This window comes from Chlorocebus sabaeus, chromosome 17 (assembly GCF_047675955.1).
Source record: "Chlorocebus sabaeus isolate Y175 chromosome 17, mChlSab1.0.hap1, whole genome shotgun sequence".
In the NCBI taxonomy this organism is placed as follows: domain Eukaryota; kingdom Metazoa; phylum Chordata; class Mammalia; order Primates; family Cercopithecidae; genus Chlorocebus; species Chlorocebus sabaeus.
Window position 1 is genome coordinate 6,426,397 of NC_132920.1, and position 144,179 is coordinate 6,570,575.

Here is a 144,179-nt window from a genome sequence, read left to right on the forward strand (position 1 = left end):
CTGGATTATAATAATTATTAGAGCTTTATACTAAACCTTGATTTCTGATAAGACAGTCTCCCCATTTGCACCTTTTACTTCTGCAGGAATTTCTCAGTTAGTGTTGGATATTTGCTTTTTTGCATACATTTTAGAATTAGCAGTGCTTATAAATCTGCATTTATTCCAATTGTAGCTTGCATTGAATTTACAAATTACATTGGTAGTAATGGTAATTATGAATAGATGTTGAACATTATCAAGTGCTCTGTGTACATCAGTTGACATCATCTTAATGCTTTTCTCCTCTAATGTGGTGATTGACAAACTGCAATAAAATACTTTTCTATTGTTAAACTAATTTTTATCCCAATATAACCCAATGTGACCATGTTTTTCATACACTGATGGATTTAATTTACCAATATTTGATTTCAGATATTGTGACAATGTTCGTAAGTAAGTTCATATTATTCTTGTCTTGTTTTGGAATCAAGATGATAGTAACCTTAGAAAATAAACTCTCTCTTTTTCTAACTCTCAGGAAGATCTTCCGTAGCATTATAATTATCTCTTCCTTGAAGGATTGGCAAAACTCACCTATCAAGGATCTGGGCCTGGGTTTCTTTTCTTTTGACAGGGTCTCACTTCGTCACCCAGGCTGGAGTGCAGTGGTGTGATTATAATTGAATGAGCAACCTCAATCACCTGGGCTCAAATGATCCCTCCAGCCTCAGCCTCCCAGGTATAGAACCACAGGCATGTGCCCCCATACCCAACTGATGTTCATGTTTTTGTAGAGACAGGCTTTTGCCATGTTGCCCAGACCTGGGTTTCTTTATGAGAACATTTTAAACTATTAATTTTACCTTTAATTAATCATTATAGGGTTGTTTATGCTGTTTTTTCCTTGAACTAGTTTTGGCTAGTTAGATGTTTCTAGAAATTTGCCCTTTTATCTAAATATTCTAATTACTGGCATGTAATTTTTTTACGGAATTTTCTTTCATCATGTCTTCTGTACTCATGAGTATATCCCTTTTTTTATTCCTAATTGTTTACTTGTGCCATCTCTCATTTCCATGGAGTAAAGTCATTGGAGTTTTATCTGTATTGGTAGTGTTTTTCAAAACACAACTTCTGACATTGTCAGATCTCTCTGGTGTATTTTAGTTTGCTATTTCATTCATTTCTCCAACTTTCTTTGTTTTTATTTTTTCATTTCTGTTGCTTTCTTGAATTTATTCTGTTTTCTTTTTTCCCCTAACTTAAGTTGGCTCTGCAGTTCACTAATTCTTAATCCTTCTTCTTTTCTCATATATTCACTTTGATTTTCCTCAAATTACCTCTTTAACTTTATCCCCTGTTTTGGTAATTAGTATTCCCATTATAATTCTATGTTATGTCTCTCTGATAGTAATTCTTTGAAGTTTTTCCAGACTTGCTTTAAGGACTACTGCATGTCAATTTTTGCAAATGCTGCATGTACTCTTGAGAAAGATGATGTGTTCCTTAGTTATTAGAGTTCTTGCTTTCTTGGGTGCTGGTAACTTTTGAATTCATCTGAGATTGAATTTAAACCATGGGAATTCAGAGGGGCTTGCAGAGAAATGCTTTCCTCCAGGGATGATTTATGCTTGTTTCTGCAAGGTGCCTGGAGGCCCTTAGCTGAACACTTGTCATGACATTTCAGCTCACTCTCAGGTTCTACTGTTGCTTTCAGTTGCTAACACAGTCTCGGTTCAGAACTGAGGTGCAGGACTCAGTATGTACCCATTAAGTCAAGTTGTTAACCATGTGTTCAGGTCTTCTCTATCCTGCTTTATGTCTTCTTAACCAGTCAAATACTAGCGAGGTAATTTAATGGAGGCTTTATCTATTTTTTCCTTGAACTTTTCTGAATTTTTGCTTTCTATATTTTGTATCCATTTTATTAGGTGCATAAAAATTTAGAATTGCTAAGTATTACCAGTGAATTGAATCTTTTACATTTCGTAGTTACCCTTTATATTTTAAATAATTTGCTTTTGTCTTTTTTGATATCAATATAGGTACCCTATATTTCTTTGGGGTTTTTATTTGTTTGGTTGATTCTGTTTGTTTGGTTTATCCTTTTACTTTTAACTTTTCCATGCCCTTAATTTGTAGGTTTGTTGTTTCTTAAGAACAAATAGCGAATTTTGATTTTTATCCAATCTGATTAAGCTCTGCCTTTTAATTGACAAGGTTAGTTCTTTTCTGTTTACTATGATTATTGAAATACATGAACTTTTTCCAACCATTTCAGCTATATACCTGGGCCTTCTTGTTATCCCACATTCTCCATGCTTCTTTTTTATTCTTCCTTTCATGTTTTTGGATTGAGGGGTTTTTTATTCAATTTTCCCCTGTGCTAATTTGAAAACTGTAAACTCTGTTTTTATTCCTTCAGCTATCACCCTTGAAATCTTACCATGCAAACTTAATAATGTCAAGTGTTCACTAAATCTTACCTCCTTGTGAGAAATGTAAAAACTTTAACTTCAATCACTTCCCTGCCAACTTACATGCTATTGTTGTTCATTTTCTTTCTTTTGTACCTTTTTCTTTTCTTTCTGGATTCTTTTAAGATCTTCTCTTTGTCTCTTATACGACAATGTATCAATGAAATACTATAACAGAATATATTTTACTTACCTTGTTTGTTATTCCTACACTAGTGGAAGAATAACTTTCATCATTCTGAAAAATTTTTAGACACAGTCTCTTTGAATATTCCCTCCCTGTCTCATCCTCTGTATTCTCTCATCTTAACTCTAAACACGTTATATATTTTCATTTTATCCTCTATGACTATATACCTCTCTTCTAGATTTTTCTTTCTTTGCTCTTTGTGGGTGATATCTTCAGAAACTTTCCTCTCGCTTATGAATTTTCTTCTAATTTGTATTAACATGTTTTTAAAACAAAAATTCAGCTTTAATTTCAACCATTACATGTATTTTTATTTCTAGAAGTTTATTGCTAATTTTCAAGTCTCCTTAGTTATTGTTGAGAGTCTCATTTTTAACTCATTTTGATGATTTTATTTTATATTTTTTAATATTTATATTTTATATCCTGTATCTGCAAAGTCTACAGTTTAAAGTCATGAATGGTCTAAATCTGCTTACTCCTGCTAACTCTCACTAGCTATGACTTGCTTTCTTGGGTACTGGTAACTTTTGAGTTCATATGAGGTTCAATTTAAACCATGGGAATTCAGAGGGGCTTGCAGAGAAATGCTTTCCTCCAGGGATGATTTATGCTTGTTTCTGCAAGGTGCCTGGAGGCCCTTAGCTGAACACTTGTCATGACATTTCAGCTCACTCTCAGGTTCTACTGTCACTTTAAGTTGCTAACATAGTCGCAGTTCAGAAACTAATATATCCAGTCCCTGGCAGTAGCCAAAGCCCTTTGATTGAATATTAAATCTCCTCTCCTCCAGCCACCTGCAAAGAGAACTATGGGTACTACCCCTCTTTCCTCTGTCCCGTCTCCCCAGCATTCCCTTCCCACCATAGCTTGCCAGCTGTAGTCTTTGAGTCCTCCAGAATCAGGACCAGGGGAGAGCGGATTAGGGAAAAAGAACCACACCCTAGCAGGGCCAACTTTGTGACAAGTATGGCTGGCTGCCTCTTTCTCTCATAGACACCTCATGGGTATTTCAGAGATTCTTCTACTGGATTTTTCGAATTGCAAAAAATGCATGAGACATGGGTGATGCCTTCTTTTGTTTTTAATCAGAATTTTTTTTTTTTTTTTTAGTGTAGTTTCAGGTTTGCAGCAAAATTGAGAAGAAGGTACAGGCATAACTCTTAATTCAGGTAGCCAAGGAGGTGGCCACCACACGCACAGCCCTACACATTTACAGCCCCCCATATCAACATCCCCTCCAGGGTGGTACATTCGTTACAATTGATGAGCCTACATTGACACATCATCACTCAAAGCCCACAGTTTACATTCGACCTCACTCTTGCCATTATATATTCTATACATTTTGATGAATGTATAATGAGATGTGTCCATCATTGTAGTATCATACCGAGAGATTTCAGTGCCCTCAAGTCCTGTGTGCTCCACCCATTTATCCCTCCCTCTCCTCTAATCCCTGGCAGCACTGATCTTTTTACTGTCTTCCTTGTTTTGCATTTTCCAGAATGTCATACAATTGGGATCATACAGTGTGCATGAAGAAGCCTTTTCAGATTTGCCTCTTTCACTGGGTAATATGCATTTAAGCTTCCTCCATATGTTTTCATTGCTTGATAGCTCATTTCTTCTTCAGAGCTGAGTAATATTCCATTGTATGGGTGTACCACAGCTTTTTCATCCATTCACTCCCTGCAGGACATCTTGATTGCTTCCAAGCTTTGGCAATTATGAGTAAAGCTGCTGTACACATCTGTGTGCCATTTTCTCTGTGGACGTGAGTTTTCACCCTCTTTGGGTAAATGCCAAGGAGTGTGAATGATGGAGCCTATAGTAAGAGTATGTTTGGTTTTGTAAGAACTGCCCATTGTCTTCCAAAGTGGGTGATGGCCTTTCTCCCAGTGGAACCAGCTGCTTCCCCTCAGCCCACCTGCGTTTCTTCTTGCAGACTCTTAGTTGGAGTCCATTACCTCCTCCATGGTGGCCTCTGAACAAGGTCTTAAAGCGGCTTCAGGCCGACTTTCCCTCCAACATGGACCACATCTGGTCCACAGAGGAGCATCCCATAAAGGCCTCAGGGAGGACAGCTACTTCCCGGATGCAGCAGCAACTCCCCTGCACTGCATCTTGCTAGCTGGTGCCTCCTCCCCTGTTCCTACCTGGTAACTATGGATTGAGTACAAAACATGGTGTGGCAAGGAATATGTTCCCTTCCTCCAGAAAGGCTTTCTTTGCTTGTGGCAGAAGACAGAGTGCACGCAGACCATCTGCACACACCCAGCAGAAACCGAGCCCATCAGAGCCTGTGTTGCTCTTGTCTGAAGGCTGCTCACCTGCTGGCCCTTACTCCTGCCGCTTGGTCTCTTGGGTCTCAGCTGACAACCCGAGGTGCTTACAGGGCACCTGTTCCTTTGTGCCTGAACTGACAGTTACGTCCACCCAGCACCACGAGCGTGCCAGCATCTTGGCTTAGCTCTCCAGCCTCTTAGCAGCTGCTTCTGTTTGGTTTCTGGGCATCGCATTGTTCACAAGCACAGCTTAGACATCAGGAAACGGTTTGAAGAGAAATCGCATGAAGACACAATTTTCCCTGGTTCCCTTTTCTCTGTGTTCATGGCCCATCAAGTCCTGACAACTTTGTATCCTGAATTCCAATTTTTTTGACTGTGGCAAGCTATGAGCTGCCACTTTCTGTTTGGGTTTCACACCCCATGACAGGACCTGAATCAGCAAATGCTCCCAAGGGACAAAAACAGCTGCAAAGAAAGAACTCACTTCAGTGCACTTCTCTCCTTTCTAACATCTTGGCCCTTGGATTCCAGCAACCTTGGTTGCTCTTTGATGCTCTCAGACTACTATATTACATTTTATTTGGTTTGGCTTTCACAGTTCTTCAGCAGGAGGATTATTCTGATACAAAATACTCCTTCACAGCCAGAAATGGAAATCCCCTGTAAGTTTTTGGATTTCTTTTTTTTTTTTTTTGTAAAAAAAAAAAAAAAAGTACTAGGTGGCATATTTTCTTATATAATGAATGTGTTTTCTCTTCACTTGAAATGTGAAAGATAATTTGACATAGACCAAAAATGTTTGGTTCACAAACACTTTATCCTCAAAATTCTGTAGATGTGGTTCCGTAGTCTTTTTTTTTCTTTTTTCCCCAAGACAGAGTTTTGCTCTTGTTGCCCAGGCTGGAGTGCAATGGCGCCATCTCGGCTCACCGCAACCTGTGCATTTCAGGTTCAAGCGATTCTCCTGCCTCAGCCTCCCAAGCGGCTGGGATTACAGTATGCACCACCACACCCGGCTAATTTTGTATTTTTGGTAGAGACGGGGTTTCACCATGTTGGCCAGGCTGGTCTCGATCTCCTGACCTGAGGTGATCCTCCCAAAGCGCCGGGATTACGGGCGTAAGCCTCCAAGCCGGGCCCCATTCCTTTTGCACTCGATGATCCAGAGGATAACTCCGATGTGGGCCCTACTTTGTTCCTTTGTAAAAATTAAATTAATTGGACTTTAATTAAATTAATGTTTCAAACAATATACTAAAAAGACTGAGATCATATACAAAGCAATATCTGCACGGATGTTCTGCAGAGGCGGCTGAGAAGGGACCTCACAGCTCCCAAGCCCTTGCCACAACCAGAGGGCAGGGGCCAGTGGGCAGCTGGGTGCAGGGATTATTTGTGAGGAGGGATTTGGGAGGTGGTTTTAGAGTGGTTCGTCCAAGCCCTCCCTGGCTCTTCCACCACAAGTGTTGGGGTGAAGTGGTGCAGAGGGGGACGTTGTGTCACTGGAGCCCTGGGAAGCATTAAGAAACCTCTCTCTTGGGAGGCTGAGGTGGGCGGATCACGAGGTCAGGAGTTCGAGACCAGCCTGACCAACATGGTGAAACCCCGTCCCTACTAAAAATACAAAAATTAGCCAGGGGTGGTGGTGGGCACCTGTAATTCCAGCTACTCAGGAGGCTGAGGCAGAAGAATTGCTTGAACCTGGGAGGTAGAGGTTGCAGTGAGCCCAGATGGTGCCACTGCACTGCAGCCTGGGTGACAGTGAGACTGTCTCAAAAAAAAAAAAAAAAAAAAAAAAAAAAGAAGCCGCTCTCATTTAGCCTTCTATCTAATGATGTTTCCGTACTGACCATGTTTAGAAATTAGCAAATAGCATATGGTCTTAACTAAACACCCACAGGAAAAAAATAGTTTAAGGAAACATACCAAAAGGATTATTATGTATTTAGAATCTGGGTAATATTTAAGTTTTGTTTTCATATAGTTCCTTATTTTCCAAAAATTGAGAAAAACATCGACTACTTTTATAATGAAAAATCATATTTTCTAAATGCCTAAACACACGATGTTTAACACAACACTACATATGCTGTGTATGTATGTTTCACATACAATTAGGTAAAAATTATCCACATGGAAAACACCTGGATAGAACTCCCCGCCCTCCACCAAAAAAAAAAAAACAAAAAAAAACAAAAAAACCCAGTGTTTTCCTCTGCGTAGCGATTTCTCTATATACATCTGTAAATTTTCAAATTTTTCTGTAATGGGGGAAGGAGGGGGAAACTTTGAGAAAATACCAGTCCCAGATATATGGGCCACCTGTGTGTGGGGTGGTCTAAAGAGCACGCCTGGAACATTGACACCAGGTTCCCCTGGGAGCCCAGTGTCCTCCCCACTCCAAAACCACGCCCGGCTGCTTCCTGTATTTTAGTAGAGATGAGGTCTCACCATGTTGGCCAGGTCGGTCTCGAGCTCCTGAGCTCAAATGATCCACCCACCTCAGCCTTCCAAAGTGCTGGGATTACAGGCGTGAGCCACCGCGCCCGGCGGTTTGTTTCATTTTCCTTCAATACCTTTTCTCGCTCACTCCACCGGCTCGTCCTTGGAGCCGAGACCCCTCTACACTGGGTCCCACTACACTGGCCCTTGGTACATACATTCCCAAACTGTCAATCAACTCTTTTACCCCCACTCTGCGAGTCCCATCTCCCCGGGAGCCCGCGAGCTCCTGGGATAAGGGTGTGACCATCCCCAAGCTCCTTCTCCAGGCTGAGCTCCGGCGGGCTTTCCCCAAATGCGATTAAACTGAACAGGCGCCCTTCCTCCCTCAGCCTTTCCTGGCCCTCATCCTTGGAATTCCCAGCCCCCAGCTTTGCTTGGGAAATCAAAGGAGGCCAAAAGGCACAAAACAGCTCACTGGGGAGAGAAATCCGAGTCTCCCTCCCAGGTCAGTAATTAGTGCGGCCGGAGAAAGGGCAGCCCCTGGCACAGTCGAGTCCTTAATAGCTCCTGCCCCAGAAGCTGCCTTCGGATGGACAGCCGAGTGAATCGCCATGAAAAATTAATCAGCCTCTGCCTGTCCGCAGCCCAGATGCGCGCACAGCGGATGACCTGGCAGGAACCAGCCGCAGTGAAGCCGCCGCAGCCGCAGCCGCAGCCGCAGAAGGGAGGCCGTGCACCTGCCAGCCGGGAGAGCCGCGCGCCTGAACCGGGCGCACGTGGGAAGTGGGCCTCGAGACTGGAGGCCACCGAGATGGAGGCCCCGGCACTCTGGCTCAGGCCTTTTAGCACTTACTCTTGGAATCCAGCAGGCCCTGCTCCGGCCAGCGCCTCCAATCCTGAAGCGCGCACCTGGGAACTCACGCACCGCCCAGCTGCGAGGGGCTTGGCCTGGCTGAAAGCCGTGTTATTCTCGAAAACACCCGTGGGAAGCACACGCTGAGCTCCCGGGACCCCTAGAGTATGCAAAGAGGTCGGCCCTGGGAGACTAAATAAGGCTCTCCCCCTAGGACCTAGTCCCTTGCCACCAGCTCCCGCGGCCACCGCGCAGCCAGAGCGCACCGTCCCTAGGGCTTCGGCGGTGGCCAGGGCCAGAAAGTGCTGCAGCCTGGAGCTGGGGGGGTGAGGGGGAATGGCAGGGCCAGGGTTGGTGAAATGCAACCGATCTGCAGGTTTCTGGAGGCCTCTACAGCCCCTGCCATCTGGACACTGCACAGACAGACGCTGCGTGAGACCCGGAGCTCGCCACCTCCATGCGGCGCTGCCAGCCACTCCGCTGCGGGTGCAGGAGAGTTCCACGCCGGGGACTGAGGGACCAGCGCCGGCTCCCCAGTTCTCTGCAATGTGAAGTCATTTTCTTAAACTCGCACTTTAAATAACCACCGATGTCTTGCCTACGGGCCACGCAGATGCTATGCTCTGACCTCGCTGGGATGTGCAGCATTTTTCTACTGTTTTGCTTTTGAAGCAAATTCGGGAGTTTAGAGAAGTTTTAGATTCAGGTCAGGCTTTCCCAGGACCTCCAGGCTGGGGACTGTGCTCCATCTTAGGCCAACAGCGCCATCTGGTGGTTATGATCCGCATGTACACGCCAATGCCGGCCGACAGGAGAGAGTGATGTAATGGTCCACAATTGTTCCTGAAGCCAGCTCTGCAGCAAGCCAGATGTTACCGGTGTTTTATACCCCCGTTTTTCCTGTAAGTCACTGAGCGAGGGGATTTCTTCATAGGACGAATGCTATATGCTGTAACAGAAATTCCCCTTTTTGCAGTCTATTCTAGAGAGAGTGGATTTGAAGCTAGGGAGACGTGGGACATAAAAAAATCCAGTCTCTTTGATTTCCAGCCTGACTACCTGACCTTACCAGGTCCCATGAAGCCAGGATGTGAATGCATGCCTCTTGATTCCAACTGTGGAACTGTTTTACATGTTTTACATTCCTAGGCTGCCGTGGCCTCCACCAGCTCATGCAGTCCTTCAGGACTGAAAGCAGACTCCACACTGCCTGAAAATCTCCCGGGACACTGATCCTCGCCAGAGTTGCCCTCGGTCCCTCAGACTTCCTTTTATTCCCTTACTACCCAAGCCTGCAGCTGGCCTCCCGCCAGGGCGCTCCAGCACCTCGGACCCTTCAGCTGTCTCTCTACTCTTTGCCTCTTACCTTGACCTGCCCAGCATCCTACGGTTGCTTTTTTGTCTTGTGTCCCATCTGGCCAAGACTAACTAGAGAATGTCACCAAACTATGCCAATTGGACCAGCTGCAAATTTAGGCTGTGAGACTTCAGATGAGTCCTCACTGCAACTCACAGTTTTCAGCATTTGTTGATTCCTGCATTGCAGATACTCCAAATGTTTCCTTCTAATTTTTAGCTCTTGCCCTTACAGTATCTCACAATTTGAGAAACAACTTACACTTTCCAGAGATGAAGTTGGTCTCATGTGAGTTGCCTCAATGTTGCCTCTTTTGCCCTTAAAATGTTTGTATCACCTCTTGCTTTTTCATTCTACTTCAACAGGGAAAGATCCTTTGTCTTTCCAAACCAAATGCATCTGCTTTTATCTCTAACATAAAATATGAAGCCCAAACAAAGCAGGAAAGAAAAAAAACAAACTCAAAATAGAAGCAAAAGGAAACTTTAAGAAACTATCATTAACATTCTCAGAAGAATGAATAAAAAATATTGCACACATGAAAAAAAGGATGCCACAAGAAAAGGAATATTCAGAAGGTGGAAAAATCCTCTTAGAAATTGAAAAATATGATAGCAACAGTGAAAGTTTCAAAAGAAGAGTTAGAATAGAAATTTAGTGAAGCCTTCCAGAAACTAGAATAAAAAGGCAAAAGGGCAATTTTTAGAAAGAAGGAAAACTACATCAGCCCAAGAGGCCAAGTCGGCTGCGTAATTTGAGAGGCTCAGTGAAAAATGATGATGTGGAGTTCTCTGTTTGAGAATTTTGGCCAGGCCTGGTGGCTCACACCTGTAATCCCAGCACTTTGGGAGGCCAAGGTGGGTGGATCACAAGGTCAAGAGATTGAGACCATCCTGGCCAACATGGTGAAACACTGTCTCTACTAAAAATACAAAAAATTAGCTGGGTGTGGTGGCAAGCGCCTGTAGTCGCAGCCACTCCAGAAGCTGAGGCAGGAGAATCACTTGAACCCAGGAGGCGGAGGTTGCAGTGAGCTGAGATCATGCCACTGAACTCCAACCTGGCGACAGAGGGAGACTCGGTCAAAAAAAAAAAAAAAAAAAAAAAAAAATCTTGAAGAAGCCGGGGTCAGTGTAATGCACCTGTAATTCCAGCCACTTGAGAGACTGACTTGAGGCGGATAGATAGCTTAAGTCCAGGAGTTCAAGACCAGCCTGGGCAACATAGTGAGACCCTATCTCTATAAAAAAAAAAAATTAGCTGGGCATGGTGGCTCATGTCTGTAGTCTCAGCTACTGGGAAGGATTGTTTGAGCCCAGGAGTTAAAGGCTGCAATGAACCTTTTCTAGTTCTTTTTTTATTATTAATTTTTTGATAAGAAACAGGGTCTCACTCTGTTCAATTCTAGCTCATTGCAGCCTTAAACTCCTGGACTTCTACGATCCTACCACCTCAGCCTCCTAAATAACTAGAACTACAGGGCTGTGCCATCTTGCCCAGATAATTTTTTTAATTTTTATTTTGTAGAGCTGTCTCACTATGTTGCCCAACCTTGTCTCAAACTCCTGGGCTCAAGCAGTCTTCTTGCCTCAGCCTCCCAAAGTGCTGGCCTGAGCCACTTGCCCAGCCCCTTCTGTAGTTCTAACTAGTGACCTTCTCTAGTGAGTCTCAGCCAGATGAAGTATAAGACATCATTCCACTGCATTTCAGCCTGAATGACAGAGCAAGACCCTGTAAAAAGTTCTTAAAAATTTCAAGGTGGTGACAGGAGAGCATTAAACCCAGCAGGTGTTTGCTGCAGTGGGCACAACCCTATGGTCCCTGCTTTATACCTTGTGATTCAGGGTTCTCAGCAACCCATGCCATGATGAATCCTCCTCATCAGAGTTAAAACCATAGGTCACTCACTGCCTTGCAGGCTGTTTTAAAGTGGGTGGAAAGTGAGGATGCCATGTCAGCCCTGAGGATTTAAAGCTGTGTTCTACAGAAGCCTTACCACATGTGACTGTTGAGACCTAGATCTGGCTCGTTTTATGCAGTTGTGCTGCAAGTATAAAATACTCATCAGATTCCACATAACAAACAATGTCAAGTAGGTCATTAATCATTGCATTATGTTGATTACATGTAGTGATAATGTTTTGATTTATTTGGTTAAATAATATGTTTTATTAAAATTAAGTTCACCTGTGTCTTTTAACTTTTTAAAAATGTGGCTACTAGAACATTTTTAAAATGTGGCTCTTGTTGTATTGTGATCCAAGAATGCTGGTCTGAAGAGATTTATGACAGAACCAGTCACCAACCTAGTGATTTGTAGGTTTTGTTTCTTGCTCTTCCATTACAAGGTGTCAGGGCAGCAGGCCTGGCCATGGCTGGATTCATCCATTTCCAAGGAAGAAAGCAGACACCACTGTAGGTATTTCAAAGTGGAGGAGATTTCATATAGGGAATTTGGTTACCAAATTCTTATTAAAACTGGAAAAGCAAGAAGGAAAAGGTGGTGTTTCCAGAAGTCCTGAACTGCAGAAAGCTGCTAACACTTTTGCAGGATCCAGTGCTCAGGTGAGCCCATACAACCCAGCCCCTGCACTGTTGCTCAGCAGCTCCAAGACTTTGTAGTCATGTGCTAGCAACCCCAGGCAGGAGCCTATAGCTGCTGTTGTTAGTAAAGACACGTTAGCACAGTCGCAGCAGCCAAAAATCACCTTCTATGTAGAGCTAACAGAAAAATAATGTCTTCTATCTTCCATACTTCCTAATTGCTGGGAACTCCTCTAATTGGCAGACCTAACCAGAACTCAGCTGGGAAGAGGGCCTGTAAAATGCGGTTTGCAGTCTTCCAGCCCTGAAGGTAAAAAGGAGAGGACAGTAGGGCAAGGCACAAAAGCCTTCTATAGAATCTCTCCTAAAAGATGAAATGGGTAAATGGAGCTGAATGTACTGAGAGGAAAGCATCTGGGACGATGGGAATGAATTATTGATAATGATACAAACTAAGAGAGCAATAAAAATGTGAAAAGAAGTCAATTATAAACTCCAGGAAAAACAAAAGTCTTACAATAAGGAAACAATCACAGTACACTACTTGATTGTGTTGTGAACAATGTTTCTGTGGTCATAATAATATTAATTCTGAATATTAGTTTACCAGATATTATATATAATTTTATTGGGGTGATGGGTCAAGTAGGAGAGGGTATGTGGGGGAGGCAGGGGAAGTTGAGATCTAAGAAGTCAACACATTAGTTCACACCTAGCTGGGAGAGAATCAAGAAATCGCAGCTTAGATGTTTTTTTGCTTTTAATGTTTGAAGGTGTATCCTAAAGAAAACAGCTGACCAGTTGGAACAGGGAGTGAGAATCTGGAAGGAGGCAGGAGACAGGGCTCTACAGTTTGAGGTTTTAAACCCTAGGGAGTTATATAATTTGTTTTAATGATGTACGTGTATTCCTGTGCCTCACATTCAATAAATGTAAATTTACATACAATACAAATGTTTCTACAAATTATTGTATATAAAATTCAATAAGAAATTTTTTACTTCATAAATGAGAGAAACTCCCACTCCCTAAAATCTTCCACTTCTCATAAACCATTGATTATATACCCAAATTTATGGTAATGAATTACTGTCAGGGTAAAGCAAAGCTTGACAGCACTGAGCAGTATGATTTATTTATGGAAGGAAGAGTTGACTGAGCAAGAAACTAACTGTGTTTATCTTTAGCCATTTCCTTTACCATAAATTCATATAAGTACACTTATTCTTTGGGTGAGCAGTTGTGGTTACCAGCACTGTTTTGAAAGGATACGTGGATGGTGTCATTTCAATCTGTCAGCCGTGCCAAGATTGGTAATTAGGTAACTTTGAAATCTGTGTTAACTCTTTGAAGCTAAATGGTATCTGGACAGAGAACTTACTGCTCACCAAATGCCTCACCTCCTACAGTTGAGAAGGGCCATGTGACTTATCCTAGGCAACATACAGTGAGCGGAAGTGATTTGTGTCCATTCTGAGCCAAAGCATTTTAGAGCCAGTGCCCAACTTTTCAGCTCTGTCCCCGCAGCCACGGTGATTGTTGAGATGAGAGTCTCCTATGTTGAGGAGAATCACAAGGCAGTGGCAGCACCTTGAATTGTTGAGTTACCACATGGGGGAAGGTTACCCTAGGAGTCACCCATCATTCACTGAACTTTGGGTGGTTGAGAAATAAACTGTTATTGCTTTAAAGCCTTGAGATTTGGGCATGTGTGTTACTAAAATATAAGGCATCCTTTCCTGACACAACATTTCCCTCCGTTGTTTTGCTTATAGTGTGTCATTTTAGTGTGTGCTATTTATGGAACTCCCTTTACTAATTCACCAGCATAAACCCATCACCAAGCACATGTAGGCCATGATTCTAATAACAGCAATGGGTTTTGCTGAGTTCTACCCACTCTGTTACCCTGGGCTGTTAAGAACATTTACTTTAAGACGATCATGACGAGGGTGTCTTAGTTCAGGCTAGTATAACGAAGAACCCTGAAGTAGTTGCCAGGAACAACAGGAAGTTATTTCTCACAGTTCTGGGGTATGGAAGTCTGAGGTCGGGGTGCCAGCATGACTGGGCTCTGGGGAGGGCTCTCTTGTGGGTTGCAGATGGCCAACTTCTCCTAGTTCCCTCACATAGCCAAAAGAGGGCAAGAGGTTTCCGGGGTTCCTTTTATAGGGACACTAATCCCATTCACGAAAATTCCACCCTATTTACCTCCCAAAGGCCTCTCCTCCTACGGCCATCATACTGGGGGTGAGGATTTCAACATATGGATTTCAAGCTGGGGGGATGAAAACACTCAATCCATAACAGAGAGGGAGGTATCCTGGGTGGTCACGTAACAAATCTTTTCTCCGTGTGAGGTTAATTCTTTAAGGGAATTGAACCCACAACGAAATAGCCATTATGTTTTCACTAACGGAAATAACTCACAGAGGAAACAGAATGAAAGGGATTAGGCTGTTTAGACTGCGTCAGACCTTTCAGTCAATCAATCAATAATATTAATCTGAAGGCTGCTGAGTTTGATGTGCTGTGCCAAGTTCAGCATGAGACAGAAAATGAATGGGAAATACATTTAATTTCTCCTATGCAGGAAAGAAGAGCCATGGGCAAGCAAAGCTAAACGTATCTGCAAAAGTCACAGCTTATGGCGTGAACCCAGGAGGTGGAGCTTGTAGTGAGCCAAGATCACACCACTACACTCCAGCCTGGCAGAGCCAGACTCCGTCTCAAAAAAAAAAAAAAGTCACAGTTTAACACATACACAATAATTTTCTTCAAATGTCATTCTTGTGCTGAGGTCAATGAAGAAGGGGGACTGGAGAAGTTACTAGGCAGGATAAGTCATGGGAATGGTGTTCCAAGCTGGGCTTAGTAGGAGTCAAAGGACAAGTTTTAGTAGAAAGGGAAGAGAATGGACAGCACATGAAAATACGGACAAACAGGAAAGCAAAGGGAAGGGCCAGAAATATGCCAAAGGCAAGAATGGGCATGGATGGAGCGAGAGTTTCTACAAAGGAATTTAAAAAATGAAACCCAGGCATGGTGGCTCATGCCTGTAATCCCAACACTTTGGGAGGCCAAGGTGGTAGGATCACCTGAGGTCAAGAGTTTGAGACCAGCCTGGTCAACATGGTAAAACTCTGTCTCTACTAAAAATACAAAAATTAGCTGGGCATGGTGGTGCACACCTGTAATCCTAGCTACTCGGGAGGCTGAGGCAGGAGAATTGCTTGAACCCAGGAGGTGGAGGTTGCAGTGAGCTGAGATCATACCACTGCATTCCAACCTGGGTGACAGAGGAAGACTCTGTTTCAAAAAAATTTTTTTTACATAAAAAAATAAAGGCTGGGCATGGTGGCTCATGCCTGTAATCCCAGCACTTTGGGAGGCCAAGGTAGGTGGATCACTTGAGGCCAGGAGTTCGAGACCAGCCTGACCAACAAGGAGAAACCCCATCTCTACTAAAAATACAAAAAAAAAAAAAAAAAAAAAAAATTAGCCAGGCATGGTGTTGGGTGCCTGTAGTTTCAGTTACTCAGGAGGCTGAGGCAGGAGAAGCGCTTGCACCCAGGAGGTGGAGGTTGCAGTGGGCTGAGACTGTGCCACTGCACTACAGCCTGGGTGACAGAGCGAGACTCCATCTCAAAAATAAATAAATAAACACATAAATAAACTGGGGTAGGGAGAAATTAGGGAGGGGCCTTGAAGTCCAGATGAGAACCATTTAAGAGAATTGTGTAGAGCTTTATATAAAATGATCTGGGAAAGAGAAAGGTTATAGAGGTGGAGAAAGAAGGCCAGCCAGGATTTAATGCAACAGTTCAACAATGAAATTAAGAATTGGGGTAGTGACTTGGGGTTTGGAAGGGCAGGAGAAAGTCCAAAGGAAAACTCAAAAGGATATGAAGATGGATGAGAGGGGAGGTTTCGAGAAAAGAGTGGAGACATGACTGACCCCACATTTTCAAGCATGGAGAAGTTGAAAGGTGTCTACTTTGTGGTAACTAAGAAACTTCCAAATTCAACAATGTATTTCCCTGTAGTCGCAGAGACAAGAACAAATTAGACGCAAAGAAGAGATAGAAAAGAACAAGTAGAGAGGACAATGAACCTAATCTCTTAGCTTTTTGAGGCCAATGATCATGTTTACTTATGTTAGCATCCTCTTTGTGCAACTAATACGAGGACGAGTACCTAGAACCAACTCAAAATAGTCACTGAGTGAGAGAATAGGTTAACTCGAAATGATTTAGCTTTCCTATACAACAGAGATGCTAGCGCGATCCAAAAACCTTCCACTATACACTGCAGAGGTTGAGGTCTACATTCCAGAATCACTGAAGGATTTCTCAGAAGAAAGCTAAATGGGGAAGGAACCAGGTTCACTGATATTGAGCTCATAATAATAACCTTGGGCATCAGAGAGAAATTAGGATTCATGGTAAAATCGTCTCCAATATAATTAACTGGACACAGGTCTGAGTCCTGGACACAGGACTGTAAATAAGACTGAAAGAGAGCTGCATCATCACCAGCACTGTGGAGCAGAAGTGTAGACAGTGACGCCCATGCAACTCTGGTGGCTCAAGTCTTGAGTAGGCCACCATGGAGGCAGGAGGCGCTACTGCACCCCACAGAGCAAGGCGGGGTTGCAATGTGCTGGCTGCTCAAAAGCGCAGCGTGGAGGCTGCAGCCCATCGTGACAGTGTAGATTATTGAAATATTTTTATTCATAAGCACATTTGAAAATGCTCCCACCACCTTCCTGAAGTACTTGGAGCGGTGGAAAATATTGCAGTGAGCTGAGGTCTGAGCATCAGTAAACCAGGGCCTGTCAGGCTCAGCTGAGATACAGTCAAAGCCTTCGCCCAAAGTTCAAGAGACTGTGAAGGACAGCACCCAAGCTGGTGCAAATTGCAAATATTTGAGGGTGCATTCCAGCCAAGAGAGGCCATAGCTGGTTGGGGAAAGTGGAAAGGGTACAGCTGTAGCCATCCAAAGCTTCTGATGGATAAAATGTACCCCATATGTTATGTACCAGTTTTTTGCTGTAATAAAGAGAAATCTGCAAGAGAATGGTAAACAATTAACTGTACCACACGGAAACTGTTGTAGAGACATCCGCCCCCTGCCCAAACCTGCCTTGCCCTTTCCTGCCTGTGCCTGCTCGCCGCCCAATCTCTGCATCCTCTATAGTAGCAGAACCTCTATTTTGTTCCGGTGGTAATGTGCACATCTACTCCTTTCAGCTCATGTGGGTGGGGAAGACCACGTAGCACATTTCTGGGAGGATGCAGAAGTGGCCGGTTGATACTTCTCTCTACAGAGGTTTTCTAAAAGGGGGCAGGCTCCACTGGTCTGTGCCTTGACCCTTTGTTCCCTGCTTCTTCTAGCATGGAATGCAGGCTCCCATGCTAGGCTGGGATAACCGGCCCTCTTGTGAACATGAGGCTATACACCTTTAGGACAAAAGTCTCATACCTAGGAGGGATGAGCAGAAAGGTAAAAGGGGACTAGTGCCCCGATGGCATCATGGAGCCACTATACCAATCCGTGTTTCCTACCTCAAGATGCTGGCTTATGAGAGAAAAATAATCCTCCAATCAGGGTAAGCCACCATGCTGGGCTTGTCACTTGTAGCCAATGCTGTTACTACCTTTGCGCCTTTGCTCAAGATATTACCCATCTGAATGGCTCTTTTCTCTCTTCTCAGCTTAACAATTTCTTTGTCTCCCACTGCAAAACATGCCTCTCTACCCCCCTAAATCTAGAGTTCACTCTTTTTTTGTACATGACACCTCTGCAACTACATTGTAAGATTCTGGTGACAGAGACCAAGGCTCACACTCTTTTTTTTTAAGCTTCCACACAATCCTTGATCTTGGTGGAACATGGTTCCCACTGAGTGCTTCCCTTAAAAATGTAATTCCAGAACACTTTTAAAGTTCATGAACTATTTGGTCTCAGCTTCAAACTTATAGTGCACTAATTATGATTCATTCAGCAGAATAACTCCAGACTCCAGCCCACACATGGACACAGCCGGCTACTCCCATGCTGTTAGAAAACACCAGTTCTGGGGGTTCCTCTCCGTGAGCACTCCTAACTGTTCCTGAGGAAACTTTCAGTGACTCATCGTCTCCCTTCTAACATTACCACCTCTCCGTAATCTGCCAGGTCCATCTGGTTTTCTATGGCCAAAATAGCATCCTGGGATGACTGTCCCAGAATGTACCAAAATAGGTAAAGGGAGAATTGTGCCTTCAGAGGCATTTGGATGATTGTCTGAAACAGAAAATAATCAGAGTTATTTTCTGGGCCAGATCCTTTATTTGCCCTTTGTACTAAAGCGGGTTTACCCCCTTCACCCCATCTGCCCCTTGCTAGGTCATTTCCAATGCATTGTTTCCAACAACAGTAAGCTCTGCCATATGGCCAATACATATATTGCTGAAGGACGTCAGTGTGTTTCATCAGATGCTCTTCTCCAAAGTTAGAAGGACTGCCACCGTGAACTGGGTGAAGTAGATAGCTCTAATCTGCAACAGCACTGTTTCATTGATTCTGATTCCTACCTTGTTGCTTAACTGTGGAAAATTATCCCAGTACCCCAGGGTCTGTGTGTGCCCACTCAGACCAGTGCTGCAGCAGTTCACACAGATCCCAGGTGCTGTGGACGAACTAAGCCAAAGGAACCTGCCCTTTGACTCACCCTGGTTGCCCCAGCCTAGTACATCTACATGTGGGCTCAAGTGGGAGCCGCCATGAAAACGTCTCTCGGTCTTTCCTTATCGGGCTCTCCCACAGGTGGCTCTAATTCCAGGAGCCTTGTGGGAAGCTGCAGACCAGCCAGGGAGCCACTAGGGGGCCCCCTACTAACAGCTGCCAGAGCCAGAGGGCTCAGACCCTCGTGTTTTCTGATACATTCCACACAGCTTATCAAACTGCTTATTTTCTTCTTCCATAAAGATTTGGAATACCATAACAATATCGCAGATGTCAAGCCAGGAGAAACTGTTCTTCGTTCATTAACTTTTGGAAAGAAAAGAAATTTAACTTTGGCCAAGAGTGCCCAACTGGGGTCAGCTACACGGCCACAGGGGCACCCTGTGGCTAAATCCCTCATGGTAGCCACTGGAAAGATCCTCTACCCCAAAACGCAGGGCTCAGGGCATCGTCTGTCCTTGCAGAAGCAGGAATCTTGTTAGAGTTACCCAAATACAGCATTTCAGTAAGAAAGGCTGGGTGTTCTTGCTTTTTAATTAAAAATTTTATTGAGATAATTGTAGATTCACATACATTTATAACAAAGAAATCAATAGAGTTTGTTACTACTCAATACTTACTTGCTTTACGGATTATTAGTCAATAACCATAAGAAAGAAATCGATAAAGATTGTTACTAATCAATACTTCTTGCTTTACAGGTTATTAGTCAATAACCAAGAGTCTCATATGCACTTTACCCAGCTTCCTCCAAAGTAACATTTTTCAAAACTATAATATAAGAACCAAGATACAATCTAGTAATCAGATTTAGGTTTCCCTAGTTTTACTGTTACTCGTGTGTGTGTGCACGCCCATGTTTAGTTCTGTACAATTTTATCATCTGTGGATTCACGCATCTGGCCCCACAGTCAGGATACTGAACACTTCCACCTCCACAAGGATCCCCGAAGCTGCCCTTTCATAACCACAACCCCTCCCTCCCACGTCTTCACCCAACCCAAGCTTCTGGCAAACACTAATCTCTCCTCCACTTCTAAAATTTCATCATTTCAAAACTATTATATAAATGGCATAATATAGGCTGTTACTTTTCAGGATTACCTTTTTACTTCTCATAGCTCCCTGCAGAGTCATCCGAGTTCATACAAGTTGATTCATGCATCAATAGTTCATTCCTTTGTGTTTGCGCGCACTTCAGCACATTTAACCATTCACCTGTCAAAGTATATCTGGGCTGATTCAAGATTTGATGGTTAAGCAAAACTGCTACTGAACATTTGGGTGATGTTTTTAGCACTGATAGTGAATGACGTTGAACATGTCCGTATCCTTACTTTCTAAGTGTATTTTCTCTGTGAAATATCTCTTCCTGTCTTGTGCACATTTTCTAGCTAAATTGATGTTTGACTGTTGAGTTTTGTGAGTTCTTTATAATGTTTGGATACTAATACTTTGTTAGATATGTGGTTTGCAAATGTTTTCTCTCTGTCTACAGCTTGTCTTTTCATCCTCTTCACATGGACTTTCACAGAGCCAAAGTTTTCCGTTTTGATGAGGTCCAGTGTGTCAATTTTTCCATCCACGGATTGTGCTTGTGGAAGAAAGCTCAAGTCCTGAAAATTTTATCTAATTTTTTTTCCTGAAAATTTTGTAGTTTTACCTATACTTCTAAGTCCATGATCCATTGTGAGTTAATGTTTACATAAGATGTGAGCTTTATGTCAAAGTTTATTTATTTTTGTCTATTGATGTCCAATTGCTCCAGCACCATTTATTGAAAAGCTATCCTTTCTTCAGTAAATTGCTCTTGTACCTTCGTCAAAAACCACTTGGGCACTATTACCAGATTTTCTGTGCTGCTTCTTTAAGCAATATGTGTGTTCCTCCACTAATACCAGAGTCTTAATTATCATAGTTATACAGTAAGACTTACTATCAGATAGACTGAGTCTTCCGCTTTATTGTTCTTTGTCAAGATTATTTTACCTGTTGTAGAGCCTGTGTTTTTCCATGTGCATTTTAGAATAAGCTTGTTTGTTTCTATTAAAAAATTATCTTGCTGAGTTTGACAGGGATTCTATTAAAACTACAGATCAATTTAGATAGAATTAACATCCTTACCATGCCTAACCTTTCAGTCCATGAACTTCTTTTCTTTCTTTCTTCAGTGTTTTCTATTTTTCAGCCTATAGATCCTATACATATTTTGTTACACTTATACCTAGAATTTCATTTTCTTCAGAACGATTGTAAATGGTATTGCTTTTAAGTTCAGTTTACAAGTGTTCATTGCTAGTATATAGAAAATTGATTGATTTTTGTGTGATCTTCCATCCTATGGCCTGAACTCACTTATTCATCTTAGGAGTTTGGTTCTTGTAGATTCCTTGAGATTTTCTACGTAGACAATTATGCCAGCTGCAAGTAGAGACAGTTTCATCTTTTCCATTTTTACTCCTTATCCTCCATTTTCTTATCTCATTCCAGTGGCTAGAACTCTCACTATTATGTTGAATAAGATAAATAAAAGCAGACACTCAATTTTTTTCTGATCTTAGAGGGAAAGCATTCAGTCTTTACTATTAAGTATGATGCTAGCCATAGGTTTTTCGTAGATTCTCTTTATCAAGTTGAAATAATTCAGCTCTATTCCTAACTTGCTAAGAGTTTTTTTAATCAACTCTTGCTAAGAGCTGGGATTTGTCAAATGCTTTTTCTATATGAATTGATATGATTGTATGATTTTTTATTATAATATAATAGATTATATTGACTCTCAAATACTGAACCAGCTTCACACACCTGAAATAAACCCCACTTGGTCATGGCATATAATTCCTTTTATACATCACTGGATTCAGTTTGCTAATACTTTGTTGAGGATTTTCACATCTAAGTTTATGAGAAATATTGTTTTGTAGTTTCCTTTTTTTGTATTGACTGTCTGGTTTGGGTATCAGTTAATACTGGCCTCAAAAAATGAGTTGGGAAGTATTCCCTTCTCTTCTGCTTTCTGGAAGAGATTATGTAAAATAGGTGTTAATTCTTTAGCTGTTTTGTAAAGTTCTTCAGTGTAGAGACAACAGCATAGCAGACCTGGAACTGCTGTCCTTACAAAGGCTCTCTTGCAAGGTTAGCCCTTGGCTGGCAGGATAATGTGGCTGGAAAAGTAGTTCCCTATGGTGATATAACACTTACCCTAAATGGTAAGAGCAACTCATTGTACCTAAACTGCTAGCACAATGTGGTTATGCTGAACTACTGCTCTCCTTCGGAGCGTCTGGAGTGTCAGTGACAGCAGTCAGTCACGCAGGCACTGTGGTCCTACATACCCAATCCTTATGAAACACACTCGACTCCAGGGCTCAGGCGAGCTTCCCTGGCAGGCAATACTTCACACATACTGTTGCAGCTTGTTGCTGGAGGAACTCAGAACGTCCTGTTTGACTGCACTGGGAGGTGCCTCAAACACCTGCACCTTGTGTCTCCCAGACTTCGTCCGGCATGCCTTTCCCTTTGCTGACCCCACCCTGTATCTTTGCACCATAATAAATCTCAGGCATGCATGAGACAACATACTGGACACTGGGCGCCCTCCTAGTGAATCACTGAACCTGGTGATCACCTTGGGGACCCCCCACAGATGCAGTGAAACTATCTGGGCCCAGACATTTCTTTTTCGGGATGATTTAATTACAAATTCAATTAGAAGTTGTTAATGGTTGTCCAGGCGCGGTGGCTCACGCCTGTAATCTCAGCAGTTTGGGAGGCCAAGGCGGGCCGATCAAGAGTTCAGGAGATCGAGACCATCCTGGCTAACACAGTGAAATCCCATCTCTGCTAAAAATCACAAAAACTTAGCTGGGTGTGGTGGCAGGTGCCTGTACTCCCAGCTACTTGGGAGGCTGAGGCAGGAGAATGGTGCGAACCCAGGAGGCGGAGCTTGCAGTGAGCCAAGATCGTGCCACTGCACTCTAGCCTGGACAACAGAGCGAGAAAAAAAAAAGAAGAAGAAGTTGTTAATGGTTATAGGGATATTCAGATTATTTACAGTATCTCCTCTTTATCTGCAGGGGATACGTTACAAGTCCCCCAGTGGATGCCTGAAACCTAGGATAGTAATGAACCCTATCTATACTATGCACGAATTTCTTTTTCATTCTTCACCATTTCAAGGATAGAAGATTCATTTTTACTTTAGCAGCCTCAGTATATTATTTTTCCCTTTATTAAGTTGAGAACTTTCATTTTTTAATTTCATTTTTAAAGGAAGTACTTTGTGACTTCTCTTTGCCATATTCAAATCACCAGCATCACTACTGTTGCACTCTAGGGCAATTATTAAGTAAAATAAGGGTAACTGGAACACAAGTACTATAATAACACAACAGTCAATCTGAGAAAACAGCTACTAAATGACCAACAGGTGGTGGTGCAACTCATTGAGACACTGGACAAAGGGAGGATTCACATCCTGGGTGCAGGGAGCAGGATGGTAAGAGATTTCATCATGCTACCCAGAATGACACACAAGCTAAATCTGATAAATTGTTTATTTCTGCAGTTTTCCATTTAATATTTTTGAGCCACAGTTGATTGAAACAGCAGAAAGCAAAACCACAGCTAAGGAGTGACAACTGTATTTTACCTTGGTTGAGTTTTGGTAGTTTGTCATTTCAAGGAAATGATCCATTTCTTCCAAGTTCTCAAATTGATGGGCATATAATTATTAATCGTATTCCCTTGTTATCTTTTCAATGTCTGCAGGATCTGTTGGGATATCCTTTGTTTCATTCCAAATTCGGTGATTGGTGCCTTCATTCTTTTTATTTTTGTCAACTTTCATAGAGTTTTTTGTTTGTTTTTGTTTTTTTGTTTTTTGAGACAAAGTCTCACTCTGTTGCTCAGGCTGGAGTGCAGTGGCACAATCTTGGCTCACTGCAACCTCCACCTCCTGAGTTCAAGCAATTGTCCTTCCTCAGCCTCCCTAGTAGCTGGGACAACAGGTGCACACCACTACGTGTGGCTAATTTTTTGTAATTTTAGTGGAGATGGGTTTCACCGTGTTAGCCAGGATGGTCTCGATCATAGATATTTTTCAATGTCATTGATTTTTTTCAAAGAACCAGCTCTTTATTTTATAATTTCCCTACTGTTTTCCTATTTTCCACTTCATTGATTTCTGCTCTTATCTTTATTTCCTTTGTTATGCTTGCTTTGGGTATATTTTGCTATTCTTTTTCTAATTTCTTGAAGTAGGAATGTAGGCTATTCATTTGAGACCTTTCCTCATTTATAATGTAAACATTTAGGGCTATAATTTCTCAATTAGCCCTGCTTTTCGCTTCATCTCAGGTGTTCTTGATATCTGTGTTTTCATTTTTCTTCAGTTCTGTAAGTTTTTGTTAGTTTCTTTTGAGACATTCTCTTTGACCTTACGATTATTTATAAGTATGTTGTTTAATTTCCATCTATTTAGAAATCTTCCTATTATCATTCTGTTATTGATCTCTACCTCAATTCCATTATGGTCAGAGAATATGCTCTGCATAATTTCAACTCGTTTAAATGTTATGTTTATTTAGGTTTATTTTATAGCCTAGGATATGCTCTATATTGGTCCATTGTCACACTGCTATAAATAACTACCTAAGACTGGGTAGTTTATGAAGAGGAGAGGTTTAATTGACCCACAGTTACACAGGCTTAACAGAAAGCATGGCTGGAAGGCCTCAGGAAACTTAAAATTATGGCAGAAGGTGAAGAGGAAGCAAGGACCTTCTTCACATGGTGGCAGGATGGAGACAGAGCAAAGGGGGACACGCCACACACTTTCAAACAACCAGATCTTGCAAGAACTCACTCACTATCAAGAGAACAGCAAGGGGGAAATCCACCCCCATGATTCAATCACTTCCCACCAGGCCCCTCCCCCAACGTGTGGGGATTACACTTTGAGATGAGATTTGGGTGGGGACATAGAGCCAACCATATCGTTCCACCCTTGACCCCTCCAAAATCTCATGTCCTTCTCATGTTTCAAAACCAATCATGCCTTCCCAACAGTCCCCCAAAGTCTTAACTCATCCCAGCATTAACTCAAAAGTCCACAGTCCAAAGTCTCATCTGAGACAAGGTAAATCCCTTCCACATGAGCCTGTAAAATCAAAAACAAGTTAGTTATTCCCAAGATACAATGGAGGTACAGGCATTGGGTAAATGCTCCAATTGCAAAGGGAGAAATGAGCCAGAAGAAAGGGGCTACAGGCCCCATGCAAGACCCAAACCCAGCAGGGCAGTCATTAAATCTTAAAGCTCCAAAAGAATCATCTTTGACTCCGTGTCTCACCTCCAGAACACGCTGATGTAAGGTGTAGGTTCCCAAGGCCATGGGCAGCTCCACCTCTGTGGCTCTGCAGGGTACAGCCGCCATGGCTGCTTTCACAGGCTAGGATTGAGTGCCTACATCTTTTCTAGGCACACGGTGAAAGTTGTCAGTGGATCTACCATTCTTAGGTCTGGAGGACAGTGGCCCCCTTCTCACAGCTCCACTAAGCAGTGCCTCAGTGGAGATTGTTTGCGGGGGTTCCAACCCCACACTTCCCCTCTGCACTGCCCTAGTAGAGGTTCTCCATGAGGGTTCTGCCCCTGCAACAAACTAATACCTGGACATCCAGTGTTTCCATACATCCTCTGAAATCTAGGTAGAGGTTCCCAAACCTTAACCTTTGCCTTCTGAGCACCCACAAGTCTGACACTACATGGAAGCCACCAAGGCTTGGGGCTTGCCCTCGCTGAAGCAACAGCCCAAACTGCACCTTGGCACCTTTTAGCCATGGCTGGAGCTGGAGTGGCTGGGACACAGGGCGCCATGTCTCAAGGCTGCACAGAGCAGAGGGGCCCTGAGCCTGGCCCAGGAAACCATTTTTTCCCCCTAGATCTCCAAGCCTGTGATGGGAGAAGCTGATGCTAAGGTCCCTGACATGCCCTGGAGACATTTTCCCCATTGTCTCGGCTATTAACATTTGGCTCCTCTTTACTTATGCAAATCTCTGCAGCTGGCTTGAATTCTCCCCAGAAATATGTTTTTTTTTTTTTCTTTTCTACCACATGGTCAGGCTGCAAAGTTTCCAAACTTTTATATTCTGCTTTCCTTTTTAATATAAGTTCCAATTTCAGAACATCTCTTTGTGAACACATATGACTGTACACTGTTAGAAGCAGCCAGATTACATCTTGAACACTTTACTGCCAAGAAATTTCTTCCCACAGACCCCTAGAGCAGGGGCACAATGCCACCAATCTCTTTGCTAAAGCATAGCAAATTGGACCTTTGCTCCAATTCCCAATAAGCTCCTCATCTCCATCGGAGACCACCTCAACCTGGACTTCACTATTCATCACTATCAGTATTTTGGTGAAAACCAATGAGCAAGTCTCTAGGAAGTTCCAAACTTTCCCTCCTCTTCCTATCTTCTTCTGAGCCTTCCAAATTGTTCTAACCTCTGCCCATTACACAATTCCAAAGTTGCTTCTACATTTTCAGGAATCTTTACAGAAATGCCCCACTTCTCTGGTACCAATTTTCTGTATTAGTCCATTTTCACACTGCTATAAAGAACTACCTGAAACTGGGTAATTTATGAACAAAAGAGGTTTGATTGACTCACAGTTTCACAGGCTTAACAGGAAGCATGGCTGGGAGACCTCAGGAAACTTACAATCATGGCAGAAGGTGAAGGGGAAGCAAGCACCTTCTTCACACAGTGGCAGGAGAGAAAGAGAAAAAAGGGGGACATGCCACACACTTTCAAACAACCAGATCTCATGACAAGTCACTCAGTATCACAACAACAGCAAGGGGGAAATCCAACCCCATGATTCAATCATGTCCCACCTGGTCCCCCCCGATATGTGGAGATTACAATTCGAGATGAGATTTGGGTTTGACAGAGTCAAACCATATTATGCTCTATCCTAGTAAACATTCTATGGGAGTTTTCAAAGGCATGTGCTCTGCAGTTGTTGGGCAGGCATTCTATATATGTCAATCAATGCAGTTGGTTGATAGTGCCATTCAGATGTTCTATATCCTTGTTGATCTTGTGCCTAGTAGTCCTGTCAGTTGCTGAGAAGGGGATGCTCAAAGTTATGAACTTCAATAACTATTATTATACTACCTCACCATTTACAAATGGGGAGACTGAGGGTTAGGTAGTTCAGTTAAAGCCTTTAACAGGCAAGGCTGGGCTTTGAAACCAGGTCTTCTTGCCCTAAAATCCACACCTCTTCTACTGCAGTTCCCATCACCTACGAATGGGTCCAGATTCCTGTCTTTGAAATCAGGGGACATACTTTCTGGAAATGCAGCTAAATTGGCTCCTTGTTCAGATTTGAGCAGCAGTGAAGCCCCTGGGCTAAAACCAGGGTAGGTGTGTTGACCGAGGGCCCCAGCATGAGCAAACCCTAAACTTTCCTGCCAAGACCGGGGTGAGGAGACCTACCTGAGTAGTACTGATCAGGGGTCCTCTTCTGCCTCATCTCTTTGGAGTCCCATACTGGGCCCAGCCTGGGTATAGCCTGGGATTCTCCTTCCTGCCCCCCGCCAGCTTTCTCCACCTGTTGTCCTTACCTGTATTCCCACACTTTTGGTGCAAGCAAAATACAGGTAAATAAATGTGGCTGGAATTGGAAGACAACCGAATGGAATGAGATTGTCAAGGAGATATGGCTTGATTAGTGTAAATAAAGCCTAGTGGGGTGGGGGGAAAACAGAAGCCTGACACTGTTCCTTATCATTAGATGCTGGGAAAGGCTGGAATATACTAGACAAATCCCCCTGCGATCTCATCACCACTAAGTCCAACCTGAGACATTTATTAAAATCAAATTTTAAAATTCTTTTACATCGCTTTCTTCCTGGAGGAAAAATAATCATGCATAGCCAGTACACTCTATAATCACGGCTATGATGAATAAGTGAAACACTCTTGTACACTGGAGCCATGGCTGCCCCTTGGCTTTTTCACCTTGGGCTTCAGGCCAAAGACTGCAGGCAAGAGAGGAACTGACACATCATAAAACCCAAGGCCACCTGTTGTCAGCTCCTCTGCTGTGTCCTTATCTACTATATCCTGTGGGTGTCCACTTTTGTGGGAACTGTTAGATTTTTAAAATCAACTCTACCAAGTTTGGCTACAAATCTTTTATGGAAATTTAAAGATGAAAAACATATTTCTTCTTCGTTGGTCTCATTTGTCTAATAAATGCTTTAGGGACTCACCGCTCAATCAATGTTTCCAATCTCCTGAAATTAAATTATCTTCCTATTGTGAGCTAAATAAAAATGATTTAAGTAGGTAGAATAATTTGGTTCTTATCTTGGTGTTATTGAGTGAATGGCACTATCATCAGTGTTTTTTCCTCTGTTATTTCAAGAACAACCTGGGGCTTCTGCAAGACAGAGAGATTATTTTGCCAGAGAATATGTTTCCCAAATAGCCATAGTGGGTAATATTCTCTACCCTTTGGAGCAAAAGGTACAAACTCGAGACCAGAGGGCTTCATCAAATGTAAGTGGACTTAGTCTCCCCCAAACCAGAGCATTGATAAAAAGGGCATTACCTAACACAAGATAAACATATGAATTAGAATTACAGAAGAAAGGAAAACTTCTGCATCATTTGATAACATATCTTGATATATTTCATTTAGGTATTTACGGCATAAGCATACACTTAACAAACATTATGTATTAGACTCAAGGCCAGGCTTTGCAGGTTTTAAGATGAACAACCCAGGGTCCTGGAACTCACACAGTTTATAGCCGGAGAGGTTCACATATAAATAGATAATGTTGATAAAGTGGGATCATGCCATAGTTGATGATATAGTTGAATATATGCTATATAATGCTAGCCATATAACTGGCCATAGTGGGAAGGAGTTTGAGGTGGAAGCACAGCTGGGTGGCATGTATTCTAAATAGTCCTGTCCAACAGAACCTTCTGTGATGATAGAAATATGCTCTATGTCTAAGTGTACACTATGACAGCCACTGGCCACATGGGGCTGTTGAGGACTAGAAATTGTTTATTTCCTTTTAATCAACTTTAACAGCCATATATGGCGAGTGGCTATCATATTGGATAATATAATTCTAAAGTAATGATCCTTACATCTTTAGTATGCAACAGAACCACCTGAAGATCTCAGTTCTGATCCAGTAGGTCTAGGATAGGGCCCAAGAATCTGCATTCTTACAAGCTCCAGGTGACTCTGACACTGCTGGTCCATGACTCTCACTCTGGGGAGCACCATTCTGAAGGACTCCAGTCCCTCCAGTCCATGGCAATAAGCCCAGAGCTGACTTCTGTCCTTTGCCACAGGCAGACTTACTGTGAAGTGGATGAAGTCGACTGCCAAGCCCTCACTCCCATGGCCCCTTCCAGCACCTACCTGGTGGTGTGCAGTGGCTGAAGGTGTTTTGGGGATGATGCTAAAGGGAGATTGGTATTGGGCATCCATTCGATTGGTCAAGAGGCGTCTATTTTTGTGATTCCCAGTCACTTTTGTGTGCTGGGGGTTCTGGTGCAGGAGTTGCTTCTGGGATGGTCCTACCACCCATTCTGCTGATGCACCAACACTGACCAGATGGCTCATGCCTTACAGTCTGTCCATAGCACCAACCCTCGGAAACCAGTGGGTGGGGTGGGGAGAAACAAGGTTTGGAATGGAATCTGTGGGAATGTTTCCAGTCAGCAGGCTTGTATCATTGCAAGTGGAGGTTTCAGTCCTTACAGGCACCTCGGCAAAATGGAAGTTCTCTCCTATTGGAAATATTGTTGGTGATTCAACTAAAACAATGATAAACAAACCATTGTCTTTTTTTCCCTATGTGTAAAGAGAATGAATTATTTTAAAAATAATTTCAACTTTGACTTCAGATTCAGGGGCTGCACGTGCAGGTTTGTGACATGGGTATATTGTGTGATGCTGAGGTTTGGGGTACAAATGGCCCCACCACCCAGGGAGTGAGCATAGCACCCGTGAGGTAGGTTTTCAGCCCTGTCCCTCTCCCCTCTCCCCACTCTTCAAGTCCCCACTGTCTATTGCTTTAACCTGTATGTCCACGGCACCCCGTGTTTAGCTCCCACTTACAAGTAAGAACATGTAGTATTTGGTTTTCGGATCCAACTTGAAGATTTTTTAGAGATTAACTAGTGTAGGAGAAAAGTTGGAAAGCCCTTGAATCTTATAATTACTGTATAAGGGAAACTCAGTAGACATTTGCCCAAATTTGACATTATTCCTGAAAATTTACCCATAACTAATTGGGAAACTAAAAATTCATTTGTTGTAAACGATCAATAACAATAATAACAAATTCAATCAACAATGCTAGAGGGAAGACTTAATTATCTTCCTAGCTTCTTTCTAGGAAAATATTACAAAACTTTCATCTGAAGAGAGGGAAGCCAAAAATATCTAAGAGAAACAAGTACTTAGAGAGGAAAACTACATAGATAACTAGCTAAAATGCTTTTTCATGTATTTTTCAATGTTTGTGGTATTGGTCAGTGTTTTAAATTTAATAAATTTAGCAATATTTAATAATATGTTATGTATTTTATCATTTTAAACATTGAATGGAAATATTCATTTGTATTTGAAATTTTGCATTTTTTTTCAAGGGGGCCCATAAATTATAAATGTGCTAGGCTCTACAAAACCTAGATTCAGCCCTACCCTTCTCCAAGTAATTTTGAAATGAAGCTTCTAAAAGTGAAAAGGAACTTAGGAAATGCTTTCTTCACTATTGCATTGCCAGTGCCTACCACAGTGCCTAACACACAGTAGGTGTTTAATAAAAATGTGTTAAAGAATAAATGAACAGTAAAGCCCATATTCAAATAGCAGTGAACAATTATCCAATACAGGGCTACAAGCATCAGGGAAGTCCCTGGGTGGGTCAGGGGAATACCTATCCCATTCTGTTCCTCCTCGTTGACCTGGATTTATGGCCCCTCTGAAGCAATGCTAGGTTCTGCAAGTCTCAAGCTGCATATGCCAATACCTCAAGGAGCTCTAATCCAGACAAGGGCCCAGAACTTATACAAAACAGAGTGTGACCTCTGATAAATTCCAAGCCATTCTGCTGATGCAATGGAAGTAAGAGAAGAGTGACCTTCCAGGGCATCGTTGGGAAAAGTCCATGGAAAGTAGTTGTGAAGCAGAGGAAAGGCGAGGAAGTCAAGGAAGAGCTGCACGGACAAAGGTGGAGTTGGGAGCCCCATGACTTGCTTATAAAGGGAAGAGAAGGCAAACCTTTATCCTCCCTGTAAACGAGGAGGCCCAAGGAGCAAGGTGTGAAGACCAGCTTTGGGAAAATTAACTCTGGAAGCCAATTCCAGACCAAGGACTTTGGCTGCCAACCTAAAAGTAGAAAAGAACATGCACAGGGTTCTGTGCATAGAAAGACCAGTGTCAGGTGTGGGTCAGAGTACCTTGTCCCTGTGACCCAGAGCAGGGCTTGGAAAGAGGCTCCAGGCAGGAACAGACCAAAGGTTATTCCATAGCTCAAGCTCAAGGTTGCACTGGCCAGGGCTAGAGAGGCAGTGAGAACACAAAGGAGGGATGGAGCTGAGAAATGATGCAATAAGGGAAGTGTTGGTTTGTGTGTGCATTTGTTTTTTACATGTACTGAATGTCTACTTTGCAACAGATGCGTTTTCATAGACTGCTTCACCGAATCCTCAAACAACCCTGGGAAAACAGAAGTCATCATCCTCGTGCACTTATAAGGATCGGGGACTGCGTGCACAGACTCACCTCCAGGCACGAGATTCAAGCCAGAATTTCACAAAAATTTTTTTTTCTGGTTCCTCCTCTTTCCACATGCCACACTGAGGATGTGAGGAATGAGAGGTAGAGTCGAGAACAGCTTCTAAGTTTGCAGCATGGAAGCTAACGCTGAGTGGAACTGGAAGAGGTCTGCCAGAAAGCTGGCTGGGGAGCAAGAAGAGGAATGGCCTGTTTTAAAGGGAATCTTTGGGAGGCAACAATTTCTATTTGAACAGCTGGAGCACTGCCTCTTTCTCCTTGTTCTCTTAGCCTGACAAGTATTTTGAGCCCTGGGACTTTGAAAGAATCACTCCCCAGCTGTCCCTGACATTTTAAAATCTGTTCCCAGTTTGAATTAAGTGGAGTCTTTAGTCTTAGATATGAAGGCTGTTGCAAAAAGTTTGTAGAAAGCAGTTTATTTCCTCTCTTTTTCCTTGCTGCAGCTGACCTTCTGGAAAAAAATATATATTCAATACAAACAGGATTTCCTTGTCTCTAGGGAGAGAAAGTCTAGCAGATATGATTCAGAGCCATCAGAAATGTGATGACCTCATATCTGAACTCCCAGAAAAGGTTTGGCTCTGCCATTCACCCCAAAGGGCTAAGCCACCGGCACACCTGAGGTTAAGCAAATAAAACGCAGTAATTCCTTCATGTATGTGCCCTTCATTTTTGCCAACTGTCTCCAGCTTTGTCCTTGGAAAAAATTCAAACATTTAGGTATGGTCAGGGGAGATGTGCTTTTCCTGTTCAATAAAGGAAGAAATATTTATGTATATCCACATTTACATTTTAACAGACATGTTGATTTGTTTAAATATTCCTTGACATATCAGTTTTAACATGTTATATTAATCTGTCAAAGACAACTCACCACAGCAGGAAAACAGCTCCCTTTTGCAAAAATCAAAAAAGCTGATCGCTCTCAAATCTCCTCTTTTCATGGACATAAAAATTAAGGAAAAACAATAATTGTGATGCTACACCAGGAAGCTGACTTTGAAGATCCTGCAGATTTTTTTTTAAGGTTTGAGAAAATGACATTAAACATGAAAGAAACTTTTGGGAGGCTGAGGCAGATGGGTCACAAGGTCAAGAGATCCAGACCATCCCGGACAACATGTTGAAACCCCATCTCTACTAAAAATACAAAAATTAGCTGGCCTTGGTGGTGCACACCTGTAGTCCCAGCTACTCGGGAGGCTGAGGCCAGAGAATCGCTTGAATCCAGAGGTGGAGGTTGCAGTGAGCTGAGATTCCGCCACTCTACTCCAGTCTGACGACAGAGCAAGACTCCATCTCAAAAAGCAAGTAGGCAAGCAAAAGAAAAAAGAAAGAAAAGAAAAGAAAAGAAAAGAAAAGAAAAGAAAAGAAAAGAATCTCTACCTGCTCCAACTAATTCAACACTGTTTTTAAATTTTCTTCATAAATTGCACAATTGCTACATGGTTATTATTTTAAAAGACACAAATGTGATAGAAGTATGCAACTAGAGCACCCCTTCCCTACATATCTTGGAATATTGGGCTGTTATGAATATTACATGTAAAATTTTCAGCATAAAATATATAGTATATATACCCCAAATATCATATAAAGAATTTAGACTGTGTTGTATGGAATCTCTCTGGGCTCTCTGCCACTATAAAATGTTCCTGGTATCCTGAGCTCAGCAAGTAGTTCTGAAATGCTTTGCCCACAGACACATGAAACATTTTTACCAGACTCAGACAAAACAAACAAAAAATAATCATATAAATGTCAGTGTGAGGTTACCAACTGCCTTGATTGTGAAGAACACTCCTTTAGTTTAAGATTATATATTTCATCCTTTTTTTGGTGTTAAACTATCCTTTCTTTTAAAGCAATTATAGCAATAGTAGATGGAATTTCTTTTCTAATGACATGTGTTGCAAAATAAAAAGTTAGCAATCCTAGTTTAGCCTAATTTTTAGAAACCATTTTAACCATTTTTAAGTGTACAATTTTGTGGCATTAAGTGCCTTCACAGTGTTGGGCAACCATCTCCATCATTTCCAGAATTTTATTATCACCCCAAACAGAAACTCTGTAACCATTAAACAACAATTTCCCATTTTCCCCTCCCCCAGTTTCCTGGTAACCACCATCCTGTCTCTATGAATTTGTTTATTCTAAGAGCCTCATATAAGTAGAATCATATGACGTTTGTCCTTTTATGTCTAGCTTGTTTCACTGAACATAATGTTTTCAAGGTTCATCCATGTTGTAGTGTATCATAATTTCACTACTGCTTAAGGCTGTATAATTTTCAATTGTACATATATGCCACATTTTGTTTATCCATTCATCTATTGATGGATATTTGACTTCCTTCTCACCTTTTGGCTACTGTGAATAATGTTATAAGCATTGGTGCACAAGTATCAGTTTAAGTCCTTGCTTTCAATTCATTTGAGTATATACCTAGCAGTGACATGGCTGAATCATATGGTAATTCTATGTTTAACTTGTTGGGGGACTACCAAACAGTTCTCCACAGTGGCTGCACCTTTTGCCTCTCTACCAGCATTTGAGAGAGTTCACATCCACATCCTTGTCAACACTTGTCATTTTCCAGTTTTTTTAAAATTAGCCATCCAAATGGATGTAAAGTAGTAGCTCATCATAGTTTCAATCCACATCTCCCTAATGACTAATGATGCAGAGCATGTTTTCATGTGTTATAGATCTTCTTTCTACTTATTCACACCTTTTGCCTGTGTTTGAGTTGGATTGCTTGTTTTTTTTTTTTTTTGAGTTGTAAGGGTTTTTTAAATATTCTGGATACAAATCCCCTATGAGACACATGACTTGTAAATATTTTATCCCATTCTGTGAGTTGTCTCTTCATGTTGTTGACAGGGTCAACAAAAGTTTTTAATTTTTATGAACTCCAATGTGTCTGTTTTTTTCTTTTCTTGCCTATGCTTTTGGTATCATTTCCAAGAAATCATTGCAAATGCAATGTCATGAAGGTTTCTCCCTATGTTTTCTTCTAAGAGTTTTTATTTTTAGATCTTAAATTTGGGTCTTCCATCCACTTTGAGTTAATTTTTGTATATGCATAAGGTAAGGGTCCAGCTTCATTCTTTTGCATATGAATATCCAGTTTTCCCAGCATCATTTGCCAAAAACAAAAAACAAAAAACAAAAAACAAAAAACTAAAACAACTGTCTTTCCCCATTGAATGGTCTTAGCAGCACTGAAATTCATGGTTGAAATTCACCATGTACTCGAGTGTTTATTTCTGGGTTCTCTATTCTGTTTAATTGGTCTGTATGTTATCTTTATGCCAATAACACATATTTTGATTATTGTAGCTTTGTTGTAATTTTTCAAATCAGGCAGTGTGAGTCATTCAACTTTGTTCTTTCTTTTCAAGATTGTTTTGGATTTTTGGGGTCTCTTGAGATTCCATACAAGTTTTAGGATGAGTTCTCTATTTTTGCAAAATATGTCATTAGGATTTTGATAGGGATTGCACTGAATTTGTAGATTGCTTTTAGTGGTATTAACATCTTAACAATATTAAGTTCTTCAATCCAAGAACACAGATGTCTTTCCACTTATTTATGTCTTCTTTAATTTTCTTCCAAAAATATTATGTACTTTTCAGTGTATAAGGCTTTTGTCTCCTTGGTTAAAGTTACTTGTAAGTATTATATTATTTTTGATGGTGTTGTAAATGAAATTGATTTCTTGATTTCCTTTTTAGATTGTATGTTGCTAATGAATAGAAATACAGCTGGTATTTGTGTGCTTATTTGTATTCTGTAACTTTACTGAATTCATTAAGAGTGTGTGCATGTGTGTATGGTGTGTACATGTGTGTGCATCTGTGTAATATTTACAGTTTTCTACATATAAGAATGTCATCTGCTGAGTGGGATAATTTTATTTCTTCCTTTCCAATTTGAATGCCTTTTACTATTTACATTGCCTAATTTCTCTGGCTAGAACTTCCAGTACTATGTTGAATAGAAATGGTAAAAGTGGAAATCCATGTCTTCTTCCTGGTGTTAGGGGGAAAGCTTTCAGTCTTTCACAGTTGAGTGTGATGTTACCTGTGAGTTTTTCACATATTGACCAAAAGTTGCTTATTTCATTTAGTTGTGAAATCTGCCAGTTGCTGGTATAGGGGCAAGATCAGCTTGGGACCCAGGCAGACTTAGGTTCAAATGAAATAATCTTCTAAGGTTTCTAGGGGCTTTTTGTCATGAGGAAGTAATAAGCATCAAACTTACCCACCACCCTAAGCAACTGTAAAACTGGATAAAATATACGAAGCAATTATTTTCAAGAATTAGACAACAGGCAGCATGGGGCTTTAATACTTGAAATAAGAGAAACACAAAGTTATATCCTCATTATTCTGACTTTCAGCCTGGCACAGGGAAGTAGCACCCCAAACATAGCAGCAGTCAAACTGGAGAGAGAAAACAAAGATTGGAGTTTGGGGATACTTAGATAACTGGATTTTCATGAGCCCTCCTGACTCCTTGGCTAAATACTATTGTACACTATGCAGGGCAAAATTCTGCAAAGCCTCACAAAGAACAACTAAAGAAAGATTGGGAACTGACAGAGATCCTGGAGGTTACTCATTATTGAGAGACATTTGAATTTGACCAGCCAGAGTAAAGAGACTGTAGGAATTCAACTGAAACCCAAGAAAAGACACATCTCAGAGACAGAGTCCCTCTTAGCCCTATAGTGAGGATTATGCTAGGCCTACACTAACAGAGCCTAAATCAAATTTCAACATAATCAACCTGAGCTGTCGTGGGTTCACTACCCAAGATTTTTGCTAACAAGACTATGTTAACAACATTCAATATTCTTTGAGGCAGGTCAACATAATTCAACCTCTTGACATAATTCAAACTCTCACAATGCCCAGCATAGAATGAAAAAATCACTAGACACTGTAAAGAAGCAGGAAAATGGAACCCATAATATATCAGTTAATAGAAACACAAAGAGGTGTCTCATATATTAAGTTTAACTGACAAAGACCTTTAAGATACCTATTATAACTATAATTAAATACTTTAAGAAAAAGATAAACATAATGAGTGGACAGATGAGTGGTCTCAGCAGAGAAATAGACATTATCAAAAGAAGCCACATGGAAATTTTGGAACTGAAAAAATATTATTTAAAATAAAAAATATTATATTTTGAATTTCAAATAGAAATTATTCAAACTGAAACACAGAGATAAATAAGAAGAAAAAAAACAGAGTCTAAGAATTTGTGTGATGATATCAAACAGTCTAATATACAAGTAATCAGAGTCCCAGAAAGAGAGGAGATAAATAATATAGCAAAAAAATACTTAAGGAAATAATAGCCTTAAATATTCCAAACTGTAAGTAATTCAACTCATAGCTCCAGGAGATTCAAAGAACTCCAAGTAGAATAAACCCAGATAAAGTCACAGCAAGGTACATCACAGTCAAATTTCTGAAAACCAAAAATAAACAGGCAATTTTAAGAACAATGAAAGAAAAAAGAAACATTAGATACAGAGGAACAAAAGTAAAAATAATCCTTAACTTCTTATGAGATTTAATGTAAACCAGAATATAGTAAAACAAAATATTTAAAGTTCTGGAAGAATAACTGTTATCAAAATTCTATATACAGTTAAAGAATTATTCAAAAATAAAAAGTGAAAGAAAGACATTTTCAGCTGAATAAAAGCTGAGAGAATTCATTACCAGCAGATCTACACTTCAGAAAACATTAAAAGAAGTTCTTCAGTTTGAAGGGAAATAACAATATATGGAAACTAGGATTCTCACAAAAGAATGAAGAGCACCAAAAATGGTAAACATATGGGTAAAGATGAAATCATTTTTTTCTCATTTGTTCATTTTTTTAAGGCCATTGATTGTGTTGAAAGAGGCAGTCTGCCATGCACCATGAGCATCTATGCTAGTTCTTGCAGCATGTGCCACACTTCAAAGTTTATCTGCCTCCTGATAAGCAGTAATTTCTGTAGCTAATCACAAAGGTGACTAAGTAGCAAGGAAATGACAGTGTAAATACTAGGAAACTACTCCCTTTCTAATGATAGGAAGACAGGCCTGTTAGCTGCTGCAATGTTTATTGCTTGCTCAAAACATGCTAGGCACTCGACCCTGAGTTCCTTAGTTTCATCACAAACCCTCTGCTTGTGTAGTCTCTGTCTGAGCCCATCACATCACCCATGTGGAACTTAGGGGAAAGAGGAATCAAGGCAAATATACTGATGATCATGCTGCTCATTGTTCTTTGAGTAATAAAGTCCTTTGTCTCTGACTCAGGAGTCTCATGTCTCCTGTGAACATCCATCAAACAGCAACAGGGCATCTATTAGCTTGCAAGTGGGATGAAGTCTCTGAAACTTCACAATTCTTAATAACTCGTTAAGCAAAAAATAGTGACAATGTATTGTGAGATTTACAACATATGTGGAAGTTAAATACATGCAATAGAATAAGAAATAGGAGTGGTTAAGTGGAAATGTATTATTGCAAGTTTCTTATATTATTGTATTATATTCTAATTATTCTAATATATCTTCTTATTATTAACCTATTATGTTATTATATAATTATTATATAATTAATGTATTAATTATGTAATTATTACACTATATATTGTATAATTATTGATAATTATATAATTATTACTTGTATTATTATGTTATTCTAATACATCTTATATTATATTATTAATATAATATCTTGAGAGCACTACTGTCCAATAGAAATATAATATAAACCACAAATACAAGCCACGAATGTATCTTTAAATTTTCTAGAAGCCACATTAAAAGCATAAAAGAAATAGAGGAAATTAATTGTAGTACTATATTTAACCTAGGATCTTCAAAATATTATAACTTCAATATGTAATCAACATAAAAAATTACTAGTGAGCTATTTATTTTACACTTTTTACATTAGCCCTTCAAAAGCTAGTGTGTATGTTAAACCATTCATACATCTCAATTCATTTCAGCCGTATTTCCCATGCTAACGTAGCAAATGGCTAGCCTACTGGACCACACACTAGAGCAACCACTAACAACATAAAACAAGAAGGTATAGCTGAAAACTGCTAGGGGAGATAAAATGGAATACCAAAGGAATACTATATTAATCCAGAAGGAGGTGGGAATGAAAAAAAGCAAAGAGTAGATAGGACAAATAACACTTCTAGGCATGACAGATTAATCTCTTATCTTCTCCAGCTGGAATAGGGTACAGCCAAGGAAGCCGAGGCAGATGGAGTAATGCAAACAAAGACATTTAGTTACAACCCACGAATGGTAAGCTTTGTGAACATGGACAAAAAACCTAATCTTTCTTATCCTGCATTTATTCCTTTACCATAGAGTTTGTTTCCCTGCTAATGTATTCACTTGGAGCAATAGAGTGTTATAGTTAAGAAAATGGATTTGGATATTAGCTCTGGATTTGAATCTTGGCTCTGTGATTTTGAGACCTTAAACAAATTACTTAATTGCCCTAAACTTCAGTTTCCTCATTTGTGTAATGGGTATTATACAATACCTGCTTCAAATCCCTGTAAAACACAGTGCCTAGCATCTTAGAAGCTCTCAAAAAGGTAAGTTAGTTGTTTCTTTTTATTATTGTTCAGTTAACTAACTCTTAATACCGTGAACTATAGTCCAGACACCATTCAAGACACAAAGGATTCAAGGATGTATGACAAAGACCTTTTCCTTAACAGAGAAGCCATACCTGTAATATCTGACTGCCTATGTAAATGACTGTTATGAGGCAGAAATAAGAAAGCAGACAGAAGCACTAGGGTAAAAATATAAATGTTGCTATATAAGTGTCTGTATTATGATGTGTAATCTTTTTCCTTGGCAAAACACAGCAACCAAGCAGCCTGGAAAATTATGGATGTAGTTCTGATCCAGCCATTCTCTCCAAAAATTAGTAGGTTTTAGTCTACCAATGAGTGGGAAGTAAATCATTCTCATTTAACTTTAAAGAGTAGTTTTCTACTTGTTCACCAAGAAGCTCCAATCTTCTGAATCATATTCGACACTGTTAGAAACTACTCTTTTGTTGATATTTTCTTCACTAGCATTTTTTAAACTATTGTGTTCATTCACATATTGTGCCAATCCCTAATTCTAATTTAGACTGAGAATTACTTTCTAACGAAGGCTACCAGGTGTGTACGTATGTATAAGTCGTGTGTGTTTATTCTTAGGTCAGGAATTATTTTTATTTTTATTTATGTGTTGTAAGCATTGTATACTTTATTAATAGTTGGTATCATCCTCAGAGTAAACTTAAGTCTCTCCCCCCGGGTATTTGTGTGTGTGTGTGTGTGTGTGTGTGTGTGTGTACATAAAACACTTTGATACATGTTCAATCTTTATCTTGTTTTGTTTTCAAATCTGAAATACGGATTTAATAAGCTTCATTTTGCCGGTGAGAGTCTGTGACTTGCCAAAGTCATATAGTGGTCATTAGTGAGACCAGAATGCAGACACAGGTCTGCCGGTCCAACTCCACGCACCTCATGCAGACTCCCTTATATAGTGTCCTCTGCTGGTGAGTGCTCGGGAGAGAGCAATCATTGAGTAATAATATTTTGTATTTGTTCAAAATATAAGAAATTGACGGCCGAGCATGGTGTTTCATGCCTGTGACCGCAACATTTTGGGAGGCAGAAGTGGGAGGGTCACTTGGGCTCAAGAGTTGAGCTATAATCACACCACTACACTCCAGCCTGGGCACCAGAGCGACACCTGTGTTTAAAAATAAAAAATTTTAAAAAACATATAAGGAATTGGTCACACAACTTCAATTGCCTTTACCAAACATTTAGAAGCTTCTCCAGAAGACCGTGTACTCCAAGTTGCAGCTGAAACGGCAGCAGCAGTCTACAGTCGTGTGTTTGCCTTGAACATTCGCAACTAAAACACCTGAATTCACCTTTTCCCACATGACTTCCAAGTTAATCATCTACAAATATAGACAAATCACCCAAGAAAATGCAATACCTTAGGTCAAGAATTCTTTTTCTTTTATTTATATATTATACGCACTGTATATTTTATTAATAGCGGGCATTATCCACAGGGTAAACTTAAGTCTCAAACAAATCTCGTTGCAAGATTTTCTTTAACTGCACTAGATCGTAACAATGTTTGTCCAAGAATAAAAAGCACTGTGCAAAAAGGAGGTAACAATAAATGCTGGTTAAACTGAATTTTCATGAAGGTTTAAATTCAGCAATCTCTTACCTTTTGTTTCTTTCCTTTAAATTTGATTTTATAACAGAAAATAGGCAATAGCCTTGCACAGAAATTTAGTAAGGAAGAAACACAAATGTCCATTAATAATAATGTGAAAAAAAATTCAACTCCATTAGTGCTGGAAAAAACCCCAAGTGAATATAAGGAGAACCAATGTTTACCTAACATTTATCTGACAATGTTTAACAAAAAATACAGTAAAATTATAATGTCTAGTGGCTGATGGGATGGTTAAATTTTTCAATGTATCTAGAAAACAACATAACAGCATGTATCAAACTCCTGAAAAATCTGGTAATTCTTTCACCAAGCATTTCACTTTCAGGTATTTATCACATGGAAAAATAAGCATGGCAGAACAAAAATAGAGCAATAAAGCAACTCTGTAGCATCATCTCCTATTAATTATTTTGTTATTAAGTTCTACATGTAAATTGTTTAAATAAGTTGTGGTCAACTCATACAGCAGAATACTATGTAGTTATTAAAAGTCAAGTAATGGGAGAATTCTAAGTAACCAACAGAAGTACTATAATATGTTATAGCTTATACAGTTGGTACAGTATGGGGTGTGTGTGTGTGTGTGTGTGTGCACGCGCACGCGCGCGTGTGTGTGCACTGGAAGGATATTTCACAAGATGTAAATAACAGTGACTTCAGGGCCAGGCGCGGTGGCTCAAGCCTATAATCCCAGCACTTTGGGAGGCCGAGATGGGTGGATCACGAGGTCAGGAGATCGAGACCATCCTGGCTAACACGGTGAAACCCCATCTCTACTAAAAAATACAAAAAACTAGCCGGGCGAGGTGGCGGGCGTCTGTAGTCCCAGCTACACGGGAGGCTGAGGCAGGAGAATGGCGTAAACCCGGGAGGCGGAGCTTGCAGTGAGCCGAGATCCGGCCACTGCACCCCAGCCTGGGCGACAGAGCGAGACTCCATCTCAAAAAAAATAAAAAAACAACAACAAAAAAACACACAAAAAACAGTGACTTCTAGGTATTGAGATTATGGGTGATTTTTTTTCCTGTCTCTCCAGTTTCCCTGCCCCACAGAGGAAGGTTGGCCTGTATATCCCCCAAATCCTTCAATTAGAATATACTACTTTAAGAATGAGAAGCAAAAACAGAGGAAAAAGGAACTGTGATCTACTTTCAGGGGAAGATGACACCCACACTCTGTTAACTTCCTGGGGGCCAGACTGCCTGGGAGGGAAGCCCCTTGCCCCACCTTACTTTGCCCTGCCTGCCAAATCCAGAGGTCCAGTGGCACAGCCAGAAAGGCAAGTTTGTGGGGCTGTCCTCATCCTCTATATTTTGTCCATTTAGCCTAAAATATCTTACCGAATACCTATTATGTGGTAGGCATAGGGCACACAATAGTGAGGGTGGAAAGAGAAAGGAAGAGAAGGAAGGAAGGAAGGATGGGAATAAAGTGGGGAGGAAGAAAACTTCCCTGGCATATCATGCAGGAGTCTGACCTTCATCAGATGACTGACTCTGAGTCATGCTAGGCAGAGGCAAGGTCACAGGGCTATAGGAGCTGAGTTTAGTGGGAGTTGCCCAGCCCTGACAGAGCATCTTTCTTCAGGAAGCAAGCACTGAGTTGAACTCTCAAGGACATGGCAAAGAAGGGGTAAGGAAGGGCATTCCAGGATAGGCACTAGAGATGCCAGGGCAGGGGAGAGCAGGCAGCAAGGCTGGAGCACCCACAGCCAGGGAGGCTGGATGGGAAGAGACTAAAGCATGCGAGGCCTCAAAGTCACATGCAGGGGGCACTAAGAGGCTTTGGCAGGGCATCCCTTAGCAGACGCGCCTTCAGACAGGATAGCTCTGGGTGTAGACTGGAGAATGGATCTGGGAGGGGGCCATGGTGGGTCCCAGGAGACCATGAGGAGTCCTATCTAGGGCGGTGACACACGGGTGGAATGAAGTGGTGTATTAGTCTGTTTTCACACTGCAATAAACACATACCAGAGACTGGGTAATTTATACAGGAAAAAGGTTTAATGGATTTACAGTTACACATGGCTGGGGAGGCCTCACAATCATAGTGGAAGGCAAGGAGGAACAAGTCATGTCTTACATGGATGGCAGCAGGCAAAGAGAGAGCATGTGCACGGAAACTCCCCCTTAGAGAACCATATCTAGTGAGACTTATTCACTATCACGAGAACAATATGGGAAAGACCTGCCCCCATGATTCAATTACCTCCAAAAACACGTGAAATTTTAAGATGAGATTTGGGTGGGGACACAGTCAAACCATATCAAGTGGAAATACTATTTTTCAGTGACTTTGATGGGGAGTTTCCAATCTCACACTTCCAAACGGTAACAAAGATTGAGTGCAGTGACTCACACCTGTAGTCCCAGCTACTTGGAAGGTTGAGCCAGGGCAGGGAGAAGGATTGCTTAAAGCCAGGAGCTTGAGACCACCCTGGGCAAGACAGCAAGACCTCGTCTCTAGAAAATACATTAGCCAGGCATGGTGGTGCATGCCTTTAGTGTCATACTCAGGAGCCTGAGGTGGGAGGATCAGTTGAGCCCTGGAGTTCAAGGCTGCAATAAGCTATGATCACACCACTGCACTTTAGCCTGGGCAACAGAGCAAGACTCCATCTCTAAAACAAAGAAACAACAACAAAAACAGTAACAAAAGAAAAACTAGTTTTTTGGGCAAGAAGTGACAGCTCAGGACCAGAGACTTTATGATTCAAATTCTAGGTGAGCAGAGGCCACAGCCAATGAAGCACCATTTTCTCTGAAAAGTACAAATTGCTTCCCCTTCCACTCTCTGCTGAAAGCCTACTTTGTTCATCAATAACCTTACAATTGGAGCCCACATATCCAAGCTTCAAAGTAACATCAGAGAGCTCAATTTGTGTCTATGAAGCAGCGTGCCGTGAAATCATCTGACCCTTTGTTTTCATCCGTGTGCAGTGGAGACAGGAAAAGCACCACTTATCAGACTCCTCCAGGAGCCATCTGCCAAACCTCTCTCTTCTGAACTGAGTCCTGTTTTCCGTGGCTATTTTACATTTCTAATGAGAAGCTATTGTGTATCACATAGGTTCATCCATGTAGTCCCTCACAGTGCAGGACCTGGCCCCAGCTGAGTCTGCACACTAGATTACAAAGAAGTTTTCAGCTTTAAGGCACCTCCAGATATCTAGATTCTTCCAAAAATAAAAAGAGTAATAAAACAGTTACCATTTATTGATTATGACTGACTTTTTTGTCGGTAAATTAACCTACATTAAGGGAATGTAACTTATGTGACCTACCAATACCACAGAGTAGAGACAAGATTCAGCCCAGGCCTACAAGCCCACACAGGCCATTCACTTTGAGCCCCCTCCCCTCACCCTTTCCTCTCTCCCTCCATCTGAGAGAGACAGAAGCATGGGGCAGACCTGCTTCTTGAAGCTACATGGTCCAAGTCCCACCAGTTTCCAAACGCTTGAGGGTCATTTTTGGGATATCACTACAGTAGAAGATAAGCAAACCACTGGGCGTAGTAGGAAAGAGGCCGTTTTCTCAGAGACCAAGAACTTAAGATGGGAGTTTCACTGTCTGACCTCCAGTGGCCCTACTGTGTGTGTGATCTTGGATGCGTCACTCAGTATGCCTCAGTTTCCTCATCAGAAGAACAAGAATCATCATACAACAGGCCCAGGAATCCCTTCCCTGAAATCCTTGGGTACAGATGCATTTTATAAATCAGAATTTCTTGATTTCAGAAAGGTGACAGAGTTTACATTTTATAACACCCGTAACAGAGTCTGGTGCAGTACCCATTAACCACAAATCAATCATTGATAGTCCGCAGCGAAACAAAGTGAACTACACCCAGGTGAGATAAATTAAAACTATAAACAGTCTCATCAGTTTAGATGAAATTTTTCCACCAAAAGAACTACCTTTAAAAAAAAATTTCCTCCTCTGCAGACTTGGAAGACTTTGGAATTTATTTCAGAGTTGCAGAGCCAGGGGTTGGGTAGGGAGGTGGGGCAAGGAGTGGATGACAGAACTGTGTTTACCTTGTAAGGCCGCTGTGAGGATGAAATGGATCAAAGAATACATGGAAAGCACATAGAAGAATGACTGAGACATAACAGAAGTGCATTTCAGATATTCTTATTCATTCCAAAAAAGAAAAAACACAGGCTACTTCAAAGGTCATTATTTGTATGTCAAAATTACTGCTGGGATGTTTATCACTTCAGGGAATTAAAAGACATCTTCAGAAGAATTCTGAAATAGAAAGACCTCATCAGACCTCTTCAGAAGAATTCTGGGTGGATCTGCCAGCCGCTGCCAGGAGAGAGAACTCAAGAACATCCCCAAGGGTCTGATCCAGAGAAAAGTAAATTATTTTATTCCAAATACCACCTGCCAGTCGAGCAAAACAGGCTCTCCAATACTTTGAATTAAACATGGCAAGTGCAAATCCCATAATGGCAGCCAGAAGTTCTGGAATTAGCCAGAACTGGAGGGACACAGTGAAGCCAGAGCCTGGGATCCTACCTACAACAGCAAGTAAGTACCCCTTCTTCATAGCATGTAAAAGAACTCTTTGCATTCTTCATCCCATTTCTGGTTCCCTCCCCAGTGTTTTTCCTTCGACTTACTGAAATCACTTCAATCTTATCAAGGTGAGATCTTGAGAGCGTTCTCAATTTGAGGAACAGAGTCGTAGCTACAAGTTGCTAATTTGTCCCATGCTGCAGAAGAATTTTATACAATGGTTGTCAGTCTTTTCATGCTACCGCTCCCCTCTCTGAAGCTCAGAGCAATCTCTTTGACCTTAATCGAATGCTGCAATGTGTTGCTCTTTTCATCACTGGAAAATTGATCAGACTGATCTATAAGTGCTCACCTCTTTCCTGGCCCAGCATACGTGTTCCTCACACCAACAAAAACCTTTCTGTTTGTAGTTTGCCATAGTATATGTAGACTTATTTGAAAAGCAAGTACTTTGCATAGTATGTCCTTAGAATAATGAAATATTAATAACAAATGGGGAAACAAGGAAATAAGGAAAGGGTAGTGTCCCAGATAGGCCTGCTACAGTTTGTCCATTGGAGCAAACAGTTATTGGTAACCCTGATGAGCTACCAGTCTGGAGCAAATCAAAGAAAAAAAGCTTATTGTGTATACACAATAAACAGCCAGCTGAAAATATTTCAGAACACTTACTCCAATTTTCCTTGGGAAACCCAAGAAGCCTTTCAAAAAGCAAAGTCCCTTCTCTTTCATTAAACAATTGTACTAAAAATGTTATTGTCTGTCTTTTTCCACTAGAAGGTAATCTCCATGAGAACAAGAACTTTGTTTTGCTGTATTCCTGGTGCTGGGAACTGTAGCTGACATTTCGGAGGTGCTTAATAAATATTTGTTAGATAAATGAGTGGGAGAACCTGAAGCAAGTAGACAGACAGAAGAATTTTTCCTAGTTGTGTAGAAAGCATATAGTTGATTTCTATACATTTCTATCAAATACATACACAAAGTATGTGACATCAAGAGCCCAAGCAACTTTGGGGCATCTCACATTTTCTGTGGAGTGAATCTTCCAGAAGTCTGAGAGATCGAGAGAAAGACTCTACCGAAAAGCTCTGTAGACTGGCATCAATTCCACAAAATATTTGTGTAGCCTATATAACACAGGGTTTGAAACTAACTAAAAAGTAAAACTTCAGCAGTCAGTCAAGGGGGCTGTGAAACAGTGTTACACAGGAAGTAGCATGGTTTCCTGACTCCTACACAGGAGGGGAGCAGTTCTCAGGTTGCACTCAATCTAAAACAGCAGTCCCCGACCTTTTTGGCACCAGAGACTAGTTTTGTGGAAGACAATTTTTCCGTGGATAGGAGGGTGGGTGGCGAGTAGTTTCAGGATGGTTCAAGTGCATTACATTTATCATGCACTTTATTTCTATTATTACATTATAATATATAATGAAATAATTATACAACTCACCATAATACAGAATGAATGAGAGGCCTGAGCTTGTTCTCCTGCAACTAGATGGTCCCATCTGGGGGTGATGGGGGACAGTGACAGATCATCAGGCATTAGATTCTCATAAGGAGTGTGCAACCTAGATCTCTCGCATGCACAGTTCACAATAGGATTTGCTTTCTTATGAGAATCTAATGCCGCTGCTGATCTGACAGGAGGCAGAGCTAAGGTGGTAATGCGAGCAATGGAAAGCAGCTGTAAATAAAGATGAAGCTTCACTCACCTCCTGCCATGTCACCCAGTTCCTAAGAGACCAGTACTGGTCTGTGGTCCAGGGGGTCGGGACCCCTGATCTAGAAGACAAAGACAGAATGTCATCAAACCTGTCTCTTTCCACTGCAGTGTGGCAGAAACTCAGAGACAGGCCACAGGAAAAAAAGCAAAGTGGCAGCGCTATGCAAAGGGAAATTTTTGCCTAATATGATAAAGATCTGAGGGAAATTAGAGGAGAGCACCCACAGCTGAATACAAATGATGAGGAAGGTACATTTGCACTGGAGACAGAGTGCTACATCATCATTGTGTAGCGTCAAAGAATAGTTAGGACTGTCTGCCATCTACTGGCACATGTAATGTAGGTTACATTGGCCCAAACCCCCTTCCCTGTCCTAGGGAAGTGGGATGCTCACCCAGCTATTGAATCACTTTCCCAAGGGAGGGCGTATTGCCACGGCCGTCAGTTCTATTGCACACCACACTGACGCAAGCATGAAGCTCTGGCCTTTTGTCCCGTGTGTGTATGCGCATGCACATAGAGAGCATTCCTAGCTGTTAAGTCTCTTCTAAACTTTTGTGGGTCACAGAGAGGAGAGGGCTGTCACATTGCACACTGCACAGGAAATAATGCAGAATCTGTTCCTAAGGGACCTTTGCTTGTCCCACCTGCTGGCAGGCTGCTTCCCTCCACTCCACACCAACCATTCACCTGCTTACCCCTCCTCTCCCTCCTCTCCTCTTCTCCTCTCCTCTTTTCCCCTGGTCCTTTCTTTTTTCTCTCCTCACTCCATGGAGTATTGTATTTTCTCTTGTGACACAGCTTCACCCTTACTTGCTTACATACGTACTGGACTTCTGCCCCCAGAGTCTCACATTTGATTCTTAAAGGCTCTCCACAAACAAACATTTTCTCCTTAAGAACAGCTTTAGGGATGGTCATCTTGATAAGAATATTTTTACTCTGCAAGAAAAGAAAGGCACCATCCCCAAGAAGACCTCTATAAAAGGAAAGCAAGGGTGGGGGCAGTGGCTCACGTCTGTAATCCCAGCACTTTGGGAGGCTGAGGCGGGTGGGTCACCTGAGGTTAGGAGTTCAAGATTAGCCTGGCCAACATGACAAAACCCCGTCTCTACTAAAAATACAAAACTTAGCTGCACATGATGGTACGTGCCTATAATCCCAGCTACTCGGGAGACTGAGGCAGGAGAATCACTTGAACCCAGGAGGCAGAGGTTGCAGTGAGCTGAAATCATGCCACTGCACTGCAGCCTGGGTGACAGAGTGAGACTTCATCTCAAAAAAAATAAAATAAAATAAAATAAAAATTTTGTACACACACACACACACACACACACACACACATATGCCAGGCACGGTGGCTCATGCCTGTAATCCCCAGCATTTTGGGAGGCCGAGGCAGGCAGATCACGAGGTCAGGAGATCGAGACCATACTGGCTAACACGGTGAAACCCCGTCTCTACTAAAAATACAAAAAAATTAGCCGGGCGTGGTGGCGGGCGCCTGTAGTCCCATTTACTGAGGAGGCTGAGGCAGGAGAATGGCGTGAACCCAGGAGGCAGAGCTTGCAGTGAACCAAGATTGTGCCACTGCACTCCAGCCTGGGTGACAGAGCGAGACTCCATCTCAAAAAAAAAAAAGTGTATATATATATGTGTGTATATGTGTGTGTGTGTGTGTGTATGGAGAGCAGCCTGAGACATGGAAGAAGAGGAGGATTGTCCAAAAAGTAGAAGAGAAATCTGAATGAGACCAGAGCACCGCTTCTTCAGCTACAGCTTGCTAAGAGATTAGAAGTCAGCATCAAAGCCTGACAGTATGTTTGTGTTTGGTTACCATTACATAGACATAACCATATTTTAAATAACTATCATAAACTGATTCTAATTTTATTCTATAATTAGGGAACAGGACATTCTCAAAGAACGCTTTGGCTGTCTTTCTAAAGGTTCTAGTTAAAGAACTCTTCAAGACATCATTACGGGTTGATTTCTGAACTAGATGGGCCATGACTAATGATTTCAACCAAATCCCATTTTCAGTAGGCAGAACCAGTACGTAGAATTCCTTGGAGAATGTGGCTTACTCTTTTATCCCATTTGGGTGTGTTATATATGGGTTATATGAAATGCCATCTGTCATAAAATGAAACATTTTATTAAGAAGAGTTTTTTTAATTGTACTTTCTGCAAACAACCAAATTCTATAAGCTAAACCAGAGGTCCTCAGAATGTGACCCCAGATCAACAGCACTGGCATCACCTGGGAACATGTTAGAAACACAGATTCTCAGGCCTCACCAGACACAGAGGAACAGAAACTCTGGTGTAGGGCCCAGCAATCTGCTCATGTTAACAAGTCCCCCAGCTGATGCTGATGCCCTGAAGACCACTGTCCTAGGGTCACCATGATCACAAGGTTCCTGATTGGTCCATATGGAATATTTCTAAATCCTAGTGCAATCCCTGAATTATGATTCCTTTCATTTCCAGGTCTTTTGATTCTCAGAAATCCGTAGCCCTGTCTTCAGATGGCCTGGTTTCTTCAATAAAGCCAATGTTTGTGTCCCCGCCCAAACTCATATATTGAAATCCTAAGCCTCAAGGTGATGTTGTTAGGAGGTAGAGCCTTTGGGAAGCAATTAGGTCATAAGAATGGAGCTCTCATAAGTGGGATTAGTGCCTTTATAAAAGAGACCTAGGAGAAACCCCTCGGCCCTTCTACCATGTGAGGGCACAGCCAGAAGGCACCATGTGTGAACCAGAAGCCCCTCGGCAGACACCGAATCTTCTAGCACCTTAATCTCTGACTTTGGACCTCTACCCTCCAGAATGGTGAGAAAGAAATGCTGGTCATTTCGGCCACCCAGGCTAAGGTATTTCTGTTACGGCAGCCAGAACAGACTGCCAGAAAGACCGTTTTCCTGCCACAGCTGCTCACAGCTCTCTGCCAGGTTGTCTGCTTCCTGCCCTGCACTCCTGGGCTCCTCCTCCAGTGTCAATCATCACGCACTTTGCAGGGAAGGAAGGTGTCACCCTCAATTGCTCTCCTCACTCACATGTTCAGAGCTCTCTTTACAACTGCTGGAGCACTCAAATATCCCAAGGGAAAGCTTCTGTGTTCCATCCTGGACCTACTAGGGGCAACCACCCTTCCACCAGGGCCCCCACTCTCACCATGAGCTTCAGACTCGTCTCCCGAGATCTTGCTCACAGCATAGCTGCCTTCCGCTCATGCAGGCCAGAGGGGCTACCTTGTCTCCTCTTAGAGCAACGTCCTACCACTCCCTTGGGGCTCAACCCTCGCTTTGTGTTCTGTAAAAGTCAGCAGTTCTCAAGCTTGAGACTGCATCAGGCACACCTGGAGGGCTTGTGAAACTCCAGAATGGTGAGTCCCACCCCCAGAGTTTCTGATTTAGTAGGTCTTGTGAGTAGCCCAGAATTTGCATCTCTAACAAGCCCCCAGTGGAAGCTGAGACTGTCATCTTCTTAGGCCGCGCTTGGAGAACTGCTGTTGAAAGCCAACATCACTGAACTTACCTGCAGAGGCACCTAAAAATAACCAATCCAGAGCTGCTCCTTCTCCAAATGACTACTCTCTGATGTCTGTCAAGAAATCCAAATTATTTACCAATTACTTTATTGGTAATTAAGTTCCACCTATTTCAAGAAAAGTTCTGAGCTGACTCTCATTTTTGATTAGCCATCAGCAGAAATAGTAAATTTACCTAGTGCATTCAGAAAAATGCCGTTCCTCCCAAGGAAACGTGTTTTCTGTTGCTCCTGAAATCTGCTGACCTTGGCACTGACTCTGGTCCTCTTCCACTAAGGTGGAGCTGGGGCAGGGTTGGGGAATCAAGACTGAGAAACCTTGCTGTCCTGCAGCAGAACGGAGACACATGGAAGAAGGAAGACAGAATCTTGGCTTTGAAGAGAAAGTGAGATGTGATGTCAATGATCCCGCTAACACCAAAACCATTAAACCAGCCTCGTTAAGGGAGGCCCCACCTCCCCACCCTTCCTGCCTTTTCTACCAAGCCAAACCCACAAATAGAACACGGCTCACTTCTCAGGGCTACTGCCTCTGCCTCAACTTCAGAGACCACATCTGCAGCTCCCAAAACAAGGTCTGTTCTGCAGCTGGACAATTCACTGCTAAAATCCCAAACCGAAGAGCAGAGCCAGAGCCAGAGGAGACAAAAGTGGCAATAGGGCCAAAGCCTCATTCCAGATTCCAAATATCATTCTGCAACCCTCTTGCTATCAACTGCTGCCTGCTGGCTGCAGCCAGGTCCCTGGTCCACACACAGCCTGGATCGGAACCCTGCAGAGACACGGGGGCTGGAGATGGGAAACAGATGGTGGCCTGTGCTTTGTCCTTCCCAAGATTACAACCTCACCTGGGCTGTTCTGAGGAGCCCCGAGAGGTAAGTTCACGCATCACTACTGCCCCTCTCCCTGTGAAAGCAGAAAGTCAACACCTACCCCAGAAATAGACCAGAAATAGACCAGCATCCTACCCCAGAATAGACCAGCCTCACCTGTAGATTCAAGGTCCTGGGGGAACAGTATCAAATGCCTCTGCTCACTGCCTTTTACTTCTGACTGTGGTTCCCAGAGAGCCTAAAATTTGAGAAGTGAAACTGAACATCCCACCGCCTTGGTGAGGGGAGAGGAAGAAACTTCATGGGCTTTTTGTTGGCCGGTTATTTTTCTGTGTATCCCACACAGGCCCTCACCATGAAGGGTTTCACAGCTGCTCTCTTCCTCGGGACTCTGATTTTTCCCAGCTGCAGTGGTGGCAGCGGTGGGAGAGCCTGGCCCACACACACGGTCTGCAGTGACAGCGGCTTAGAAGTGCTCTACCAGAGTTGCGGTAAGCCCTTACAGCACACCCATGTGTGTTTATGGGGAAAGTAAGGTCCACAGATGTGAGCTGTTAGTGCTCAGCTGGGGTGGGTGAGGGGAGAGGGGACCAGCAGCCGAACACTTTCTCCACCTGCAGCAAGTCTGGGAGGGCCACTGGGAGCCTTTGGGAGAAGGAGAGGTGGGGCTGGGGCTGGGAGCGGAAGAGAGAATGGCAGAGCGACGAAGAGTACAAGACAGAGAACTTGAATATAAATATAGTCATTTACTAACACCACAGAACCCAAAAAAGAACAAAATGATCAGTGAGTCTACCAAATCATCAAATCTCACCAGTTGAAAATTAGGAAAGAAACTTCCAGTAGGCCCTTCCGCAACACTGTACACCTGGGCTACCTTCGCATCTGATGTACTTTGCAAGTGAAGTGAAAAGATCACTCCTGCCCAAAGAGAAGATTCCTGTCCCTCTCTGGACACTTGCAGAGCTTTCACTGCAGGAGCAGCTCTCATGAATTCAGCAAACACTTCGCGTGCAGCTATCAATGCCAGGGTTTCTCAGTGCTAGAGATAATAAAAGTGCGTAAGCCAGGCCTGTCACCCCAGCGGGCCAACCCAATATGCCAACAGATAAATTGCAATTCAGTGAAGAAAATGCAGTGAACTGCGGTAAGAAGTGTCAGAACCAACCAACTGGGCTGTGTCTTAGTCAGCTAGGGCTGCCATAACAAAGTACCACAGGTTGGGGGCTTAAATAACAGAGATTTATTTCCTCACAACTGTGGAAGCTGGGCTGGTTTCTCCTGAGACCTCTCTCCTTTGCTTCTAGGTGACATCTTCTCCCTGTCTCCTCATGTGCTCTTCCTTCTGTGTACATCTGTGTCCTCATCTCTTCTTCTTCTAAGGATACAATCATATCAGATTAGGGCCCACTTTCATGGCCTCACTTTAGCTTAATCAGCTCTTTAAAGACCCTACCTCCAGCAGGGCATGGTGGCTCACACCTGTAATCCCAGAACTTTGGGAGGCCGAGGAGGGTGGACCACTTGAGGTCAGGCATTCGAGACCAACCTGACCAACATGGTGAAACCCCGTTTCTACTAAAAATACAAAATTAGCAGGTCATGGTGGCACGCACCTGTAATCCCAGCTACTTGGGAAGCTGAGGCAGGGGAATCACTTGAACCCAGGAGGTGGAGGTTGCAGTGAGCCAAGATCGTGCAATTGTACTTGAGCCTGGGCAACAGGAGCAAAACTCTGTCTAAAAAAATAAATAAATAAATAAATGAAAGTAAATAAATAAATAAATAAAAGACCCTATCTCTACATACAGTCACATTTTAAGGTACCATAGTCCCCCCAGTCTGCTAGGAATATGTTCCAAGACCCCCAGTGGATGCCTGAAATCACAGATCATTTTGAACCCTACATATACTATGTTTTTTGGACCCAATAAATGAGACAGCTACTAAGTGACGGATAGGCAGGTAGTAGAGACAACATGGATATTTTAGACAATTCATGTTCCTGGTGGGATGGAGCTGGACAGCATGAGATTTCATCATGCTACTCAGAAGGATGCTCCATGAAAAACTCACGAATTATTTCTGGAATTTTCTATTTAATATTTTTGGACTGCAGTTGGCTGAGAGTAACCAAAACCTTGGAAAGTGAAATCTTGGATAAGGGGGCACTACTGTACTGGGGGTTGGGACTTCAAATATAAATTTGAGGGGATGCAATTCATCCCATACAGGGCTCCCAAGTGGGGAGCAACTCAGGAGCCCAGCCTCAGGATCACATCTGCTGTTAGAGGGACTGGCTTGTGCAAATGCATGGCATTGTGATATCTGCCACTTTGGAGGGAGATGGGGGCAAAATGCCATTTGAACTGCAGGAGGTAGGAAAGAGAAGTTGATTAAGCATCTGAATTGGTCTCACTCTAAGCTGGGGTTGTGGTGCTTGAACGAGTACCTGATCCTACAACTGCCACCCAAAGAGCTGCCCAGAGAGGTCCAGATGGTCACTCTAGTCACCAGGGCCATTTGTTCAATTTGACCTTACTCTTTTAAAAATAAGGGACATTGAAGTGCACACACACACACAAATTAAAAATAAGTAAAAGAGAATGAATGACTGGATGCTGGCAGTGCTGATGTTGTCACTCTAGGTTTTCCCATGGGGTCAGAACCACTAGTATCCCATTCATTTTTGGTGCAGGATAAGAAGCAAGATGTGAGATAAATGGACTGGTCAGGGTTGGTTTTTCCAATTCATCCTTGAATAAAAGGTTGCTACAGCTGATCTGTCTCCCAGACTCCCGCTCTGCCTGCAGCCAGGCCGGTGCATCCTTTCAAGTCACTTGCAAGAGGACTGGGCATGTCAGGGAAAGAACAAGGACACATCACCTGCCCACCGGAGGATGGCTCTTTCCTCTGTAGGTGAAGTTGCTCCATGAAGTCAGTGAATGTCTTAGCCAAGCCACTCAGAATTAGAGATGGAAGAGATGCAGTTCTCATCCAAAGGGTGGGAAGATCAGACAGTTTAGCAACAGGATAAATGCTTTGTGTGAAAGGCTGTAGTGAAAGCAGGCATTGTGCACCAGTGACATGGTAGTCAGAAGATGGTGAGGTTGGCATCTGCATCTATTGGGAAAGGAGTCACCAAGCCTAAGTTGAGGCTTGAAGACTGATTAAAATAGTAATGATAGCACCTCATGTTGGTAGAGGCCACCATGCTAAGTGCTTTTCACATATCATTCTTATGTTGCAGATGTGTAAACTGAGGGATAAAGATGTCATTAATAGTTAACTTTTCCAATGCCACACAGCTAATAATGGCAGAAACATATCCCCAGGGTCACAGAGAAGGTAAGAAATTGAGGAACTATTGATGGAATTAAAACAAATTGATCCCCAGCCTGCCTGACTCCAGAGCCCATGCTCTAAAACTCCCTGTGGTCTAGAGTTTCATCAGCAGGCAAAGTGGACTAAAGGAGGGGTGAAGGGAGAAGTTTGGCAGAGATAATGACGTGTGAAGGTAGGAAAATGGGACCAGGCACAGGGTTCAGGGAACTGCGGGAGAGCTGAAAACACAAAGGGCTGAAAGAGGAAGTGGGAGATATGAGCAGGACCCCATACAATGGTGGGCTGCCTCTCTTTGGCCAGGAAGAGGTTGCATTTTGGAAAGATCCTCAGGCAGTAAAGAGGAGTGTAGATTTTGAATTGGAAGCTATTTGAGGCTGAAAATAAGGTTTTCTCCAGGTGGAGCAATAATTCAGGAAAGAAACCACTAAGGCCTGAGTTGACATCGTTTCCGCAGTCTTGATAACCTTGAGAAGGGAAATTCACAAGCAGTTACTGGGCTCTGAATACTGACTAGGAAGTAAGCATAGTTTTCTGAAAAAGCAGAAGTCCTGACCTGGCCAACTGTCAGTGACAAAGGAAAGAAGAGAGCCACTTTCTTTACTAAAGCAAAAGGAGGAACAAACACAATCACGGCCTTGGGTCTGCTAAATCACAAGTCCCAGGGTTACAAAAGCCCAGGGACTCCACCCCATGCACACGCCACAAACAGCCACCAATGTATTTATTTATATGCTGCCTCCAGCATATACACGAAGATGTGAGGAGATGACAGAAATACTTATGATTAGAAGGGGAAATAGGCAGCAGTGGAAGAAGCAGTGTGAGGGGAAGCATAAGGGAAAGTGCTATGAATGTTTGTGTCCCCTGAAGATTCGTGTTAAACCCTAATACCAGTGTGACAGTATAAGGAGATGAGGCCTTTAGGAGGTGACTAGGTCATGAGGGTGGAGACTTCATAAATGGGATTAATACCCTTAAAAGAAGAGGACAGAGATCTCCCTCTTTTCACCTCATGAGGACACAATCAGAAGGTGGCTGTCTGTAAACCAGGAAGTGAGCCCTCACCAAGAACCTGCCCCTGCTGGCTCCCTGATCTCAGACTTCCATCCTCCAGGACTCTGAGAAATCAATGTTGGCTGTTTAAGCCCTGCAGTCTATATAATTTGTTAAACTTGCCTGAGTTAGCTAAGGGGAAATCATAAAGGCAGGAAAGGTTAGGACACATGTAACAGATGAGGCAGCATGAGAGTTAAGAGCTTAGAATCTGGAGTCAGCAAAGCTCATTCTAATCTTGGGCCACACTCTAGATCTCACATTGTTGTTTGTAAGGAGGGTGTATTAGTTTCCTGTTGCTGCTGTAACAAATTTCTACTTGGTGACTGAAAACAACACATGCATGCACGCATAGTTCTGTGGTCAGAGTCCAAAATCAATTTCACTGGGTGGGCAGGGCCTAGGCCTTGCTCCCTTAGAAGCTCTGGGGGAGAATCCCTTTCTTTTCTTTTCCAGCTTGTATAGCTACATTCCTTGACCTGAGGCTTCTTCCTCCATTTTCAAAGCTGACAGTGTAGCATCTTGCTTCCTTCCGTCATCACATGGCCTTCCTGTTCTGTTTCAAAGCTCCCTCTGCCTCCTTCCTGTAAGGACCCTTGTGATTAGGATCATCTCTCCAACTCAAGATCCTTAATCACATCTGCAAAGTCTCTTTTGCCACATAAGATAAGATTCACATGTTTCAGGGATTAAGAGGTAGACATCTTTTGGGACCATTATTTAGCCTAATATCATAGGGAGAACATATTACCTACCCAAAGGGCTGTGTGAAGATTATGTGAGAAGGACTACATGAAAGGTGCTTAGCACATACTATGCACTCCATACATCTTAGCTGCTGATGACTTTGTACGGTATTTTACAACTGATTGAAGTATAATAGACTCTGAGCTTCCTTGAAGCCAAATCAAACAAGGAAATGGCATTGTTTCTAAAATAAAATTAGTTTTTAAGATGCCCAGCTTTTCCTGATGTAGGGATGGGCGATGAGGGGAATTTCTCCCCAGAGTAGATGGCATCCTGGATGGCGTCTCTGCTGAGATGCCATGGTGACTCAAACCCGCTGTTTCTAATGATGCCCCTTGGTGCAGGTCAAGAGCCCAGAATCAAGATACATTCTGCAAAGGGCCAAGGCAGAATGCTTCATGAATACAGCAATCACAGGTCAGGCTTCTTTGAGGGAGAAGGTTAGACTGTGTACAGGAATGGATAAGCTGCACGTCCTGTGGGCAATCCTCCATAAATATTATTGTTGCCATTGTTGTTGTTACTGGATGTTCATAGGGTCAGATAGCAGAGTTCTGGATTGTATTTTTTGGCAAGAGCCCAGTGTTGTAATTTCACATGTTTTGACATCAACCAGGCAGAGGAGGACCTGTGACACATGCTCAAATGACTTATGTGCCCCTTTGGTTTCCCTGATACTCACCGGCTACCTGGACATAGGAGTGGCTCCTAGATGTCATGTAAGGCAGACACTTGCGAACTAGAGCCTGCAGGCCAAACCTCACTTGGTGCCTGTTTGTGTATGGCCTGTGAGCTAGGGATGATCTTTACATTTTTAATGTTAAAGAATTCAAAAGCAGAATATTCATGACACATGGAAATTATCTGAAATTCAAAATTCTGTGTCCATAAATAAAGTTCTATTTGACACAGCTGCACCCATTCTTTTAGGTGTTGTTTATGCTACTCTTGTGTTACAATGGCAAGGTAGGGCGACAGTGACCACACGGCAAGGCTCCACAGAGCGTTACATATTAATCATCTGGAACTTTATAGAAAAGGCTTGCCGATCCCTGGCCAAGAGTAGGAAGGAATCTCTTAAGCTCTTCACTGGATCAGAGTCTCAAGTTCCAGGCCTTCCAGATGATTCTAGCCACAGAGAAGCTGCATGGGCAAATGAACTCAGTGGCAAACCCACCATGATTGCAAGGAATGTATAAGATCCCTTTCAGAGCATCATCACTGTCAGAATAATCTCTCCCTCCTGCATGCCATTTTAAAATTTATGAAGTCCTTCCATTGACAAAGCCTCATTTAATCCTTACAAACAGAGGTAGATAGGATGTTTATCTCCATTTTCTGGATATAGAAACTGAAGCGTACACATATTAAGCATTTTAATAAAGTAATATACCTGAGCCATGATACAAACCTACGTGTCCTTACTGCATGCTCAGTGACATAGAGCTATGTCACAGAACTCTAGTAGGGAGCAAGTCATGCCCTCAGACCCCAGAAATACAGGGTGAGACCAGGCAGAAGGCACAGCTCAGAAGATAAGTCTTCAGGTAAAAAAGTGAAAACCCTAAGCAGTGTGTGGACCAGCAAAAGAAGGAGGATGGGGAGGAAGAGGAGATCAGGAAGAGAGGGAGGAGGCGAGAGAGAGGGAAGGAGAGAGGAGGACAGAAAGAGGGGAAGGAGGAGGAACAAGAGGAAAAGGAAGATGGGGAGAAAGAAGGGAAGGGAAAAAGGAGTAGGAGGAGGGAAGGGAACAAGAAGGAGGGAAGGGGGAGGAGGATGAGTAAGAAGAGGTAGGGAAGAAGACAGGAGAAGGAGGAGGGGGTAGAAGAGGAGGAGAGAAAGGAGGAGGAGGAGAGGAGAAGGAGGAGGAATTGGAAGAGGAAGAAGAGGAGAGGAAGGAGGCGGAGGAGAGGAGAAGGAGGAGGGGAGAAGAAAGAAGAGAGGGGAGAAGAGAAGGAGGAAAAGAAGATGAAAGAGGAGAAAGAAGAGAAGGGGGAGGAGGGGGAAGTGGAAAAAGAAGACAGGGAGAGGAGAGAAGGGGCGAGATTCATCTCCTGATGAAAGAATTGTTTCCCTCCTGCCCCACCCCACCCCAGCCCCATCCTCTCTACACACATCCAGAGCTGGGCCAATTTGGCTCTTCCCAAGTATCCCTCAGAGGAGGGAACATACGGCTGCCTCAGAGGAGAAGCAGCCCCACCACATGTCCATTTTTCAGCCATGTGCACCAAGTTCTTATTTGTTGCAAAGTGGTGTCTAGAAATGACATCTTCCAAATTAAAAGAAGTACATGTAGGGCCATTCTCCTATCATTAAGAACAGCATATTTTATAGTCAGAGCACTCCTGCACAGGAGGCACGCTAATTTCCTGAGGAAGCCCTATTTACCACGCCCGACCATTCCGCTATGGGATAGTCGGTGAGCAGGGAGGGGAGGAATCCCTATTCAGCAGTGTGTGGAGGGCTGTGGGCCGACCTGGCAGCCCCCTGGAAGCATCCAGGGTCAGTTTACCATGGCATCTGGTCACCAGGCTTCACACTTGCAATCAGCACCTGCTCTCCTCCCCTTAAAGACAGTCAGCCTTTAAGTCCACCTCTGCCTAAATAGGCTTCCCATGTTGCTGATATTTGCTACAGGGCAGGTGCTTTAGCTGACCTCCAAAAGGCCTCTTAATTACAAAGCCTGAGTCAAGTCACATGTGCCTGAATCATCCATCAAAGTGGTCACACAGGACAATTAATCAGACTTCAAGAATGTAGAACATCTCCGTACAGAATAGAGGGTAAGCTGCAAACAACCTCGTCATGTAGCAGAACCAACAGGATATATTGACAAAATGTTCATAGAAAACATTTTAAAAACTGCCCCAGGAGGGAGAAAATGGATGGGGAAAATGCCACTTTCCTCAGAACCTAATAATTCTGAAGGAAATGGAGCATAAAACAAGCATGCATGAAACAGCATCAAGAAAAGAAAAGAAAAGAAAAACACAGGTCATCTAGTCACTTAGGAATACTTTCAAATGTTGCACACAGACAGCAATTTCTCTTTTTGTTTATTTTCCCAGATTAACAAGGATCTAAAACTATAATTAAGGAAAAGTAGACAAATAGCTGGAGAGACAAAGATGCAATTTCGGAAGGATGACTCTGAGCGTGCAGGATTGAACAGCCTGCTTCCTTGAGTAGGGCAAGGCCTTTTGGCCCAAATTTAAAGACAGGAAGTTGATAAAGAAACTCAAGAATATTCACACTGCGGTGCAGATTTTTTTGATGCTAGATGAAAGTGAACGCTGCCAGAAGGGAAGCAAACCACGTAGGTGTGTTCCTGTGACCACGCCACCAACATCTTCTGGGTTTCCATTGGTGGGAACATTTTACAGCCCAACCTCCAAGCCAGAGATAATTCTCCAAAGCACTTTTTAAACGAGATGCTAAGTAACTTAGTGAATAGGAACCTGGAGAGGGAAAAAAGCCAAGAGTCTGCAGTTCTAAAGAGGCTTCTTCTGCAGGCGGGGAACGTTTCCCCAAATGCTGTTCACCGCTATTGCCATCCTCAGGCAAAATCTTAATGGGCAGCTCTGCTCATGTTTTGGTAGGAGAATGTTTGGAGAGGTAGCGATGGGAAGGGCTGTCCTCCAGCCCAGCAGCTATTTTTGTAGAAACTACAGCATAGACAACACATTCCTAAAGCAGCAGCGATTGTGAGGTCCTGGGCATGGTTTCAGACCCAGGCCCGCGGGAGGGGGAGTGTAAAGACCAGAGCAGTTTCTGTTTTCTCCAGAGCCCAAGGAAAGCAAAGGTGGAAGAACCCATTCCCAGCTCCAGTAGTGCAGCCAGAGCTCCAGGCCGAACCCGACAGCACCAGGTAACCCATGAGGCAGGAGCTCCACGTGGACAGAGGTTGTCGATCTTAATTAGAGCAGTTGGAAGGCACAGAACGGGAGCAGGGCTGAGGATGGAGTATAGAGAGGCAGGTGCTTCTTCCAAAACCTGAACAACAAGGCGGGGTTTTCACTGAAATAAAAGGGTGACCCATCCGCGACCTATGTACCATCTAGGTTGGTGTTCATTCCTTTTCTGGGATAACATGTAAGGCAATATCTGAGGCTGCTGATCCATTAGCTTTGACTGGGGTTCTAGAGACACCAAGTGGGCAACAAAAGAAGCATGCTGGGGTCTATCAGGAAACCAGTATTTGCACCTCCGTCTGTGGGATTCGTGTACAGTAGGTAGTGCGCATGTCAGCATCCACCAGCCCCTGCCTGGGATCCAGGAAGGCACCACTGTGTGCTGCCTGCCCTCAGAGCAGAAGTGAGTGGTAACCAACCCAGTGGCCAGGAAGAACAATAAAATCTCCAGCCCAGAAATCGCCACTCACATTTCCAAGCACAATTTATAGTTCACATAGGCTGCCTGATCAGCCAGAATGTACTCCAAGGGTTCTCTTATTTGAAACCTGACACCTTCCCTTCTGGCCAGTGGAAGCTGCACCAGCCTCAGTGAGAAATCTAGGATAGAATTATCAGGATTCCTTCTGCCTCCTAACCATTAGAATCCACCCGTATAGCTGAGATCTTTCTTATTCAAAGGGCTTCTCTGTGTGCTTTAGTGCTCAATTTAGTCTTCTTATATTGTATTTTAAAAATATCCCTTTAAACAGTTCAACACTACTTATACAACTAATAAGTCAAAACTTTGTAAATTTAACAAATTAATTTTTGCAGACATACATACGCTGGCCACAAATTTGTCTTAAACATCTAGTCGAATATAGCAGATTTTTAAAAATTTGCTTTATAAATTTCAAAAGCAGACAAAGCACACACAAATTATCACAAAATTATTCAACCCGTTATTCTTTTTCTTAACCTCATTTCAAAATACTGATACCATGAGTTTAGATTTATCTCTTTATTATCTTTGTACTGACATTGATTTTTACCTATACTCTTAAACTTTCCCAAGATTACAGTAAAATTTATCTCAGTATTTTTCTGGGTGCCTAATACATTCCTGACCAAAGATAAAGGCTACCTCTTCAGATCATCTGAGGATGCAGGTTTTGACTTACCAACCAGTTGATTCTGGGCTTGGTGGACAGTCCACAAGTTGAGCTCTCTTTACTTAAAGTTTACCTGTTACATGCTTAAGATAATTTATGCCTCTTCTTTCAAAAAGTTCCCTCTACCCTGCTGCTTTTTTTCTCAAGTGACATGCTCTTTAAGTTGTGCTAGGTCAGTGTCTTGTAACTCATTGTCCCACCCTTAATGTATATTGACCTGGCCTGCAGGCATCACTGGACACTCACGCCTGCCCTGGCCTTCTCCACATATCATTAGAGGGGTGATTTACAGGACATGATGAACTTTGTCTGCATGGTCAGGGTTAATCCTTACAACACTTAGCTAGTTCATCATCTTAGAACATGGCATTGACCTGTCTTTCCATTTGTATATTCTGTGCGATCACTGGTGCTGATTTGACTATTGCCTGATATTCTGCCTAATGTTTATATGGGACCACTTGAGCTGATCAGTCCTTCTGTTCCATTTTTCCCAAGACTATCTGGCTCATTCACAACTCTTTGTCCTGACTCCTACTTGCTTACAAAGATAGAAAAAACTGCCTAGTTGTCTCTGATCTATCCATATGGATGGCAATGCTTGGAATCTCCAAATAACTAAGAATGAGGCTCCGTGTTCATCTACTGTTTGGGACACGACCCAATTTCCTTCCCACCTTTGTTAGCACCCAGACATGCCTGCTAAGTAATTTTTAAAGACAGAATCACGAGAGATGAGGTCTTCAGGAGCTCAAAACAGTAGTCTTCCTATTTCTAGGAACTGCCTGGTATCGTTAATGCCGTTCACCCCAACCAGCAGAGAAGAGGACCCTTGAGGACTTTCCCTTAACCTACCCTCTAGCATTCCATCAGTGCAGCCGTAGAGGACTTTGGTCTTTTCAGTCAGTTCTTAGTGGCTAGGGATAAGAGGGAAGCATGCCCTAGTGTGAGGTGAGACACTGGAGTGGTTCCTGAATATCAGTTTGATGTCCTGTGAGGCTGAGTGATTGGTTTTTGACAGTCTGCCTTGCAGCTGATGGTGAAACATTGGGTTGCAGGGAGCTGTCACATGACGACCTATTTCCCCACAAGCCTGGTGCTCTGCAGGCACAGCGCGAGGGGTCAGCATTCTGCCAGTCCCTGCCCACAGGCAGACGGGGTTCCCTTATAGTATTGGAAAATGTTCAGGCAAGATAGAGCCTCAGGGCTTCACTCCAAGTGCCTCCTTGTTTAGAAAAGGAACATCTGAGCCAGAAAAGCAATGTGTCCTAACCATGGTCACAAAGCCAGCCAGCCAGCCAGCCAGCAGCAGAGCCCGACAGCACCCTCCCAGGCAAGCTCTGCTTCTTATTCAAGCATAAAAACCATCACATGAAGCAAACTCACCCAATGTCAGGCGAAAGACGCCACATAAAGCAAGACCAGACCCCCTCCTGCACACCCACATCCCCAAGGCACAAAAGGATCCTCTCTCTAGGCAGCCCTCCTCTTAGGGCAGTTTCCCCATGTCCTGCTTTGCCCAAGACCCTACAAAATAAGAGTCTTTGAATATGCAAGAGACCACTGGGGGCTCCTTTATAATATTGAGAGGATAAGGAATTCTATAAATGTACTATTATTGTAAACTTTACATAGAAATGGCATTTTCATAGGGCAGTGAAAGCAAGAGCTTATTTAGAGTAAGGGCTGTCTTCCTCTGTGATAGGAACCTTGTTAAGGACTCCAACAGCCTTTAGTAAACACATAACCATGACAGGGGATGCCTGACGAAAATACAGCAGGTCAGCTGGGCGCGGTGGCTCACGCCTATAATCCCAGCACTTTGGGAGGCCGAGGCAGGCGGATCACCTGAGGTCAGGAGTTCGAGATCAGCCTGGCCAACATGGTGAAACCCTCTCCTTACTAAAAATACAAAAAATTAGCCAGGTGTGATGGTGGACACCTGTAATCCCAGCTACTCAGGAGGCTGAGGCAGGGGAATTGCTTGAACCCGGAGCGCAGAGGTTGCAGTGAGTGGAGGTTTCACCATTGCACTCTAGCTTGCGAGCTAGAGAGAGACTCCATCTCAAAAAAAGGAAAAAAAGAAAAGAAAATATAGCAGGTCACTTGGGCCCCCAACACCCGAAAGCTTGATGCCAGGGCCTGATTCTTCTGGTCTTTTCTCCAAATGTAGAAAAGCTTGCTGCATACAACCAACTTCATACATCAGATAAACACCAAAATCCTTCCACTTCTCTCCACTGGGATCATCTGCCACGGGTCTAGATAACTGGATGGAGGATATTCCTAAAGGGAAATATGAGGAGCCTCAAGTCTCCAGAGAATAAATTCTAGACTGACCTACACTGAGGTTTTTGGAGAGAAGACAGGAACATCATTCTTCCAGGATATGCAATAGCTTTTCTGCCTCACACTGGGCTTCAGTTTTGATTAAATTAAAGGGCAATTCATGGGTAAATAAGTGTGCACATTTCCAAAAAATACCTGAGGAGAAAATTGCCAGTGGCTCTTTTTTTATTTGATGCGGTGGCTGAACAGAGTGCAGGCTTGCTAGCAAGTATCAGGTATCCTAACAAAAATGTGCCTGAGGTTTTAGAGCCAGTAACAGAAACGATGAGCAGGAGACTCTTACGTGAATACTACCTGATCTCAGGATCTCAGCATCTCAGCAGGGCTTCTTTCCTGGGGGAGTGGATCTTCAGCATGTGGAGGAAGCAGTGGTAGGAGAACAGGCAATAGAGAGAGAAGGCCACAGTTCCCTTCCTACTAAATCACAGTCATCCCCTACATGTCGCCCATGCCAGAAGATGGAAAGTGAGGGTCAAACATGAAAATATCTTCATGGAAAGGGCAGATGATGAACAAAGAGGGTAAGTTGCAATACACGATAGAAAGTAGTTGTAATATACAATAGAAATACACAATAGAAAGTAGTTGTAATATGCAATAGAAATATACAATAGAAAGCAGAAGGGACCATGGTGCTTGCCTCATCTCAAGAGGGAAACTTCTGTTTCCCTCCATCTGATTGCCATGTGGGAACGCAGGAACTGGGATGCCTGATCTCCTCATTTTTCAAAACAAGCTAAAGTTCTTCATCTAGAGGTGCAGCCTCCTAGTTTATAAATATGGCAGCTACTCTAAGTGTGTTTAAACATTGTGCAGACCAACAAAACCCATCTGGAAGCTAGGAACAGTACAGGGGCTAACCATTTGCAGCCTCTGCTATGGAGAATAAAGGGTTTAGCCAGGTCATGCCTTTTATGCCACCTGACCCTACCACCTTCCTTCCCCTTCTTGACTCAAAGCATTTCCAGGAAACATCCTTCAGTTCAGTTTCACCACCACCACCCTCTGTATCAAAGTGGGGTCACCACACAAGTCCCAAAGAATGCTAATTATATGATAATCATGTATCCACTTGTTCAATTTGGAATATTCTCATCAGCCCAAAAATCAAGTATTCAAGGATACCTAGTTCATGCCAGTCCCATCACTACTTGAACATCTGGAATTGCTAGATTTGATAACTAGCAGACCCAAATCTATTAAAAATTCTTCTTGATACTCACAAACACCACTGAAACGTGCATTTCCAAAACAAAGCCGAAAGCAAGAAAACTGGTGTAAATTACTCTGGTGATGAAATCATATCTGAATTAGTATAGTATACATAGTCCATACTCAATGTGAATTATAGGAATTTGCTTAAATATTGCTTAAGTGTAGAGTTTCCTCAGAAATTGACCCTGGCACAAAGAACTGACTGCAAGTTTGTTTGAGAAATGATCCTGGTAGGCACCAGCAGGAGAGTGAAGAACCGAGACAGGGAAGAAAAGGAAGCCAGCGCAGCCCACTGCTGTGGGTAACTGGGGTTCAGTCCTTCTGGGGACCCTGGGGAGCCCTTGTGGAACATGCCTTAGAGATGTCACATCTCCGGGGGGAAGAAACTGGGGTATTGATCTATCAACTCCCACCTGTTATTTGTTGAGAGCTGTTCCTGGAGGCATTAACTCTCAGCACTTTCGGCTTAACTGTGTACTGGACAAGCTTACTCCCACAGTCACAGATAGCCCTCAAGCAAAGAGTTATAGGAAGAAATCTTTGAGGAAAATAAATACTGGTGTCTTAGTTCATTCAGGCTGCCATAACAAAGTACTTTAGATTGAGTAACTCATAAACAACGGAAATTCATTGCTCACAGTTCTAGAGGCCAGGGAGTCGAAGATCAAGGTGACAGGAGGTTCAGTGTCTGGGGAGGGCTCACTCTCTGCTTTACAGATGGTGCCTCCTGACTCTGTCCTTACATGGCGAAAAGGGCAAATAAGCTCCCTCGGCCTCTTTTATGAAGGCACTTGTCCCATTTGTGAGGGTGCTGCCCTCATGGCCTGATCATGTCCCAAAGCCTCCACCATTTAATATGATTGCATTGGGAATTAGGTTTTAACATATAAACGTGGGAGGACACAAACATTCAGACCATAGCACCCTGCAGTGTCCTTGTGCACTTGGGTCTCTAACATCACACTAAAGCATTCATGAACAGAACCCTGGCAAAAGAGAAACCAAGACAGTGCACAAAAAAATTACCCACACATCTAAGGAAACTGTATGAAGTGGGCAGTCTTCTTGTCTACATAAAAAACTTCTTTCTATCATAAAAAACTGCCTTGCTGTAAAATATCTGAAAATAATGGATAAGATATGACACAAATCTTTTAAATATATAGCAGAGCTTGCAATAAAAAAAAAAAAAAAAAATGATGAGAGGTCTCCAGAAGTCAAAACAAAGCCAAAGTAAAAAAAAAAAACCAAAAAAATCCAAAAAAACACAGAGTGGAAAACCAACAATAAAGTTGTGTGTCTACCCACAGAAAATGTGTCAATCTCCGTTACCCAGAACTTAGGCTTTAATGGCTGTGCATGAGTTTGGTAATCAAGCCCTTCACCGTGCGAGATGGAAAGTTGATCCCTCCATGAAGCTACAACCTTCTAAGAGTTACAGTCACAGTAAAAAATAATAATAATAATAATTAATTAAAAATTTTTAATTAAAAATAATAAAAATAAAAGAAAGAAAAGGAAAAAAGCAGGTAAGGAAGAAAAACACTATTATGCAAAACAGAAGAAAAAAAAACTTATCTAACTCTGCCTAATCTCTTGGGAAAATAAGTCTTCCATGCAAATATGCCATCTAAGCATATTATCATCTAGGTTTGGGCCCCAAATGTATGTACTACCTTCCTAGTTCAAAAAAACTCAAGCCTAGAAATTAAATTTAGAGTGGTTATTCATTGGGAACATCTGAGGCATATAGGCAGAAGGAAATATTAATTATCTCTATGGGATCATATACCCTCAATTCACATTTCACTGGGTCTCTAAAGTTTTAACCATAAGCTCACAGTCCAAAATTTAAAAAGACAAGGAAATAAACCACCATGAGGAAGAGTCAGCAGAGAAAACCCAAACTGTAGAATTCTACTCCCAAAGGTATTAGATTTTAGAAATATAAGGTACAGAATATAAAAATAAAATGTATAACTTCTTTAATTAAAAAAAATCAAAGCATGAGAAAAAAATAATATTGAAATAATCAGGGAGGTGTGAAAAAGAATAAAGTAAAACCCTTTAAAATGCAACATTTAATTGTTGAAATAAAAAATATGGATATGTTAAAACATTGATTTTAAAATAGCTGAAGGGAGAACTGATGGACTGGATGAAAGGTTTAGAGCGATGACTCAAAATCTACCACAGAGAAATAAAAAGACAAAAAATATGGAGCTACAGCTAGAGAAGAAAATAGAACAAATAGGGGAAAAGGCAATTTCTGAAGAAAAAATGCTGAAAATTTTCCAGAACTGCAAAAGACATGAATCTCAGGTTCAATAAACACAATAAATCTTCAATGTTTATTAGCCAGAGATATCAGTGCCTTACCATGGGGCTCTCTCCACCAGGCTACCCACAACATGCAACGTGCTTCCCACAGAGTTTCCCACAGAGGTTCGTAAAAGGAATTTCACAATTAGACCAACTAGGATAAAACCACAAATCACCGAAGGAAAAAAAATGGTAAAAGTTGCAAGAGAAATTACCTAAAAGAAGTTATAGACTGACAGTAGGCTTCAGCAATACTATCATAGAAAAGAGAAAATAACAATCAACCTAGAACCTAGAATTCTATATACAGTATAGTTAAAAGTCATTCAATAATAAGAGTAAATTAAAGATTTTTTGGAGAAAAAAAATATAGAGTGTTTGCCACCGAAAGACTCTCACTAAAAGAATTGTAAAGGTACTTGAGAAGGCAATGATCCTAGAAGTCAGTTTTGAGATGTAAAATGGAATGAGAAGCAAAGCAGTGGCAATTTTAACAATCAATGAATGTAATGATGATAATGATGAATTTGGAGCAAGAATGTATTAGATGTCTATTTCTGCATAACAAATGCCCTAAAATTTGACAGTTTAAAACAATAAGCATTATCACCTCACATCGCAGTATTTTTCCTCTGGGGCAGGAATTTGGATGTGGCTTAGTTGGTGGTCTCTGACAAAGGGTGATGAAGGTGGACCGTAGTCATTTCTAGGCTTGGCTGGGGGAGCAGCTGCTTCCAAACTCATGTGAGTACATGGCAATGAACAGACCTCCAAAGATCTACTTCCATGCCCACTCACAGGGCTGTTGGTAGAATTCAAATCTTCAGTGGCTATTAGCCAGAGATATCAGTGCCTTACCATGGGGGTCTTCCCACAAGGCTACCCGCACCATGGCAACGTGCTTCCCAGAATGAGAGAGAGGACATGACAGACAGCTGTCAAAGTCTCATGACATTGCAGCCTAATCTCAGAAGCAACATCCCAATACTTTTGCCATGTTCCACTGCTTAGAAGCAGGTCACTGGGCTACTTCAGAGGAGGCGATTGCACAGGACACGCAATGTAGGAGGGGATACCTGGGGCCATATCAGAGGTTGCCTAGTGCAAAATGGCAGATAACAATAGCACACGGAGGAGGGGCTGGTGAGTGAACATAAAACATTCTCATGTCCTTGACCTGGTCTTTTACAGGGAGGAGAGTAAAGACAATGTTTATTTATGCAAAATGAAAAAGTTCTAGAAATCTGTGGCCCAACAATGTGAATATACGGAAGACTTCCAAACGTATGCTTGACAATGGTTAAGATGGGAAATTCAATGTCATGTGTTTTTTGCCACAATAAAAACAAACAAATAAATACATACATACTTATATACCAAGGTTTTTAAAATAGGTAGGAAAAAGACAAGTTTAGTTTCAAGATTTATTATGATATTCATGTTAAAATTTCAAAGGTAAGTACTATAAGACTAGAAATATAGTACATGATTTCCAAACTATAAACAAAACAATAAAAACAAAAGAAAAAATTAAAATATTCCAATTAATCCAAAAGAATGCTGGAAAGAAGGGAGGAAAGGCATAAAGAAAGAAAACCCAAAATAAGATAAAATAATTATTAAAATATCAGAAGCTTGGCTGGGCACAGTGGCTCATGCCTGTAATCCCAGCACTTTGGGAGGCTGAGGCAGGTAGATCACCTGAGGTCAGGAGTTCAAGATCAGCCTGGCCAACATAGCGAAACCCCGTCTCTACCAAAAATACAAAAATTAGCTGGGCGTAGTGGCGGGTGCCTGTAATCCCAGCTATTCGGGAGGTTGAGGCAGGAGAATCGCTTGAACCCAGGAGGCAAAGGTTGCAGTAAGCCGAGATAGTGCAACTGCACTCCAGCTGACAGAATGAGACTCCGTCTCAAAAAAAATAATAATAATAAATAAATAAATAAATAAATAGCCCTAATAAATATAAATGGACTATATTAACCTGATCTTACAAAACAAAAAATGACAAATTGCATTTTATAAGTTAGCTGTCTACTTTTTAAAGAAATACACCTAAAATACAGATCTACAGTGAACAATACATTTAATGGTGAAATACTGGAAACCTTCCTTTTAAAATCAAGAGTGAGACAAATACACCCATCACTACCACTTGTATTCAAAGTTGTACTGAAGGACCTCACCAGTGTAAAAGACAAGAAAAGAAAATGTTTAAGGATTTGAAAGGAAGAAACAAAAATGTTATTATGTGCATACAATATGACTGTCTACACAGAAAAAGCTAACCTACAAATTACTGGAACTAATGAAAGTTGAATTAGCAATTTATTTGGAGACTAATTTATTACACTATTTCAAGAGATAGCTAGCATGCATTGCTTTAGTTAATTCATTTTCATGGAGGTACAGTACATCATTTTATGTATCGACTACAATTGTGTCCCTCCTCCTTTTGATAAAAATTTAGGTTGTTTCTACTTTTTTGCAATTACAAACTTATGAATATCTGTTATTTATGTCCCCTGTGTCAGAAAATGTTTACCAGCCCCGTACTTTCTTTCTTTCTCCAGTTTTCAGCAGCTTAAGCCTGGGCAAAGGTATTTAGACTAATTGCTCTAGTTGTATCAGTTTTGTCTAGTAATATTTCCATGCACACTAACAGTTTTTAAATGTTATGTTCTGAAGACACATGAACAGATGGCCAAAAAAAAGGCTGAACAATATCCAAATGGTTACAGCAATGGTGTTACAGAGAACGGCACAGTGTTCAGACCGGCCTTTAAACTTTGCTGTGAAGCAGAAGAAACTCACACGTGGTGTTTAACTTGTGTGCAGGTCTGCGGGGGAAGGCTGTGATTGTTCAACGGGTGCACTCTTCTCCTTTATTCATCTGAAATCCAATTTCCTGTCTTATTTTTCGTGGCAGCTTGCTATCTTTCAATATGATTCTTTTTATATCTTTAGCAGAAGTATTTTTTATTCCTCTAATCAGGAAGGGAATGCTAGGGTGTGTTGATTCTGGAGGCAGAGAAATGAGTCCTTTCCTTGGTCAGGAATTTATTTTGCTGGCAGAGAGACCAAGCCAATGGCAGCTCTGCTTTTCCCCTCCAGCATCCACCTGTAAGAGCTTGTAATCTCACATTATTCATGGTCCCGGGATCCTATTCCCAGATGGTCTGTGTTACATGAAGATAAAGTACAAGCAAATTCAGGGTTTCCCGTAGAAGCACCTCCCTCCTTCCTATCCAGGAGAGCTCTATTGCAGACTTGCGGCATCCAGCAGACCCGTTCTGCCTTCCTCTCACTGACGTAAGAGATGCAGAAAGAAATGGTGAATTGGCTTTGGGAATGTAGAATTTGACTTCCCTGGTTCCAGTTCAAGACATCTGGGTGGGAACTCTCGCGGGGTATCCACTCTGCCTTCTTGGGGAAGCTCCATGGCATCGTTAGGAAGGAAGCCTGGGATTCCACACCCTGGAGATACGGGGTCTCTTATTCTCTATGCACTTCCTTACACGGTTTCTCTTCCTTTGAGGGCCTCTCGGTTGAGGCCCTCCTCCACCTTAAATCCAGGAGGCCACATTCAGAAGCAGTGTCACGTGAGCCCCCCGGCAGCATGCCAACATAGAAAAGGAGGGTCTTTATGAGTCCGCTCTGCCGACAGGATTGCTTCCTAGGAAAAGTGCAAATTGATTTTTTCCCTCCTGTTGGTCTGCTGGGGGATTGGAAGCAGCCACAGACAACTCATTAGCACATGTAGGGAGGCCAAGGAGAAAAATAAGCTAAGTTGCTCTCATACTAGAAAGCATTTAGGAAGCAAACCCATAAATATGGATAATTATTGTGTGTCCATTAAAAGTTAAAATTTTTTTTAAAAAAAGAATTCATGCTTGTTCTGTAGGTTTCTGTGTATGGCCAAGATTGGCTCCAGGGCCCTGAACATTGCAAGAAACGTTTGCACTGGCAAGGAAGGGTGCTGGTCTCTACTTTTGTAGAAACAGGGTCTCCCTATGTTGCTCAGGCTGGTCTTGAACTCCTGGGCTCCAGCAGTCCTTCTGCCTAGGCCTCCCAAAGTGCTGGGATTACACGCATGAGCCACCACGCCCAGCCAGGATCTATATGGTGGTGCTTACATGCAGTACAACTGCATAGAACTACATGAGCAAACACGTGTGTGTGTGTGAAAACTGCTAAAACCTGAGTACAGTCTGTAGAGTACACCAGTGTCAATGACTAGGTTTTGATACTCGGTTACGTAAGATATTACCATGAAGGGAAGTGGGTGAAAGTACACGGGACACCTCTGTACTCGTTGTGTAGCTTCCTATGTCTATCGTTATTTCAAGAAAGATTTGGTTTTTAAAAATGGCCTGAAGCTCTTGAGCCTGAGGCTGTGCATCTCCCTCTGCCTTTATGACCCACAGTGTAGGCCCCGGGCCCCCAGAGTCTGGGCTCCACTGCTCTGGCCTCTGGGGCATCTGAGAAGCCTGGTACAGGAAGGAAGCATGAAGCCTAAAATAGTACTCAGTTCCTCCTTTTACAAATGAGGAAATGGAAGCTTAGGGGGACAAGGTGAGTGCTAGCTGACACCCTGATTTACTGCCTAAGTTACACGGAAGCTTCTGGTCCCTGAGAACACACCAAGACAGGTTGCCCTAAAATGGTCAAGCTAGAAGACCAAAGTGAGGCAGGGCTGGGGTTTTGTTTTGTGGGGGGTGTGTGTGTCTGTGTGTGTGCATCGTCATGTGTGTATTTAGGGGCTGCAAAGGACATACTGGTTTTGATGTCACACAATGGGCATGGATGGTGTAGAAATTCTATTCCACATCATGAGCAATGTTCAGCAAAGCCAGTAAGAGGGTGAGCATGTCTGAGCTTACCTGCAAGATGAAGGCTTGTGATGATGGTGGAAACTCTTTCTGACCCCAACAGCCACAGAAACTTGTATTTTGCCAAGGAAGGCTTCTCCTTTGAAAATATATAGGAAGAAGACAGAAATCTACCTTTCTGATACCACTTAAAGCAATAGAGGAAAAGAAAATTATCTCGTTTGTCCACTATCCTTCCAGGGGTGATTCTAGGACCTTTAAGGTCTGTCCGTGTCTGAGCAAACACCAACCACCTCTGACCTCCAGCCTTTCAAAGAAAGAAGCTGGACTGATTGCATTTATAGGATTCAAGATGAAGCTCACAAAAGCACAACTGGCTTGATTTTATGAAGAGCTTTTGTTGACAAATGTGAAGTGACCAAAATACACAGACTTTGGGACTTGAGACTTTTTTTTATCTGTTGTTCTCTGTGCCTGAGTTGGTAGAAAAGAGTCTACATACACAGGCTCCTACTCCAGCCCCGTACAAGGTTTGCAACCTGCACACTTTCCATAAACCCTCTCTGCCTCAGTTTCCTCCATTCTAAAACACAGATGATAACAGCATCTCTCTTAAGGCTTTGGTGAGGATTTCAGCTAATACACATGTAGGGCTTAGAACAGCACCTGCTATGGAAAAAGCTATAGAAGTGACCACTGTTTTACACCCATCTGTAATTACTGGAAATAATTTGGAAATATATAGGAATATACTTAAGATGAATGGTCACAAAAGCGCTTCCACAGCTTCCAAGGCAAAGCGCTAGCACACTGGTGCCCCCCTGTTCTCTCACTGCACCTTGCGGCTAGGCTGCGTGCTGGTCATCTGTTTACTGCCTCTTTCTCCTGAAAGTCAGGGGCTATGCCTAAGACCAAGTGATCTTCGTATCCCACATCTAGCATGGTGCCTAGCAAACAGTAGAGGCTCAAAAAGCTTTACAATTGGACCAATAAACAAATAGCAGGGCTTTTGTTTCTCCTGTCGAAGTAGCATCTCTCCTTCCATTTTCTCTGCACCTACCAAAAGTAGGAAAAATCAAATCGCTGCTGTGTTCTGCTAGCTGCTCTGACTTCAAGCACGTGTCCCAAACAGTCTAATTGGAGGGATATTTACCCTTCTAACTCTGAGTACTGAACACTATGAAGATGAAAATAATCTTTATCGCCTCTTGTATTAGGAGAGGGCAAATTGAAGTTAAGATTTATTAAAAGGCCAATGTGTTAGCAAAACATTTGAGGAGATCCAAGAGCAAGCTGATTGTGTCCAAAATCAGTTCAACGACTGCTAGGGTGACACGGCCCCTTCACTTTTCCTGCCTGATGGTTTATCCGCCTTCCTTCATTCACTCCTCGAACACTTAACCAGCCCGCACGGTGCAGTGCGATGAACCAAGCAAGGTGACGCTAGAGCGGGGAATTCAGGAATAGTGAAGGGATTTTTTAGCGCATTATCAAATTCTTATGGAGATATTTTTCACAGAGTTTATTCCTTAGAACCCTCTACTTCTCTCCCCTAAAAGAATAAATTGTTCTTTATAGCCTGTATTGGTGTTCAGGAACACAGGCAGCCTGTCCAGAAGAAAATCAGTGTTTAGGAAAACAAAGAAAATGGATGAGTTGACTTTCCATCTCCAAAAGTCATGGCGGCTTATGGAGAGTCACGAAACACACACAACACAACACAGTCCGCCCAAGTCACAGTCATGGAAGAACCACACCCAAAATTCCTGAGAGTGTGAACCTTGACTGCCTTACAAACCCAGACCATAAAGGGAGGTAAAGCTTATTCGGCTGTAAAAGATGCTGCTGATCTCTTAAGTAGTTCCTTCATTGACGCCAAATGCCTTTTATTTATAATCACAACTCTTTTTTTTTTTTTTTTTTTTTTAATTTGAGTGCGTGCTTGCATTCCCATCTTCAAGTCATTCTCTCCGCCCAGCACAGAGCTCCCGCGAGCCTGCAGGCAGCCCAGGACTCCTGCGCATCCCGGGCTCTCTGGTCTTGGCTCTCCCAGCCCCACGCCGCCCACTCACATCTGCCAAGCTCTGCTGTTCTTCCACGTTCTTCTCCACATTGGGAGTTTTTTGCAGGCGTGTCCTGTCTCATGCTCCCCATCCTCCGCTAGCTCTCCTTGCTCATCTCTTCAGCTTTGTTCTCTTTGTCCCTGAACTCTCATCTCAAATCTTTTCATGCCTAAGATCGTGTTTGGCAGAGAGTCAATGCTCAGGAAATGAAACAGAAAAAATATGCTTTTAGGGGCTGTTGCAGGAATCCTACCTAAGCAGAGCCGTGCCTTTCTTGAAAGAATTCTTGAGAGGAGCTTGGGTAACTGCCAAGGTTCCAACTCCTCAGGACTGAGCCAGGGGCAAACATGGTGTCCTGTAGAGACAGGAGCCAGAGACGTGAAAAAAGACGCAGAGGCAGGGAGCATCTCACCAGGTCATAAGGGGCTAAGCGGAGGGGGCTGCCTCCTAACACTTCATAAATTCTGTACACCTTATGAAATGGTTTGTAAGGAGATTTCTTAGGACATCTGTGAAGGGGTTAAACTTTGAGCCTGAGTGATACACGGTAGACGTAGGGTCTCACGTTTAAGATCATATACCAGGAAATGAGCAAAAAAACTTGGTGTGGCTTTTAACAGTGGGTTTCAAACTAGGCAGGGCAATAGAATCACCTGGGGTAGCATTTAAAAACCAGGCAACACCAAGACTTATTAAATCAGACTGTCTGGGGTGGAACTCGGGCGTGGGTATTTTCACAGCACTCTCCTAGTGATTTCAACGTGCAGCCACATTGAGAACCATCAGCGAAGAGCATCCCAGCCATGAGATTATGTTCCACCAATCCTGTTTAATCTCAAGGGCTGGGATGCCCCAGCTGGCGTCTAGGTTTCATCTCAGAAATATCTATTTAACTTAAAGCTGGGCTGAAGGCCAGGTGTAGTGGCTCACACCTGTAATCCCAGCACTTTGGGAGGCCGAAACGGGTGGATCACTTGAGGTCAGGGGTTCAAGACCAGTCTGGCCAACATGGTGAAACCCCATCTCCACTAAAAATACAAAAATTAGCCCACTGTGGTGGCACACACCTGTAATCCCAGCTACTGGGGAGGCTGAGGCATGAGAATCCCTTGAGTCTGGGAGGTTGCAGTGAGCCAAGATTGTGCCATTGCACTCCAGCCTGGGTGACAGTGAGATTCTGTCTCAAAAAAAAAAAAAAAAAAATGCTGGGCACAGTGGATCACATCTGTAGTCCTAGCAGTTTGGGAGGCTGAGGTAGGAGGATCACTTGAATCCAGGAGTTTGATACCAGCCTGGACAGCAGAACCAGACCCTATTTCAAAAGAAAAAATAATAATACAAACAAGATGTATGAACTTAACTAAATTATTTTAAACCTAGGGTGTTCTTACATTAAAAAGAAAAATGTTAAAAAAAAATAAGTTGGTTTCATTTTCTGCAACTGTAATGAGAATAGTCAGTATTATAATATCTTCTTTCGAATAGACTCTATCCTCCTTTTGCCCAATTATTAACTGTCTATTATATGCCTAACACTGGCCAAGATGCTTTCCATGCATTATTTTTCTTAATTCCTAATAAAAAAAACTTCCAATGCATTTTCCTCTATCCCAGTTTCCTTTGGGTTGAGAAAAGCAGCACCTTCGCTGACTGACAGTGACCTGCACAATCACAGTGAAGAATTTTATCAAAATTGGGAAGCTTGTTGGGTCTTGTCCCTCTCTGTAAGCAACTTGAATCCTAGGAGGACCAGGTCCCGGCACACATGTCTGGACTCATTTCGCCTCCATCTAAAGCTCTGCTTCTGTCGTTTGTCTGCCTCGCTCACCTGCTCCAGGGTGAGACCCGCACAGGAACCAGGGTGCAGTGATCAGGGCCCTGGAGGCTGAGTCTGGAGATGAGAGGAAGTCACTTCCTTGCCTGAAATCTCAGTCTCTTCCTTAGCAAACAGGGTTGTTAACTAGCACCCCATGCCCTGGTCACTCTCAATGAGAACAATTCAAATAATGTTTGAGGACCTCCTGGTATGTTTGGTTCAAATCCAGCACCATCAATGAGCAAAGACTAGGCTGGCCTCAGCTATTACCTCCCAGACAGTTTGTCAGTTCCTGCTCACCCAACCATCATATTCCACAACATCAGATGCCAAGGACAACAAACACCTTAGCTTTTTCTTTTAAATCATATCTAGTTCATGACTTCTAGAAGCAGAAGGGAATTCCTTTTCAGCATTTGCAGCATGTCAAGAAAAGTCCCAGAGATCATCTTTGTAGCTGTACAGTCAAGTAAACCACCCTATGCAACTGGCCTTGTTTATGTCCCCTGTCAAGACTGTCAAGAGACAGACAAATTTGTAAGAACTGCAGACATTAAATACAACAGGTGTATCCTGGTTGTGTGGGTGTCACCAATGCCATGGTTCCCGCTGTCTCTAAGCCAGGCTCTCCCTTAGAAGGAGTCTGCCTGCTGGTGAAATCCACACTGGCAGTGGAGAAGCATGTGCTAAAGTCTAATCTTCCATTGTAAAAAGAGAACAGACTAGCATTTATCCACTTTTCTATCCCACATGGACTGCCTCCAAATTAGTAACAGAAAGTTAAACGATTACCAACACCAAGCCGTAGAGGCAAGTTCCCCCGATGCTTCTAGATTTGAGGGACCTCTAGTAATCTGGTCACTACTTAACCAATAGTAGGGCTTTGGGTGAACTGGCCTGGTCAAAATGCTCCCTTTCCACCTCGGTTCCACCACAGCTAGCACAGTGTCCAGCACATATTAGACAGTTAATAAACATATTGTAAGAAAGAATAGTGACACTGTTATTAAGATGGTGTTTAAAATGAAGAGAGGCCAGGCAAGATAGTATAAAGTGAATCCATGGGAAACATGCCTTGCCTACAGAAGACTATAAAATGTTGACTATAATGAGACTATAATGTGTTGTGTTGACTATAAATGAGAGATTTAGAGTATAGAGTATACATGCATCTTTTGTTGAGTTTATTATTCAGTAGTGTGCTATCATAATCAGATGATGGAAATATTATAAATATGATGATACCAGAAGCAGTTCTGATTTGTCTTTCTATCCCCAAGACCTAACCCCCTTCCTATTACAGGGTAATGAATGATGAGCCAAGTTGCTCTTCCTATTGCATCTTCCAGCCACTAAGGTGCACTGTCTCTCACCCATAAGACAGGTTCCAGTTTCCTCTCACCTTCGTGTTAGGATCTCATGCTATGTGGCACCATGGCACCCTCTTGGTAACACACAATAAAATTTTGCACTTAGTGCATTTGTTTTTTGTTTTTTGTTTTTTTGTTTGTTTTTTTGAGATGGAGTCTCACTCTGTCACTCAGGTTGGAGTGCAGTGGTGTGATCTCGGCCCACTGCAATCTCCGCATCCTGGGTTCAAGCGATTCTCCTGCCTTAGCCTTCTGAATAGCTGGGGCTACAGACACGTGCCACCACACCTGACTAATTTTTGTATTTTTAATAGGGATGGAGTTTCACCATGTTGGCCAGGCTGGTCTTGAACTCCTCACCTCAGGTGATCCACCTGCCTCGGCCTCCCAAAGTGCTGGGATTACAGGTGTGAGCCACCAGGCCCAGCCAGTACATTGTTGATCTACTCCTAAGATGCAAAGATCAGACAAAACTGCCTCAATTAGGTCATTATTTTCATCAAGACATTTGGCAAGATATTTTGGGCAGAAGACTGTCTTTATTGCCACTCATCTCTTATGGTCTGTCATATTTACATCATGATAGAAAAGCCATCTCCTCCTATGCTGATGGAAGCCAAACTTAGGTTATTCTGGGAAAGTGGAACTTAGAGGCCAGAGGGGCCATGCAAGATTCCTACTCCTTTTCTGTCAATAAAAAGGCTTATTATGAATTCAATTTTTTTTTTTTTTTGCGCAATTAAAAGCAGACAAGCTAGGGATCCAGAATTTTGAGTTTAGCAGCCCAAACATACAATCTCACTCAAAAACACATTCACCAAGGTTGCCAGGCAGCTGGCAGGATGTTGCAGTTTTTACCATCTTATATCACAAATAGTCGATATTCCATTGTGATCATGTTAATTTTATTTTTGTTGCATTTGAAAGCAAGAAACATGTTTAAGTATTTTGAACACACTGTTTACATATCTGAGATGAAGAAACAAGAAGCCAGTTGACTTGAATGTGTGAGTCAATTCCCGAGGAAATGCTGGCCAAAGAGAGTCAAATGGGAGTGGAACTACTATTATTTGAAATAATGACCCACTAGGGAGCCTTGCTGTGCTACAGTAATAAGATTTGACAGGTAGAAAAAAAGAAGAGATCAGGACACAATAGAAAAACACAGCTAGAATGCACTTACCACATTGTAAGTTATTTCTTTTTCCACAAAGGTGGGAGGGAGTACGAGGGGAGGAGGCGGAGGGAACACAGTGGCATTAAGGACAGAAAAGAAGAAAGTTAATTTTGCGTTGTGCTGCTAATGGATTTCCAGCAATGCGATTTTACTGAAGCCTTATGCATCATCCTCCTGTAAAGGTCTACAGTGACCCTTGAATGTCATCCTATGAATTCGCCAAGAAAATTAAGACACTCTAGTAAAAGTACAGCCTTGAAAGAAGACAGATTTCCAGATCTGTGCCCAGCTAGATCTGTATGATAAACAGAACACAAGCTGGCAGAACTGGCCATCAGCCAACCTAAAAAAAAAGAAATCAAAAGCAAGGTCTGTTTGTTATTTTGTTACATTTGGGAAAGAATTCTGAAAGATGCAGAGGAATATCTGCTACCATTTGACCCGGAACTAGCAGTTCAACCACACTCAGACACTCAGTCTCCAGTGCCAAGTGGTTCTGTTTTTCTAGAGAACCCTAACACACCCCCCATTATTAAACAACCATCCAGTGCTATTTTATTGAGCATTCAGAAGCAGACCAGCTTTACTCACATTCTGTTAACCCAATTTTTCCTTCCTTCCATAAACTATTTGTGAGAGGCAGTCCTGCCAGTGCAGCTAAGCTGTGTGTGACTGGTAAGGTCTCCTGGGCCCTCTATGCCCTTTCTCCCTCCCCAGGTCGTGCCTCTATCGGAAGCATGCTTGTAATACTTAACATTCTCCTGGGGCCAGCCTGTGTTCTGCCAATAGCACATGCAGGAAGCAATACCAGCTCTTAGAGTAATGTGGGCCACAGGGAATGAGCCATGAAGGTTAAGATGTGTTCGAAGAAAAGTCAGTGTTCTTAATCTCAGGATGGTAGCCAGATCGAGGTACTGATATAAGAAGAAAAAGAGAAAGAGGGAGAGAGAGAGAGAGAATGAGGGACAGGAAGAGAGAAGAGAAGAGCATAGGATAAAGGGAGGGGGAGAACGACTACCTTTACAAAGCAGGAAGGACATTGCAATCTTGGGGTTGCACTTGGCCGTGAGTATGTGGAAGGCTGGTGCAAGTGAGGCTGGAGGGGAGTCAGCTCCTTTCCACAGTGACTCTGCTGTAAGAATTCTACTCTCCCCTGAGAGGAGGAAGACCAATTTCTAACCATTTTAAACCCAAGCAATAGAACTGTAAAAAATAGGCACACACACTTGTACACACACACACAGATGATTGCTAAACTGTTGACATCTGAATAAACTTTGTGGATTGTACCAGTGTCAATGTCCCAGTTTGGGTATTGCCCTCCATGTAAGATCTTACCATGGGGGAAGATGGAGAAAGATATATGAGACCTCTCTGTATCTTTTTGCAACTTCCTGTGAAAATATAATTATTTCAAAATATAAAGCTAAAGAAAAACCTCAAGTAGAGCTAGAATATAGAAAATGGAACTAGCTGCGTAAGAGTTGGGCCCTCCTCTATGCCTGAAACTACCCAGCCAGCAACGCAGAGGCCACAGGGGGCGGAGCTCCATCCATGGACTCCAGGACTTAGAGACATACATCCAAGCTTTCCGGCTGCCTGAAGTCAAATCGAGGATTGGTCCAGCGGAGTGTACCCAGGCCCCCACCATCCTCTGCTGAGGAATTTCACTCCCAGAGTCTGTGTCATTGGATTTTGTCTTCTTCCTACTGATTCCATTTGAAAGCCTACTGCTAGCTGTTAATGGAAGCCATCCTGACAAGGTTGTCCTCCCGTCGACAGCTGCCCAGGTCTAGCCCAGCCTATGCCACTAATGGAGGGTGGAAGGCACAAAAATACCTTTGGAGCTGAGATCTGTTCAAATGCTGCTCACTCTAAACCCAGCTTGTTCATCCAACTCTATTTTACTCCATGAATGTCCAAGAAAACCTTTCTAGGAGAGATTTGATTGTTGCTGCCCTTAGTATGCAAAACAGATGCTGCTGGCTGTTCTCCTGGAGCTCTTCCTCGCCTCTGGCAGGGTTTGCATGCTGCTGGTTTGGAGAAGACTGCCTTCGAGGGCACACCTGCCCAGGGGAGAGGGGAGCAGGGGCAGTTTGCGGTTTGCTGGGTTCACCCACTATAATGCCGTCCTCCATTGGGCTGAGGCCATAGAATTCAACAGAACAGAGAGCAAGGGAGTGCCACATAGAGGCCAAGGAAGAAATATTGAAAATGAAGTCTTCTATTTCATGATGAAGCTTTGACTTCTTTCCTGAGCTCATTTGCTGAAATACAGTGAAGTATCCGGAGGAAACACTTATCTCTTTCCTCAAATTCTCGGAACACCAACTCTGATTAACTTTCCGATGTTATTGTTTCAGAAAGTCCAAAGTCAGATGATCCATCTTATATGATTAAAAGTTACTGAAGCAAGGGTCCAAGGGAAAGTCTCTCCACTCTCAGCCTGCCCATCACGGTTCATACTGTAGAAGGAGAACTGCTTTAAAATGCAACCTACCATCTTTTATTTTGGTAGGTGATTCTGAGGCATTTGCAGTATAAGTAAAGCCTGGAAATTGATAAAGTGATTATTTAAAGCAGTGATCGCCACCAGGGGTGAGTTTGTCCCTCATGGATACTTTGGTAATGTCTAGAGATATTTTTGGTTGTCACAACCAGAGGGTATGGGGGTGCTACTGGCATCTGGTGGGTAGAGACCAGGGATGCTCCTAGACATCCTGCAATGCGCAGAACAGCACCCACCACAAGGGATATCCAAAACAAAGTGTCAATAGTGACAACATTGAGGAATCCTGCTTTAAGGCTCTCAGCAAATTTACTACAAATAACCATTACTATTCATCCAGCAGAAAATCACTGGAGATCTAGTATAATCTTAAGAGATTATGTATAGCCCTGGCACTGGGGAGTCAGCTTTGCATTATCTAGTGGAGGAATGACAAAGGCATACAAGCAAATATAATGTAGTGTAGAACATGCAAAGTGCCTGAGTGGAAATGCAAATAAATACAGAGAAGGAGATGAGTTTGAGAGGGTGGGATTGGGGGAGGAGGAGGAACCAATGTCACTTTCCCCAAGAGGACCACAAACTGCATGTTTACACTCAAAGATATCAGTCTTGCATATAAATTTGAAATAGCTGCTAGGAAAGCTCACCAAACCCTTAAGCGCTTTTTAAGCAATCTGTCTTTCTACTTTTACATACATATCCTCAGAGAGATGCAGCCTACAGCTTTCTTTGTGACTTTGTTCTTTATTGAGATTATTTTCCTAACAACAATGTGTTTCTAGTATCAGGAAAATGCTTTATTTCCTTCTCCCACCCTTAGTTGATTCTTCCTATCTATACCTTTAAAATATTGATGAACATACAGTGCAATTATATAGCTGCTAATCGACAACACAATACATACTTAGCCTCTTTTATTTTGCCTGGATAGCAACTTAAATTTATCCACAATTTTGAGGATGCACCTTCCTAAGCATCTGTTCATTGGCTTCTATCTTTTTCAATACTGAGTGCCAAGGATGTAGCAGGAACTATCGTCTCCAACCCCCTGCTCCTATTTTCCAGGCTGAAAGAAACCCTGGGACAGCACAGAGATACTTAGGAAGGAGTCCAGTGAGCATAAGACAAGAGGGCTCTTTCCCACCCTTAGGAAAATTAGTGACTGGACCAAAGGGGTTTTGATCAAACAAAAGTGTACTTACGTTAGATTTGCAAGGCTGAAATTGCCTAGTGATCATTTCCATTGCAGATACCATAGACAATGATGCATCTTCCAGGTCAGCAATGTGGATGATAAAACTGTCTGGAACACTATCATTGGCAAATGTGAGCTCATAGCTAAGCTGAAATGGAAATCAGTTATGAAACAGAACTACCAGATGCCATATGCCTGCACACAAAATATTCTGGGCAATCTTACAAATCAAATAAGTAACATATGTAGTTGAGGTTCTACTTTGTGAGTTTCACTGCATAATACCAGGGAGCAATTTGTTTGTTTGTTTGTTTTTAACTCTGGCTTTGAATCTTGACTCTGACACTTTCTAGTGTGGGGATCTGGATAAGCTAATACAATATCTCCCAGTCTATATTTTCATAACAGTAAAATGAGGTAACTCATACCTATCTCTTCAGATTATTATTTATTCTGCAAGTCTGGGTCCTGTCAGGAAAACGAAGACCATATCAGTTATTTTAACAGAGAGAATTTGACATAGGAAGTTGGTTAGAGAACCAGTTGCTGGAGAACCAAAAGAGCAAAGAAAGAACCGCTGAGGGCTGGGAGAGCAAAAGGCAGAGGTTGTGGGATTAGAAACTGGATGCTTGACAGAAGGACCCTATGGAGCTGAGACAGACTGCTAAGGAAGGGGTGACAGCTTCTGATGTGCTGTTATTGCAGTAGCTTAGGGCCCCACAGAGCTGAGTGTCAGCTGATGCTGGGAAGGTGCAAAAGAGAGCCAACTGGAACCAACTTCCACTGCCAAGGTGTTGGTCCATCACCAGTGACACTCCCAGAAAGTACTCAAGAAGGAGTAAGTCCCTTCTTCAACTCCAGCATTCATCTCCCTGCTATCTTGACTGGCAGACAGCGAAGGAGAAACATGATTACCGAGAGCCCAGTTAAAAGTCAGAGGAAAGAGGGCTGGATTTGGAGCTGAGAAACAGCTCCAATATACGGCCCATCCATTCACTCAATGTGTACATTTATGGAGTGCTTACTGTGTGTCAGACTGTGAGGCTGTGAGACTCTCTGCTAGGTGCTGGGGAACCTAGAGAATTAAATGGAAAACACTCATAAAGTCCAAGGCTCGGCTATTAGTACAAGGTAAATCCTCTGTTAAAAATAGCTCTCCTGTCTCCAGCCCAGTGGGAAACATAAAGGAAAAGGAAATGGAAAACAAAACAAACAAAACAAAACAAGAAACTAGCTCTGGCCTTTAATGAATCTCATGTTTAGATTCAGTGTTGCAGGATAAGCCATGTAGCAAAGTACAGAGTGATATATGTTTGCACACTTATGGAGAGTGCCAGACATCACCATTTTAAGAATTCAAGGAAACAAGAGAATATTTGGGGTCAGGGAAGCCTTCACAAAGAAGATGGGAATGAGCAAGACTTGAGGATTTAGATAATAGCCAAAAAGACTAAGACCATTGCAAATGGGAGAAAGCACGCAAGCAAATCAAACATGGTGGGAATGTGCTGGTGTGTTGGTCTCAAGGAATGGAGGATGGATTTATGATGTGGCGGATGGAAGTTGGAGCCAGTCACTCATTTCTGGACTTTATTCTGAGGCATAGATAAACCATTGGAGCTTTGTGAATGAGCAGAAGTTATATGCAGAAAATATTATCTTTATAGCTTCATCATATCTAGCACAATACCTGTACATAGTGGAACATTTTGGGGGGGAAGTATTACATTAAATGGGATGAGATGAGATGGGATGGGATGGGATGGGATGGGATGAGATAAAATGGAATTACAAAGGCAGGTCTTAACTTTGAAAATCTTTTAAGAAAATATTTTAAGCCTAAGTATTAATGTCTACTCAAGTTCTCCTAACTTTTGTACCTCCCTCTGTTTTGATAATAATAATAGATACTTTATTAAAGGCTCTATGCAATCCATGAGCAATTTTAAAGCCAAATGTTCAGGAACTAGAAGAATTCGGGCAATGATAAAATTTTTCTATGATAAAAACGTTAACAAGTAAAGATATAACCCAACTAGCAAGACACTGTTCATTCCATGGATGGAGGCCCTGTTGTCAGAGTGAACATGACGTTGGCTTTGAAGACACTGGGGGGAGCTGATGAAAATGTCACAGGCTTCTTTAAAAAAGTGTTGGGCAATATGCTTTTGAATAAATGCAGTAATTCGTGTGAAAACAATATTGGTGCAAATTTTGAATATGTTTGCAGAATATACGATGTACTCACAAGTAATCTATTGTTTTCTTCTTCGCAGATCCATTACAAGATTTTGGCTTTTCTATTGAAAAGTGTTCCAAGCAATTAAAATCAAATATCAACATTAGATTTGGAATAATTCTGAGTAAGTAAAAAAAAATGATTAGCATGAAATAAAACATTGCACAGCCTCTTCCAACTCCACACCCCCAATGACTTACATTAACTATAATGACTGGCTAAACTACTGTTCCCTCACCACTCTCTAGAATTAACACTGTTTACATCTTCATTTTCAAATCTCTCTCTAGGTTATATCCAGGTAGGGTAGAACTCTCACTTAAAGCTGTACTTTTGTATTAAAAAGACTCTAGGCATTCATTTGGATGATATAAGCACCTGGAATCAGTATACGCAGCAAAAAAACAAAAAAAAGGGAGGGGGAATATTTTGAGATTAAGTATTAATGTCTACTCAGGATCTCCTAACTTTTTTAGTTATCTCAGCAACAAATAAATCTACTACCAGCAGTACGGTTTGTCATTTGTGTTATTTTGTATCCCAAATAGTTAATACAAATTCTTAAACCTTGACATAGGCAAGGAGGAGATGTAATATTTTCTCCCCTACCCCAATCAATAAGCTAGAGCACTTTCTGATTGTTTAATTTTCATCATATGATCATGCAATTATAGTTAGTCAATATATTTGCTATAGCTACTAGACTATCTCCTTTTCCAAAACAGTTATATCAAAATCAAAGTAGAGAGGTTTAATAAACTTAGCATGTGGAATCGTTCCAGAAAAGTGGAAGCAACATTCACAGAAATCAAGATCTCTCACGCAACTTTGTATTTCTAGAATCTTACCCAGTATCTGGACTCTAGCAGCAGCTTGAGAAATGTTATGGGGAGAGAAGAAGAGAGAAAAGAGAAATGGAAGAGTGGGTGGAACATAAGAGGGAGGAATGGAGAAAAAGGCAGAGAGAATTGGGAGCCACGACCATGGGACCCACCGAAGCTTCCTGTGTACCTGTGCTGCAATACCTCCCTGGTGACAGCAGCAGGTGTATGTAGGCGTGACCACACCCCACCGCCATCATGGGGAACAAATGATACTCTGCAGCTGAGAAATTCCAGAAGCCAGACCTGCAGACTTCACATGAAAAGGCCATAGCACCAGGGTGGGGAGCTCAGCCGATTAACTACCTTGCTCCAAGCAGGTATTTTGAGAAACAGCCACCTTTCATACCCCGGGTCTCGTCATAATCCCCTGTAGCATTGCCTAAATGCTGTTTTACTAAGGAAAGAAGAAAACTGTTCCCCACGCAGAGCAGATTAATGGAAACAAAAGGTTCTTTAGCTCATGCTGCTGTATACTGTGAATGCCTTTGATACACAGTGAAACATGCAGTAAGAGTAAAGCTGTTCTTCTCTTTCCTCCAGGAGAGGACATCAAAGAGCTATTTCTTGACCTAGCTCTCATGTCTCAAGGCTCATCTGTGTTGAATTTCTCCTATCCCATCTGTGAGGTGGCTCTGCCCAAGTTTTCTTTCTGTGGAAGAAGGAAAGGAGGTAAGCCATCTGTCTTGCTCACTGCTTGCAGGGGCCTGCAGAGAGATAAATGCAAACTTGCATCTGAGGCCAGGACACCCAGACCAGAGCTCTGTCTCTGCCCCTCACCTTTGGACGAGTTTATCCTCACTTATCAGCATGTGTTGCATAAAAATAACAATAAGGCCCATTCCATAAGGCCTACCTTACAGGGCTGTTGTGACTATCAAAAGGAAATGACGCGTATGAGATGCTTTAAAACAGTACATTGTTACTGTGAGTAGCAGCATTTTATAAACACGGCTGGCAGCAGAAAGAGCCAAGAGCTTCCAAAAATCCGTTGCGGTTCAGAGTGGTTCCAGGTTTTCCCTCCACAACTTCCTTAGTGGCAGGGTGTCCTGAACGTAGTAATGGACTTCAAAAAAGAAAAACAAATGAAGCTTATGATATGTCACCACCTTTCCCAACGTGGGTCATTGACTAACAGAGGCATCGGGTAGTTACACTAGAAGTAGAGAGGCAGAAACCCCGTTACATTAGCTACCTTTTCTCCAGTGCACCAACCCCCTACTCCCTGCCTTACAACCTTGAAGAAAGAGAAGGTAGCCTTCCGCCACCTGTCCCCACCTCTCCTTTCCTCCTTGTCTTTACCAGGGCTTCACCAAGGCCCTGAGATGCTTCCGCGGTGTAGTTAAAACCTGGCTCTATTCTCTGACTGTCCTTCCCCAGGAGTGGTTCTCTCCCAGCTGCTCTCCCCTCCCAGGGTCTCCTTCCTACTCCCACTGGCCAAGGTGGGGCATACTCCCAATACACCCCTCACCTCACATCTCAGAAATACCCCTTTATCTATTTTCCCATTCAAGAGAGCTAGAATTTTAAACAGTAAAGTTCCTTGTGAAATGAGGCAATTACTCCTTTTAAAGGAAAGATCTAGAAGAAATTGGAATATCCTTCCTACACTAAGGGATGCAAACAAAAGAAAACAAGGAACTTAAGGGAGGATTGACCAGATGGAACCGGGGGAACTTTGCTGGGATCTATAGAGGACGGACTCAGCCTGGCTCCCTCACCACCCTCACCATCCGTGCCAACTGTGTGGCACATCACTCTATCCTAGCGTTTGCCATGTTGGACTGTCCTGGTTTGCTCCCGCATACCTTCCACATTGGACTACGAGCTTCTTGAGGGTAGGGTCATATCACCTTTGTCTTTTTATTCCCAGTATTTCAAATGTGACTGATATATAGAGAGCTCTGAATACAGAGACACACAGAGCAAAATGCCTCACACGATGGAGCATTCGTACCAGGCCCTGTTATAAGAGCTTTCGATCCACTAAGTCATTTACTTCCCACACCAACCTTACAGGTTAATACTATATTAATATTCCAACTTTATAAATGTGTAACTGAAGTACAGAGGGGTTTAGGAGCTTGCATCAAGTCACAGAGCTTGAAGGATCCATGGCTTGAACCCAGGCAGGCTGACTCCAATCTTAGCTTTAACGAATGAATGAATAAAAGAACAAGACAACGAATGAATGTATCTTGCTTTTGACCAGGGGTTTATTTAAAATGATCATTTCAGGAATCTTTCTGCCCAGTGATCTGACTTTGTTTCAAATTGGGACCTTTTTTTTTTTCTTAGCTAGTCCACCTTAAAATGATAAGTCAGTTTTCCTCTCTCAGCTTACTGGAGACATTTCTGATTAATCAAGTATGTTCATGCATTTCCTCAGAATGATGAACTCGTCATTAGTCCGTCCCTGTTTAACCTTTTCGACCTGCCCTCAGCTGGGCCGACTCTGAATTCTTCACCCACAGTCAGTCCTTTCTCCCGTCTTCCCTCTCTCCTCTTCCTCCCTCCCTCCCTCTCTCTCTCCCTCCCTCTTTCTCTCCCTCCCTCTCTCTCTCCCTCCCTCTCTCCCTCCCGTTCCTCCCTTCCTCCCTTCTCTCCCTCCTTTCCTCCCTCCCTCCCTCTCTCCCTCCCGTTCCTCCCTTCCCCCCTTCTCTCCATCCTTTCCTCCCTCCCTTCCTCCCTTCTTCAGCTACATCTTGCTCCACCCCCCATACATACCTTAGGCATCAGCTTAAGGAATCCTTTGCCACCTTCTCTTCAGAGCCTGCATTTTAACACCTGCAACATTGTTTGGATGGTCCCCTTAGTATGTGTGGCCCAATCGCCATTTGCTTTTCATCCAGACCTAGCTCAAGTATCCCTTTCTCTCTCTGTCTCTCTCTCTGTCTCTGTCTCTCTCTGAAACTTCCTCCAACGCCAACAGATGAGTGCTCCCTCTGGGTGCTCTGGGAGCATCATGTTCCTATTTCTGCTGTAGTTCTTATCTCAGATGGAACTGAATTTTATGGTTAGTGTGTGTGTCCCTCCCAATTAAACTTCAAACTCCTTGAAGGAAGGCATATTTCTTGCTCCTATCCGTCACTGCTGACATGGCAAAGAGACCTGGCACAAAGTAAAGACACAATAGATACTTGTTTTGTTGTATTTGCATGTGAGCATATGATGGATTGAACACAACTTTACCAGTTCACCTTTAAAATGACTACTTAAGACTGCTTGTGCATGACATAAAGACATAACATGCATCAAACCCTAGCAGAGAGTACATTTTCCTGGTCCTCCAAGTATAAGAAAACCTTGCTATTTTTCCCTGTGTATGGTTTTAATAGGATTGATTAAAGAGAAGAGAGATGGTTCCCTAAATCAATTTGAGGTGTTCAATTCAGTTTAGCAGCTCAAAAGGCTGGCGTTTGCCTTATTTGAATGCTGGGCAGCTCTGCAGCTATTTATTTGCTTTATTGCAACGGGAGTGATGACTGCATAGGCAAACTGAGAAACTGGCATTGGGGAAATTGCCAGAAAACCTCATATAGTGTAAAATATCATATAGTATAAAATGATCAGAAAAGTAATATATAAATGCTGCATGAACAAATAATTATATAAACTACATAAGGCAGAGAAACTAAAATCTTAAAGTCAGAGGTTTTTTGGATTATTAAATTTTTTTAACCCACCCACAAACCTACTGCAGGAATGATTCTGTTCCAAAGAAGTGGTTAATACTAAGACCAGAAGGGGAAAAATGGCACCAGGAAGAACTAAAGTCAATCCAAATCCAAGCACAAGCTGCTGTTGACACATTAAGGCTTGCTGTGGGGCTTGCAGGTCCTTCTTAGCAGAGCGGTGAGAAAACCTAATGTCCACTGTGGGCGGCACATTGTGGTGTCACTCGCAGTTGAGCTGTCTGGTATCATTGTCACAGCACTACTATCTGCAAACTGCATCTCGCTGGCTTTTCTCCAAGCTGGATAAAACTACAAAATGGGTCAGACTTAGTGAGACGGAAGTGTTGCCTCCTTTCCCTCTGCCTTGTCCTCAGCTAGCTTTAAGGCACGCATCACATTGGATTCAAAGACGAGCTGATGCTCTTTCAGTATGATTACTTACGCTATGATTGACAATGTGGGGGAAATAGCGTATATGGCCAATGATAGGGCATTGACTAAGTAGGTCGTTATTCAGCCAAACAATGGTACAATGGCTGTGATTTTAAAATGATGCTGTAGATTACTAAATTACATGAAAATATACTTGTAAGAATATTATGTGACAAAGAAGCATGCTATAAAAGTGTATTCACTGTTGAATCCTATTGTATAAAATGTGTGTAAGTGTCTACACCAAAAAAATACTCTGAACGAGTACACACTTCAGTGCTAAGAGCGCTTACCTCTGCAGATCTTTATTTTTGTCTTTTTCAGAAATCTTGCTTGCTTTTATGATAAATTTGCAAGGTTATTCTTTTAAATATTAGTTTATCATTATAAGAATAGAGAGAATAAATTCTGTTCCCCTAGGAATAAACCTAAGAGTTTTCAAAGAGAATGACAGCCTATGTAATATCCAGTGATATTTGGACTTGAATAGAAAGTTCTGAATCAAAGAGTTGCGTAGAATATCAAGGGATGATCTAGCAGCCATCCTCTTGCCTGGGATTCCCACAGCCCCGTTTACTCAGGCTGTGGGCTCACTGAGAAGGAGACAAAATTGGCCATGGTTTTACTTCCTGCTCTGTTAATGCTGCACTGGTCCTTCTGTCTTCTCTGATAGCATCAAGTCATTTAGATTTATTTGCTTTAGTTGATCGCCATGCTTTCAAACACGTTCCATAGCTGCACATCCAATTTTAAGACAAAATTGAGCTTCACTGAATGTCCTTAATGACCACACCTAATTCCTAGCCCAAAGGAGGGAAGCTGCAGTCAACTCCCTCAATCCTCAAGAAGAATAATGCCGATAGAACCCCTGTGTGGTCCGGGAGCTTTGGTCTGGTCTGTGAACACCAAGCGTGCCCTTACCCCAGTGGGTCTCCATCTTGGTTGCACATTAACTACTCCTGCGCTTTCTGAAGCAATGACCACAAGCCACAGGTCACTACTGAACCCTGAAATATAGCCAGTCTGATTAGAGATGTGCTATAAGTGTAAAGTACAGACTCAGTTTCAAAGCTTTAGTCTGAGAAAAAGAATGTAAAATATCTCTGTCATTGTTCCATGGTTGTATGTTGAAATGTTAATGTTTGGAATATACTGAGTTAAGTAGAATTTATCATTAATATATTATTTTAATTATTTGTCGATAAGATATTAATATTATATTAAAATTAATTTCACCTTTCAAAATGTGGCTCCTAGAAAACATAAAATTATACGTGTGACTCTCTTTATATTTTTATTGGACAGTGCTACATTATTATCTCCCTTTATAGTTTTGAAGATCCCAACATCCAGGCCATACCCCAGACCAATGAAATCAGAATCTCTAGGAGTAAGAGCCAAGCCAGCTGGTGACCAGAAGTGCTCTGTGTTGAGAATATAGGAGGAAAAACTGTTTTTTCCTATATACACCCTCATCTTAACAGATGAGGAACTTGAGTCTAACTTACCCAAGGTCACAAAGCCAGCAGGCGGTGGAACTGGGTTTCTGTCCAGCTCCAAACCCTTCTGCTGTGTATCTTCCATAAACATAAAGAAAGCTTTGCTAGAGAAGAAGTAAATTCCTTTCAGCCCTCCACTAAGACAGTCTTTTTCGATTTAAAGGAAGGGCATAACAAAATTATAGAAACCAAAGGATCTTCTTTGGGCATAAGCAGCCATTATTATAAGGCAGTGGTTCTCAAAGTGTGGTCCTCAGACCAGCAGCATCAGCATCATCTAGGAAATTATTAGAAATGGCAAATTTTTGGTCCCTACCCAGACTTACTGAATCAGAAGCTCTGGGGTTGGGGCTTAGTGACCTGTATTTTAACAAGCCCTTTGGGCCATGTGTTGGTGAACGTTTTTCTGGAAAGGGAAGAATAGTAAACATTTTAGGTTTTACAGACCATATGGTCCCTGTGGCAATCGCTCAACTCTGCCCTTGCAGAGATAATATGAAAATGAGTGGACATGGCTGTGTGCCCAGATTACATGAAGTGAGGTATGTCTATATCTGCTGCATGTATTTTATGATTGATTTGGCTTTGTTTAACTTATTTATGGACACTGAAATTTAAATTTCATTTAATTCTTACATGTGGTGAAATATTCTTCTTCTTTTGACCAATCGATCCTGCTCTAAGTAGTTCTGCGGCATACTAAATTTTGTGAACCACTGCTAGAAGCTAAGTCAGAATCCAGGGCTCTTCGCCAGAGTTACTGAGCACAGGTTCGCTTGGGCTGTCACTCGGTGGACACTTGACCTGAGCTGCAGCATAAATTCAGATCCAGGACACGAAGGATAATGCTGCACCTGTGCTTTGACTCTGCTTTATAAGGCCTGTGCCAACAAATTAGATTTGGGGCAAAGGGGACTTAACAGAAAGACTGGACAGAGTGGCAACTGGCAGGAGGAAGGGCACCTTAGGAAAAAGCCAGAGAGTGGGCCTGGTGGTCTCCTTCCCTCCCCACAGCTGCCAGGGACAGTCTGGAGGGCCATTTCATTTCTGTGTTTCTCAATTACTGCATCTATCAAAAGAGAGTGGCCATAATTCATGATTGGGTGACAGCGGAGACTAAATAAGATATGCAACGTGTCTGATGCGTTAGGAATCACAGCACAGAGTCCCTGGGCTTCCTCCCCTACCTGAGGGACCTTGAGGCAGAAGGTAGGAGCATTTTGTGAAAACTGCAGGGCTGATTGATAAACTCTGGTAGGTCTGTCATAGAAACAGGCCAGAGGTGAGGATTCAGATTCAAACTGGCTCACTGTAGAGCCAGAGGAGCAGCCAGTCCATAACATCGCACACTGCCAACCTGCTCAGGATCCCAGAATTTCCTGACCAGTAACTGAACAAGTCTTTCACGGCTATGCTGTTCTGTTCTGTTTTGTTTTCTTCCTTTGATCTAAGGTCAGCCTCTGAAATTTTTATTTTCTGCCACTGGCTTGACTTCCACCCAGAATACATAATCTTAGGAATGTCTACTCCCTTCAAGGGAACCTGACATCCATCAAAGTGTGATCTGTCACCCTAGCCCACAATTTTCTGACATAAGGACTTTTCCCAAAGTCTGGGCTTGTCAGCACTCACCAGCACCACACATGAGACAGCCACAGCCCTGTCTAACTTGGAATCGAGTCAAGTTCCCTCCAGTCTCTTTCAGTCTCTGATTTATCAAGCGTTCAACACATCTTGATGTCCACTCTCAATGAGGTTCATTTCGTTCAAGCAGTTTCCTAGAATATCCCACATCAGGAAGATGAGAATAAAATGATACATTAAATAGAGCCAAAATTTTATTGTAAGAGGTACTGTGGCACCTGAAACTCAGGTATCACCCTGGGAAGTAGAAGCAACATTTCATGCTTGCTCCACAAGCTCCACCCAAATAAAAAGTGGGGAGAAATGACCTAAAGGTGGCTCATGTTTGGACCGTCAAGAATATATTGTGTAGGGCTACGGAGATGTGAGGTTCTCAACTGGAAGTGAACCTGGAGATTTGGGTAAAGACTCGGATTAAAACCATAAGGTAAATAGAATGAACACATGATTTTCTTTCTTTTTAAAAGTTGTTTTATATTATTTCCAACTTCTATTTTAAGTTCAGGGGTACATGTGCAGGATGTGCAGGTTTGGTACATAGTTAAACATGTGCCGTAGTGAATAACTGCACAGATCATCCCATGATAACGCCTGGGTATTAAGCCCAACATCTATTAGCTGTTTTTCCTGATGCTTTCCCTCCTCCCATCCCCCACCCTCCAACACACCCCAGTGTGTGTTGTTCGCCCCAATGTGTCCAGGGAACACATGATTTTCACACTTGATAATAAGAGACATGTCAACTGTCAAACCTGGTTCTGGCCAAACCTCTGTGAGCTCTGACCAGGGTAAGTCAACCCAGGCAAAGTGGCCTTGGTTCCATAGCACCAAGTGAGTAATACTCTTTCAAAATACTTTCAAAAATAATTTGTGTATTGATTCACAGATTGACTTGCAGATATCAATTGTACACAACCTACTGCCAAAATCAGCTGAAATTAAAATAAAGGCTTAGGTGAGTTAGATAAACAAATTGTGTGTGTGTGTGTGCATGTGTGTATACACTGGGTGTGTATGATTATAAACGAGAGTATCTGTAGGTCAAGGAATCTTCTTTGAGACCTTGAAAGCTGTGACTGATGTAGTCTAACCAATGAAAAGCTGAGAGGACTTAATGATGCCTTATTCATGTTAGGATCCCAGAGAGGTACAGAAGACAACGGTGACCACAAAAACTGCTGATTCATAGTGCATCCATGCCTGCACAGGCCACTTCTCAGTATGAGCAAAATCCATTATGAAACACATTCAACAGATAAACGTACCTCCCTGTGTGCAATATGCAAGCTAGAGAAAATAATCAGGTTTAAACTTGATTTTAAATGCATTAATATTTAAAGCTTGCAATTAAAGGAAATATTATGATGACATCTTTTGCAATCTGAAGAATCCTCTAGTTGAGAAAATAACTGGTTCTTGGTTTATCTTTTGTGTAAATCTGAGCTTTCCTACTGTTTGACCAAAGTGAGAAACACATTATAATTAGATGAATTTCAATATAAAACAGAGTAGATCCCCTGAGAACTGTATTTAAAGTCTGGCATAATATTGCCCATAAGGCAGATATTTTTCTGACAGAGCTAAGAGATTCTATTATAATACTCACTGATTTTACATATACAACTAAGTCAAAGGTGTAACCAGAGTGAGTGCTCGTGGCTGCCCATCCTCCCTTCCTTTTCATTACCTTCCCTAATTAAATGTTTCTCTTCTGGTCCTGGTTCCTGCTGAACACTTGGACCCGGTGATCCTCCCAGCATCATTCATTGCAGAGCCTTCTCAATCTCACTGTCTGTATCAATTCAAAATTCTGTCTTAACAATAATATCTAGATCAGCAGTCAGTTTCCATCAGTTAGATTTCTATGACCTCCTCTATTTCTGTTTCAATGTGCTCCTTTCCACAGATCTAGGAAATGAAGGGAATTTGGGGGGAGTGCTGGGAATGCAATCTGTTTACTGCCTAGATTTGGAAAAAATCCACAAATGCTTTCTGCAAAATGCCTTACCCCCTGCACGGCTGGAGTAGAAGACAGGGCTGAACCACCTTCCCAGCAGGTGCTACCATGAAGAAATTAATCTATGCCGATGAGCTGACAACCTCTGTAAAGCATGCCCCCAGCCATGGCCCCACTACCATGGGCTTCATGATTCAGCTGTTTCATGTTCACTGCACATACATTAACAAATGCAAGCCCCAGGAATTCAGGCATTGATTTAGGCTATAACAGAAGGGGAATAAGCAGCTTAACAGAAGTCTAAATTTTAAAATACAGTAGTCCCCTCTTACCTAATAGGGACATGTTCCAAGACCCCCAGTGCATGAGTAAGTGCAAGACCTCCAAGCCATGAATAATACCAAATCCTATATTTACTATTTTCCCCATACATACATATACCTATGATAAAATTCAATTTATAAATGAGCCATAGTTAGAAATTGACAATAACAACTAATAAAACAATTATAATAATTTACTGTAATAAATATGTGAGTATGGTGCCTCTTTCTCTCTTTCTCTCTCTCTCTCAAAATGCCTTAATATTTTTAGGCCACAATTGACCACAGGCAACTGAAACTGCAGAAAGTTAAACTGCAGATAAGGGGGACTACTGTCTATCATACATGTTTTCTAGGGTATCGCCTATGTTATACTTGTTTGCTTACCTTTGATTTCTGGGCCATTTTAGACTTCCTGCTCCTTCAGAAGCTGCAGGCTTTCCATCCCCACACTTCCTTCCCAACCTCCCCCAGCCCTAGCTTCTGGTGCTGTCCTTCAACCGCTGCCAGTATCCCCAGTGACAAAGTGGCTGAGATGGGAACTCATGTGTCTTGGCTCCTCTTCTCGTGGATGGATCTATAGACCCGTGGAAGGAGTGCTGACTTTCTGTGACCTGAAAAATTGCACTATTTCTCCTGCCATTATTATCCCCACTGTCATTTTGCAGCTGCAGGCAGCATGTTATCAAAACCAATATTATTCTGGAAGCATTTCCTGTCCCCTGACTCATCAGACTGCAGCACTGCTGCCAGAGAGCAGGGACCTTAGCCCAGTTCAGTGGTTCTCAACCTTGAGCAGGCATCGGCATCACCTGGAGCCCAACTTCAACCACGGTTGCTAGACCCAGCCCCAGGGTTTCCAGTTCCACACATCAGGCGAGGAGTCTGAGAATCTGCATTTCTTACATGTCCCCAGGTGAGGCTGATGATGCTGGCCCAGGGACCACACTTTGAGAACCACTAGCCTGGTGGTTACACACAAGATTTGAAGGCAGACCTACACAGAGCTAAATCTTCACTGCCACCTACCATTTATGTGACCTCAGACAAATAACTTAATCTCCCTGAGCCTCAGTTTCCTCATCTGCACAATAGAGAAAATACAAGTGACCTCATGGGACAGTCATAAGGATAACATGGGATAATACACAGAAAGCCCATAGAATGGTGTTCTGCACACAGCAAGCATTCAATAAGTGATCCATGGCAGCAACTTAGTGCAGCTGATGACAGATTTCTCCAGCAAGGGCTCTGAGCCCCTCAAGTCATCATCCATCTCAGATTGGAAGTCTGCATTTTAACAAGGCGCATGAAGAGGCAGTGGAGTCATTGAGGCTTAGAAGTTTAAGACCTTTTTCCTTACAGGTAGCAAGAAGATGCCTTTGGTCCAAGCCTGCATATTTTCTGATGGCTGAACAAGGGGAAGTTTCCCTGGCCCTCTTGTCCCTGTAGGGAGACAGCGTCATTTGCATCTCTCATGGAATTGGAAATTTGAAGCACCATCATCTCCCCTTCTTCCTTTCTTCTTTTCATGTATTATTCCTTGTCTCCAGACTTCAATGGTAGATTTCCTGCTTGTGATTACCAGGCAGCTGCTGCTGCAGCAAATTCATGCAGAATCACCAAAAACAATGGTTTACTTATTGTATTAGCAGAACTCCTACCCTCAAACTGCAAAAACAAACAAACAAACAAACAAAAAAACAGAACTAAAAGCAGTAGCCACTCTACAGAGGGCACCAGTAATGACTAAGCAAAAGAGCACTTTTTCCTGCTAACTGAAATGAAAGGAAGCATATTGGTTTTTAGGGAATTCTAGAGCCCTGGGTGCTTTCTCCCCATCCTCAAACTCAAGCACGTTTGTAAAGGAGCCAACCGTACTGCAACTGTACTTTGACATCAGTCAATTCTTTCTGTTCCTTGAGCCCAGCGTACTATGACTAAGGATGACCTAGGACCAGAAACACTTTTAATTTTCTAAGACAAGCTTCTTTACAAATCCTTGACCGTTATGGAATTTCATAAATCCAGCTCAGTGACATACTTTGATGTAATAACCGTTTAGGAAGCTAATTAAGAAGGCCAACTCATGGCTCCCCCATATCACACAATCAGATCCCAGAGCCGCTGGTATTTGCATTTTAAGAAACTAGACATCCTGAGAGCCCTGATGTGCATGAGCCGGGACGCCCACCCCAGTGTGAGAAACGCAGCCCTCTGTGATGTCTGTTTGCTTAGCTTTCCAGTCGCATTACTCATTCCCAGGGTTGCCCAGGTTTCGGAGGATCAAGTCAATTTCTTCTCTTTGCTTCCATCATCATCTACTTCATTTCCATTTCAGGAATCTAATCAGCCCACCAATTTATAAGTTGTATTTTGAATGTTGTATAAAGTGTTTATCCACAAAATTTAGGAATTGGTTGGTAGGTGGGACAAAAATACTTAAATTCTTTTTGCTTTGCTGCTGGAAGTTATGTATCTCTCAGAGGGGGAACCTGGACAGCAGAAAAACAGGCTTTGCAGAAGGAATGCTGCTGAAAGCAAGTCATTTTCCTGGCTAGGCCCCGCTTCCTCATCGATGACTAAATAGTCGGCACCGTCCAGACAGTGGCTACTGGCCCCTGCAGCCATTAAGTACTAGGAGCATGGCCAGTCCAAAGTGAAATGTACAGAATACACACCGGATTTTGAAGACTTGATACAAAGTATGAAAAAAATAATGTAAATATCTCATTAAGACTCTTTATATTGGTTCCATGCTGAAATGGTAATATTTTTAATAAGTGGGTTAAACAAAATATATTACTAAATTAATTTCACTTATTTCTTTTTCCTTTTTTGTGTGTAGTTACTAGAAAATTGTATGTTGCATATATGGTTCACATTATATTTCTCTTAGCCAGTGCTGATCTGGAATTGCAGTGTCCAATATGACAGCCACAAGTCATACGTGGCTATTGAAAGAATTTACATTTAAGTTAAATTAAAAATTCAGTGCACCAGTCCTACCAGACATATTTCAAGCTCCTAATAGCCACACATGCCTGGTGGCTACTGTATTTGATGGTATAGACACAGAACATTCCCATCTTTGTGGAATGTTCTATTGCACAGATCTGACCTGGTAGTATCTATACTGCTCTGAAGTATTTTTAACAGTCCATCCTGAGCTCACTTGTGAGTTCATGCTAGAAATTCTACTCTCTAGCCTAGCCCTAAACCCAAGTACTTTCTCTTCTGCTCAAATCCTAGGTTACATCTGTGTCATAGTTCTTGAAGGGCCCTTTGTGGAGAGCACAAATACAAACAAACCATCACCTTTGTCCCTTCTTAGGCTCATCACCCTGTCCCTCCTTTCTTAATCCAAGACCGCTGTATGAGCTTTCCGTAGCTGCTGTAACAAATCACCATAAACGTCGCCATTGACAACAGCATCAATTTATTCTCTTACAGTCTGGATATCAGAAAGCTAGCGTTAAAGCATCATAGAATTGTGTTTCTTCTGGAGGCCCAGGGAGAGCTGGCTTTCTTGCCTTTTTCAGTTTCTAGAGGCTATTGCATTCCTCGGCCCTTAGTGACCTCACTCTACTCTCTGCTTCCATCTCCACCTGGCCTTCTCCTTCTTCTGACTTCCTACCTCGCTCTTATAAGGACCTCTGTAATTACAATTGGGCCCCTCTGGGCCACACAGGATAATCTCCCCATCTCAAAATCCTTAATTTAATCACATCTGCAGAGTTTCTGTTGCCATATAAGGTAACATATTCACAGTTTCTGGGGATTATGACTTGGACCTCTTTGGGGGGCCATTACTAGCCTGCGCAACCCCCATCTGGAAAACCAGCATGCCTTGCTGACCTCCGTGTACCATGTGAAAAGGCCCAAAACTGTGTCTAATACGGGAAAAACTCAAACTCCATAGGTTTTCCATTAAAATGCTTTCATAGAAGTCCAACAACTCTGAGAACTTCACAGTTCTCAAATGCACTTGCTCACAAATCTGAGGCTGAGGCAAGAGATGAGTCTTTCTATTAGGAGATTGTATCATTGTTCCCAAGGGCTTGCTTTATCGGGCCATTATTGTCACCTTTCCCCCATAAAACCACCACCTGCATGCCCTCTAACCACAGGAGAAATGACTTGGCTAGCAGTCAATGACGGCCCATGTATTATGCCCATTCTTGGCAGAGAAAGATGGTAAGATGGCAAGGAGTCCTTCATCATGTTTGTCATGGAGAGAAAACCAGCTTCTACTAGGAATAAGTATGGTGGCTCACACCTGTAATCCCAGCACTTTGGGAAGCCGAGGTGCACAGATTGCTTGCCCAAGAACTCCAGATCAGCCTGGGCAACACAGAGAAAGAAACCCCATCTCTGGAAAAAAAAAATTTTTTTAAAGGCAGGAAGGGGCAGGGATAGCTGTGTGCAGTGGCTATCCCTGTAATTCCAGCAGCTACAGAGGCTGAGGCAGGGAGGATCTCTTGAAGCTGGGAGTTTGAGACCAGCCTGGGCAACATAGGAAGACCCTCATCTCTAAAAAAAAATTTAAAAATTAGCTGGGCATGGTGGTGTAGTCCCAGCTACTTGAGAGGCTGAGGCAGGAGGATCACTTGAGCCCAGGAATTTAAGGCTGTGGTGAGCTATGGTCACACCACTGCACTCCAGCCCTGGACAACAGAGTGAGACTTCTCTCAAAAAAAAAAAAAAAAGAAAGAAAAGAAAAGGAGGGTAGAGATAATGAGCACATCTCTGAATCACTGCAGAGGCCTAAGGAGAGGACCATGAGTGAAGAAACCCAGGAAAAATTCTAATTTTGTAAATGATTCATTACAAGCACACAGTGAATGTTTTCAAGTTGTAAATAACATTAAATTTCTCTAGGTAGTGAAAGGCCATAAAATAAAATCTCACATGCCTCGTCGAATGGATGGGGAAAGATATCAAAGCAGAGTTAGCTGGAAGCAAAACTAAGATAACTCATGTATAGAAAAAGTCATCCAAACTCAAATTATACAGTTATGAATTCTAAAGCACAGTTGTGACTCCAAAAACACGACAGCAACTATTCCCAGAACATGCTGACCCTTCACACAGCCAGTGGGGTGAGACCAAATGCTGGACATCCCCAAGAAACATTTAGAAATCAGGTTGAGCAAGTTCTAATTATGGAGCAATGGAAATAATCCTCCAATAAAAGGTCACTTGACTTGCCAAAGAGTCCCAAAGTTTTCAAATCCACTTTATTAGAGTTAACTTGACTTATTAGAGGTTATTCCACTTGTGCACTATTGGATACTTGTGCACTAATCAGGGACAGTAACTCTCTATCCAACTGAATGAAGAAAACAAAGACAGAGGTTGACTGTGCCGCCCTCCTCCTCCCTGCAGTTCCTCTTTACTAAAACTCACAGGCTTCCTCGCATGCTCTGTTCCTCCCCTTGGAGCACAGCTGAGGTCTTCACCTCCTGTCCCTGTCACTCAGCTCCTGTCTTCTCCCAGAGTGTGAGATTCACAGAATTCAAACAGATAATCCAGGGCACGAAAATTCTCCTTCCTGGTCTTTGGCATGAAAGTCAAGGAACAGGTTCCAGGGCATTCGGGTATCATTTCTGAACTAGGTGGTTCCATCACAAGAAACAGGTGCAAATGTCTCAGCAGCCAGGTGGCTAGGGCTACCACTAGCTCATCCATGGCCTTGGTATACATTAGAAAAAGGGGAACCTTCTGCCAGGAAGTGTTCTTAGTTTGGGGTACCCCCAAGTAAAGCCAGGTTCAAGGACTTGGGGGTAGGTAGTACTCTGGGCCGTGATGCCAGGAAGCAAGGGTGATGGGGAAAGCCAGTGAGAGACGCATCAGGGAGCTGATGACCAGCACAGGGAACTAGGGCTCCATCCCTCAGCAACCCCTGGGGAACTGCAGCGAGTGCCTCAGAATTGTCTTTCTCAGGGTCAGGAGGCTTCAGGAGTTCACATCCCTGCACTTCCCAGTTGCCCTGCATGGGCTTCTCTGAAGCAGGAAAGCATGCAGAGGGGCAGCCCCTTGACACGGAGTAATGTCAGAGGCCCTGCTGATGCCCGGTCCAGCAGCTGGGATTCCACCAGGGGCTGAGAAGATGTGGCCCAGACCACTAAAAGCTTATGCTGGTGGGACCCAGCCCAGACCACTAAAAGCTTATGCTGGTGGGACCCAGCCCAGTCCTGGGCTGCAGGCCCTGACCCAATAGGGCACAGCTGGATTTCTGATCCCATTCAACCCTGAGCCAGGCACATTCTGCGCAACTGCATGTGGAGGACCGGCAGAACCCCCTCTGAAATGCAGCAGCCAAGCCTGCAGCACTGAGAGTCCCGGGAGGACCCCTCCAGGAGAGACACAAAGGACTCAGAGGCTCAGAGGATAAGAGTTGAATGGCTCGGGAGCTTGAGGAGCTGCCAAATTAGGACACACTGAAAAATAATACTAAAAAGTTACAATTAGGCCTGGCCTAGGCTGGAGCTTAGCTACCCACAATGCCGGGAATCCATGGAAACCTGAAGAAACCTCCAGCCTTTAGGGCCTACTGGGATCTAGCTACAGTGACATTCGCCCTGAAGGCAGTGGACACTCTGATCTGTCCCTACCCCAGGCAAGTTTATTATTACCTTAAATGAGAGCCCTAACCTACCAGCTCCAAGGCTTAAGGGAACAGGAAGAACTACATCCTCAAGGGTCACAGAGACTGAAGAAAGCAAAGCTACAGATCAGAGGGAACATGATGAGGATCAGTGCCTGGGCCTTCTCCATCTTCCGGATTTGGGTCTCTTGGGAAATACCCAGAGGCGGGGAGAGGAATAAAGAGCTCACTAGAATAAAGCCATGCACTCCCTCCCCGCTCCTCCAGAGACAATGCTCTTGGTTGGTCTGGAACATCCTCCCCACCTTCGTCTTCATCCTCTAGCCCCTCAGCTTGGTCCTCTGCACCCCAGACGCCATCACAGACTCTGAGCTCCCTCCCACTTTGCTCTTGGCCTCACCTGGAGGGGAGAGGGAAGGCTGCATTCTCCCAGGTCCACACTGCCTCCCTGCGTACAGGTATCCCTTCCAGACACTGATTTCATCTCCTTTGGATATATATACACACCCAGAAGTGGGACTGCTGAATCATATGGGAGTTCTATTTTTAATTTTTTGAGGAATCTCCACACTGTTTTCCACAGTGGCTGTACGAATTTACATTCCCACCAACAGTGGGAATTTCCCCCAGAATTATTCGCAGTAGCCAAGATGTGAAAACAACAGTGACAGATGAATGGATAAAGAAAATGTGGTCTATACACACAATGGAATATGATTCAGCCTTAAAAAAGAAAGAAATTCTGCCATTTGCAACAACGTGGACATACCTGGAGGACATTATGCTAAATGAAATAAGGCAGACAAATATTGCATGATCTTACTTACATGTGGAATCCAAAAATAAAAGTCAGACTCACAGTAACCGAGTAGATGAGTGGTTGGCAGAGTAAGGAGTACGGGAAAAGAGGAGATGGTGGTCAAAGAGCGCAAACTTGCAGTTAGAAGATGAGTAAGTTCTGGAGACCTAACGTACAGCACAGTGACTACTGTTGATCACAATGTATTGTACATTACTAGCAGAGTAGCTCTTAAGTGTTCTCACTACACACACAAACACACGTGTACACATATAAGCATGCACACACACAAAAATGCACACACATTCACACACAAATGCACGCATGCACACACACACATACAGGCACACACACAAACATACACACGAAAGGTGACTATGTGAGGATATGTTAACCACATTATACAACTTAAATATACAACTTAAATATATATAACTTTTATTTGTCAATCATTTCTCAATATAACTGGAGCAAAAAAGGACACTGCCTCCCCTCTACCCTGCCCTACTGGGCCCAGCAGGTGGGAAAGGAACACAAAATGCTAGGTAAATGAATGAATGATTTTTTAAACAAAATATTTGTTCTTGATATGCCAATTGGCCTAGTCATCATAATTATAACTCTTGAGTATTTTTATGCTGTTAATTGCCCTGAAAATGCTTAAGTATTAATGACATTTTATAATAAATTTGGGAAATTGGCAGGAATTCCAGCAAGATCCTAGAAAGGGCTAGGAAATCGGGAGAGGGTCGCCTAAAAGAGTTCATGCAGTCAGCAGGCTGCATCTGCGCTGGTTATTGAGAATAAAAAGAGGCAGACCAAGACACAGGACCAGCTGGGTGCAGTGGCTCACGCCTGTAATCTTAGCACTTTGGGAGGCCAAGGTGGGTGAATCGCTTGAGCTCAGGAGTTGGAGACTAGCCTGGACAACATGACAAAACCCCATCTCTACAAAAAACTAGGCAGGCGTGGTGGCATGCACCTGTAGTCCCAGCTACTCAGGAGACTGAAGTGGGAGAATGGGAGGATCACTTGAACATGGAAGGTGGAGGTTGCAATGAACCAAGATTGCACAACCTGGGTGAGAGAGCCAGACCCTGTTTCAAAAATAATAATAAAAAAAAAGACACAGGCCCTCATATCAAGTTGATGTCACCCAAAACCCTTGGGACCTTTTATTTCCACAATTTATAAACCAATTTTCTCTTCAAAAAGACACTCAATGACAATCACCCAAAGATCTGGGTCAAAAAAAAAAAAAGCTGATACTCAGAAATGACTTCAAGTATTCAGAACTAGGGAGGTGAGTTTCTTTAATCCACTGCACATTAAAAACTGATAAAGATTGCACATGAAAGAAACGGAAGAAATGGGTGCAAATATACTGGGGTTCTTTTTATAGTCCTGGAGTGTGAGAATGTTAATTAAAGGAATCTCAGAATTGGAGAGGATCTGAGAAAGGACAGAGTGAAAATTTAATTTTAGGTATTGTTTTATCAGATTTAAAAAAAGACAATTTCATTAGTTACTTGCAGTTATCTCAAGAACTTCATGAGCCCCCCAAAAAGTTCCAATTGAAACTGTAAACTGTAAGAGACCAATTTAATGAAAACCTCTCAGCCAAGTGAAGGACCTCTTAATGGTGAAGAACACAAATGAGCAAACCTGGATGAATTAAATGAGCACAACAAAATATTAGGTATCATTAGAGTGTTGTTCTTCAAAGAGTCATACTCGTCCACTTTTTAAAACAAAAGTTTTTTAAAAAGGCAGAGACAGAACTTAGCAGTTATATACACTGGCTCAAGCAAGAAGCTAGAAAACCTAGTCTCATTGCATATTTCAGCTTCCACCAAATGAATGTCCATTCTGTTACTCCTTTTCACACGTGGGTGAATGATAATACAGTTAATAACTAACTGCCATTTCTACCCTTCCTTGGGACCACATTCTGCTCAGCAGCTTTACACACAAGTTTTCTAGTCCTCTCAATGCCCTATGGGGAGGCATTGCTATTTCTATTTTGCAAGTGCAAAAACTGAGTTGCAGGATGGCTGAGCAAATTGCCCAACATCACTTAGCTAGTGAGTCGGAGAGCTGGGTCTCAAACCCAAGTCTGTCTGCTTCCTAGGTCAAGTCATTTGCACTGTGCCGCCATACAGCAATTTGTAGAAGCATAAAGCAGGTATGAAACATGCCCAAGGGAACCCAGCCAGATCAGACAGGGATGGCACACCAGTCCTTGTTCTTGGACTCTGCTCCTGAGCCACACTGTGTCCAAACCCTGACAGCCAGCAGGAGTGCTCTTGGCTTGTTCATGCCTGTAGCAGCCACATCCTTGAGTTGCAAGCAGAAGACACCCAATCCGCCAACAAAAGCAAAGGGAATTTCTTGAAAGGACATTTAGGAGTCACAGAATTAGCAAGAAAGCTGGAACACCAGCCAGAAAGTGGGCAGCTCTAGAGACTGGTGAGTTGCAGTGAACGCTTCTCTTGCCAGAACAGATTGAGAAGGGGTCTCTTTGTCTCTCTGCTCTGATTGTCTTGGCTTGGGTTAGAGTATCTACTGGGAAAAAGATAACTTCCAAAAAAGAAATCATGTTCCAGTAGCTGAACCACTGCAGTGCATATCTGTTAGGGGCACGATTAGCATAGACTGCAATGCAAGGGGTGCGTCCTCAGGCTGGGCAAAGCACCAGCATGACAAATGAATCTCAGGCAGGCTGTCCCTCTGAACCCTCTATATGTAACCACATACTAGTTACAGTGCCTACATGTACTGCTCAGACAGGTTAAGTAACTTGCCCAATTAATGAAAAAAGAACTCAGATTCAAGCCCAGATAGTCTGACCGCTGGACATGCGCTCTTAGCCACGATGCTTGTTTGCAGTGCTGGGGAATCACAGGGGAGGCAGTAATCACTGAGGGGCTGGGCAAGGAGTCATCCTTCTTGCTGACTTCAATACTGATGTGGATAGCCCACCAAGCACCATAATGTCTCAGTTTTTTCACCCCCTTACTTTCAACAACCATTTCCATCTTTACACCTCGACCACCATCTCTCATATCAACCCTGGATATCTTAGAGTCTGTAAAAATGCACCATTTCTGAAATCTAAATGTCAAGCCCTCTGCCATGTGGCTTCCTCATATCCTGCCAGCTCACCAATTCTAGCACCTTGACTGCAATAATAGAAACTCCATTCAATTCACTCCCCCACTGTTACCATCAACAACTCCCTCCTGCCTTCACTTTCTTCCTTACCCACCTTAGATTCTATGGTCTATTATTGTAATCTTTTCCTTGCATCTAACTCAACAGCCTTGACTTTCTCTCCTTTTCATTCTTGTCCAGTGAAACTCCAACCCAACCACTGACTTTCAGTAGTACTGGAGCTACTGAATGTCTCTAAGAAAATATACATCTGGGCTGACTGGAGTATCTTTAAATTTATGGCCACAAACCTCAAAAAAAGCACTCAACACTGCCTAGAAATCTTACTATATTTCTCAAGTAAATTTCTTCCCCACTGTCCATGAATATTGTATTCCTCCTTTTGCTGCTCAACACAGCACAGGCCTTTGCCATGCAGTGCCCCCTACAAGTCTGTGGACTTCACTGCAAAAACCAAAGTGATCAGACAAGAGCCCCACTATTGGTTTACTGGCCCATCTACAAACATATCTATACCTGAACTCATTCTGCTCTGTTTTTGCTCCTACAATGGTGGGAGTAATTTTCATGCTTCTCTCGAATGCAGGAGGGAGTGTTAATAGCATTCCTTTCCACCTTCTTAAACCCTTCATGTCTTCAGTTATTCCCTTTTCTACAGCTTCAATCTCTCTTTCTACAAGATTATTCCTTTGGAACAACAAATATGGTACAGTATCTCCCATCTTGAACAAAGAAACAAACCACTCTTAATACCACACTCTCCTTCAGTTATCCTTTTGTTTTTTTGGGTTTTTTTGCATTTGCTTCCTCTCATAACAAAACTCTTACTTCCTCACCTCCTTATATCTCTTCAGTCCACCCCATTCAGGCATCTGTACTCATCTCTCCAGTGTTCTTGTCAAGGTCATCAAATGACCTCCATGTTGCCAAATCCACTGCACAGTTCTGTTCTCATCTTACTCAAACTCTCAGCAGCAGCATTCAGCATGCCTGGCAATACCCTCCTGTTTGAAAAACATTCATCTCCTGGCTTCCTTGCTCCTTCACTCTCTGGCTACCCTCTTACTCCACTGACCATCTCTTCTTAGTCTCCTTGGCTGGCTTCTCCTCAACCCAACCTCTGAATGTTGGAGGGCCTCAGGAGGTCCTGTCCTCTCCTCTGTTGATTAATTCTATCTCTTTGTGGTGAGGGGGGCATCTCATCCTGTCCCATGGCTTAATCACCACATGCTAATAACTCCGATATTCATAGCTCCATTCCTACCTTTTCCCTAAAATTCCAGACTTGTATAGCCAACTGCTTCCAAGGATCCTTATTAACCATCTCCCAGAATTAGAGCTCTTCAATCATCACACACACACACACACACACACACTGCCTTATCAGGCTTCTCTAATCTCAATAAATGGCACCCCCATCTATCCAGATGTTCAAACCAAACCCTTCCTGGCCGCCACTCTCTATACCCACTCATCGGTGGGTGCTATCGGCCAACACAAATGTTATCTCATTCATGTTCTCTACCTCCACCACCACCACCCTTCACCAATCCATCATTTACCTTGGCCACGGAAGAGCCTTCACACTTGGCCTCTTCTTTGCACTCTTTACACAGCAGAATGTCTCTGCAAAACATAAATTAGCTACTTTGACATGACTTTTAACACATTTTCCACTGCCTCTGGAATGAAATCTGAACTCCCTACCATTTCCTGCAGGTCCTGAAATATGTCACCCCTTAATCTTTCCAAGTTATTCTTAACACAGTTCCTCTTGTTCACTGTGCTTCAGCAGACTCATCTCCCTCTGTCCTTCCAATTTCCTAAACTCTTTTCCACATCAAGGCCTCTGTCCTTACTTTGTTATTCTGAGATGATCTTCCTCCAACTCTTTAAATGCTTGGCCCATTCTGCTCTTTCAGGGCTTGGCTCAAATACTACCTCCTTATAGATGCCTCCATGACCTGCCACCCTGTGGAACATGGTGCCTCCCAGTTCCTGGCATTAGCGAGTATTCATGGAGTGCTTCCCAGGTGTTGTTATTAGTGCTTTTTATTGATTGCCTCTTTTAATTCCCTACCACCCTAAGAAGCAGGTACTCTTATTGTCATTATCTTACCCATCTTGAAAAAAAAACAAAAACAGAAACAAAAAAAAAAACAAGGAAACTGAGCCCAAAGAGATAACAACTGTCCATAGTCAACTAATCCTGGTACTTAACCCTGTGCAACCTGGATCCAGCCTGGCCCCTTCCCCACCACACCCTCCTGCCTCTCTCATATTACTTGGTGTCTCTTTCCATCACTTGTTACAATCTGGATATTGTCTTGTTTAGTTATTTCTGTACCATCATTCTCCTCAGTAGAATATGCATTAGTTCATTTTCATACTGTTATGAAGAAACATCCAAGACTGGGTAATTTATAAAGAAAAAGAGGTTTAACGGACTCACAGTTCCAGAGGGCCGGGAAGGCCTCGCAACCATGGTGGAAGGCAAAGGAGGAGCAAAGGCACATCTTCTATGGCGGCAGGCAAGAGGGCCTGTGCAGGGGAACTGCCCTTTAAAAAACCATCAGATCTCATGAGACTTATTCACTATCACAAGAACGGCATGGGAAAACCCACTCCCATGATTCAATTACCTCCCACTGGGTCCCTCCCATGACACACAGGAATTATGGAAACTATAACTCAAGATGAGATTTGAGTGGGGACATAGCCAAACCATAACAGAATATAAGCAATGTGTGGACAGAGACTTCTTTTTTCCATCCCAGGATCCCCAGGACCTGCCACATGGAAGGTGCCTGATCAATATTTGTGGCATGAATGAATAAGTGAATGAATGTAGATCACGTGTAGATCAGGGAATGAAACCATTTCTAGCAATAGCTGCTCTTATTTTGGTGCCAACAATTGTCACACATCTGTGTGACCACAGAACATATGAATGAATCATTTTTGTAAATGATTGAATAACATCATGTATGCTTTATATATTTTTTCAGAGCAGATTTACTATGCTGGGCCTGTCAATAATCCTGAATTTACTATTCCTCAGGTAAGATATTACTTAATTCTTGTATTAAATAGTTTGTTTCTTGAAGAAGTCTAGAAGAAGTGGGAGGGAAAGGAGGAGAAACCAAGAAAGAAGAGGTGGAGTTAAACAATTTAAAACTTATCCATAGGCCATCCCTGCAAAAACCCTTTCTTCATAAAACTGCTGCTTCACCATGGGCACTTGAAATTTCTTGACACGCTGACTTTGTCATTTTGGCATTTAATATTTTACATGTCGGTGAACCTTAGGGAATCCTCCGAGTACAAACCTCCCACTGAGGGATGCCGGCGTCTTGTCCAGCAGGATTGCGGCATCTGTGGGGTTCCATATGGCAGTGCTGCTGGGCTGTGTGGGCGGCACCATGCATGTGCTGGGACCGTGCTCAGGAGGCTGGCGGTTCAGAGAAAGGAAGATGCACAAGCCACGGAGGCGTGAAGGTCCCCCAGTTACTGTCCTTTCACTGTTACTCATGAGCCGCCACTAAGTCAGTAAAATGCCCATATCCTTAGCATTTGCTGGCAAAGCTCACAGCTCAGAGTAGAATTTTCCACTAATTCCTTTCTGTTCAAGATAATGTGACGTTATTAAATGGCTCAATTTACATCACTCTGCTATAAGCAATAAATGTTCAATGTGCTATCCCTCAGATAATTTTTTTTTTTTTTTGAGACGGAGTCTCGTTCTGTCTCCCAGGCTGGAGTGCAGGGGCATGATCTCAGCTCACTGCAACCTCCGCCTCCCGGGTTCAAGCTATTCTTCCACCTCAACCTCCTGAGTAGCTGGGACTATAGGCACGCACCAATACGCCCAGCTAATTTTTGGATTTTTAGTAGAAACAGGGTTTCATCATATTGGCCAGGCTGGTCTGAAGTCCTGACCTTGTGATCCACCTGCCTCAGCCTCCCAAAGTGCTGGGATTACAGGCCCCTCAGAGAATCTTATGGAATAATATGGAAAGGATCACAAAAATGTGATCTTTTAAAAATGCATGCTGATGTATTTAGTACCTGTGAGATTTGATTATGCATGTATAATATGTAGTGATCAAGTCAGGCTATTTAGGATGTCCATCACTGAATACATTTTTGTTAACTATAGTCACCCTACTCTGCTATCAAACATGTCTTCTATTAACTGTGTGTTTGTTAATATGTCTTCTATTAACTGTGTGTTTGTACCCTTCAGTCCACTTCTCTTTATCCTCTTCCTCTCCTCCCCTCCCTCTCCACTCTGGTATCTATCTTTCCACTCTCTATCTCCACGTGATCATGTTTTTTAGCTCCCACAGATAATTGAGAATAAACAGATTTGTATTTGTTCCTGGCTTATTTCACTTATGATAATAACCCCCAGTTCCATCCATGTTGCCACAAATGATAAGATTTTATTCTTTTTTATGGCCATATAGTATTCCACTGTGTATATATACCACACCTTCTTTATCCATTCATCCATGATTCCATATCTTTGCTGTAGTGAATAGTGCTGCAATAAGCATGGGGGTGCAGTTGCAAAAATGTAACCACTTTAAATAGTTTTGTTTACAACCTCATCCTTTCAGTTCTCCAAAACCTGTATATGGCTGAAGAAAAAGGTAGGTCTCTTTCTCCATAAAGAATCTCTAACTTAGTTTCACCTCCGGGTTTGTTTCCTTTCTTTCCCAGCCTCTGTGTTCCTATGTCAGAGTGCCATCTTGCTACCATCTCGGATTTCCACTAGCATTGCTCTTGCAGCTGGGAAGTCTCCAAGCTTCTCCCTCTGGAAATCTCTAGAGTTTTCTCCTCAGGTCTTTCATTAAAATACAAAAGTTTTGCAAGAAAGAAAAACTACACCTCTCTTCACTTCTAGTATAAGGTACCTAAACTGTCCTAGAGAGTTCCATTTTTCTTTAAATCTTTGCTATTTGAATTGTTTTTCTTTCCCCATTGTCCTTCTGACCCTCCTCCCCACTAGAGGCTGACTTAAAATTTACTAACAATTGACTTTCACTTTTGCATTGTTGGCTTATTTTTAACCCAGTTACTCAGCAACCGTTATAAGATAGAGCAGAAAAGAACTTCTTAAAGTCAGAAAACCCCTTTGAAAGTAGTTGAGGGGCCAGGCACAGTGCCTCATGCCTGTAACCCCAGCACTTTCGGAGGCCGAGGTGGACGGATCACTTAAGGTTGGGAGTTCAAGACCAGCCTGGCCAACATGGTGAAACCCCATCTGTACTAAAAATACAAAAATTAACGAGTCATGGTGGTGTGTGCCTGTAATCCCAGCTACTCGGGAGGCTGAGGCATGAGAATTGCTTGAACCCGGGAGGCGGAGGTTGCAGTGAGCCAAGATTATACCACTGCACTCCAGCCTGGGCAACAGAACAAGACTCCACCTCAAAAAAAAAAAAAAAAGAAAAGAAAAAAAGTTGACCAGATATGTAAAAAAGCCTTATTTGAATCACCTTATAGTGCAGGAAGGAAGTACAGAACCTAAGTTCTTCAACTGCTGGTGGTACTTAAGCAGATATTACCCAGTATGAGGGCATCGCGTGTACGGCAGAGAGAGCTGGAGGCCTTAATCCCAAAATGGGCTCCCTGCACTGGTCGCAGGTCAGCCGTGGACGGCCCGCAATGCACAGATGCTTTGCTTTCTTAATATGGAACACACACAGTTCAACGCCTTTTGGTTGTAAAAGACCTACCCCGTATCACCTCCTCCAGCAAAATCCTCCAGGGATGGGCTCTGGGCAATGGCAGTTCCCATGTGGCCAAAAACGCTCCCACTCAGTGCTCAGTCTCCAGGGCCTTGGTATTATTTCCTTCTGAACTCATCCAACCCCTTGGCACAGATTGAAGCCCTCCCTGGTGTCCTCTGTCTATGCCTCCTGTTTTCTGAATGAGAATTGAGGGGATCATTTAGACCCCCGAAGCATGTGGACAACAACTCATAGGCACAGCCTGACCTGTGTATCGCCAAAGGTGCACCTACAAATTCCTCACTTGCAAACTTGTGCCCTCCTCAACAGCAGAAAAGCTGCACTCAGTCCTTCCCTACCCTGGCCTCCTGGCCTCCCAGCACACACCTCCACCTGCCTCCAGCCTGGCACGCTTGCCTAAATACTCTTATCTCTTCTACCAGAGTCTGCGATATCTGTAATTCATAATCTAGAACCCCTTCCTTCAAATACAACAGCTCCTCTTAGGCTCATAACATAGTAATGAAAAATTCATGTGGTGTTCAATACATTTGTAGGTGTGTACCTAAATGCACATAGAGATTTTAAAGAAAAGTACATGAGGAGGAGGAGAAGGATGAAACACAATGAGATATAAATTTGAGCCGGTCTTTACTCATAATTAATTCTCTAACATTTGGACTGCTTTGGTTATATTCCTAACACTGTTTCTAAAATTACAGCTGCTCAATATTGGAAGAGTATGACTCATGGGAGCTTCTAGAATCATGGAATCACACCCCAGGCGCCATCCAGAGCACAGCCTGGCTCTCTTGAATACATTTCAGTGTTGGGGACTCCACTCTCTTTGGAAGCTCTGCTCATTGCTAGAAAATTGTTCACTTCTAACAAAAGCCACCTCTCATGCAGTTTCTCTCCGGTGGTCTCACCTACTCCTTCCCTCTTGCTTTGTACAGATTAAACTCCTTCCCCCGTTGGGTGACAGGCAGTTCAAAGATGTACCAGCGGTCTCCTGGCCTCCTCTGCCACAGTCCCTCTGCTCTGCTTGTGACCCTCCCACCACCCCAGAGCATTTTCCTCTCCAGATCAGTGTCTACAAACACGTCACTGCTCTGTGGCTGCTGGGGTGCAGGGCTGGGGCGCTGGCAGCAAACAAAACCGGCATAGCTCTTCCACAGTCTTCACAGGACCTGGCTGCCAGGCGGCTTCTGCCAAGCTGACTGCAAAGGAAGGGAGACCTCCTCACAGCGTTGCTGCCAGCAAGGACCCCCAAAGGCAGCCATTCTTTCTGTGACGGGGCATTTTGGTTTTGTGCTGGTGAACTGCGCTCCCCGGGGTCTTCTCTGTCTCAGCACACAACCCTTTCTCCCTCCAGTTGCTCAGGCCAGGAGCCCTAGAGTCACCTTTAACCCATCTCTTTCTCTCCTACCCACTTGCATGTCCTCAGCGGATCCTATCGGCTGTTCCTTCAAAATTTCTCTAGCACCCAAACCCTTCCCCCACCTCCACCTCTAATCCAGGTCATCTTCATCTCTCACCTGGATTCCTGCAATCACCTCCCACCTGGGCTTTTCAGCGAAGCAGCCAGAGGGATGCTACTGACACAGGCGCCAGGGCAAGCCACCCTCTCCTGACCCCAGTTCCTTTCAGAGTGGAAGCTGATGTCCCCACCACAGCCTTTGAGGTCCTAAGAATCTGGCCTCCTGTGTCGCCCTAACTTCACCCCCACCATCCCCCGCTCTCCCTGCAGCCCCGCTCGCCTCCTTCTGCCCCTCTAAAGTGGGGTCCCCAACTCATAGCAGGACTGCACCTTCTTGTGTCTGCTTCAGGTCTTTACCTAAACGTCATCATCTCAGCAGGGCCTCCTTTCACCACCCTGCTCAAAATTGCAGACCAGCACTCACCTTGACCCACCCAGTGCTTCCATCCACTCCCTTCCTGCATGAGTTTTCTCCATGACACGAACACCTGACACACCATACGTAGTCACATATCATAAGGCTGGTCTGTCTCTCCCAGAGATGCCGGAAGCTCCGCAGGGCAGCGGTTGACTTGTCTTGTTCTAACGTTATCCGCAATGTCCAGAACATCACCCAGCACATAGAAGTTTCTCTGTAAATATTTGTTAAATGATTAATTGTACCGTGGGTCACACGTCTAATACTTGACCTGTGCCCCTTGCAGGGAAAATACCAGGTTTTGCTGGAACTGTATACTGAAAAACGGTCCACCGTGGCCTGTGCCAATGCTACTATCATGTGCTCCTGACCGTGGCCTGTAGCAAAACTCACAGCCAGCTTCATCTCACGGGACCTCCAAGCTCCTCTGACTGAACCTGCTGTGGGAGAAGAAGCAGCCGATAACAGAGAGAGGCTCTACAAAGAAGCCCCCCAAAAAGTGCAGCTGCTAATTTTAGTCCCAGGACCAGACATCCCCAGAATCCACAGATGTAATGAAGTCCCCGAATGTATCTGTTTCTAAGGAGCCTCTTGGCAGTCCCTAAGCAGTCTTGTGGGTCCATCCTTTTTGTCTAATTGGTCGCCTCACACCAGACTCACCTGCTTTTCAACTTCTTAGGAGTGCTTCCTCACAGTTACCAAGAATAAAGGAAGCTGGCCACCATTGTTCATTGTGGTTTGTTCAAAGAATCTCACTACAATGCTGTAGTTAAAAAGTCATTTCCTCCAGATGCAGTGCCGGATGCTGGTGCAGCATAAGCAGTTCCAAGAAATTCAGGAGGATGACAGCCTGGCTAAAATTAGAGCGCTGGGAAAATGTGCCATTGCTTCTCCTGGCCAGGCCCCCACCCTTGGACCATGAGGGCCGAGAAGCTGATGCAACCTCACGAATAGGGACATCATCCTCTCGCTTATCCAAACACTCATTTCACCTTCATCCCTCAAAGCGTGATTATACTTCACCTCAGCACACAATGGCATTCATTACTGCATTTATTAATTAATGCAAGGAATAACTCCTGAGCATTTAATGTGTATCAGGCACTGTGTTCTTAAGTTGTCTTTTATGCTGCTCACCATAAATGAGCATGTTGCCTATCCTACTTCCAGAGTCATTTCTGCGGCCCTGTCTTCTCTCATGGGATGCACCGACCGCATGGTGGGCTCCATGGCCCCTTCACCATCCAATGCCCCTGTCCTTCCAGTGTCCCTGCTGGCCCGCTTGCTCCTGCTAAGGGGCTGGAGTAAGGTGGGTGAGTTGACACTATCATTCATAAAAATGCCACTATATTAGAGATTAAAGGAGAAAAAACTCCATAGTTTAAAAAATGGTAGTTGCTATTAATCACTATTTATACATCATTAAACCACCTAGAATAGCAGGTCATAAATGCCTGGCAAACTTTAAAGCCAGCATCTGAGGTTTTCTGGGTTATGAGGAGGCAAAATTACAGCAGTGTCCTCGCCTAGGCCATAATGCTTGAGGGAAAAGACGTGCATGGCCATACTAGGCTCAGGAACAAACCTCTGAACGTACATGGGGGTGACAGTGTTATGCACAAGAACAGCAAACGATTCCTCACCGGGCCATTCCCTCTAGCTTGAGACATTCACCTCCCTCCCTTTTCAGTAACCATCACTAGGAGTAGTAAAGGCCCTGGCCAGACTCTGCATACGCACATGTTCTAACAGTACAAGACAGCTGTCACAGCCTTCCAAAGACACAGGTGGACACAGCCAGTCCCTTCCCAATCCCTTTGCCCTCTCCTTTAAACTGACTGTGTGGGTGTGTGTGCATGAGAGAGAGAGAGAGGGAGAGAGGAAGTTTCAGATTCTATAGGTTTGTGTTAAACTGGAATTTCCATATATGGAGTCTATCCTAGTCATCGCTGAATATACAAGTACACAGCAGTTTCACTAAGGACATGATTTGAGAGGGGAAAAAAAAATGTTTCTTTGTCCCAGAATATTTTGTTTCTTAGTGTCCTGTCTTGGGCCTTAAATTTCACCATTAGTTTTATTCCAGCAAGTTGAAAACCTTTTTCAACGTTCAGGAGTCTCCTCTTGGAATACGAACAGCCCTGGTAGGAGAAACGCTGGAGTCTTTGTCATTATTTAACACTCTGGCAGGATGTAGTAACTAAGATGACTTTGAAAGTGCCAGCCCAGAAAGCAAGGGTGTCAGGGGAGGTGGGTGACGCGAAGCCGAGCCCTCTCGGGCTAGCCATTGTGTGGTTACTGAGGGGGCGGGTGTCAAAGTGCCCAGACAATCTACCAGAGAAACTAAATTGACTTCTCCCGTAAAGAGAATTGCTACTGTTTCGAAAATCACTATCAAGAACTCCAAAAATGTGTCCTCAATAAACTATTCTGAAGAAAAAAATAACAGTTTGGTTCAGGATGACCCAGTGTCCCCGCAAGTAAGGGAACTATTGTGAAAATCAGCCAGCTTCAGACATTTGAGTGCCCATCCCCCCTTCTTTATATTTGGAGGGCAATTTCAATCGTTAGGTATAGAACGTTTTAAAAAATATTTTTGAGGGACGTTCCAGGGCCCAAGGGAAGCTTTGTCAGGCTAGAGTCTCGGCAGAATGCTGAAAAGCCTCTCAGGATGGCGTGATCGCATCTCTGAGAATGTTTTGGCTATGAGGCACAGAGAACTCAACTGAATCTGGCGTCTGCTTAGCGGACTAGGTTGCCTCCCATGACCACTGAGTCCCAGGGTTGTTTAGGTGTCAGCTAGCGTTTGCTGGTGAGGCTCATTCATCATCAGCCCTTCTCCTCCATTTCTCCACAGTTCTTCCACCTCGGGTCGCCTGGAATATTGCCTTCACCCTCAGACAGTCTGTCCCACAATAAAAGATCATTTCCGTAGCTGGAGACCTCACATCCACACTGTCCCTACTACAGAAGGCAAAAGAGACCTTTATCCCAAAACCCTGTCACTCATTCTGACCAGGATGGCTTGGGTCACATGACCTCTCCTTGTAACCACATCAGACCAATCTGGTTCAACTTTTAGGTAATAAAGTTGTGAGTTGTTTTTCGGTTGCCATGGATCCCAGGTTGAAGGTTATGTAACCCGAGCATGCCCAGATGAACCAAGTATGCAACTACAGAGGAACCTAAATGCGAGACTGAGGAGTGGGAACTTCATTAAGAAGTGAACACGGCAGGTCAGGATCCAGGATCCAATCATATCAGCTTCCAGCATCATCCCATGGCAGGATCCAATCAGATCATGCCTCCCAGCATCACCTCATTGCAAGATCCAATCAGATCATGCCTCCCAGCATCACCTCATTGCAAAATCCAATCAGATCATGCCTCATAAAACCCGACCTAAACTCCAACTTGCAGAGACAGGTTGGAGTGTTTCCGCCTGTCTCCTTGCCGATAGACTTGCAGTAAACCTTTTCTTTTCTTAAAAGCCAATGCAGTGGTATTGGCCACTATGCCCATTAGGCAGTGAGCCCATTGCTTGCTCAGTAACATCCTGACCAATCACTTTGGCCTTGTCCTGATTGGCTTAGCCTATGTCACATGCCCCACCCCTAGAGCTGGATCAGGGTTATCCCCACTAGAACCACACATATCCGTAAGTGGAAACAGGGGAAGTTGCCAAAGGGTAAAGGGAAAAGAAGGGCATGTCTCAAACTAGGCCAAAGGACATGTCCGGATCATGTCTTGAATTAGGCCAGTTTTAAGTTCTAATTCTCCCCTGGCTGTTCACTAGGCAAGTGACTTTTATTGTGTAAGCCCCAGTTTCCTCATCTGTAGGTGCTGACTATAAAACAGTACCTATCTTGTAGAGACACTGTGAGAATTAATGAGAGAATGCATGTAAAATGCTGAGAATAGGGCCTGGCATGTCACTTAATTAAAATGAGTCATTATTATGTTAAGGTGGGTGTTCACTTGTGGTGCTGAAGCCTCCTTTACTAATTTACCTCTCCCATCCTCCTATATCATCAGGGCAAACACTCCTAGAAGCCCAGCCCTCACCCATAAGCCCACATTCCCTTCTGGGTCCTGAGATGGTCCCTTGGCATCTTGATTTCTTCTAAGTGTAGCTAGTTTTATTAGACCTGGCATGGGGGCATGTTCCCTGGGCCATGAACTCTGAAAAGAATTTAAGGAAAACATTTGGATACACCTTCCCCCAAACCCCAAACAGAAACAATATAATCAGGCCAAAAGGGCCTATGAAAGAAAATGTGGGCCAGGTGTGGTGGTTCACTCCTGTAATCCCAGCACTTTGGGAGGCTGAGGCGGGCGGATCACCTGAGGTCAGGAGTTCAAGACCAGCCTGGTCAACATGGTGAAACCCGTCTCTACTAAAAATACAAAAATCAGCCTGGTGTGGTGGCACATTCCTGTAATCCCAGCTACTCAGGGGGCTGAGGCAGGAGAATCACTTGAACCTGGGAGGCGGAGCTTGCAGTGAGTCAAGATCACGCCATTGCACTCCAGCCTGGGCAACAGAGCAAGACTCTGTCTCAAAAAAAAAAAAAAAAAGAAAGAAAGAAAAGAAAAGAAAGTCTGCATTTTTTAAAATTAAACTTGTTTCCTGCACACAAAGACACACACCAAAGGCATGCAGAACTAAATGTGACATCTACAAATGTAACAGTGACGTCTGCCTTCAGGAAAGATAACCCGAAATAGCTAGTGCGAGAACAAAAAGGGCCACATCCTGATTATAACCCAGACTCAGTAGAAGGGGGGAGTTTATCATCTCAAGAGTTCAATCGCAGGTTTAAATTGGCTGTATTTTTCTCAATCAGCAAAACAAGTTAGTCTACCTAATTTTCCAATCATTTCATCAGGCAAGGAGGGGGCCTATCGGGTTTATAAAAGAGTTATTTTCATCTAGTTTGTAAATGTCTTCAGTTACTTAGTTTGGAACAGAAGCCTTCAGTTGCATTCAAATGCTCTGGCCTGAAATATTCTTCTCCCCTTGCTCCCAGCTTTCTTTTCACATGTGACACAAAACCACATTCTTTCCTCTGGTGGTTTGGTCTCCTCACTTCTCTGGAAAAGGGTATACATCAATGTTCCTTTAACCAAACACAATGATACCTTCTGCCAGCTGGTATTTTTCTGGATTTCCCTGAAACCCAGCCAAGCACGGAAAGACAGAAAACACCCCTGCCACCAAAGCCTTCATCATATCATTGTAGCTTTCTTTCCTTTTCTTCACTCAGAAGTGGTACAAGAAAATTCAAGAAAGAACCAGAGAACATCTTTGACATAATCAATAAGGTTTCCACATAAACTACAAAGATTAAAATATGTGAGTGCAGAAAGATAACATCTGAGAAGGCAGAACAACCACCATGATAATAATTGTGTAAAAGCTAACAATGATTTGTGCAGGATCTCTGTGCCAGCATTGTGCTCAGCCTGCATCTCAATACTCAATTCCAGAACAGCCTGTGGGTGCGTAACACAATTGTCCACATGACAGAAGAGGAAGTGGGGGTTTAGAGAAGTTGAGGAACTGGCCTAAGGTTCCCCAGGCTGTGAGCTCCATCAGTGAGATTCAGACAGATTCAAATCTGTCTCACTCCAGATGCAGGCTCTTTCTACCTGATGTCGCTGGGCTGTTTGGAAAGACACCATATAATAAAGAAACACTTCATGGTTTTAGTTGCAGGCTTGCAGAATGTGTTAATGCAAGCAGCAAACAAGCTAAAAACAAAGGTAGGCTAATGACAGTTTAAATTAACTCAATGATGACAGCACAGAAGGAAAAAGGATGTAGTTTAGATTGACTTACTGATGACAGCACAGAAGAAAAAGGGATCACGAATACTAGTCAGTTTCATGATTTGTTCATGCTCTTCCACAAAAACTTTTGGTCACTCACTGTCAAACCCACCTGAGTGAATGTGCCATAAAAGCATAGTCTGGCTTTTTCACCGTTTCCTTCTTTCCCTTCATAAATCTTTATTCAGCACCTACGTTTTGCCGAGCATTGTATTAAGCACAATACATCAAATATAAAAAAATGGATAATATATAATATAATCCCAATTCAAACTCAGCTTATCTTTTAGGAAACGGGAAGAAGAAGAGTATCAAAAATCTCTTGTGATGGAGAAACCATGGTAAGCAACACAAGACAAGAACAAAGCACTGTGGGTGGCTTTGAGGCGGGGATGACACATGGCTTGGCTTCACGGTAGAAGGAGGGAGCACGCTGGCCCTAGAAGGTTGGCTGGAACACTGGAGGTCCTGGTGCCTACATGTTGTGGACAATCTCCCAAGGGCAGGGGCAGAGTGGGAAGGATGGTCTGGGGTCCCGTCTCCCTCCCTAGCCCCTTGGTTTTGTGGCAGAGCCTCCTACAGAGAGAAGCAACAGCTAGGAGCTAACTTTATGAGGGATTCAGAGAAATGCCAGAGCACCTGCAGCATTTCATGGGGTCCCAGTGGCAAGGTGGCATAAGGGCAGGAAGGCAGGGCACAGCATAGCTTGTTCCATGAACCCGAGGGGACCCAGAACACAGAGAAGGGAAGGCCAGCAAGCCCTAGACACAGGCCCTTTGCTACCCCGGTACACACCATAGCAGAGACTCTGTCTTCGTGCACCTTAAGCAGCTTGGACAGCAGCCTCAGGAGGAAGGAGCTAAAGGGTGAAATAGGAAAGAAGTGCCCTTGAGCTGACATGAGGCTTCCAGAAATAAGCAGGGTAGGGAGCGAGGAGAAACTGAAGATTCTGTAACATGCAAGTAGGGTTATAAGTCAGTGATTTTTAATGATGTTATTATTGCTGAAATGTCTTCATATGAACCCACAGACTGTTGACACAAAAGAAACTCCTATTTCCCTGGTGAACAGGTTTTCCCTCCCTTGGAGCCACCCCAGAATGGGGATCCTATTTCCTTACCAAGCACCCCACCCCAGCTCCTTCTGCTCCCCGCGCTGCCGTCTGGAAGGCCATGCGCATCTACTTGTAATGCCCGCACTATCCCTGTACTGTTGTTTTCCCCTCTGCTCTCAGACACACAGGCTGCATTGCTTGCGATCCTCCAGACAATCAGTGTTAGAACCTGTTGTCTGTTCATATTCTGGACTGGAGCACACCCCGAGTCCCCACAGCACATCTGTTGACCTCACTCCCAAAGCAAATTGGGGGGAGAGGGCCCTAAAGGAGAAGAAGCTTGAAGCTCAAAGTAATTTACAAAGTATTCAATGTTTAAATATATGACAAAACAGAATTTGTAGAAGATTGTCCTAGCAACCCAGACAAAACACATAACTAACATTTATTAGCCAGTTACTTAGAGCTTTATTGCATCCCTAACTTTCTGGCTCCGTAAAATCCACATATGGTCTTGACTTCAGGTGCATAAGCTGAAAGCCCTGAGTCAGAGTGCAGGCTAGCAAGTTAACTGGGTGGTGGTAATTTAGCTAATGCCATGGGAGTACACATTAGGGTTGCCAGAGAACCAGGCTCTAATTGTGTAACATGGACTCCTTGGCAGACTTCCAGCTGGTAGAATGGCCTTTGTTTCAAAAGAAACAAATGCTTCCTCATGCAGCCAGACCCAAAGACCACGCTACATAGATGGCACCTTGTATGAATTAGAAAAAGGTGCCCTTTCTGGGTGGAACCTGAGTCAGTGGCAGATGACTGAGCAGGCAGATGGTATGTTTGTGCAAAACAAAGAGGTATCCCAAGACACACAGCCTGTGCAAGGGAGCACGTGCTGGATTTCAGTCCCCATTCTCCCCTTGGTCAGGGGTCCTTGTGCAGTCCACAGGCTACACAACCTTACCCAGCAGCAAGGGCTTTGGAATCTTTTCTTGCCATGTGGCACGTGTTGATGAAAGAGGAAGGGTTAAATAAAGGGAGTATTCTGCCTTTAGAAGACATCAGTCTTTCCTGTTGATAAATGTTCCCTGACCTCATCAGTACCCCACCCTATTCAACCTCGACTTGTCACTACCAACCATCCCCCAACCTTAATCAGGAAACATCTCAGCTAAAAGCGATTCTGGAGGCAGAACTGCTAAGTGAAACAAACACGTTGGCTTCCCTTCTAATCTTGCTTGTTCCCGTCATTTTTTATATATACTTGGAACTGTCCTTGTTCAATTATAACAACAAAAAGTCATTAACGCCCTTGCACCGTAACAGGCATGTTCTTTTCCAAATAAAACAACTACTCCATCATTTTTGGGATATCACTCCCTCGAAGCAGCTGTGCTTCTCTGATGCGCACGCTAATTTAAGGGCCCCCCCCCCCTTGAAGCCCCCGAAGCACCCTGCCCTTGCCTTGCCCATGGCCAGGCACCAACCACACTCTACTATCATTGCTTGTTGATGTGTTTGTGTCCCTAACTAGGACATGAGCCACTCGAGAGCAGAAACAGGATCTGTTCACCTCTGAACAAATCCCCAGCACTTAGTTTGAAATATTTGTTGAATGAACGGCCTAAGGAAGAACAAGAACATTGGATTGTGTGCTGTATTAATATTCCAGAGATGCTGCAACAAAATACCACAAAAAGTGTAGCTTTAAACAACAGACATTTATTGTCTCATCCCTCTGGAGGCCAGAAGCCTGACATCAAGGTGCTGGGTGAGCCATGCTCCCTCTGAAGCTGCGAGAGAAGGGCCTGCTCCCGCCTCTCTCCTGTTTCTGGGAGCCCCGGGCATTCCTCGGTTTGTGGATGTATTTCTCCAATCCTTCACTTATCGCCTTCTCCCTGTGTGTCTTTGCTTCATCTTCCTTATGTGCCTGTCGATCTCAGTGTCCAAATTTCCCCTTTTAGCAAGGACATCAATCATACTGGATTTGGGCCCACCCTCATGGCTTCATTTTAATTTGATGACCTCTTAAAGACTCTATTTCCAAATACAGTCACATTCTAAGGCACTAGGGCTGAAGACATCAATATAACTGTTGGAGGGGCACACAACTCAAGCCGTAACATTCACCTATGATCTGCCCAAGATTTTCAGGTGGGTAATTTTACTACATCTTCATGGCAATCCCACAAAGTCGGTACTATAACCTTCATTATTTGTAATATTAGGAAGCTGAAACTCAATGAGAGTTTACAGGGTATTCATTGGTGAAGCCGGGTTTAGTACCCATGTAGGTGACCTCAGCACTAGACAACCAGACCGTCGTGGTGGAGACAGCCAGGGCTTGAGTACAGATAGACCTCAGTTCAAGTCCTTCCTCTGCCACCTACAGGCCATGAGACATCTGTTTCCTCGTCTGTTAAGCAGAAATGATGACAAGACAATGGCCATATCATGTGCAGCACAGAGACTGACAAAAATTGGCTCATATCATATCATGATATGGCTCTAACTAGGTCTTCCCAAGGAGTGGTCCTGGGGACAATAGCGGAATTCAGTTAGAAATGAGGCCGCAGCCTCCAGCTTACCTCTGTGGGGGGTGAGACGTACAGAGCCCAGCTGTCCTTTTGTGCATGCAGAGGCCATCTGTTTCCTTGCCCGTCCTCCCTCCTCCAGCGCTCTGTGCTCAGATATGATATTCTCAGGAGAGGAGGAATGGCAGGAGCAGCTGCCCAGCCCAGACCCCTCCCGACTGCCATAGCATTCCACGCACTCTCTATACCTGCCCCTTTCTCTTCTTAGTCCCTATTGTCACTGTTTCATAAAGACAAGTAGCAATGGGGTGACCTTCATGCAACCACAAATCACAGAAACCCTTCAGAGGTCCTTTCAGATAAAGGATACCTTAAGTGGGAGAACTGACCACCGAGACCTCTAAAATTCCCAGCAAAGCAAAACCCATACTTTCTTTGGTGGTATCTTTAGTAATAGCAATCGTACAGTACTAAAATTGCATGTAACCCACGTCCTTATGCCTTTTTTTTCTTTCTTTTCCCACTTTTCTTAAAGCGATATAAACCTGAGAGCATGTTGCCATGAAAAACAGAGAGGGGTTGAGTCTCACCTCCATCACATGCTGGCTGTGTGACCTTAGGCAAAGCTACTTAATTTTTTTATGTGTCAACTTCCTCATCTATAAAATGGGCTCACAATTTCTGCTTCCCAGATTGTGGAATATGTAACATGCCACGCTTGGTAAGGACTCGGTGGATATTATTCCCTCTTCCTTCTCCTGAAGTCATTTTTAACTGCATGCATTAAAACAAGCACATATTTACATACAACATTAGAACAATTGTAAATATAGTCAAGAAGAAAATGTGGACTCTACATTCGCTGATGCAACTTGTATCTTAAAAAAATAGAAAGATCAGCTTGGGAAGATGAAAAACTTCTGGAGACAGTGGTGATGGTTACACAATGTGAATGTGCCTAATGCCAAAGAACATTAAGAAATGCTTAAAAAGGGTAAATTTATGTTCTACATATTTTACCAAAATGTAAAATACTGAATATTAAAATATTTAAATTAAAACTGCTTTAACTGAAAAAAACAAAAAAACAAAAAAACAGCAGTTCATTCTGAGCTTATTTTCCTTTTCCTTACTGGGCAAGAAGAAGAAAATGGATCCATGAATGATTAATACTTGAAGACTTTCCCTATAATTTAACATTTTTCACAAAGCATTCACTATTGTATAAGCCTATTCAAATTTCTTTGATCCTGAAATGCTGACAGACATTGATACTATAATAGAAACTTATTCAAATGCATTCTTTACGTTTTCTCAAAATGCTTTTTTGCTTGTTTGTTTGTTTTTGAGAACAGAGTCTTGCTCAGCTGCCCAGGCTGGAGGGCAGTGGCACAATCTTAGCTCACTGCAACCACCAGCTCCCTGGTTCAAGTGATTCTCTTGTCTCAGCCTCCTGAGTAGCTGGGATTATAGGCACCCGCCATCATGCCCGGCTAATTTTTGCATTTTAGTGGAGACAGGGTTTCACCATGTTGGCCAGGCTGGTCTTGAACTCCTGACCTCAGGTGATCCACCCGCCTCGGCCTCCCGAAGTGCTAGGATTATAGGCGTGAGCCACCGCACCCTGCCCTGCTTTGTTCTTTATAACTGTATGCTTAAAATGGTTAAGATGGTAAATTTTATGTTATGTGTATTTTACCACATTTTAAAAAGTCTTTGTGGACTTTTTATTTCAACTATTGATTAAGAAATGAAAACAGAAATTCTGAAAAGAGAAGCTTTGGTGAAGTATGTGTGAAGTCTTTTAGTAAATTCTTAGGTACTTTTCATCAGATCTTCTGCTTCTAATGGTCAGACTAGGCAAGGAAGGTCAAAAGGCCAGCCTGTCTGAATGCGCCTTCCTCTGGCTTGGGATCCAAGCCAGGTTTTCTGTCTTTTTTTCTTTGTCACTTTCCCCTGTAAATCTCCCTTTTTAGTCGGTTTTCCAGTAGCTCTTCGACAGCTCAGCTGCCCCGTAAGCATCTGCAGCAGTAGCTTTTCTACACGATTAATCTACGTCCCTCACAGTTCCTGGACAGCACAAGGTGATTTGACTGCCATCTACTCGTGAAGGGGCCCGCGGGGCTACAAGTCTTCAGGTTTAGACAATACATCCAGATCACTTACACACAGTATTATGTTTGTATCCCTGGAAGATTAGATTTCTCTTAAATGTTTCCAATTTTTAGTCAATGCCTCTATTCTGCCCTTCTCCTTGTAGAAAACAGCTTACCAGATGGACTCTCATGCCAACACAGAGGCTGAAATCCACGTTAGGAGGGCAAATAGGAACTTGGCTGAGCCAGGCTCAGTCCCATGTGCTCCCAGGGCCCTCTTAGCTCTCCATAATCACACGTGTGGGGATCCTGGGGGCTGAAAGAGAAGAGGTGGGATGTCTAAGCAGCCGTATGGCTCTGCCCAGACAAAGGGTCACAGACAAGGGGAAAAGACCACGTTAGGAGGTGGAAACTAGCAGCCTGTCAGAGATGGCTTGCAAGATTGTGGATAAAGAGATAGAGTATGCAAAGCGCTCAGTACAACATGTCACGTTACACATTTACGCAAATAAACACTCGGCAGTGGGAACTATCACATGACCCGGGATGTACTTATATACCATCAAGAATGTGTGTTGGGCTCAGCATTTAACCCCAAAATAGCATACCTTAATTAAGCATTTTATGACCCAACTACAGACCCAGTGGTCTTTCTTCACAGAGTTTAGAAAAAGAGAACCAGAGGAGTCAGAATTTGTGTATCTGAAAGGTGGGCCCACAGGAGAATCACCAAGTGGAATGAAGGTTCTTGTTTTAATTCTGTGATCGCTAAGCAGCCTTCCAGTTGTGACTTGGTTTCCCACATGAACTCCTGCCAAGGAGGAGGGCAGGCGCAGTGTCAAATCCTGGAGTCTTTCTATAAAACTGGGGGTGGGTTCAAGGTTGGAGTTCCAATCCTGCCATCAATAAGCTGCCTAACTCTGAGTTTGTATTTTGACCTCTCTGGGTCTGTTTCTTAGACTAAATTATCTCAAAATATCTCTTTTGCCCTAACATCCTGTAACTGTGAACATCCCGGTCCACTGTCAGTTACATCTTTCACAGAAACTATATGAACTCAGTATTCTCCTTTTATTAATTGGCCTGTCCTGAATTTGACTTAAATGACCCGCTTGCTCTGATTCTGGTTATTCCAGGGAGAAATGATAAAAATTTAGTTTGTGGACTTATTAGACTGACAGGAAAGCCCCACCTCCTGGAAGGACACCCAAAATTGAGTCATTGTGTCTTTAAATTCTTCAAATACAAAAATCTCAGCCTCTTTTCCATCTGAAAAATAAAAGTGAAGCCAAACTTCAGTTTGCAAAGAATGATTGAGTATTCAAAAAATAACCTCATGAATTATACATTTGAGTAAGCACAAGTTATACTATTCGTTTACTTTACATGTGTCACTAGGTTGCATATTTATAATACTAGTCAGGAAGAAGAAAATGTATTCTCTTTAGTTTTGGTCTGTTACTGACTTGGTCTTCCTACTGAGCTCCCACCTATCGGGGCAGAGGAAAGATAGTTAATATAGAGACTGGTTTTTAACCTTAGATGCAGTAATTTAAATAGTCTCTTTGGTACTTATTTTTGGGGGAATGCTATGTCCGTGCCCTTTTGCCATGCCCATACCTTCCAAGGTGGTGTCTGGTATATGGGGGAGGAGGCCTCTCGTGACCTCATGATGGTGGGATGAAAGGGCTTGGGGACATAGGACTATCCTCAGCTCCTCACTTGATTGTCTTGGCAGTATAGTAGTATAGCAGACTGGCAGTATAGTACAGTTGACTTAATCTTGTCTGTTGAATCTGCCAGTATGCTGATGACGTATGTGGCTCACAAACCTGTGCCCATTCTTTCCCAATAGGGTCTCCATTGACTTGGTCTTCTCTCAGCTGTCACTGGTCAATAGACCACTGAGGCCGAGTACCCTGGCTCACTCTACGGCTGAGCCTCACATCTTACCACAGTTGGCCTCTATGGCAGAGTCACTGACTTTACACTCAGCATTTATGCCATATAAGAATCAACATAGGGGTTGAGAGTGTTAAGTAGACTAGTTCTGTATTCAACCATCTCACACCATCATGTTGGATCACCCCTAAGTCCCTGCATACTGGCCTAAGTCCCTGCATACTGGCCTAAGTCCCTGCATAGCCTCTTCCCCGGTGTTCTAAATGGTAAACACAGAAAGCATGCCCAGCCTTTCTATCCATTCCTGTGTTCTCCTTGCTTTATCTGTCACAGTGGTGTGCTGGTAGTATAACAACAGGCTTTCCAGAAATTTATAGTGTTTTCCACTTACCATGGTATAAATATTCCCACCATGTCCATCTCAAGATGCTAGCTATTTGAGGGGTCTGTCCCAAGATGGTCAAATAGGAACAGCTCCAGTCTGCAGCTCCCAGCATGATTGATGCGGAAGATGGGTGATTTCTGCATTTCCAAATGAGGTACCTGGTTAATCTTATTGGGACTGGTTGAACAGTGGGTGCAGCCCATGGAGGGCAAGCTGAAGCAGGGTGGAGTGTCACCTTACCCAGAAGCACAAGGGGTTGGGGGATTTCCCTTTCCTAGCCAAGGGAAGCCATGATAGACTGTAACTGAAAAAACGAGACACTCCTACCCAAATACTGCACTTTTCCCACAGTCTTAGAAACTGGCAGACCAGAAGATTCTCTCCCATGCCTGGCTCGACAGGAGCCCATGGAGCCTTACTCACTGCTAGCGCAGCAGTCTGAGATCAACCTGCGAGGCTGCAGCCTGGCGGGGGGTGGGGGGTGGGGGGAAGGTGGTGTCTGCCATTGCTGAGGCTTGAGTAGGTAAACAAAGCATCTAGGAAGCTCGAACTGGGCAGAGCCCACCACAGTTCAGCAAAGCCTATGGCCTCTGTAGACTCTACCTCTGTGGGCAGGGCATAGCTGAACAAAAAGCAGCAGAAACTTCTGTAGACTTAAACATCCCTGTCTGACAGCTCTGAAGAGAGCAGTGGTTTTCCCAGCATGGTGTTGAACTCTGAGAATGGACAGACTGCCTCCTCAAGTGGGTCCCTGACACCCATGTAGCCTAACTTGGAGACACCTCCCAGTAGGAGCCAACAGACACCTCATACAGGCAGGTGCCCCTCTGGGATGAAGCTTCCAGAGGAAGGATCAGGCACTAACATTTGCTGTTCTGCAATATTTGCTGTTCTGCAGCTTCCGCTGGTGATACCCAGGCAAACAGGGTCTGGAGTTGACCTCCAGCAAACTTCAACAGACCTGCAGCTGAGGGACCTGACTGTTAGAAGGAAAACTAACAAACAGAAAGGAATAGCATCAACATCAACAAAAAGGATATCCACACCAAAACCCCATCTGTAGGTCACCAATACCAAAGAACAAAGGTAGATAAAACCACAAAGATGGGGAGAAACCAGAGGAGAAAAACTGAAAATTCTAAAAACCAGAGTGCCTCTTCTCCTCCAAAGGATCACAGCTCTTGCCAGCAATGGAACAAAGCTGGACGGAAAATGACTTTGACAAGTTGACAGAAGTAGGCTTCAGAAGGTCGGTAATAACAAGCTTCTCCAAGCTAAAGGAACATGTTCTAACCCATCGCAAGGAAGCTAAAAACCTTGAAAAAAGGTTAGATGAATGACTAACTAGAATAAACAGTGTAGAGAAGAACTTAAATGACCTGACGGAATTGAAAACCATGGCATGAGAACTTTGTGACGCATGCACAAGCTTCAGTAGCCAATTCGATTAAGTGGAAGAAAAGATATCAGTGACTGAAGATCAAATTAATGAAATAAAGTGAGAAGGCAAGGTTATAGAAAAAAGAGTAGAAAGAAACAAACCCTCCAAGAAATATGAAACTATGTGAAAAAACCAAATCTATGTTTGATTAGTGTACCTGAAAGTGATAGGGAGAATGGAACCAAGCTGGAAAACACTCTTCAGGATATTATCCAGGAGAACTTCCCCAACCTAGTAAGGCAGACCAACATTCAAATTCAGGAAATACAGAGAACACCACAAAGATACTCCTTGAGAAGAGCAACCCCAAGACACATAATTGTCAGATTCACCAAGGTTGAAATGAAGGAAAAAGTATTAAGGGCAGCCAGAAAGAAAGGTCGGGTTACCCACAAAGGGAAGCCCATCAGACTAACAGCAGATGTGTCGGCAGAAACTCTACAAACCAGAAGAGAGTGGGGACCAATAATCAACATTCTTAAAGAAAAGAATTTCCAACCCAGAATTTCATATTCACCAAACTAAGCTTCATAAGTTTGGTGGAGAAATAAAATCCTTTACAGACAAGCAAATGCTGAGAGATTTTGTCACCACCAGGCCTGCCTTACAAGAGCTCCTGAAGGAAGTACTAAACATGGAAAGGAATGACCAGTACCAGCCACTGCAAAAACATGCCAAATTGTAAAGGCCATCGATGCTTTGAAGAAACTGCATCAATTAATGGGCAAAATAACCAGCTAACATCATAATGACATGATCAAATTCACACATAACAATATTTACCTTAAATGTAAATGGGCTAAATGCCACAATTAAAAGACACAGACTGGCAAATTGGATAGTGTCAAGACCCATCAGCGTGCTGTATTCAGGAGACCCATCTCACCTGCAGAGACACATAGGCTCAAAATAAAGGGATGGAGGAAGATCTACCAAGCAAATGGAAAGCAAAAATAAGCAGGGGTTGCAATCCTAGTCTCTGATAAAACAGACATTAAACCAACAAAGATCAAAAGAGACAAAGAAGGCCATAACATAATGGTAAAAGTATCAATTCAATAAGAAGAGCTAACTATCCTAAATATATATGCACCCAATACAGGAGCACCCAGATTCATAAAGCAAGTCCTTAGAGACCTACAAAGAGACTTAGACTCTCACACAATAATAGGAGACTTTAACACCCCACTGTTAATATTAGACAGATCAACAAGACAGAAGGTTAACAAAGATATCCAGGACTTGAGCTCAACTCTGCACCAAGCGGACCTAATAGACATCTACAGAACTCTCCACCCCAAATCAAAAGAAAATACATTCTTCTCAGCACCACATCGCACTTACTCTAAAACTGACCATATAATTGGATGTAAAGCACTCCTCAGCAAATGTAAAAGAACAGGAGTGACAACAAACTGTCTCTCAGACCACAGTGCAATCAGATTAGAACTCAGGATTAAGAAACTCACTCAAAACTATACAACAACATGGAAACTGAACAACATGCTCCTGAATGACTACTGGGTACATAACGAAATGAAGTCAGAAATAAAGATGTTCTTTGAAACCAATGAAAAAAAAGATACAAAGTACCAGAATCTTCAGACACATTTAAAGCAGTGTGTAGAGGGAAATTTATAGCACTAAATGCCCACAAGAGAAAGCAGGAAAGATCTAAAATCGACACCCTAACATCACAATTAAAAGAACTAGACAAGCAAGAGCAAACAAATTCAAAAGCTAGCGGAAGACAAGAAATAACTAAGATCAGAGCATAACTGAAGGAGATAGAGACACACAAAAAAACCTTCAAAAAATCAATGAATCCAGGAGTTGTTTTTTGAAAAGATCAACAAAATTGATAGATTGCTAGCAAGACTAATAAAGAAGAAAGGAGAGATGAATCAAATAGATGCAATAAAAAAATGATAAAAGGGATATCACCACCAATACCACAGAAATACAAACTGCCATCAGAGAATATTATAAACACCTCTGCGCAAATAAACTAGAGAATCTAGAAGAAATGGATAAATTCCTGGACACATACACCCTCCCAAGACTAGACCAGGAAGAAGTTGAATCTCTGAATAGACCAATAACAGGCTCTGAAATTGAGGCAATAATTAATAGCCTACCAACCAAAAAAAGTCCAGGACCAGACGGGTTCACAGCCGAATTCTACCAAAGGTACAAAGAGGAGCTGGTACCATTCCTTCTGAAACTATTCTAATCAATAGAAAAAGAAGGAATCCTCCCTAACTCATTTTCTGAGGCCAGCATCATCCTGATACCAAAGCCTGGCAAAGACACAATAAAAAAGAGAATTTTAAACCAATATCCCTGATGAACATTGATGCGAAAATCCTCAACAAAATACTGGCAAACCGAATCCAGCAGCACATCAAAAAGCTTATCCACCGTGATCAATTTGGCTTCACCCCTGGGATGCAAGGCTGGTTCAACATACACAAATCAATAAACATAATCCATCACATAAACAGAACCAATGGAAAAAAAACCACATGATTATCTCAATAGATGCAGAAAAGGCCTTTGACAAAATTCAACAGTCCTTCATGCTAAAAACTCTCAAAAAACTAGGTATTGATAGAACGTATCTCAAAATAAGAGCTCTTTATGACAAACCACAGCCAATATCATACTGAATGGGCAAAAACTGGAAGCAGTCCCTTTGAAAACCAGCACAAAACAAGGATGCCCTCTCTCACCACTCCTATTCAACATAGTGTTGGAAGTTCTGGTCAGGGCAATCAGGCAAGAGAAAGAAATAAAAGATATTCAATTAGGAAAAGAGGAAGTCAAATGGTCTTTGTTTACAGATGACATGATTGTATATATAGAAAACCTCATCATCTCAGCCCGAAATTTCCTTAAGCTGATAAGAAACTTTAGCAAAGTCTCAGGATACAAAATCAATATGCAAAAATCACAAACATTGCTATACACCAATAACAGACAAACAGAGAGCCAAATCATGAATGAACTCCCATTCACAATTACTACAAAGAGAATAAAATATCTAGGAATCCAACTGACAAGGCATGTGAAGGACCTCTTCAAGGAGAACTACAAGCCACTGCTCAACAAAATAAAAGAGGACACAAACAAATGGAAGAATATTCCATGCTCATGGATAGGAAGAATCAATTTCATGAAAATGGCCATACTACCCAGGGTAATTTATAGATTCAGTGCCATCCCCATCAAGCTATCAATGACTTTCTTCACAGAATTGGAAAAAACTACTTTAAAGTTCATATGGAAGCAAAAAAGATCCTGCATTGCCAAGACAATCCTAAGCAAAAAGAACAAAGCCGGAGGCATCATGCTACCTGACTTCAAACTATACTACAAGCCTACAGTAACCAAAACAGCATGGTACAGGTATATAAACCAATGGAACAGAACAGAGGCCTCAGAAATAACACCACACATCTACAACCATCTGATCGTTGACAAACGTGACAAAAACAAGAAATGGGGAAAGATTCCCTATTTAATAAATGGTATTGGGAAAACTGGCTAGCCATTGTGGGAAAGCTGAAACTGGATACCTTCCTTACACCTTACACAAAAATTAATTCAAGGTGGATTAAAGACTTAAATAAATGTTAGACCTAAAACCATAAAAATCCTGGAAGAAAACCTAAGCAATACCATTCAGGACATAGGCATGGGCAAGGACTTCATGATGAAAACACAAAAAGCAATGGCAACAAAAGCCAAAATAGACAAATGGGATCTAATTAAACTGAAGAGCTTCTGCACGGCAAAAGAAACTACCATCAGAGTGAACAGGCAACCTACAGAATGGGAGAAAAATTTTGCAATCTACCCATCTGACAAAGGATTAATATTCAGAATCTACAAAGAACTTAAACAAATTTATAAGAAAAACAACCAACCAACCACATCAAAAAGTGGGCAAAGGATATGAATGGACACTTCTCAAAAGAAGACATTTATGCAGCCAACAGACACATGAAAAAATGCTCATCATCACTGGTCATCAGAGAAATGCAAATCAAAACCACAATGAGATACCATCTCATGCCAGTTAGAATGGCAATCATTAAAAAGTCAGGAAACAACAGATGCTGGAGAGGATGTGGAGAAATAGGAATGCTTTTACACTGTTGGTGGGAGTGTAAATTAGTTCAACCATTGTGGAAGACAGTGTGACAATTCCTCAAGGATCCAGAACTAGAAATACTATTTGAACCAGCAATCCCATTACTGGGTATATACTCAAAGGATTATAAATCGTGCTAATATAAGGACACATGCATACGTATGTTTATTGCAGCACTATTCACAATAGCAAAGACTTGGAACCATCCCAAATGTCCACCAATGATAGACTAGATTAAGATAATGTGTCACATATACACCATGGAATACTATGCAACCATAAAAAGAATGAGTTCATGTCCTTTGCAGGGACATGGATGAAGCTAGAAACCATCATTCTCAGCAAACTATCACAAGGACAGAAAAGCAAACACCACATGTTCTCACTCATAGGTGGGAAGTGAACAATGAGAACTCTTGGACACAAGGCGGGGAGCATCACACACGGAGGCCTATCTGGGGGTGGGGAACTGGGTGAGGGATAGCATTAGGATAAATACCTGATGTAAATGATGAGTTGATGGGTGCAGCAAACCAACATGGCACATGTATACCTATGTAACACACCTGCACGTTGTGCACATGTACCCTAGAACTTAAAGCATAATTTAAAAAAGAAGAAGAAGAAAAGAAAATTGTGGATTAAAAAAAAAGAACTGAGAATAGATATTTCATTTGATCCAGTAATCCCACTACTGGGTATCTACCCAAAGTAAGTCATTATTTACACTTACACTTGCATACACATGTTTATAGCCGCCCAATTTGCAATTGCAAAAATATGGAACCAGCCCAAATGCCCATCTATCAACAAGTGGATAAAGAAAATGTGATATGTATTAAATATACACAATGGAATACTACTCAGCCATAAAAAGGAATGAAATAATGGCATTCGCAGCAACCTGGATGAAGTTGGAGACCATTATTCTAAGTGAAGTAACTCAGGAACGGAAAACCAAACATCGCATGTTCTCACTTATAAGTGGGAGCTAAGTGAGGAAGCAGAAGCATAAGAATGACATAATGAACTTTGGAAACTCAGGAGGTGTGTGTCGGGGGGTAAGGGATAAAAGTCTACACATTGGGTACAGTGTACACTGCTTGGGTGATGGAGGCACCAAAATCTCAGAATTCATCACTAAAGAACTTATGCATGTAACCAAAGACCATCTGTTCCCCAAAAATCTATTGAAATAAAAAATATATATATTATGAAAAAAAATGCTAGCTATTTAACAATTAGCTTGCAAAATTCCTGAAGTTTTAACTATCAGCTCTCAAGAGCTGGTACAAACCAGCTCCAACACACCAAGGTCTGGCACTCTTCAGCATAAAGACAGAATGTTGCAACAGATTTCTAACCAGCTACCTCTCCTGCCTCTTTCTCCCTACTTTTTTCCCTCATCATCTCACAGGATGAGAAGTGATGAAAATTCCCTCTTGTTTTCTACCCAGAGCAGCAAGTTGCATAGCCAAGACAGGCAGCTTCTCTACATTTAAGGCATGAACTCTAAGATCTGAGCCCCTTCTCCCTAAGGTTTGGTTCTTGAGGTGCTAAGTAGAAGCTAGAAATATTAGAAAATGTTTTCCTTTCTCAAGTCCTCTTATCAGACTGTTACAATCAGTTTTGAATGTCAGAAGCTGAATATGCTTTCTATCATTCACATTGGATTATTTCTATTTATCTATCTTCAAGTTCACCAGTGCTTGCTTTTGTCATTTCCACAGACCCAAACTGGTTAGCTTTTTAAAGTTTTGTTACTATATTTTTTGCTTCTAAAGTTCCTATTTGGTTCTTTTGCCATTTAATATTTTTATTTGTATGCTGAAATTTTCTAGCTTTCCATTCATTTCAATAGGATTTGTCCTTACTGCTTTGAGTATTTTTGTAATCACTGTCTTAAAGTCTTTGTCGGATAATTTAAACATCTGTGACATCCTGACTTTGGCATTTTTTTGTTTTCCTTTGTAAGTTGAGATTTTTCTTGGATCTCTGTATGCTAACTAATTTTGAATGGTTTCCTGGGTATTTTTGATATTATGTTATAAAGCTCTAGGTCTTATTCAAACCCTGTGAGAAATGTTGGTATTTTCATTTAGGCAGCCAAAATGCTTTGTTTAGCAAACTGTTAAATTCAGGCAGCAAATTCTGGTTATTTTAGGGAGGAATGATAAAAAATTTAATTTGTGGACTTATTAATCTGAGAGAAACCAACTTTCTGTTTATGCGGTTCCCAGGTTAGCACTATTTTCAAAACTTTCGAAGTGCTATTCAGATGCATCCCACACATGTGCCATCCAGTGGTGACTCTGGGTTCTGGGCTGTAGTCTATCCCATAATTCAATTCTCAAAGTCGGGTATTCTGCTTAGAGTCAGATCCATGCACGTGGATGAGTTCCGGGGTAAGCTCAGGAGCTCATACACAACTTTATAAGGTTGCTTTTCTTAGCTCCTCCCTCTCCACAATCTCCCCAGTGGGGGTTTCCTGGGGCTCTCTGTTTTTAGTTTCCAGCCAGAAAGCTGGGGCTTTATTTATCTTACTCTGCCACACATTTGCTGCAACTGAACACTTATCTGGGGCCAAACAATGGAAGAAATAGTTTTGAAAACAACAAGGGTTCAGCCCACACTCTTGAGACCACAGTTCCTTCAATTGGAGAGGAGGTTTCCACCCCCTCCCTCCAGGAGTTTTAGGCTCCTGTGCGTCCCCATTGCTGCCACTATCTCTGCTGCCACCTCAGGCTTTCTTGGGGACCGGGATGCAAGAGATTGGAGAAAATAAGTAAAAATGAAAAATTATCCAACTTTTTCTTAGCATTAGGTGACACATCTCCCGCTCCTCAAACCTTAACCAGCTGGTTTGCCCTGAACCTGTCTGTATGCCAATGCCTCCTTGCATGCTTCAGGCTCTGTTGAGTCCAGGAAATTTGGGAGATGGGGGAAGTGTAAACTACTAGTCCAGCAGGTCTTCAAGCTCTATCGAGTCTTTTTCTCCAAACCACTTGCTACTACTTACTTTTCAGTCTTCAAATAGCTGCTCCACACATTCTGTCTAGGTATTCTAGCTGATTTTGATGGGAGAGACAGGATGGAGTGTATTTAATCTATCTTACCTGGAACCAGAACCCCCACCACGTGATCAGAGGTATCTTCCTAAATCACACATCTAGGCATGTCACCCCACTGCTTAAATAAAGCCTTTAAATCCCTTTTCCCCCATGCTTTCGGATGCCTCCATCTGGGATGCCATCTCCTCCGTAATCTGGCCTCTCCTCCTCTCTCCAGTTTCCAGCCACTTTCACCTCACACCCTACTCAGCAGCAACACTGAGCCATGTGCAGCTCCTGGAACATGCAATGCTCTCCTGACCTCCCAACCTTGGCACATATGTTTCCCTTACTTAGAATGTGCTTCTCCCTTCTTTCCCCAGCTACTTTTCCATAGACCTTAATAGAGATATTGTTTTCTTTAAGAAACTTCCTTTGTCCACAAGAATGGATTAGCTTTCCTTACCGTGAGCATCCATCGCATCCTATTACAGAACTTGATCAGCTGTACTACAGTTGTCTGTTTATCTGTCTGCCTTCCCCACTATATGGTGAGTACCTTGAAGGCAGGCACTATGTCTTCACCAGTTTCTCTCAGAGCTTCTGGAACATAGTAGGTTCTTAATCAAGGTCTGTGGAATTGAATTTGGGTACCAGCAGTGCCTCTGGAAGGGATTTTCTACCCCTCTACTTCTGCTTCCTTTCTCGAGGTCCCTGATGACAACCTGCCATGGGTTCTTCGTCAACAATATGCTCCATGCTGGATCTTAAACTCCACCTTGGATCGAGGTTAATGACACTTGTACTGCTCTAAACTTCCATTGTGTGAACCACCAGATTTCCATCCTTTCTTCAGACTTGTGTGACTGAATGCTGCTCCCACACATGACCACCCCCGACCTCACTCAGCATCTGTGGAGTTGAATTATATCAGGATCCACAATACCCTTGGGAAGTCAATTGCCTCCCCCAGACTTCCGCCTCCTTCTTCCGACCCCCTAATAACCATCAGATACTGATAAAGTAAACCATGATTTCCTAGTTCACTTTATCACCCCTGCCCCATCTGTCTGTCTAAACCTTACCCCAAAAATACCTGATGTGCAAGCCACAGAGGAAATGTTTAATTTTCTAGTAGTCACATTTAAAAAAAAAAAGAAAAAGAAAACGGTGAAATTAATTGTAATAGTACCTTTTATTTCAATTATCTAAAATGTTATTATTTTAATATGTAATAAATAGTTTTTAAATTTATTAGTAAGATATTTTACATTCTTGCTTTCCTCTAAGACTTCAAAATCCAGGCTGTATTTAATCCTTACAGCCCATCTCAATTTGGACTAGCTTCATTTCAAGTGTGTAACGGCCATTAGGAGCCAGTGGATATTGTATTGAATAGCACATGACCAGAAATTAGGTATTAGTAGTAATAAAAATAATAATAGCTAATACTTACTGTGTACTTGCAACACACTCAGCACGCTCCTGAGCCCTGGAGACTTTCCATGCATTCCAAAACTTAATTCTTACAGCCATCTCATAGGCTAGGGACGGTTATTAATCCCATATTGTAAATAAATAAATAGCCTCACAGATTATGCACTTTCCCAAGGTGACACAAACTGTTGAGTGGCAGAGCCAAAGCTAGCAGACTGGTGTGTTTCCAGGCTCAGGCATTTATCGCTCCTGCGATGCTGCTTCCTAACCTACAGAACAGTTACTAAACTTATGAAATTTCCACACATTGAGAATACATGTGAGGACTAAAAATGTTGTGGATAAAATAGCTCAAGTGTTTTGATGGCTAAATTCTAGTGTGTGTGTGTGTGTGTGTGTGTTTTGAGAAGGAGTCTCGCTCTGTCACCCAGGCTGCAGTGCAGTGGCATGATCTCGGCTCACTGCATCCTCCACCTCCCAGGTTCAGGCGATTCTCCTGACTCAGCCTCCAGAGTAGCTGAGATTATAGGTGCCCACCACCATGTCTGGCTAATTTTTGTATTTTTAGTAGAGATGGGATTTCACCATATTGGCCAGGCTGATCTCAAACTCCTGACCTCAGGTGATTCGCCTGCCTCCGCCTCCCAAAGTGTTGGAATTACAGGCATGAGCTACCACGTCCAGCCTAAATGCAGATTTTGAAAGTCATCAGAGAGGATAACCATATCCTTCCAGAAAATACACCCCTGTGCTATAGCCAAAGAGGAAACCCAGCAAAGGTTAATATTTATTATGTTCCCGAGCTTTGAAAGCTTCAAAAAACATTCCTTTAGAGAAAGTTAGTTTCCAACAGACTTGACAGACAATTAAAATCAAGCTGGTTTTCTCCTTGGTCCCTTCACTCAGTAAACTCTATTAGCCGCTGGAGCCAATGCTGTTAGCCTGGAATGCGGTGGGGGGACTCTCAGCTGCTGTCTCATGTGCTGTTTTCAAAGACTTCTTCCGTGACGAACATCAATGGTTTCCTTCTCTCGCCCTTGCTAACTAAGTGGAACGCCCTCTTAGCGACAAAATGGGGAGATTTGCTAGCATCTTGACTAGAAGCAGCAAATGTCACCTCCCAGGAATAGTCCTAGGCAATTCAACTTCTACTTTTCCCACGATTTATCCTCTGGGAAATACTTAACTCTGTTAACCTTCGGACTTTACATGTAACATGTAAATGTTTTTTCAGTTTGGATAAAGTTCTGTTATAAGCAACAGAAAATCAAGCAGAGACATACACAAGTTAGAAGCGTATTTCTCTCTCCAGTGAACCCGGGAAGTTCATGGTGGCCCATGATCAGTGCAACTTGGGCTTCTTTTATTTTGTAACTCCATCATCCTCCACCTGTGGCTTCTGCCTCTTAGTCCAAAATGGCTGTTTCAGATCCAGTGATCTCATCACATTCCAGCCAGCAAGAAAGAAGAGAAGCCAAGAAAGTGATAGCCCTCTTCTTCTCAGGACCCTTCCTGGAAGTTGTACATACAACTTGTACATATGCATATTGGCCAGTAGGCCACCTGAGAAGACTGAGGCCTCAGTTCTTTCCTGGCTGCTTGGCTGGAGGTTGTGCACAGCTTCTCGCTACATGGCCCTTTCAATATGGCAGCTTGCTTTATGAAAACAATATTCAGCAAGACCCAAGCTTCAAGGGGGGATGAGAAATGTAATATTTGCTCTCAGTGTCTGTGGTAGCCATGAAATGATGCCTCTCAGATCTCCAACTCAGGGAATGTAATTGTCTGAAGGCCCCAGCTGCTGTCCTCTGGAAAGACTGACGGGATAGGGTTGCTTGACTTAGGAAGTCAAGGCTGCAGTGAGTTATGATCGCGCCACTGCACTCCATCCAGCCTGCTTGACAGAGCAAGACCCCATCTCTAAATAAAATTTTAAAAATACAATCCACCAGGCGCAGTGGCTCACGTGTGTAATCCCAGAACTTTAGGAGGCTGAGACGGGCGGATCACGAGGTCAGGAGATAGAGACCATCCTGACCAACATGGTGAAACCCTGTCTCTACTAAAAACACAAAAATTAGTTGGGTGTAGTGGTGCACACCTGTAGTCCCAGCTATTTGGGAGGCTGAGGCAGGAGAATCACTTGAACCCGGGAGGAGGAGATTGCAGTGAGCAGAGATCACACCACTGCACTCCAGCCTGGCGACAGGGAGAGACTCCATCTCCAAAACAAACAAACAAACAAAAAACGAATCTACTCCAAAACTACAACTTAAATGACAGAAAAAGCCTGTTTCTATTTCTGTCAATGTATGTGTATTGCATGTACGTTACAAATAATCCTTTTCCTAACTTAGAAGTTACATTTCCACAGGGTAATGGCTTATGTATAAAACCAATATAAAATAATGAAGAGGAGAGATACCAAATCTTACACCTTTTCATTGTACAATCTAAAGACATGCCTCAGACCCAACAATTTTTTATATTGCAATTTTCACTTTAATTCCTTAATTTTGTACTAATTTTCCAAAATGATTGGTAGATTTCCCTCAATATGCTAAGAGGTCAGCTTTAGAGAGTGGGCAGGGGGTCTTGGAAACTCAGATAAGGGCTTTGACACTTATTTTGGGCAAAGCTAACACTGAGTCACAGGCTTGTCCCAGGGAATTATTTTCCCTAGTGCCTCAATTGAGAAAAGTCCACTCTGATTTTATTTCTCATTCTTGTGTCTGTTTTATCATCACAGTTAATATAAAATATGCCAATAAATACTCTATCTAAACAACAAGTCTTCTCGTTTCCCTTTTGTGCCACAGAGAACTTGCAGAAAATGGGGGAAAAGGGGGCTACCTTTTCTTAAAGCAGTTTGCCCAGGAAACCCATGCTGTGTAGTTCACAACTTCAGCCAGGAGGTGGCGGTAGTAACCAATGACAAAATCCTGAGATGGCCTCTATCAGCTTCTCATTGTCCTGCGGATGCTTCCTGGATCTAATCTGATGCTTATGAAAGTGATTTCCTCCTTTCAAAAACACCAGGCCCAAACAGAAACTAACTTCATCCTGCAGAGAAAAAACTGTGTGTTCCTTACAAGTTGTCAGACTCTTCCAGACCTTCAATAAATATTTTCCCAGCAGCAAAATGCAGCTGCACATTTTAGGAAGCGGAATGGGCAAATTCCTTCTGCAGAAACCCATGCACCAACAGGCCTCCCCCTCAGGGTGGCAGGAAGGTGTGGAAAGGGGGATTAAGCAAGCCAAGCTGCTAGACAATTCCAACTCCAGAGAGGCCAAGCATATTTCCCCCAGTTTCTGCAGGAAACAGCAGGGAACTGAAAAATGGGTTCTGTTGAGGTGAGAGTGATGTTCCCAAGTCCTGAGTCCTCAAACCGAATCACTTTCCGGCAGCAACACCTGTCTTTAGCATGCAAACATCGATCTCATAGACTCTTTTCTGAAAGATGTTTAATTAACATAGCATTACTGCCCCCCCCTTTTTTTTTTTTTTTTTGAGAGTGAGTTTTGCTCTTGTTGCCCAGGCTGGAGTGCAATGGAGCGATCTCGGCTCACCGCAACCTCCGCCTCCCAGGTTCAAGTGATTCTCCCGCCTCAGCCTCACGAGTTGCTGGGATTACAGGCATACACCACCACGCCTGGCTAATTTTGTATTTTTATAGAGACAAGATTTCTCCATGTTGGTCAGGCTGGTCTCAAACTCCGGACTTCAGGCTATCTGCCCACCTCGGCTTCCCAAAGTGCTGGGATTACAGGCATGAGCCACTGCGCCCAGCCACTGCCACATTTTAAATTACAGAACATGACTGTGCCTGCTCAATGAAGGTTTCTGAAGGATTTGGAGAGCCACAAGGAGTCCAGACCTTAACCTGAGAGCAACAGCAGCATTAAAAATGTCTAAGCCAAGGAGGAACATGGCTCCATGAATTTAGAAATGGCTAAGAAGAAAATAAGCTAGTAGGAAGGTAGGAAGTTGAATCAGTTTTCCATCCATGAATCTCAGCATTAGGCTGTTTTTATTGAACTTCTGATAGTACATCTTGAAAAATGCTAAAGAAAAGTCTAGAACGGTGCTCTTAGTCTCCTTTCTCTACTGCAAAAGCCCTTTGTGATTCCCAGGGGAAGCAGTCCCCTGTTTCCACATGGTCCCAAGGAGATGAACAACGGCAGAACATTTCCCGTGCTGTGGAGGGACGTAGCTTCAGAATGTGAAAAAGTAGCCAAAGCTCTCAAACCTCCATTTCCTTGTGTGTTAAACAGGGATAATAGTCCTTACGTCAGGGTTGTTGGGAGAATGAAATGAGATCACATATGTGAGTCACTGACCTCCAGTAAGTGCTTGGTAAACAGTAGTTATCACGGGCGGAGGCCTGACCTGGGAAATGGTCAGCAGGCACAGCAAGCTCACCAGCAGATGCTAAAGTGAGCCCCAAGGCTCATCATACCCGCCACATGTACACACATACACACACACACACACACACACTCATGCACATGCACAAGCAGGCATTGAGTGTCCCTCCTACATCTCACACATGCCAGGTCTTCTGGGAGTCACTTCTGTGCTTCAACCAAGATGCCCTGGAAATGTTCCGTTTCTCACCTGCATGAAAATGCTTTTGAGGCCCCCCCTCTCCACCTGGGGTTCAGCACCCTCAGACTCTGCACCCCTGGGGGTGGCCCTGACCCACCCACCCCTGGAGCTCACCATTCCAGGGCTTCCCTGATTATTTACATGGCAATAGAAAGCTTGAGATCAAGCTGAGGTTGTGGTACATATTTGAACTACAGGGAAGGGAAAGTGTCCTGCTGAGGTTTGGAAGGAAGGTGGGAACTCACAGAAGCCACACAATGAAAAGTCACTGATGATAAACGCCAATTTCACACCCGTTAACCACGGAGAATGTGCTTGCACTGGGCCCAGGTGTCTCTTGATGGGAACGAGGTGTGCCTCTCCCCACGGTGTGCAGCCCGCCCTGTTCGTGCCCTGCAGTCTCATGGGAACTTGCACTATGTACCAGAGCCAAGTCGGAGTTCATCAGCATTCACCCAGGCCTATTCCAAGTGACTTCTCATGCCCAACCAGGCAGGGACAGAATGGATCAGCCCCCTGCATGGAAACTTTCAAAGTTCTAAAAGAGTCTTACAGCAGAAAGGAGTTCAGCGTCAGGCCCAAAGTGATTCCTTTAACAAAACCTGTGCAGGCTCTGGCTTACAGGACTTGGTTGCAAAGGTTGGTTTGGAATGTCACTTCTGTCGAAACAATGACTCTTAGGGTGGCTGTGTTTCCAGGATTCCCTCAAAAGTCAGTGGAGCCCACTCTCATCCTCGCACAGAGCCGGGAAGCCAGGGAAAGCCTGGCACACTGGGGAGACTGAGTCCAGTTCAAAATGGCTGGAGAATTGATGAGGAGGGCCAGGAATGGAGAGAGAAGAGAGAGAAGTACACAGAGGCCCATCAGATAATGAAGGACTTTGGAAGCCACTTTAGGAGTCTGGACGTTACCCTGAGATAATGGGGTGTCATGGAAGGATTTTAAGTAGAAGCCCCACTGATCAAAAACGCTGAAACGCTTCTCCCTTCAAGGTATTGCAACAGTCGAAGTAAACTCTATGGCTGGCCCAGGGCCTGGAGCTGTAGGGGTTCTTGGACGGCAGAGGAGAGAGGGAGAGCAATGAGGGCCCTGGGCTCCCTGCCAACGTGGGCAGGGAGGGGAGCCCCAAAGCTCTTGGTTTCAGCAGAGAGAGTGGGAGAGGCCAGAAGGAGAGGCCAATAAGACACTAAATCCCACTAAATCCCAGCTCAGGGAGCTCTTTTTAGGTGGGAGGCTAGGTTTAATGCAGGTGTTCTAAGGTAGGGGACGTCTGCATCCTGATTTCGTGAAAATGCAATTTCCTCCAAGCCTAGAAACTACTATCAGTCCGGACAGGATGACTACACGGCAGTGGCCATGCCAAAAAAAAAAAAAAAAAAAAAAATGTGCAGGATGGAAAGAATGGATCTATTTTATGTGGGGCATTAGTTATCTGGAAACGTTTGACAAAAACCAAAGGCTGGTGCCCTTCAGGCCACAATGTATAGATTTCTCTTTATGTCCAGATATGAACTGCATAAAACTTGAAGCCTGTGGGAAGAAATTTAAGGTTAAAATATTTTTATGATATAATAGTGTTTTTCTAAAAGCAAAGATAGTATAAATAAATACACCTGTACACCAATGATAAGGTTAAAATTATATATTTAAATATATTAATAAATCAAGCCATGGGGCAAACCAAGAGCAATAAAGGCAGCACGGATCCCTCATCATGAGTCAGCCAGCACTGGAGCAAACAGACAAGGTGCTTGAACTGAAGTGTTTTCATAAAAGCCATACCAACTTTGCACAAATGAGTTTTTATTCTCTAGACAGCCCATGTTATAATGCAAGGCTTTTAATTTTCCTCACCTTTCATTTACTTTGCTTTTGCTCTAGACAGATGCCAGATTAACAAAAAACAAAAATATATTCAGAAACACAGGCTTACAATATTGGAACTTCCCCTCTCAAAAAGCAAGACAGCTTCTTAGCTAAATTGCAAAAACATTGGCAGGCTTCCATGAGATTTCAAAAATAGTTAAATAGCAAGATGGCCCGCATATTTTTCCATGAATACATTAGAAACAGATTGATGAC

At 42.9% G+C, this 144,179-nt stretch overlaps 2 protein-coding genes and 1 long non-coding RNA gene across 6 annotated transcripts; 1 reads left to right on the forward strand and 2 right to left on the reverse strand.

Moving 5' to 3' along the window:
* Positions 1-41,699: 41,699 nt before the first annotated feature.
* Positions 41,700-54,437, reverse strand: LOC119626783 (uncharacterized). 2 transcript variants are annotated; one of them, XM_038005713.2, is made up of 6 exons: positions 53,292-54,437; positions 52,490-53,053; positions 51,832-51,913; positions 51,019-51,169; positions 50,831-50,896; positions 41,700-47,348 (listed from the first exon to the last, which is right to left on the reverse strand). In XM_038005713.2, the coding sequence occupies exons 2-6, from the start codon at positions 52,664-52,666 to the stop codon at positions 47,177-47,179; spliced, it is 648 nt and encodes a 215-aa protein (XP_037861641.2). In that variant the 5' UTR covers positions 52,667-53,053; positions 53,292-54,437; the 3' UTR covers positions 41,700-47,176. The 2 variants fall into 2 exon arrangements, with proteins under 2 accessions (XP_037861641.2, XP_072861737.1); XM_073005636.1 differs by having other exon boundaries at positions 41,700-45,757; positions 47,279-47,348; positions 52,490-54,437.
* On the forward strand, positions 51,169-116,684 carry LY86 (lymphocyte antigen 86). 3 transcript variants are annotated; one of them, XM_007973786.3, is made up of 7 exons: positions 51,169-51,717; positions 52,022-52,166; positions 85,013-85,099; positions 86,400-86,528; positions 108,980-109,032; positions 114,778-114,916; positions 116,465-116,684. In XM_007973786.3, exons 1-6 carry the CDS (start codon positions 51,190-51,192, stop codon positions 114,913-114,915), a joined length of 1,080 nt encoding a protein of 359 aa, XP_007971977.2. In that variant the 5' UTR covers positions 51,169-51,189; the 3' UTR covers position 114,916; positions 116,465-116,684. The 3 variants fall into 3 exon arrangements, with proteins under 3 accessions (XP_007971977.2, XP_072861736.1, XP_007971980.2); XM_073005635.1 differs by lacking the exon at positions 116,465-116,684 and having other exon boundaries at positions 114,778-114,962; XM_007973789.3 differs by lacking the exons at positions 114,778-114,916; positions 116,465-116,684 and adding an exon at positions 113,894-114,331.
* Positions 75,851-85,092, reverse strand: LOC103222229 (uncharacterized). The gene is made up of 2 exons (XR_005242932.2): positions 84,985-85,092; positions 75,851-82,884 (listed from the first exon to the last, which is right to left on the reverse strand). It is a non-coding gene; the product is annotated as an uncharacterized lncRNA (long non-coding RNA).
* Positions 116,685-144,179: the final 27,495 nt, after the last annotated feature.

Bases quoted from the DNA above. Each gene is read 5' to 3' on its own strand.
- LY86 (XM_007973786.3), top strand. From the start codon at position 51,190: ATGGAAGAAGGAAGACAGAATCTTGGCTTTGAAGAGAAAGTGAGATGT. The intron at 85,100-86,399 runs GTAAGTAAAAAA...TCTTTCCTCCAG, and splicing joins TAGATTTGGAATAATTCTGA to GAGAGGACATCAAAGAGCTA. The intron at 86,529-108,979 runs GTAAGCCATCTG...ATATTTTTTCAG, and splicing joins CTGTGGAAGAAGGAAAGGAG to AGCAGATTTACTATGCTGGG.
- LOC119626783 (XM_038005713.2), bottom strand. From the start codon at position 52,666: ATGAGAGCTGCTCCTGCAGTGAAAGCTCTGCAAGTGTCCAGAGAGGGA. The intron at 51,914-52,489 runs GTGAGATTTGAT...CTCAAATTTTAG, and splicing joins TCTTTCCTAATTTTCAACTG to GCTCTCTGGGAACCACAGTC. The intron at 50,897-51,018 runs GTAAATTTACTA...ATTTCTTGACAG, and splicing joins CATTTTTCTGAATGCACTAG to ACATCAGAGAGTAGTCATTT.